Source organism: Sarcophilus harrisii, chromosome 2 (genome assembly GCF_902635505.1).
Source record: "Sarcophilus harrisii chromosome 2, mSarHar1.11, whole genome shotgun sequence".
Lineage (NCBI taxonomy): Eukaryota > Metazoa > Chordata > Mammalia > Dasyuromorphia > Dasyuridae > Sarcophilus > Sarcophilus harrisii.
Window position 1 is genome coordinate 115,106,586 of NC_045427.1, and position 124,082 is coordinate 115,230,667.

Sequence of the window (124,082 nt, forward strand, 5' to 3'; positions counted from 1 at the left end):
ACCTGTGAAGCTACATTCTTGTTACCAGGCTTGGAAGTGGGTTATACCAGAGATTGTCTGCCCAGTTTAAGGATGTTTCCAAATAGTCTAGGTCCATTTCTGTTCCATCCAACATTAAACAAAGGTTAAGTATTGACCTTGATTCTTGGAAGAGATAATCTATAGCATTCCAATTCATCTCAATGTTTTGTGAGGTCAGATAATCAGGAACCTATTTTCAGCTATAGCTCCCTACATTCTCCAGTTAACAAATGGTATCCACTTTCCAAATACCTGCTGACCTGGACCTTGAGACAACTTCCTACCTCAACAGAAGGCCCTTAGAACAAAGGGTGAACACCCTAGAATCAGAGCCAGGAATCCAATGCTAAGGTCATGTTCTTTCTCCCACACTCTGCTGCCTGTTGGCCTGGCTTCCTCATTATTCTGGTCCTTTGGGTTCTACCTCTGCCCACACACAGCTGTGACAAATTAGCATTACCAAAGTAAAGTTTACCAAAGTAATCTGGTTCTTTTTTTATATGGTGTTTGAGAGCCATGCCACAAAACACAACACAAACCGGTGTAAGTGTAAACCAGACTCAGGATATTTATTTGCCCTCTCTGCAAAAAAACAAAAAGAGTCTGGCCTGAACTACTCACTACTCTTCCTGAAGAAAAAGGAAAGGGAATGAGGGGAAGGAAAGAGAGAGAAACTAAAGCACAAAACAGTCCCAAGGTCCATCTTAATAAACAAGAATAATCAAGTCAGGCAAATGATCTGCTGACTAGAGTGCAGCTTATTTGGAGCAGGGAAGGTAACCTCACTCTGGATGTTGTCAGTAATAGTATTTCCCATTTGGAATATCTTCTTAGGAACATGAAGGCTAAGGAGTTTCGATATAATCTCCCCAAGACCACTGTAGAAACACTTCCCAGACACATAGCTTAGAACCATTTGGATCAGGGGTCTTAAAATTAAAATATTTCTACAACAAGCCTTCTAAGTATCTTCCTTCTAATCCGAGAGGATATACAAAGATTTTGTACCATCGTGGTACAAGTCCTGGGCACTGAGCTCTCACTCCCCAAATCCTATTCTTACCAACCACTACTTTGAAGAGACCCTCATTCATATTTTCTCCTCATTTGCCGACATCATTACACTTCTCCAAGGAATAATGAAATCTGGTTCTATTCCTTCCTGGCTGTCGATCAATACTAATTCCCAATGAACACTGATCCCCAAAGGAGTTTCTGAATACTTTAGCTCGCTTGGGCAGTTTAAAGATGCACTTCTTCAGCAGCAGCTCTAAAATTTGTGACTTTCAAGGGGTGCAGTTCAGAGACCTGTTCTGAGAATACCAGGTGAAAAGCACCATTCCAAAGATTCTAATGATCCCTGTGTTAGGATTGGGTAAGAGATATTTCCTTGCTCATGGCTAGAATGTGAGGGCACCCGCTCTGACCAACCAGAGCAGAGGTCCAGCCCGTAGGGTTTCTTAGATTTATATTTGTGAATGTAGCTTGCTGTACTCCCCCTCTCATTCGTGCCAGTCTGCCCTGGTAGTGGGAGACACCCAGTTCTTGAGACAGTTGATCAAATAAATGCTTGTTTTCTACTTTGAAAAAATAAAAGAAAAGCATTATTCCAAATCTGATCAGAGGATGGAAACCGAAAAAATGAGTAAACTTCTGTCCAAACTTTACACCAAGAATAGTCTGGAAGAGTTAATTATTGAAGGATATTTTCTGTCTTTCCACTTTACTGAACTGGCATGTCAACTGGGCCACAAAGCATCAAACTTGGCACTGGACAGCTCAGTGCACTGTAATGAGAAGACCACCAGAATGGAAGGCAGAGTTGGCTCTGGCCTTGGATTGTGCAAGCCATTCCCATGCTTAGGTCCTCAGTTTCCCCTTCTACCAAGATGAAGAGGTTGAACTAAATAACCACATTCCTTCTCTTCTTTGAATCTGTGAGGGTATCAATGATTTAGCTCTTCACCCTTAAAGAGACAGTTGGATAGAGTGGGCTATTAAAAAACATTGTATTCAATTCATTGTGTTCATAAAAAGCACTACTGGCTTTATTACTTCTTGGGAATCAAGTTCAAATCCTGTTTCAGACACTTATCAGCTGTGTGACGTGGAGTAAGTTACTTAAACTCTGTGTGCCTCAGTTTCCCCATCCATAAAATGAGGATAATAACAGTCCTACTTCCCAGGATTGTTTTGAGCATAAAATGAGATAATAATTGTAAAATGCCTTGCAAACATTAAAGCACTATATAAATGCTGGCAATTATTAAAGGATCTCTAAGGACCTCTCCCTACTCTAAATCCTATAATCAACTGTGTCCCAAACCTTGTAGCTGAACATGTGTGTCTGTAGACCGTTCCCTATTAGCAAGTGAAATCTTGAGATTTCTGGGAGTTGATAACATCACATCATAAGATTTGATTACAACCCAAGTGTCTTACTTGTATAAAAGGTTTGCTTGCCTCATGAAATTTCCCAAAACAAAAAGAAATCCAAGCACCAAACCTCAAACACATTTCCCAGATTTTTCTCACTAATTAATCTGATATTAATTCATCTGATAACAAATTCAGTGAAATTCTGCCCTATTGTTTTGTCAAATACTTTTTCAAGTGTCTATACAATAAACTTGATTATTTATGCCTGGTGATAAATGTGAAAATAACCCTTAAGATTTGTCAGTGGCTCAAGAACGATGTTGTCTGAAAAATGGCAATAACTACAAAGATGTGAATAATTCTACCCAAGTGTTGAGAAGCATAATTGCTGGAGGGGATTACAGCAGTAGCTTCAGAAGAGTGGCTGGGCTTCCTATGGTCAGAAGCAGCTTCCAAGGTTAATTCCCTAACCAACATAGATACCCACAGTGCAATGACAAAACCTTATTCTTGAGTCAGGAAGATCTGCCTTCAAATCCTTCTTCAGACATTTATTAGATAAACTTCTCTCAGCCTATTGTCTTATCCAAGGACAATCATAACAGCACCCACCTCCCAGGCTTGTTGTGAGGATCAAATGATATAACTGTGGAGACCTCTGCTAACTTTAGAGCATGGCATAAATGGTTGTTAAAGATCTTCTTTTCCTGCCCTCCTCTCTAAACAGCAGAGCATGGGATTAAGAGGAGGCAGAGATTTAGAACCCCTAACAAGGTAAGGTATAAAGACCACTTTTTTACTGCCAAAGCTTGTTTCCCCAAAGACATTTTGTAATGTCCCCAAGATGCGCATTTTACTGTGAAGGCTCAGAGTTTCTACTGGATGACACAACAATGGCAAAATTTCCAAACACAGACAGCCAGCACAGGCCACTAATGTCCTCCTCACTGCAGCATGGAAGCAACTGTGGATACTGCTGAGACCACATCAGCACAGTCAGTACAGGTCCAGCTAAGCCGGACAGTCTCAGCAATGGATCAGGCGCCTGTTGTCTGAGGACCACTCTGTCTAGCTCCCACAAGGCTTTTCACCAGCGGCCTGGCACTAGGACAATGCACTGGTCACAACAGTTTAAGAAGAGTAATCTGTAAAAGTACAGAAGAAGCATGACTTGAATTGGTGGAGAAACCTTCTATCTTGAGAAAAGCATATATCTTTTACAGCTCAAAGAAATGTGCATCAAGTCAGACCAACATCATGGTCCCAATACTGAGAACAAGCTAAGGAATAGGATATGACTACATGGACAACATGGACAGATCTGTAACACTGTTAGGCACTTTGCAAATGCTTTTTAAAATAGTCCAGATTCAGGGTTTAGGTCATTAAGAGAGTAAGTCAAGGATCTCTGTTGGTCTCAACACTTGGTTCTTCTGTAAATGAATCCTTTTAACTCAAAATTGACGATTTATTGCCTTCATAAAACCCTGTAGAAGAGTTTTCACATCTGCTTTTTCATCTTTTAGGTACTAAAACCTAGGAAATAGGTAGGGCAGGTATTGGCATCATCATTTTAGAAAAGAAGCCATATCAAGTTAAGTGATTTACCCAGGGCCACAGAGTCTAGATCAGAATCTGGACAAGGAGAAAGGTCTCCTGCCTGCCAGGCTGGGACTTCTCTCCAGCTGATTACACACACACATGTCCACCTGTGCTATAACAGCAGGCAGGGCCAGGCCTAGCCAGGATAAGAAAACTCCCTCTTCTACTAATAGGAATCGACACTTACTGTGCAATTTACTGAGCTGTTTGGGGCACTGAGAGAGGAAGTGAATTTCCTAGAGTTCACCAATCAGATGTGAAGGGCATCTTATCCTGAAGTCTATTCTTTTCATTCCTGTACTTCACTGCCTCCAGATTTCTCTTGATTTCAAATATAATACCTTAAAAAATTTCACAGTTGAAGAGAAACAGAAAGCTAAATAATTCAATCTAAACTTCAAGATACCCCATTAGCTCAATTTTACTGGATAAATTTCTCCACAGTCTCATATTGGTTATGTGTGTATTTATACCACATCTGTTGCCTCATCCTAAGGTGATCTCAGGATCCACATCTTATTCAATACATTTGTGAGTTTATCAAAACTGTTAAGATGGATGGGCATTTATTTTCTCATGAACCCCAATGTGGAGAGAGAAACATAATTCTCTGGCATTATTCTTCTGTCCCTTTAACATAAATATATAGTGTTTACTACACAGAAATGGACCTTCTCCTCTAGTTGTAACTAAAACATGAAGAAAAGGTTCTTAGATGAGCGTAGAGGGTGCCCCAATGTAGAGGGGATGCTGAGTTCTCCTAGGCTCTATCAGCAGAGCAAGACCTTTGGCAAGCTATGTACTGAGCTAGAAAGGCTTCCAATAGGGATTGACTAATAGACTGTCTCATATCAGAATAGCAAAATCTAACCAACTTTGTAAAGTTGCAAACATCCTGTGGTAAACAATTGATCTTTTTTTTCCAGCTCTGGCAACTCAGGAAGGTATAAAGAGATAACAATGTACATTAGGAGAGGGGATGAAAATACAACTGCCAAACCTCGAAGTCGATGAATCAAGATCTCATGAATGAATATAACAGCTGCACAAAGAAGAAGTTAGAGGCGGTGGCAGCATAATCACTAGCCCAGATCCTTGCTTTGAAACATAAAATTTTGAAAAGAATTATTAAATCCCAAATTTCTAGAAACAAGAAACTACTACTGCATTAACTAGCAGGTAGAATCTATAGGAGGTAAAGTCAAAAGATCTTTTCTAGTCAAGAAACCTTGAAGAACGTGGCCAACAACACCATACTAGATAGTGACTAGCTTGAAACTGAAAAAAACAGTTAAGCTTCCTCTCGTTTCACCAAAAGAGGAGCTTTAGCTTCCAAAGAGGATAGCTAAGTACCCTTGAGGGTAACCATAGGCCACAAAACTGTTGCTGGGTTCCTACAACTGACCAAGTTCTTTGTATCTGCACTTAACACCCTCTCAGTTTTTGAAAAAAACATTAACTCAAAGAATTATAATCAAATTGTCTGAGGAACAAAGTCATCATACTATTAATATAAATTTCAATGTGTTTAATTTTTGCCTGCAGAACATACATTCTGGTCTTCTTGACTCAGACACCTAAGCTAATGAATTGGTAACACTTAGTCAACTCCTTTGACCCTGCCACTGAACCTGAAGATCTGCCACACCAGCAACGAGCAAAGATACAAGCCAATAAGTTGCCATGTTCGATGAGGAATAAGAAGTGGTTTGGCTACTGAAACCAATAAATAAAACAAATGCTGAAGAAGCCATTCTTGGCCAGAGAGAATCTGCCTCCACTCTAGACAGTCAACGACTAATTAATTAATGGAGTGTCGTTGTACTCTCAGGGAGAACTATAGCCACCAGCACTACTACAAGTTATCCTGTGCTATATTTATGCCTGATATGTTTCCTATCATCACCAGATGTTCTACAAAGATTATGACAATAATACCTTCAGCTTGAGAATTGAGCAAAGGCATTATCACTCAGTTCATATCAACAACTTCAAATTATCTCTCAAGACCAGCGATCAAACCAACTTTAGGGGGCGGGGGGAAGAAAAGAAAAAAAATTTGCAACAATTCAACATATACTTTTTCAACTTACTTTTCCCAACTGAGCTATTGGAAGGAAAAAAACCATAACCAGGAGAATCACAAATTTGAGGGTTTGAGTCTTCATCTTATGACAAATTAGAGAGAGGAAAGAAAGAAACAACTAATTCATGCTGCAATCCATAACTGCAAATGGAACATAATTCTTGGACCCTGAAACAGACTGTTTTCCCTAAACTGCATGTACCCTGGTTTCCTTTATAAAAGGCCACCTAGGGAAAAAAGGATTAATTTTTCTAAGTTTTGTACTGTTCTAGTTATAGGAAATCACAGAATATTAGCACTAGTAGGAATCAGAATGTAAAATAGTAAATTGGATGGAACCTCAGAAATCAATTAATACAAGCTTCTCATGTCAACAAAACCAAGGTTTTGAAGGGGATTTTTAAAGGGATTATATGACTACTATGTGGTAAAAGTCAATACTAAAGTCAGGTTTCCCAATTCCTACTCCAAGGTTCTTTTATAACACAATGCTCCCTATCTTGATGGCAACATTTGTATAATAGGATCTCTCCGATAGTATACTTCCAGACCTTTATCTTCAAATACCACTGTTACACTGTGATGAAATCTGAATCTGAATTTGAATAAGAAGTACAAAAAACAATTAACTTTCTTCTCTTAACTCCTCAGTACTTGTTCTTTTATCTAATAATATTCTTAAAAACAGACAAATTAACAGAGATTTCCTCCTCCAAAAGAAGTTTTAAAATGTTTTAGTTGCTATTAATAGTGAAAGAGGATGGTGTTAAAAAGAATGGATAAAGAATCAAAAAGATGAATTAAAAAAAAGACAATCCAGTATAATTTGTCAAAAAAGGAGGCTGAAGAATTACTCATTCAAGGTCAAGAAATCCACTTTCCACATTAATTTTCTCTATAGTGGAGAGAGTTCTAGATTCGCAATTAGGAAAGTCCTGCCAAAAGCAGAAACTGAAATACTGACCCCAGCAAACAGTTTTTAGAAAGGCCAGAGCATCTTTCTTTATTCAACCTCAATATTTCAAAGAGCTCTTTCCTAACCCACAGAAGCCTACTCCTTTTTCTTTTTTTACTTTTTGTACCCACTTTAATCTTCTCATATGTAAAGTAAGGATAATAATACTTGTTTTACTCACTCTATGAGATTAATATGAGCAAAGTACTTTGTAAACCTAAAAGTGTTGTAAAAATGTGTAATTATCATTACAAGATAATATTATCTTTATACCCTCAACAGGGCAAAATCATTTGGTTTTGAAGCAGTGATGATGGGTTTGGATAGGATCTTCTACAACTTCTTGCCTATTGTAAACAAAAGCTATGACTAGGGAGGGTGTCTGGCCTCGATCCATGATTCTCTAGCCATCTAATAAGCTAACTACTTCATAGTTTCATGAGTTTTTTACATTTTAGATACTTTCACAGTTAGTGGGTTATTTTTTTTTCTTACTCAACTAAAGTCAATTACTGTCTGAAGGGCAAAAAAGTGAAAAAAAGTAGGTGGAAACCAATGAAAAGGGGGAAAAATATATACTCCTTTGGTGTGGATACTTCCTCAAATGATGCAAATTACTACCTCATCTCACCATAATAAAAGGTCTTCCTGGAATACTATGATTTAAAGCTCATCATACTGTGGCCAATTTTAGATTTAAATTTGTTTTCAGATGGACAGATCGTGTCCTTCAGGTATGAAGCAGCGTTCACTATTTCTGATGGCATTTATGGCTCAACTTTCTTTGTAGCAACTGGCTTCCACGGCTTACGTGTAATCATCGGATCACTATTCCTAATCATATGCCTCCTTCGACATTGTCTGTTTGCAGTTTCCTTCTATGAGACTATGGTGGGCACATGTAATAAGAGACACCTGAAGCGAGAAGGATAGCTGTGTTTAATAATGGTACTTCTAAGGGGTTAAGGAGGTGAATTTCTACAGGAGGTCAGCAGCCTCCTTCTATCTGACCCTAAATTCAACAAATACATTGAGGTATGGGAATAATTTTGGGCTCTCAGGCACTATTGCCAATGTATTATAAACTCTGACAAGAGTCCTCATAAAGCTGAAAAATCTTTGAATAAAGATTTAAACCATAAACTTGTATAGCAATCATTCCCAAACCATTTAAGTTCAAGACTAGATAAGTTAAAGGAGCCTCCATCAGAGACTTGTCAAGAGGTGAGGTGCTTTACAAGTTGACTTGGCTTGAAAATATTTATCTTCTATGGGTTGAGATCTATAGTGGATGAACACTCACACTACTGAAATCACATATCTTTTGAAGACAAAATATGAAGTTCAAATCAATTCAAACCAAGTTACTTGCCAGCAACTCTGACAGAAGGGATAAAAGCAGAAGGAAAAAACAATGTCTCTACAGAAAATCTAGAAGTGTCATTTCAGTCAGAAGTTTATTACTTATGATTTTGCCATCCTCAAAAACTATGCCATGACCTTACTTTTCACCTAAGAGGTGACACCATACCAAGCCCTACAATGATCCCAAGTACAGTCAAAATGTCCTCCTTGTCCAGGCTACACTGAGATTTTACTGAAAAAAGGAAAAACTCAATTGTGCCAGTATCACCTGAGTTGTCAGATTCTCTTTTCTTATCAAGATTCTTTTAACACAGTATTCCTAGGGATAGCATTCCAGTTTCCTTCTTTGAATTGTAAATAAGGTTCTACCATTGAAAGAATGCCAACCAATATACCAAATCCAGAATGAATTAATAAGTCTGATTCTCAGACTAGATATATACTTAACATCATTCCAATGTCAAAGCCAAGAATCCATTGTTGATTTTCCTCTTAGAGATTTAGGCTCTGAATAAGTTTATTTTGGGATGCCAGAAAATAACTCGATAACAAAAGTAACCTTTTGTATTTTATCTCTGCCCAACCAGAATCAGAGCATTTCAAAGCAATAGAAGGAACTTTAGAGATCACCTATTTCAAACCTCTCATTTTATAGATTAAAAAAAAAAAACCAAGTCTCAGGCAAAATAAATTATTTTCTACAAATTAGAACACTAGCAAATGAAAACTAAAACACAGATCTTCAAACTCCAAAACCCCTTGCACTGTAGCATAATACCTCATAAGGAGGTCTTGGCACTAAAGAAAAAAGAAAATACTGATGTGTTCTTGTTTATTCATTCATATTCTCTCTCTCTCTCTGTCACACACACACACACACACAGAATTTATTTTTATTCCACACACGTAAAGATGTACCTCAGCTTTGCTTCTCCCAGCTAATACCCAACTTGTCCTCAGTAAGATATTTGGCCTGTGCCAAGGCCCCAGTGGTTTGGCCTAATGACTACAGAAAGGTAACAAGGCTAGTAAAAGACACAGCTAAACAGACCAAGGTGCCAAAGAAATTAAAAACACATTAGATTACACATCTCCATTTTCAACAGAGCAAGTGGACCGCACTGACACAGTGTGATCTGAACCTCCTCCATCAGACTACCAAAATCTCTCTCTCCAGAATCACCTTTGGTTGCCTCGATGTATCTCCAGGCTTAGAGATACAAGCTTGTCTCTTCTGTCAATTTCATCCTGTACTCAAGAAGAAAAAAATGTTACAACTTTTTTTTCTTTTTTAAGACCTCTGGGCAAAGACAAAGTAGGCTGTCATTAATAATGTCAGAGACTGATTATGGATTTAACTACCAAAGTATTCAGAATTGTACAAAGGTTCTCAAGGACTTAGACTGGGTTGGGTTTGCAGGAGGGTTCCATTTAGATGAGACACATAATAGTTAACATATTGGTGAATATTTACACAGACACCAACAATTCAACAAGTACAATTTAAGTCAACTGAGTAAAAGATAAAAGCAAAGAGCCCATAGGCTAGAAGCCAATCCCTCCCTATTCTTTGCTCAAAGAAAAACACAAAATCAACAGAAATGATTCAGCAGCATCAAGTCTCCAGCTTAAATACAGCAGACAGACATGAGTGACATAATTAATCCCTGAAGAGTGACAGAATGAGCTATGCTATTCTAGTTAGGGCCTATATCTAATAATGTAAGAGACTCTGTATATTTGGGCTAGGTATGCTTTCTTGTTGACAGGTGAAACACTACTGTGTGGGCATTCTCCCCATCCAGACTTTATTTTTAAATCAATTTTCATGCTCCATGGTTTCTTGTTTGCTTTTAATTAAAACTGAAAGACATCTTCTAAAGTGCACTGGAGCAAAAGTGAAAATCAAATAATGATAATGCTCACTCAAAGTGGGATTTCTTAAATGAAATGTCATCTCATTAATATTTTTTTCAATAAATAAACCTTTATCAGACATCATGTTTTCCTTTCATATCAGAAGACAACTATGCTTTCATTCCAGAACTGATGCTGGAACTTGAAAATGGTTTGTGGTGAAAGCTTTCTGTGACTGCAAAGTAATTCGGGCTGTGCATGAGTTTTAGACTATCTAGAAAAGCTGCAGAAGTGGGTGAAATTTACTCTCCGGTCCGGCCATCAGCCCATATTTGATGATGGCTCTGCTCTCTGTTAAATTTAAAGGCCCTGGATCCAACAGTACAAATCTTGGAACAGATGGCCCCAATCTTAAGGATTCTGTATTTTATTTTGCTTAAACCCATATAGGTTTAACTCCTGTGATTTTTTTCCAACTCAAAGCTCTGATTTACACACTTAGTTACATCATATAAACACACATATGGAGTATATGTATGTATATATAGATAGGTATTTGTTCTTTAAAACCCATAGCACAAAAAAAATTCTACAAAAAAAAAAAAAAAGAAAACAGTGAAATGAGGTCTTATAATGGTCTTGACGGCATACAAGCTGGGACTGAGTTGAAGACTTGCCCTAGAGCTCAGTTCTGATCCTACTGTCCTCTTTTTAGGTTGCCTCCTGGTCTTCAGTGCTGGCAGTCAACATCCCCTTGTCAATAAGGTGAGCCTTTAACGTGCTGAAGATGTGAAGCTGCTGATCTGGACGCAAAGTCAAAAACTGCTGAATCAGCTTACTTGGATTAGGTCCCCTGAAAAGAAAAAAATCATAAATAAATAAACAAACAAACAAACGATTTAAGGGTCGGAAGCACTTTTGTCGGATGATTATGCCTGATGGCTTAGTTTCTTAAACAAAAAATGATCAATACTCATCACAAGAGCTGCATGGGAACAGTAAATAAGCAGCATGGTGAATCCCCATAAAAACATGTTTTTATGTTCAAAGTTGAATAGAAAATTGTCTGACAAGCTAAAAATTAAATGTTGTAAAAGCAAACTGGACAACCAAATCCAAAGAACCATCACTGGACGCAGAAGGAAAATTGTGTTACCTGATAAAACTGGCAATGTACACATTAACAAAGGTAGCCATCAGGTACTGGCAGTCGAAGCGGTCCATGATACCTCCATGGCCAGGAATGGTATTGGCAAAATCCTACCAGAGTTGAGGAAAGAATTTGTCAATCTAAATTCAACAAAATAATCACATACCTACCTAAAAGTCCTCACATACCCAACTACTTCTCAATATAGAAAAACACTTTAGCATTTGTTCTCTTCTCTAGAAGACAGCAAAGACATGAGTATAAAAGACAAATGAACATAATGGGACTTTTGGCAAAGGAACTTTTAAAAACAGACAAACAGCTAGCTAGTCACAAAACTCCATTTGAGTAAGTTTGCAAGCTTACTTTGAATGATTCCAATTAAATTCAAAACATGTAATATGAAGGCCAACTGAATTCAAAAAACCTGACTGGTTTTTTGTCTTTGGGGAAGAGAAAGATCAAAAAAGTAAAAGAGGTTCTCCTACCTTGATTTTAAAGGCCCGTTTGAATCCACTTGCAAAAAAACCTCCAAAGGGGCCAATGAGGGAGGCAAAGGTAGAAAGGGCAATGCTGTGGATCTGAAAGGGATACATTCGGACTGTTTTCTGCAAAAGAAAGATGAGGTTGCCTTCAGTTTTTATTTTATTTCTTTAATATCATCGCTAAAAGAAGTTAATTTTGCCAGGTCTGCAGTTTCAATGTGCAAAGCTCATCAACATAAAAACAAAAAATAAAATAAAACACCAAAATTATGTTTTTTCTAATTTTTTCTTTTGTAAGAGAAATAATGTTTGGCCTCCTTTTGTTTCAAACATCAAAGACTCTGAGCAAGGAATAATCATTAATTGGGAATTACTAAAAGATATTTCTTACACAACTTGACAAACAGTCCTAAGGTGCCGTTTTATTCCTCAGCTAAAGGACTTCCAACATTTGATTAAAAAAACTATTAAGTACCTACTATATGCAAAACACCACAGAAACATGTATACTTCCATGTCATTTTAAATAATTGGGGGGGAGGGAGAGAGTAGCAAGAGTTTAAGAGAAGGATTATCCTTGCACTAAACCTGCCTTGACTATACTATAGAGATAGGCACCCTTTCTGGTTTGGCATCTTCATACCTTTTGGGAAATTTTTGTGGAGAAGACCCTCACTTAGTCTACCAACCAAATAGATGATCTTAGTTGGGTTTGATCCATGTCAAATTAAAAGGGACGCACCCAGCCAATGATGGACTGGATCACCAAAGGGATGTTGTATTCTTGAAGTCTGAAGAGATCTGAGGGTTCACAATCCACAGTGAAGCTGTTGGTGTCATTGTTGAACTCCACAGGACAAATGAAGCATCTGTATCCAGACATTAAATAGGAGAGCTATTTGGAGAGAAAAAAAGCACCAAGTTAATGACAGTTATAACAATTTATCTTTCCTCTAGGCTTCCAAAATGATCTTGACCCCAAAATGTGCATATATACCCACAACTCTTCCCATACTATAACTGTTCCCACTTACCCATTTAGTCAAGTCCATGTACAAGAAGGGTCTCCCTATCTTTTTTCCAAATCCTACCAGTCCTTCAGGGACCACTTCAAGTTTCATCCTTTGGGAAACAACCCCTGGTGACTTCAATTTATACTGACCTTGTTTCTCAAATTCTTTTTTTTTTATTATTATAGCAACTTTTTATTGACAGAATCCATGCCAGGGTAATTTTTACAACAATCCCTTTGCACCACTTCTGTTCCATTTTTCCTCCCACCCTCCACCCCCTCCCTAGATGGCAAGCAATCCTATATATGTTGAATATGTCCTAGTATATTCCAGATAAATGATGTGAATCCAAACAGTTTTCTGTTGGGGAGAATTGGATTGAAGGTAGAAAACGGAAGAAAACCAAAAGCCGTTTCTTTTTGTGTTTTTTGGGTTAGTGTTTGGCCTCATTGCTTGAAATAAAGGTTTTTGTTGAAATACCTGATTTAATTTTCTTGTACGTTGTTGAGTTTTGCCTTTTTTTTGTTTTTTCTTGCTGTTAGTAATTTTCCCGCTTTTCTGTTTTTTTTTGTTTTACGAAAATTTTCCAAATTTTCCACTTTAAACCTTTCCAATTGATTAATTTCCGTTTCGGCCCCGGGGCAAAAATTTTGGCAATAAGGTTTTTTCTTTGTATTTTTGGGTAAGGAGCATGTTGGATGGGTAGCAATTTTTTTTTGGTATTTAGATTGTTTGTGGGATTGCCCCGCTACCCTGTTTGCCCGTTTTTCCCTCCCAAATTTTTTTTTTCCCGTTTTTAAATTGAAGGTGTGTGTGGTTTGAGTTGTTTTTTTCTTTTTGATTTAAAATTTGGGAAACTTTTTCGGTGGGATTTCTTTCTTTTTGTTGTTGTTTTAAAGAGCTTTTTTTTTGGAAATGAGGTTTTAGAAATTTAACTTGAAATGTTTTCCCGTTTGTTGTTTTTTGTTTTTGTTTTGTTTGTTTTTTTTTGTGTAAAAAATTTCCTTTTTGTGATCCTGGTTTGTTGCTTTTAATCCCTTTTTCCTTTCAGTTGAGAGAGAAATATTTTTTCCTCCCTTTTGTTTATTTCGTTTTGCTTCGACCCATTTGTTTTTTTGGATGTGTTGTGTTTATGCCCTTTTCCCTTTTTGTTACCCGGTTTTGTTAAAAGAATTTTTTCCCGTTAGGTTTTTGTTTGTCCATTAGAGGATTTTGTTTGTAAACCAAGTTCCCTGGCTTTATTTTGCCAATTTGGTTTTTGTGCTGCTGATAATTGTTTTGTGGTAAGCGGATTTTTGATTTTTTTTTTTAATTTTTTGGTTTTTTGCCTTTTTTTCCTTTTGTTTTTTGTTTTTTTTTGATTTAAATATTTTTGAAGTTGATTGGCTAGCCAAAAGATTTAAGGGTTTGCTTTTTTTTTGCTCCCTTTCCAGGAGCCGGTTTTCCTTGTTTTAAGCTTTTTTGTGGGAAAGTTTTGTTTTAGTTCTATTTTGATTTTTTGGTGGATGTTTTATTTTGTGCGGCGTTTTTTGGGAATTTTTTTTTTTGCGTTGGATTTGTTTGATGAAAAATGCGAGGATTTTGGGGTTTTTCATCCTGAACTTTGCAAAGTTTGGTTTTTTAATGCCTAAGTTAATTTTTCCAAAGGGTTTTCTTTTGCCTTTCTGGATTTTTAATTTTTTAATCTTTTGGGTTAGTGTTTCCTTTGAAAAAAGGTGAAGGGGAATTGCTTACCCGGTTTCGGGAAAGATTCCAGTTTTTCCCTTTGATATGATGCAGATGGTTTTAAATATGTTGAATTTTAAAAAAGTTTTTTTTACCCGTGTTTTTTTAGGAATGATGGATTTTATAAATGTTTTTCTGATTATTGGATGTTTTTTTGTTAGTTTGTTTTTGATATAGTCAAAGTAATAGTTTTTTTGAAAAGTTTTGGTTTGGTATAAATTTTCTTGATGTTATTATTTGGGGATGATTTTTTTGTTTTTGCAATATTTTTTTAGATTTTGAATTTTTAGAGAGATTGGTTTTAAATTTTTTTCTTGTTTTCAGCCCCTTGTTAGGTGTGTAATGTTGTGTGTAAAGGATTTGGAGATTTCAGTCCCTTTTTTCAAATAGTTTTAAAGATTGGGGTTAATTGTTTTAAATGGTGAATTAATGTAACCATTGGTCCTGGGTTTTTTTTAGGGAGTTGCATAGTTGTTCTTTTTTTTTTAAGATGGGATTTAGGATATTTATTTTTTCTGTTAATTTCAAAATAAAAGGTTTTTATTGTTTGGGGTTTTTAAAATTTTTTTTTTTTTTGGCTGTTTTTTTTCTTTTTAAGCTAAAATTTGTTTTTTTTTCCTTTTTTAATGATTTATAAAGGTTTGTTTTTTTTTTTTTTTTTTTTTTTAAACCAATTTTTTTTTTTTTAAATTGTTTTTTTTTTTTCAATTTGATTTTTCTTTTTTTTTTAAATTTCTTTTTTTTTGGGGTTTTAATTTGTTTTTTTAGATTTTTTGGGTGCTTTATTTTTTCCTTTTTTTATTTTAAAGTAATTTTAGGAAATAAAATTTTTTATTAGTTTGGGTGTCCCCTTTTTAAATATGTTTTATTGGTTTTTTTGGAAATTTTTTATGTTTTATTTTTGTTTCTTCTTCTTTAGTTGGTTTTTGTTTAAAATTTTTTGGTTCTTTTGGTTTTTTTGGTTAATTTTTGATTGGGGTTGAAAAAAAGTTATTTTCTGTTTTGCTTTGGTTTGGTTTTTGCCTTATTTTATTTTTTATATTCCTAATTAAAAAATTTTTTTTTGTTTTTTCTTTTCTGAGGTTTAATTTTTTTGTTTTTTTTTCCCTTTTGCTTTTTTTAATTTTGGTTTTTTTTCAATTTGAGGTGAAGGTTGGTTATAATAGTTTTCTATTTTTTGCAGTTTCTTTTTTTTTTTGAATTAGAGCCCCAAATTTGCTATTGTTTAATTTTTTTGTTTTTTTTTATGTCCCCGGTTTGCCCTTTTTTTTTTTTAATTTGTTTTGCTTGCGGAAGGGGCCCCCTGGGTTTTGCTTAGAAATTTAGTAATTTTTGATTTTTCCTTTTTTTCTGCTTTTTTTGGTGTTTTCCTTAAAAATATTTTTCTGGTTTTTTAATTTCTCTTTTCCTTTTTTTGGGTTTTTTTTTTTTTATTTTAATTTTCTTAATTTTTTTTTTTTTCCCTTTTCCTAATTTTTTCCCATTTCTTTTTAAGTCCCTTTTTTTTACCTTTTTCCCTTTTTATTTCTTTCCCCTTTTCCCTTTGTTATTTTTTTTTTTTTTTCATAAAATAAGTTTTTTTTAATTTTTTGTTTTTTTTTAAAAATTTAATTTTTTTACCCCAAATTAAATTCCCTTTTTTTTTTAATTTTTTTTTTTTTGGGGGTTTTTTTTTTTTTTTGTTAAGTTTTTCCATTTAATTTCTAGGTTAATTGGATTTTTTTTGGAAATTTGTTTGTTTCTTTTTACCCTTTTTTTTTTCTTGAGTTTTTTTTTTTTGTTAAATTTTGGTTTTAAAATTTTATCCTTTTTTTTAATTTCCTTTTAAAATTTTTTCCTGGGGAAGTTTTTTTGGTTGAAAACCTTTGCCTCAATATTTTTTTTTTTTGGGCCTTTTATTATTTAAATTTTGGGGTCCTATTGTCTTTTTATTTTAATGTTTTTCACCCATTTTTTTTTTGCTTAGGGTTTCATTTCCTTTTTTCGGTGTTTTTTTTTATCCCTTAGTTGAATAACCTTTCAATTCTTTTTTTCCCCTTTTTCTTACTTCAAAGCCTTTTTAATTTCTAAAAATGCCGGGCCTTTTTTTCTCGTTTTTTCAAAAGAAATTTTTCCCCTGTTTTTAGGTCTGTTTTTTCCCAAAGGTTTTCAATTTTTTCCTTTTTGTTTTTTTTTTTCCGACCCCCCGAAAAAAACCATTTGTTCTTTTTTTTCAAGGTTTTTCCCATTTTTTTTTCCCCCCCAAAAAATTTTGGGCCCCCTTTTATTTTTTTTTGGGGCTTTTAAAGTTTCCGTTCCAACCATTTTGGTTTGTTTTTTACCTTTTTTTTTTGGGGTACCCGACCTTTCTGCCAAGCCTCCTCCTTTTTTTCCCCCCAGCCTTTGGACCAATTTTTCTTGTCCGGAGGCGTGTCTCCCCGGGTTCCCTAGCGTCTTTTTACTCCCTCGGGGCGCTTGCTGATAAAAGGGTTTTCCGTTAAATTTTTTTTTTAATTTTGGGGGAATAGAGAAAACCAGAAAGAAAAAGGAAAACCCAAATGGCTGCTTTTTGGGGAGGGCTGGGGCCCCCCCTAAACCAGGGGCCAACAAAACGGCCAAACCCCCAAAAAATTGAGAGGCGGAGCTTGGGGGGGTGGCCTTCCCAAAACTCCACTTTTGGGGTTGACTTAGGTTTTTTATTCTCGCGGGAACTGTTCCAAACAAATATCCCCTAGGCCCCCCCAAACCTAGATTCACACCCCAACCCCCTCCGGTCTGCTCGGCTGTGAGCTGCCTGCCAAGCTCTCGCTGCCACTGTCTGCCCTCAGCCTGTGCCCGATCTAAAACCATCCCGCCCTCGAGCAAAAACAGACCTTTGCTGGAGAATCTCAAGGATGTCTTCTCTTGGTAACTGGTTGTGGGTTTTTTTCAGTAAGGCATTAATTCAGAGGCTTGTAATGAGATGGATTCTGAGAGAAAATGCGGAGCTTACACAGCTGTGTGCCTCCTCGCCGCCATTTTGGCCGGAAGTCCCTGTTTCTCAAATTCTTAAGACACTCATTATCCATGACATACAACACACTAATGGCATCCAATTCCAAAATGAAAACAAATAAATTGAGAGTTCAAGGGAAGCTTTGAGACTGTCTAGTCCAACAATCTGACCTTACAATTAAGGAAATTGAGGCACTGAAAAGTTAAGTAACTTCCCAAATTCCCACAGGGGCAGAGGTGGAATCTGATTCCAAATCCATTAATTTATTCACTAGACTAGGACACCTCTCATGCCCATAATCTAAAAGAATTCAAAATAGCAACAACAATCATTCTTATTTTCATACAAAATCCTTCCATCACAATAAACATGTTGTTCATGCACACTGAAAAGAAGAAGGGAGAGAAAGAAGAAAAGGAAGAAATGAGAGAGGGAGTAGGCAGGAAAAAGAAGGAAAGAGGAAGGGAAAGGAAGGAAAGTTGGTTTTACAGTTAAGGAAACTGAAGAAGAAAGAGGTTAAGTAAGTGATTTGCCCAGGATTGCACAACTGGTATGTTGTGGCCCAAGGCCAGAGAGGAACTTTGGTCAAGTGGTCTAGACCCAGGGCTCTATTGTGCTGTCTCCAAGCTTTAGGATCAAAGTTTCCCTTCTGTAACCCTCAGAAGATAATCTGAGGTTTTATACAACAGAATGTTCCTTGATCCTGAATTGCTGATTCTTCAGTGTGGCCACCCTTCAAGGAATACAGGTCAGTGCTGGATCTTGGGAGATGGGTCCTTCTGAACTGCTTCAGCAAAAATTCATCATCTGGAGGCCAGTGATGTGGTAACAGCCTACTTTTACTCCATTAAGCTGATTCTTTAAACAAGTGGTCTCCAAACTGTTTTCAACTGAACATCTTTACCAATAAAATTTTTTGAGCACACATCCCTTATATGTACATTTTTACTTATTTATGTGATATATATGTACAACTCTACTCATTACTGTGAACACAAAAACACACAAAAGAGCAATTAAAAAGATGAGATCATCAAAGAGCAAACAGGGAACCAACCAATGGAGTTTTAACAGAGGAGTGACACAGTCACTTTGGAACCCATGTGGATGATGAAATGAAGAGAAGAGATGAGAGAAGGCGACCATTCAGTAGACTACTTCAATAATCCTGAACTTTAGTGGTAAATGCGTGAGTAGTGAGGAGGAGACAGACACAAGAGATGCTGTATAGGTAGAAATGACAACATCAGATTGGATAGATGGCTTAAGTTAAAGAATGACAAGTTGCGAACTTGGGTGACTTGAAGAATTTTGGGGTCTTTGTCAGAAATTAAGAACTCTGAAAGAAAAATAGATTTGGAGAAAAGCTAATGTAATAAAATCTGTAGATCATAACTTATCTATATCCTCTAAAACATAGTCTATCCCATCCACAATGGAAAGGATAAGAATGATCTTACTTTCTAAAATCCAAGGTTATTTCCACATTATGATAAAATATTAAAGCTTTGGCAGAGGATAGGTCACTTAAACTCACTCCGAAACTTTTACTATCTGGACAAAAACTATCTGCTAAATACAAGCTCTGAGAAATACTGTCTGCATTCAGTGGTCTAGTGAACCTAATTAACCCCTGGCCTACTTGAAGGAATGACATGAGGCAAGACACCACAGATGCATGTATACTTCCCTTCCTACAAGGAATTATTTCAAAAATTTGAAAAGATTTTTTCACTCTTTAGAAGAAAAAAAAGGTCCTCATTCACACAGGGATCAAAATCAGGAAAAGACTCAGTTCTAAAAATCACTTCCCCAAATGTAGTCCATCAGCCAATAAACATTTATTAAGTGCCTACAGGGCCCAGCCACTGTGCTGTTTGTGAAAAGCAAATGACAATGACAGCTCCTGCTCTCAAGGAGCTATTGGGGAATATTCCCTATTGGGGAATACATGTAAACAAATAGATATAGATAAATAAATTAAAAATAATTAAGAGGGAAGGCAAAAATTAAGTAGGACCAGGAAAGATTTCTTGTGGAAGGTGAAATTTTAGCAGGTGATCATGGAAGCATGAGGAGGAAATGAAGAGGGAGAACATTCTAAGCATGAGGGAGAACTACTGAAAATATCCACAGCAGGGAAATGGAAGGAGAACTTTTTTAAACAGCAAGGGGGACACAGCTAGGTAGTGCAGTGGAGAGCACCAGTCCTGAAGTCAGGAGGACCTGAGTTCAAATCTGGCCTCAGACACTTAACATTTCCTAGCTATGTGACCCTGGGCAAGTCACTTAACCCCAGCAACCTCAGCAAAAAAAAAAAAAAAAAAAGAAAAAAAAAAAAAGAAAAAGAAAAAGAAAGAAAAGAAAAGAAACAAGGACATTTACACATCACTGGATTGCAAGATACAGAAAGGAGAAGTTGGAAAGGAAAAGTAGAATGGAGCCAAATTGTAAAGAGTTTTGAATGCCAGAGTGTTTTTCATTTGATCCTGGAAATGAAATAGAACCACTGGAGTTTACTGACATAATCAGGTCTGGACTTTAGGAAGGATCACTTTAACAGCTGAATGAAAGATGGGCCAGAATGGGGAGTGACTTGTGGCAGAGAAAGAAATCATTGAGCAAGCTCTTGCAACAGTCCAGATAGAAGGTAATGAGCCAGCATGAGGATGGGGGCAGTGTTAGAGGAGAGAAGGGGCATATTTGAGAGAAATTATTGAGGCAAAATTGACAGGCCTTAATAACAGACTGGATATAGTGGATGGTAAGAGAGAGTAGTCAAGCATGATGCTAGATTGAGAGACTGGGAGGAGTTCAATGTAACCCTCCAAAGTAATAGGAGAATTAAGAAGGAAGAACTTTTTTGGGGAAGTAAAGAATTCCATTTTGGACATGTCAAATTTAAGATGTCTCCAGGAGAAGGAGTTATCCAGTTCAAGATATCCAACATGCAGTTAGCCCAGAGTCATAAAGCTAGTAAGTATGTGAGGCAGGATTTGAATTCAGGTTTTCTAAACTACATGATCACTGTTTTATCCACCATATCCACTGGCTGCCTAAAGTATATACCCCTTAAGAGTCACATTCTAGGTATGGATATCAGCCCAAACTCAGTGAAAGACTATGAGGTTAAATTTTCTACTTAGTATAAAAGACTTCTAGTTCATCCTGTTGTCTAGATTTTGGATCTCATCGATTCCCCTGGATTCAGTAATCACCTTGACACTAATGTTTCTCAAATCTACTTATCCAGCCCTGTTCTCCCATCTTGTATCTCTCTCTCTCTCTAATGCTATATGGACTTTTATGGGAAAACCATTACTGACTTAAGAGGGGGGTTTAGAATAGCCCCTAAAAGATGAAATCTTCCCTGCTTAGGAACATCATTTTTCTGACAGTCCTCCAAAAAGTGGGAGTTTAATCAGAGTACTTCTCAGACGTGGAATCTTGGTTATTAAATACAGAATGCATTTTTACATGGAGCCAGGAGAGGGCAGCACAGGGATACCCCTACCCACTCACCCTATAATCTCCTACCTTCTCTTTTAATATCTCACCACACCCACATATCTCTCCCCTAAACACTCTTCAATGAGCTGTCTGCCTAAAGACATGATTGCTTTGTCTGGTCATAAGAGGGTTGAGCAAAGTATCTAAAGACGGGAACATGCCAGATTCTGGGGTAGGAAAGTAAAACAGAAGAAAGTGATCCACTGCTGTGACCCCACAGTAGTTAGCGGCTGCAGCAGCTCTCTCAGGGTCTTACTGATATTCTGGCAGTGGGCTGTGGCAGCTGTCGCCTTAAAAGGCAGCGCATTCTTTAGCCATCTGCTTCCTGACAGATTCAGGCGGCTTCAAAGTTATGGTAGGGATCTACTCTACCAGAAAAGGGCTTCACAAGTCGATTTGTCTACAAAATGCAAACCTGAGAGACAAATGGTTCACATTTATATAATGTCTTAAAGTTTGCAAATCACTTTACATAACATCGTCTCATTTGATCCTCACAACAACTCTACCCAGTAAGTGCTATCATTGTCTCCATTTCAGTGATGGGCAGGTAAGCGCAAAACATCAGAGGCAAGACTGACATTGCTGACCTCTCCATTACATATCTCTGTACCTGGAGGTGAACACTTGGCACCCCTGTCACCTCACAGACACTAATATGATCAACAATCATAAAACCTACAATAATTCAACAAACATTTACACACTTGGGATTGTCAACTACCTACCAGAAGCCCAAACACCACAGTGGCGAAGAATCCTCCAATGAAACCTTCCCATGTTTTCTTTGGAGAAAGCTGCAGTTAGAGGAAGAGGGGAACAAGAAAGTAAGATTTGATTAGTATCATTATTTGTTATCCTACACATAATTCTACCATAACTTGATTTTGTCTATACCTCTAATGAATCCCTTTCTACTTTATATATTTTAAAATGTGCTCGGAACTATCCAATTTCTTTACTATCCTTTAAGGTCAAACTTTTAGAAAGAATAAAGCTTACATTTTGTTACTGCTTACTGGACCTCAAATTGTTATAATCTAGCTTCTCTCCTCCACACTAAAGAAACTTCTCCAAGGACACTAACACTCCTAATTAACAAACTCCATGGTTTTGTTTTTTGTTTCATTTCCCTTTCTCTTTGTATCACTTCTTTTCCCTCAGTTTTTGTAACAATTTTCATAGCTCCTCCACTATCTGACCATTCAGTTCTTCACTAGCTCTTTAATCTTTGATATTTTTAAATGGATATGTGTTCACTAGGGTTCTGTCCTCAGCCCTCCCCTCTTTTCTCTATACACTATCTCTCTTGACAATGGATGAAATCATCTCTATGCAAATGACTCACAAATATTTGTCTCCAGTTCTTTTGAAAACTCTTTTGAGCTCCAAATAGATATATGACTTAGATTAGAAAGGTCATATCATAAACAAATTAAAGGAACAGGGAAGGAAATGCCTTTCACAACTATGAACAGGGAAGAGTTCACGACCAAAAAGGATATCAGGAGATAAAATTATAGAATATGGGCTAGCTTCCTGGACGACCTCAGGGTCAGGATAAATTAAAGTCCTTGGTCTTTAGGGGGAGAAGTGAAAGAAGCAGGCAAATTGCCAGGAGGCTTGCCAAAGATGTCTCCTGGATCCTGGAGTCCAGAGTCACCAGCCTCTCTCCTCCTCCTCCTACTGCCAAGTGACTCTGGCCTCTCTCCCTCCACCCTCCAATCCCTGCCTAGATTATTTTAACACAAACCTTCAACAAGCACCAATGGTGAGAAGAGCTATTTATCTAAATATATGCTAATGGAGTCATTATCTCACATCGAATAAGTAGCCTTAAGTGCTTGGTTGTCTGATTCAAGCACACCTTTTTGGAGTTTCAGCCCTCTACATAATATGGACAATTTTGATTACATAAAATTAAAACTTTTTTTTACAAACACAACTAATGCAGTTTAAATAAGAAAAGAAAGTTAATTAGAGGAAAAAATCTTTTTTTCTAATTTTTCTAATAAAACTTTTCTAATAAAAGTCATATCTAGTATATGTATATATATATGTATATATAATATACATATATTATACACACACACACATATATATATATATATATATATAAATTTTTATGTTAAAAATGAGAGTTATTTCCCTTTAGATAAATGGCCAAATGTTAATCAGTTCTCAAGGGAGGAAATCTAAGCTATTAAGAATACACAAAAAAATGCTCCCAAGGCATTAATAATTAGAGAGATATGAAATAAAAACAACTTCTAGGATTCTACCTTATACCCACCAAATTGGCAAAGATAAAAAAAAGGAAACTACTGCAAGAGGGCTACAGGGGAAAAAAAATACACGCTAATGTACATTGGAAAAGCTGTGGATTGGTTCAACCATTCTATAAAACAAGTTGGAACTATGCCTCAAAAGTTATCCTTCAGTACCAATCCTAGATCTATAGCCTAATGGATCAAAGAAAAAGACAAAGATCCATATGTATAAAAATAGTTATAGAAGTACTTTTCATAGTGATTTTAAAAAATTTGCTAAAGCCATACCCATTAACTGGAGAATGGATTAAATGGAGAATGTCTATGACATGTGAATGGAAGAGAATATTATAAAGCTGTAGAAACAATTGTAAAAGGTAAGATTTCCAAGAAGCCTGAGAAAACTTGCATGACTGCAATAAATAGAACCAAAAGAACAATTTCAACAATAACAACAATTTTTTAAAATTTAAGTATTGGAAGAGATGATTTATAATGTCCCTTTCAGCTTTAAACCTAATATTGTTACCCAAAGGGAAAAAAAGGTCAAAGTAATGAGGGTTATTGAAATATTTTTTTAAGCGCATAGGAGAGAACAGAAGGAAATAAGACAAGCAAGAGAGCTTTGAAAGTTACATGTTGAATTTATTATATTTTTAACGGGAAAAAGGAAGATGTATATAATGCAGATTCAGTTTCATCCATAATTCTTTTTCTATTCTACTTTGTACTTCATATGGAAATGCTAATTTTATTTGATCTTTGCTAAATTGAGAATAAAAAAATTGATTTTCAAAAAATCAATAAAGTTTCTATCTCCAAAGGCAATTTCTTCCTACTGAAAGAACTGCCCTGTGATATATTTCAAGACAAGGAAAAAATTCTCTCACCTTGATGAGTGGGGTTCGACCAAAGAAAAAGCCAAACATATAAGCCATGATGTCATTACAGATCACACATGAAATGGGGACAATAAACCTAGGAAGAATGAAAAAAGGAAGGAAACCAGAAACACCATTAGCAAATTATTGTCAAGAAAATTTAAGAATACATAACTCTAACATTTGTTTTTAAAGAATATCTTTTTTCTTTTTATTATTAAAATTTTAAATTTTCAAAGCATATGCATAATTTTGAACATTCGCCCTTGCCAAATCTTGTTCCAAATTTTTCCCTCCCTTCCCCCATGCCCTCCCCTAGATGATAATCCAATATATGTTAAACATGTACAATTCTTCTATATATATTTCCACAATAACCATGCTGCCCAAGAAAAATCAGATCAAAAAGAAAAATAATGAGAGAAAAGAAAATGCAAGCAAACAACAATAAAAAGAGTGAAAATACTATGTTGTGATCCACACTCCCACTGTCCTCTTTCTGAGTGTAGATGGCTCTCTTCATCACAAGACCATCGGAACTGGCCTGAATCATCTCATTGTTGAAAAGAGTCATCTCCATCAGAAATGAGCATCGTGTCATCTTATTGTTGCCATATACAATTATCTCCTGGTTCTGCTCACTTCATTAGCATCAGTTCATGTAAATCTCTCTAGGCCTTTCTGAAATCATCCTGATTGTCGTTTCTTATGGAATAATATTCCATAACATTCATATACCATAACTTATTCAGCCCTTGCCCAACTGATGGGCATCCATTCAATTTCCAGTTTCTTGCCATTAGTAAAAGGGCTACCACAAACATTTTTGCACATATGGGTCCCTTTTCCTCAAAAATTATTTTTTAAAGTGGCCCTGGCCATATCAGTTCTGATGCTCTCTCCCTTGAGCTGTCTCACCCCTCATCAGCAACACAAGTGTGACCAAAATGGAATGACTAACATATCTGAGATACTTTTACACTATAAGGATCTACAAATTCATAGTTATGAATATTCCTTCCATTGATACAGAACAAAACTATTCTGTAACTTAGCAAATAGTCTATGAGGTTCGCACACTTGATTCTTTTCAATAATGAAGTAATAATTCAGATCCATTCCAACAGATTTATGATGGAGAGTCATCCACATCCAGAGAGAGGACAATGCAACTACCATTATCCCAAAGTTTTCACCTTTCTCTTATTTTTAATCTCTCCTTAGCTACTACTGGCTCCTTCCCTGCTACCTAAATAAAATGTCTCCTCTGTCCTTTGAAAATTCTCACTGATCCCACCATCCTCACTAGTTAAATTCTTCTCTTTCCTCACCTCTATAGCTAACCTAACATGACACTTCACTTCCCTCTCCTCTCATTCTGGCTTCAGACTTTAACTGAAACTGGTTTCTGGACAACTACTCAATCTAGTACTGCCAAATTTATTAAGTCTTTCTTTGGTCTTCATCCTTCTTAACCTCTTTACAATCTTTGACACTGTTTTCCATTCTCTTCTGGATATCCTTCTCATCTCTGGGTTTTTAATACTATTTCTCTCTTGTTTCTCCTCTTAACCCACAACCCCTTTCTCTTTTCTCTCCATACTAACTTATTTGGAGATCTCATCAGCTCGTATGAGCTTAATGAACATTTCTAAGCAGATAATTCCAGTCTCTACTGAGCTACAGCTATACATTTCCAGCTCCTCTTGGACATCTCAAGCTTAACATGTCCAAAGAGGAACTTACTATCTTTTCTCAAAAACCCTCTCACTTTCTGAATTTCCTTATTAGAGACAAGAGCACCATCATTCCCCCAGTCAACCAAGTCTGCAAACCTTGCCCAATTTTGTTTCTACCTTTATACTATTTCTCACATGTCCCCTTTTCTCTATTCATACAACTACAACTTTGTTTTTAGGCCTTCTAGGCCTATTGCAACAAACTTTTTAAAAAACAGTTTTTTATTGATATTTTGTTATTTTTTACATCATCATAGTTATCATTCCAAATATCTCTTCTTGGGGCAGAGCTAGATGGCACAGTAGATAGAGCACTGGCTCTGAAAGTCAGGAGGACCTGAGTTCAAATCTGTCCTCAAACACAATACTTACTAACTGTATGATCCTGGGCAAGTCATTTAACCCCAATTGCCTCAGCAAAAAAATAAATAAATCTCTTCCCCTTATTTTCCAAAGAGTCCTCCCATATGACAAACAGTATTTTTTATTAAGAAAATAAATCAGTATATTGATCAATACATTGAAAAAGTCCAAAAATATGTGAAATGTCTAACATCTATGGATTTCCCACCTCCACAAAGTGGCAGGCTGGAGGAGTCCTGTCATATCTCTTCATTTGATATTTATAATTTTGTTAAATTTAATTTTGATTTTTCTGATGTTCAATTGTACTTTCCATTATATTGTAATAGTTATTTTGTATATTGTTTTCTTGACCCTGCTTACTTCAGTACTTATATATTTCCATGTTTCTCTGAAGTTATCATATACCATTTCTTAGAACAAAGCAATATTAGTTATATATAGTTATTCTTATGTACCACAATTTGTCCCCATTGATGGGCATGTACTTTATTTATAATTCTTTTTGGGATGTTGTTCACTCATTTCAGATGTGTCCAACTCTACCTGACCTCATTTGGAATTTTCTTGGTAAAATCACTATGGTGATTTGCCATTTCCTTTTTAGCACAGAAGAGGAAACTGAGGCAAACAGAGTGAAGTGACTTGTCCAGGATCACATAAACTCCTAAGTCTCTACAGCTAGATTTGAACTCAGAAGTTGAATCTGGCTTTGTCAGATAACATGACTGCAATTCCTACTTCCTGACTTTTTTGGATTTACCTGATGCACAAGTAAAAAAAAATTTCCATCCTCTCAATTTTACTTTGTGTATTTTTTTAATGTTTTTCTTTTAAGAAACAGTCTGTAGTATTTTCTTTTCTTTTCTAATCTGTCACTTTTTCATTTAATTGGATTTAATCCATTCATATTTAAGGTTATGAATTAGGTGAGTTTTTTCCCCTTCCCTTTCTCTAATACTACTTTTATTTTTTCTCCCAAGTTAAGATATTTCTTCTTCTGCTGTAAATATAGTACTCTATTTTTTTTAGTTACTTAATCTTACTCTCTCTTAAGGTGTCATTGTCCTCACTGGTTCTCTTTCCCTCAGCCCTGATTCTCTTTTCTCATTTGTTATCCCTTTCCCATTAGGGTTTTATCTGTTACTTCCTTTTTTTCTTCTGTCTTTATTTGTTTATGTAATTCTTCCCCCTTATATTTCCTCTCAGTCAAATAGATTCCTTCTTTCTCTTCTTTCTGTCAACTAATCCTAATCATTATTTTTTTAACTACATTCTTGCTCCTTTTCCAAAAAAGGTTTTTCTTACTCATCTGTTTACTCTAGACTCTCATTCTCTTATAATTATCTCTTTTTCCTGTATTTCTCATACATTTATTTGTAAGGCATCCATTCCAAGACTCTCTCTTTTAAACAGTTACTACCACTGCCTTTAGAGTCTGGCCCATGAATTCCATCGTGTCTTACTCTCAATATATTGCCAATTATTGCAGGTGTCCGAGAGGATATTGCCCCATGGAAGAGTCTCTCCCCAATGACACATCTAATTATACAACCCACCACTGATCAATAACTTCTTCCAGTTACTTTTTTTATCCCCATTTTCCTCAAGGTCTTTTCCCTGTCTCCATGGTTTCCCACTTCCCCAGAAGCCAGATAACTTGGGAACTCCAATTCTATCCTATTTCATAAAGAAGAGTGAGTAGATATTTCAATCATCAAATCTTCTAGATCATCATAAGCACAAAGTACCTATTTCCCTTCACAGAACATCTTTTCACCCCTAGCATTATTAATCAATGAAACCCCTTTTCTCTCTTCTACTTTACAATCCTTCCTCTTTCCTCCTTACCCATACCTCTCTGTAGGATCTTCTATGACACCAAAGAAGTCACTTTTCCTTCATTGTTAGCCCTTGATTTGACTCCAATACAAAACCAACATTTCCCTGTTCCCCTTTTCCACTTTTATGTACACTTTTCCATGCTATAATAATATAGTCCCATAGGAAAAAAACTGATTCATCTGCAGACAAGGTATGGTCAGATTCTGTCCATAATGGCTCAGACCTACCTATTCACTATTACCTCCAACAAACTTCTGCCTTTAACCCTATCTCCTTATGTACATTAAGAAAAAAGTTTTTTACTGGTCTCTCCCTGACACTCTGCTGCTGTTATTGTCCTTGGCTGATGCATTTATTCCCTTTCCCTACATGACTATTGTTTGGAGTACTCAAAAAACAAATAATCTCTTCAGTTCTGGTTTTTTTTCTAAAAATGTTTCAAACACGTCTTTATTGTTGAATGCCTACCTTTTTTTTTTTTCATGAATGGTCAAACTCAGATTTGCAGCTCCTCATACATAACACTTTATCTCCTGTCCTCTGGGCCTTTACATTGGCTATCCCCCACACTTAGGATGCTCTACCTACTTTCCTCTATCTCTTAGCTTTCTTGATTTCATTCATCTCAAATCCCACTTTCCCAGATGCCCAGCTGCTAGTGCCCTTCGCTGTATCTTTCCATCTACCCTATATCTTATATGTATCTAGTTATTTACATGTCTTCCCCATGAAGCTCCCTGGAGCTTCATGAGCTCCCTGAGAAGAAGGGCTATTTGGGGAAAAGGGAAGGATTCTTTTTGCAACTGTAATGTTTAGCAGGGTGCCTTGGGTTTGACTTTGAATCTGTATTCCTGTAGGGAAATGAAATGATCTGAAACCTGATCCAAATATTCAAGAGGACATCCAACACCTGCTAATTTTTCTTCAGTTAAGGTTACATTTCACAAGACTTGTTTTTCCTTCCATTCCCAGGACCCACCTACACACACACACACACACACACACACACACACACACACACACACATCCACCTTGCTCCAACTCACCAGATCATCCCTTCAAACAAGTTGTGGATAATTAGATGAGATTGGGTCACAACAATAAGCAGAGTCACATGAGTCCAACCAAACTGTAGGAAAGAGGAAAAAAGTATCCTAGATTCCAATCCATCACTAAAGTCATTTCAGAGAACAGACTTAGGTAGAAAGCCGTGGTAAATTATAAATAGAATATCTCCCTATGTGAGATAGGTAGGTATATGTCTGTATCTTGAGCTCTTATTTACAATGTTCCCCCTTCAATACTTCCTCTCCCCTTAATCTCCCTTCAAGACACCTGAGATCAGCAATATGGCCAAATCAAGGAAAAATTCTTATAATGAAATGACTTCCCCAAATTACTTAGAGGGGCATCAAGAAATACGTCCTACATACTACACTAAGTAATAGCATCTGATTGAAGAGACTAAGCAGCTCTAAATACTCTCGATTTATAAGATGCTCTCCCATCGTGTATCTGCTCCAAAAGTCTTAGAAAAGGAAGAGTGCTTATGGATACTGAGTTGCCTTACAGATGAAATTCAGAAAAAATTAGCTAAATGTTCACCCTCAAATCTCCTTTAATCTAAAAGCACTAAAGCTGCCTCTCCCCACTTGCAACCCACCATTTCCTCTTACCATATAGAACTGGAGTCGGTAATGCTTCTTAACAAGACTCAATACAAACATGCAGAACCCTAAATGGAAAGAAAGAAAACAGACAAAGATAGAGATGAGTCATTTCCCAGACTCATGTTTTTTAATTATTTCCATCATCAGTACTTAGTGACCCTTGAGCTAAATTCCTGGCAACATCTCAAAGTTTAGTTCCAAAGGCCCAAGACAAAAAATAGCATTACCACTAATGTAAGGCTCAGTCACATGAATACTCTTTTCAGCAGCTTTCTCATTAGAAAGATGTTGTTTATGCTGCTATACAAGATTTAGCTGTTTGTACTGGTACTCTAGACTTTATCTTCTCTTCTGGACAAGCACTGAGGTAAAAGTCCATGGCCAAGCTTCATCAAATTTGTGCATACTTAGATGTATATACATTCTTTATACACAAAGAAATCAATTTATATATTCATTTATTGCATATTTATACACTCACCTTTAAAGTTGCAAGGAAACTGAATCCAACCCCTTCATTTTATGCATGAAGAGGACCAAACTTTCAAAAAATCAATATTATGTTAAATTATTCCTGTTAATAATTTTAAATTTTTAAAGCACTATTAAGGTTTATAAAGCACTTCCTTACAATGACTCTTTCAGAAAAGCAGTATAAATATAATACTATTTTAGACAGAAACTGAGATTGAGAGGTTATATCATCTGCTTGTGGTCACTTTTGAATTTTTTTTTTTTTGGTCAAGAAATTTGGAGTTAAGTGACTTGCCCAGGCTCACACAGCAAGTAAGAATTAAGTGTCTGAAGCTACAGTTGAACTCCGGTTCTCTTGACTCCAGAGCCAGTGATCTATCCACTGTAGTACCATTTAGCTATCCCCTAACTAATGAATTTCAAAAGTCAAATTGAAATCCAGATTTCCTGAATCTTGGTATCAAATTATTTCTACTATATCATGCTTCTCCTGTCTAGATTGCCTTATTTCCATTCAACAGGCTCTACAAATGACAAAAACTAAGGACTAGTGAAGTGAGTTATAATTAATTACCTGTTAGGTAAAGAGCAAAGGAAATGAAACGATGATATTTACTGAGAATCCTCAAAGGTTCCTCTCTCTGGACCAGAGTGAAGAAGTAATCAGTCACTGTTTCACCATAGAAAAAATAATTCACACACAGTAGAAAGTACCTGCAAACAAAGAAAAGTTGCTTTCCATGGAAAAAGAGGGACTTACAACATGCTCCTTACACTGAAATAATCAGACAATGATGCAGGAAGATGTTCAACAGATGTCCCATCTTTCTTTGTTCTGGTTTTCTGTATATGGAGACAGGAAAAACTGTGCCTGCCAGCTTCCTAGGGTCTTTCTCAACTTTTCAGTTGGGATTCCTTAGTATTTCTATTCACTGCAGTCTTCAACTGTTACCTCTATGCAACTGTTACTTGTATGCAAATAATATTAGCCATTATGCAAATGATTCCCAAATCTAGCTCTTCAGTCCTGTTTGACCTCCTTCTGAAATTCAGAACTACAGCTCTAATTGCTTTCAAGATATCACCAACACGTCCAACTCAACAAATCCCAAATTTTAATCTTTTTGTTCAAAAACTTCTCTTCCTAGTTGCTCATGTTTAACCTATATTAGATTACTTGTGGTCTAAAGGAAATAGAGGAAGACAGAGAGAGAGAAAAATTTGGAACACGAGGTTTTTGCAAGGAAGAATGTTATAAACTATCTTTACATTCTGAAAATAAAAACAACTTTTGTTCCTTATGATCTGTTATGATACCACTATTCTTCCAGTTGCCTATATTCAAAATCATTAATTACCTTTGACTCTCTCTTTCCCTTTCTATATCCTTCTTATCTATCACTTATTAAAAAATCCTTTCAGTTCTTCCCAAAATCTATATTTTTCCTCCTTTCTCTATTTTCAATACAACCATCAAGGTAGAGGCCTTCATTGCCATTCAATGATTCAATGCTACCATTACCACCACATTATTGCAATAAACTTCTTCAGAAATCAGCCCATCCCTATTCCAATCTTTATACCTTCATACCATTTTCCTTAAGAATATATCTAGTCTTCTTACTGCCTAAAATTCTTCGGTGGCCATTTCCTGCCAGCTTAGCAGTATTTAAACCAATTTCTGGCATTCAATTCTATTAAAAATCTGGTATCTTCTTATTTTTTCAGCCTTCTATAATACTAATTTACTTCACCTATTTTGTGATCCTTCCAAGACAGACTTACTATTTTGAACCCTGAACACCCATAGGTTCTATTACACATCTTAGGCAATCTATAACAGGAATGTTGTTCTACTTTCTTCTATACCTACTCTTGGCCCAATAAATTCCTTCCCATCTTTCAAAGCCCTACTTAAATTTCACTTCTAATCCTGATAACAATATACAATTTTGAAAATTAATTTTTCTCTTGATGCTGACATAGCACCATTTTGTACCTAATTATATTTCATGATAAATATCACTTCTATGTGATAAACATACTATAATCTATGTGACATGTGTGTGATAGTCCTCTTAGCAGACTATAAGGTCCAAGACTGCAAGGATCTTATCATAGATATTTACTGAATATTGAATAATTTGATCCTACAAATTAAATTTCCAGCTCAATCTTTTTGTGAAGCTTGCAAACTTAACCAAGAATACAAAAATCAGAATAACAATGTAAACTAGCATTCCAGACCCTCCACATTCTGGATCTAACCTACTCTGCAATCTACCTTCTTTACCACTGTTCTCCCTACAGAGTTCTTCTACCTGAACTGGTCAACTCTTTAACCAACCGCCCAAGTTTCCTTGCCACTTCTGTACTTTGATTCACTGAACTATTGTGTGTGTGTGTGTGTGTGTGTGTGTGAGCATACCTTCACATAGCTAGAAGGAATCATCAAACACTCATTTTACAAATGAGGAGACCCAGAGAGGTCAAATACCTTGTCCATGCACATCCTAGTCCGTTAGTGGCACTATCCATCTCCTTTTGGTCACTCCGTGGTTATAGGTCCCCCTTCCCCCCAAGCTTATTCATAAGACCCAGGGAATGCCCCTAATTAATGAGTCACAAAGAAGATTGTTCTCTGTAAGAAGAAATTTTGGAATTTTCACAGTGGCCTGCCAATGTCCACTATGATTTGTGCAGATTTTCTTTCTAAGTTTTATTATCTTGTATATATTTCAGTAACTTTGTGAAAAGATAAAATACTGAATCTTTAAATTCTAGCCCAATGGGAGAAGCCAACTGAGAATCTAAAAGTAAATTGATAGCAGACTGAAGATTAAAAGGAATTAGCACCTAAAAATCTCAGTCCTGGACTGGAAAAGACCTTAGTCTAGTTATAACAATGACTTCATTTTACACAAAAAGAAAAATAAGGCTGACATGAAGAAGGGAATAGAGAATAGCACTGAGGAAGAAGTGATTTGCTCCTATTCACACAAATATGGTTAAAAACTGCACTGGATTAGAGCCCAGATTTCCTGACTCCCAGTTCAACATCTGTCTTCTAAACTTTGGTGGATAAATTATGGTGGATCAGAAAATTTTAGTTTCTTAAGCAGATGCTATAAAACCCAAACATACTCCATGCTATAAATATGACCAGTTAAGTTCCTTCTGAATTAAAACTGACATTTGTAGAAGCTGCTTAATGGCTCCTTGGCTCCCATGAAGCAGAAGCACACTTTCCTACCAAGAGAAGGGCACTATACACCTTTGTAGCTGTTGGTGAAATATCTGGGAAACAACAAAACCCTCAATTTGTTATTCAGGGTTCTTACAGGCCCTTGGGAGGGCAGAGTGCTTACCAACTGAGAGTCCTGAACCAAGGTAAGTCATATGAGTGATACACATTATAGCCAATCGTAATGATCTCATGGAAACATTTAATCTGAACACACATTACCTGTAAGACACAGAAGAATTGAATCATTTCCTATGTTTTATGTTTTCAACAATTTCCTCCCCTCTACCCCAATTTATAATCTTTATAATCTGAGGGAGCAAGATTGTGTGGTGATGAAGGGGAGAGTAAAACTTTAAATCAGTTCATAAACTACTGGCTAAACAGCAAATAAGACATAACAAAGATCTGACCTGCTCAAATCTACAAATGATACTTCTATTCTCATTATCCTCATTCCCATTAACACTTCATTTGTCTCCCTCCATAAATCCTGGGCAACTGTCTCTTTTTTTAATTTAATTTAAATATGGTCTTTTTAAAAAAATTAAATTTTAAATTAAAAACAGGGTTTCCTTAATGTAGTTGCTCCTTTCACTAGAGATAACAATTCCCTAATTCAAACCTAAACCTCTTTCTAGGAGGATTGAAGCCCTTATTTAAAGAGGAAACAAGGGCCCTGGGAAGTCTAAAAGGCTCTTTATTTTATTGCTGTGCACATAGGAAGCACTTAGTATTTACTGAATGTCTGTGGCTGAGTTTTGGAAGCTTTCTCATCTCCAGATCAAATCAGTCTCACAATTAATAAGATGACAGACCATATGGAATTCAAGGTCAGACTACATTAACGTGCAAATACTACTTACGATCATCATTAAAACCATAGGTCCCAAATAGATGATGATGAAGAAAAAGGCAATCATAGCCAAAGTCAGGATACCTCTCACCCACCAGTTTTTCCATCTAGTTCAGAAGTTCAGAGAAAATACATTTAGGTACAAAAAAAGAGATCTAAACACACATAAGTAGAACCCAGAATCAAACTCTTCTTATATCACTCACTTCTGATTGGTATATCTATGATTAGGGAAAATAAGCGTTTTTTTTTTTTTTTTTTTTTTTTAGTGAGAAAATCTTTTCTCCAGGTCAAGAACTCTGGCACACCTTCAAAGAAGGTGGGAGCAAAGGACCTTCATTCAGCCAAATTAACTTTTTGTCTAAAGCCCTGAAGGAAACTAAGCAATGACCTTAGACCTTTAGACCAACCATAGTATTAATTATCCATTCCACACATTTGGACAACTGAATGCACGTAAACTTAATCATTGACCACACACTGTCCAGGATTATTCTGTAATTATTTTCTGTAGGATAATTATTACTTTTCAAAAAGATAATCATCATTTTAAAAAATACAAAAAGATAATCATCAACTTGAACAAATGGACCATTTCAGATCTATTTTTCCTACAGGAGTCAGCAAATTAGTAACTATTAAATGATTTTCCAGTACTTGATGATTTGAGTTACCTTGAGGACAAATTTGACAGTGCTCGGTTGAAAACCTCAGGAGTATCATCAGAGGTGGGTACTGGTGCAGGTTCAGCTCGGCTTTCGCTGTCTGATGCAGTCTCCCCATCTGTCTTTGTTTCCACCTCAGACTCCTAAATGCAGTGAAAATCCAGAATGTTAAAAAAAAAAAAAGACTTGACTTAAGTAAATACAACCTAGAACATGACAGAAAGCTTCCTGAACAAAGATAAGACAGATAGACAAGTAGATAGATGATAGCTAGATAGATGGATATAGTAGATAGATGATATAGATAGATGATAGACAGAGTGACAGACAAGTAGACAGAAAGATAGACAGACAGAGAGAAATAGATGGGTAGATGCCCAGTTCAGTGAGCAGCTGTGGATGTTGAACAAGCCACTTCAACCACCTTGGACCTCCCTCAGATTTCACATCAGAAAAATGAGAGGTCATCTTTCCAATACACTGAGATCTTTTCCAACTCAGTATATTTAATTACACAATTCTAAGCACAGCTGAAGAACATGAATGAAAAGGGACAAGTAATCACACTACCCTGATGGCAAATTTCCCTGTCCATCACTGGATGCTGATCTGCACCACCATACAGGGAATATGGCAGGACTAAAGGCACAGACAATTTTTATATAAAGCAAAGTGAAGGTGGGAAAGGTAGAGCAGGCCACTTTATGATCTCACCCCCCTCTTACTATCATACTTATCATAATCCAGAAGGGAGCAGAGGAAACTAAAGCCAAAAGAAAATCTACTCCTAGCAGAGCAGCCTTCTCTGTTCAGGTGGCACGACAGGCACAAAATGAAGCTGGCAGACAGCTGTGGAAAACGAGAGGAACAGAGGTACCATAAGCTTGAAATGAAGTCTGCCAGCTACCTAATTCAGAGCTGAATTCTTATCATGGCTGAGTCACCTCCTGACTTTGGAAGGAGTCCAAAGTTCTTTTTATAAAATTTTTTTTGAATATCAGATTAGCTTAGATTCCTCAATGAAATGCAGATACGACTAGTGCAAAGAAGCAAGAACAACTAATAGCAGGTATGAGGAGGCTCCTTCAATTGAAAAGAGGCATTTTAGCCACTGGCTCCAGCTCTACCATACCAAAGCTCTACCTTTTTGTGAGGAAAGCATCTTGTAAACCTTGGAATACTATAAAAACATGATCTACTATTAGTATTATCACTCAAATAAAGTGCTCTCCTATACTCTATATATAAAGGAAGCATAAGATAGTTGAAAAGGCTCTGGATTTAGAATCAAGCAACCTGGGTATGAATCTTCATTCTTCCAGGTTAGTTGTAAGAATTTCAGTAACTCCTTTAATCGCTCTGAGAATCAAGTTTCTGCATCTGAGAACTGGAGATAATAATACTTGTACTACCTACCTTACAGGGTTATTGTGAAGAAGATGTTTTGTAAAGCCAAAAGCACAACTGAAACTGGAATAATTTAATGCAAACAATTCAGAAAGTTTAATGTATTCACTCTGCACACACAAGGAGTCAAACTCTCATAGAGTTAACCTCAGAAACCCTTTATTTGAGATTGTGCTATATTCGAGACTTTCTCCACCAGCATTATCCCAAAGAGAGGAAGTTAAGAAACCAAATAATTCTTGGGTAATATGAGGAAGGTTAAAAGGAAACTGCAATGACCACCAAAACAGAAGACTTAAAATTTTTTTGCTCCACAATTTGCTGGTGGCAAACTAAAAGTTCGCAAAAGAGAAGTACATTAATATTGGATAGACCTTTGGGGTAGAAAAAAAGCAATTGAGAACAAGAGTCCTATAAATAAATAATTCAAAGGTTTTATAATATGAAAAGGATGTGGAGAAGAAACAACCTATATAGATTCTCCAAGATAAAGAAATATAAAAAAATAACTAAGATATAGAAAGAGTAGCAAGAGATATAATGTAACTAGCCAAATTACTAGCCAATAAACTAGCCAAGAAGCTAATACGAGACATTATAGAAAAGAACAAGTAATAAAACGCAGGGCAACAGAGAAATTAGAGCTAATAAGCAAGATAAATTAGAGTACCTAATACAAGGAATCAAATTTGACTTCACAGATATCACTGAGACTTGAAACATGACTAGAATATGTCTCTAGACTGACATACTTTATTCAAAAGAAACAGGATAACTTTTTTTGTTTGTTTTAAAGAGAGACATAAAAGCCAATCTGAAAAAAATCTGGTTACTAAACTTTTCATCTCACAACTCAGAAGGTATCAAAAGATAGGAAAATGACATATGTACTAAAATATTCATAGTAGTTTCTGTGGTAGCAAAACTCTACAAACAAAAAAGAGTATCCATCAATTGGGAAATGGCTAAACAAATTATGGTTAATGAATATAATGGGATACTATTGTGCCATAAGAAATGATGAAGAGGAAGGTTTCAGGGAAACCTAGTCAGACTTATATGAACTCATGCAAGTGAATGAGCAAAACAAAGAGAACAATTTATACAATAACAACATTGTAAAAACAAACAATACTGGAAGCTGTGAGAATTCTGATCAATGCACATTCCAGAGGACTAATCCATGTCTGAACCGAGGTGATGAATTCAGGGTACAAAATAGACTTTGTTGGATACCATCAATGTGAGAACCTATTTTATTTAATCATATATATATTTGTAACAAGGAGGCTTGTTTGCTTTTATTTTTCAAATGGTAGGAAGAAGATAGGGAGAAATAATCAAATTTTTAATCAATTGAAAAAATAAAATGTAATTGAAAACTGAAACAATAAGCAATTATAAACAAAAAAAAAATAAGGAAAAAATGTGAAGACTTCTTATATGAACTAATATACAGGAAGGAATCCAAAATCAAATCAACATACATAAGGACTACAACAATATAAATAAAAACAATAAAAGGCAATTAAATGATGATGAGAGGCATTTGCTCTCCATAGATATAGGATGGTGACTGGTTATAGTTGTTTTGTCAGTTTTGTTTAACTATTTTTCTTTTACTGTTACAAAGGAAGGTGAACAAAAAAATGATTGTGGTGTAGAAAACAAAAGACATCCAAAAACACTTTTTAAAAACAGTGATAAGGCAAGTACAAAAATGTTTCTGCACAAAAATGCCCTTTTTGTAGTGACAAGGAACTGGAAACTGAGTAGATACCCATCAGTTGTAGAATGGTTGAGTATAAATGTAATGGAATGTTATTATTCAGCAGGTTGATTTTAAAAAGACCTGGTGAGAATTATATGAACTGATGCTGCTAAGTGAAGCAAGTAGAACCAAGAGAACAACCAAGAGTACAGAGCAATAACAAAATTATGTACTGATCAATTGTGTTGGACTTGGCTCTTTTCAACAATGAGATCATTCAGGGAAATTCTAGTAGACTTGGGATGGAGAGAGCCATTTACATCTAAAGAGAGGACAACTATGGAGACTGGATGTGGAGTACAACACAGTTTTTTCATCTTTTTTGTTGTTGTATGCTTGCTTTTTTTTCTTTCTCATTTTTCCCCCTTTTGATCTGATTTTTCCTGGTACAGCATGATAAATGTGGAAATACATTTAGAAGGGGGACATATCCTACCAACAGGTGCTATGGTTGTCAATACTTTGCAAATAAAGAAACTTAAATTGAAAGAAATTAATACTTTAAGTGTCTTGTCCAGGGTCAAACAGCTATCAAGTGCCTAAAATACAAACCCAGGTATCCCAGCCTCTAGTCCAGCACATTTTCCTCTATCTAGTGCTGCCTCTTGATAATAATTAACTTCTGTAGAGTACTGTACATACACTATTTCATTTGAGCCTCAGAGGCAGATCCAGATATTGTTGCAGGTCGAGTGTGGGAGACAAAACAAAGTATGCCAATAAAATCAAAGGAAATAAAACTTGTAATTATGCAGCAAATCACAAGAATAATCCACATGTCCATAGTACAACAGTCTAATGGGGGAGGACATCGGAATTTGAAGTTAGAAAGAGTGGAGTTCATGGTCTACTCTGGCAGGTCACTTCGTCTACATGTTTCAGTTTCTTCATTTGTAAAACAGGGAACTGTATTATTTGATCCTAAAGATTCATTCCTTTCCAACTCATCATTCAAATGATGCTTCTATGTGAGACTACGAACAAATATGTTCATGTCTTTCAGCCTCATTTTCCTCTCCTTTAAAAGGAAGAAGGAAGCACAGCTGACCTAGACAATCTCTCAGCTCTCTTCCCAACATAAAACTATGATCCTAGCATCTTTGTTTGAAGCTGATGGAATTGAAACTCAAAAAGGTCAGGATCTGCCTGGGCTCATATAGCTAGCAATCAGGGTTTGGACCCAAGTCTTTCCTGACTCCACACTCTACCATGGGTTATATGTACACTCACACTGTTTAGCAAATGTTTCGTGCATCTATCTGGTCTCCAAAACCAGACTTCCAGTTCCCAGAATTGACCTCTATGGTTAGAATTTTACCTTACCCACGAGAATGCTTAGAACAGCAAGAACTCAATATAATACTTGATGAACTGAATGGACACAGATAACAGTAGGGATAGGGGGAATAGTGGGTCAAATTCCTTATGCTCAATTACACAGTGTAACAAGAAAACCTATTGTTTGTGCATTAAACAGGCTGCAAGTGATCCCTTTGTCACTGAAAACACTGCCTCAGCTCCAGAGATCTGCTGTTTGATGTTTGCCTTGATATGCCAGATAACCAGCAGATACACATATACCATGACCCTGGAAATAAACAGATGATTCCCTTAACCTTAAGATATTTATCAGCACCATATGCAAAAATTAATTTCACTATCAATTTTGACTCAAGAATAGAAGCTCAAGAGCTCATCACACGCAATATGGTTTGCTCTGCAAGATTTGGAACAAAAAAGTACTATGGCTCCCAACTAGACAGTCCTTGCAGTAGCAAGAGAAAGGAGAGGGGCTAGGGGGCTGGTGAAGGTGTTTTGGGAGACTGTAGGCTAGAGAGGATGGCTCCTCTGCAAACATTTGCTTAGAAATACAATTTATAAAAATGCACAACACTAAAGAAACTTTTCACTTTGCAAATTGTCTTTTTCTACCCCTGGAAATAATAAAGAGAACAACAGAGCTTCAGTTGTTCCCACAAAAGAGCGAATTAATTCCTTCTCAAGGCTTCTCACTTCTCAAGGCTGACATTTTTATAATGCAAAGGATCACAGCCAGATCTTACCATAGCCAGTAAGAGCTAGGAGTCAAGAGACCTGGATCCTAGTGCTGGCCCTGCCCCTATCTAGTTAACTGACCTTAGTTTTTACTTCTTTGCATCTATAAAACTTGCAGACACAATTTAATGTCACAGGACCTCTATTTCTGCATTACCTTAAGTGGGAATGATAATATTTTCCCTTACCTATCATCAGGGAATAGTTAGACAAGAAGGGACAGTGCCTTAAAAGAAAAAAGAAAACAAGCACACACATACACACACACATACACACACACACACACACACACACACACACACACACACACACAAAAAAAAACACCTAAGATCTGGGAAGGATTTTAAGGCTCAGCTAGTCTAACTCATACTTGAACCAGGATCCCCCTCTACAACAACCTCCCAAAAAGCAGACATCCAGTCTTTCTTTTTGAAAATCTCAAGTGGTGGGGTATCTTCCACCACCAAAGAAGGCCATTCCACTTTTGAAGAGCTCTAATTGTTGGGAAGTTTGGGAGTTGTTTTTTCTAACATTGAGCTGACAACAACTTCTCTTTAACTTACTAGCTGTGTGACCCTGGGCAAATCGAACAATGTCTCTGATCTGATGTCTTCACCCTATAAAATGAAGAAAACCATAATAATTAGAATAGCTAGTGAGTCTATGATCTAATTACTTTCACATCCATTACTGCATTGAGCTTCAAAACCCTAGGAAGAAGTAAAGATATTAAACCCACTTTACAGACTAAGGCAACTAGCTTAGAGAACTTAGTTGCTTGTCCATTATCACACAAGTAATAAGTGGTAAAACTAGAACTTTCCCCCTCTTGCTCCTACTTCTCTTCTCTCTAGCCAAGAACAAGTTTAATTCCTCTTCCATATGACAGTCATTCTAATTCTTGAAAAAAGCTATGCTATTCCCCTTAACTTCTCTCCAGGCAAAATATTCCTAATGCCTTCAACTGTTCCTTACAGGATACAGCTTCCAGCCTCCCCATCTGCAGCCCTCTTTGGACGAAGCGCCAACTTGCTGGGGTCCTTCTGAAAGGGATAAGAGGGGTTAGCTACACTAACAAGGCTCAATGAGAAAAAAGATTCAGCATCAAAAGGCATAGATAGGATCCTGGTCTCAGAAACTATCTGATCCACTGCACTCTGACCTTTCAGGCAACATCTAGAATACTATATTCAATTCTGAGAATCTAGAGAGATAATTGGGTAAGGGTTCAAATTTATGTCATATCAGAGCTGTTTAAATAAACTAGGGATATTCAGCCTAAAAAAAAAAAAAAAGAAAGAAAGAAAGAAAAAGACTGTAGATGGGAGGGAAAGGAACATGACAGGTGTCTCCATGTATTTAAAGGGTTATCATTTGGAAAAAAGTATAGTATTAGATTTAGTCTGGGTAGCCCAAGAGGGCATACCAAATTAGCAACAGAAAGTTACCCCCCCCCCAAAAAAAAAGAGATGAGGCACATTTAGGCTTGCTGTAAGCAATAAACTTCCTAAAGATTAGAGCTGTTTAAATATAAAACAGGCTGCTTCTCTAATATGGTCCCTCTCACTGAAGATCTTTTCTAGCCAGTTGTCAGTTGAAGGGCCTGGTATACTGGAGAGGGAATTCCTATCTGGATGTTTTTGGACTACATGGTTTCTGACAGCCTTTTCAAGTCTGGCATTTTGTGAGGTTCAGTGGGGAAAAAACCAAAAGCACTAGCTGTAAAGTCAGGTCTGGGTTCAAATCCCACCTCTGATGTTGGGAAACAAGTCACTTCACTTCCCTGGGCCTCAGTGGAGATGGATGGACTAGAATAGCCTCGCAGGTCTTTTCTAGCTTTAGATGCATCATCCTATGGTCCTGTAATGCCCAGATTTCCAATACTCCCGATGTAGTCCTGACTAGGAAAGAAGGCAGTTCAAATCAATTGTCATTCATTAATTTCCCTCCACATCCCCAACCCATACTAAACCCTATGCAGAATATGAAAGGGTTATGGCAGCCTAGTTCCTCTACTCAACAGCCTTACTAAACAGACTCAGAGAAAGACAACCAAAATACAGTCACAGGCCATAACACCAGTGACCTGTGTTGGCACCAGCAGAAAAAAAAGTGAGTTCAAAGAACAGTTACATGGAATGTTTCAAAAGCCTTAGTGTAGTTTTAAGTACTAAACTTCAGACTTTGGGGACATCATGCATACGAACCACAGATAAGGGCAGGGGCAGATTTTGTGGCTCTAGAAAGTCAACTAAGGAATCTAAGCTATTAGACTGCAAATTTCTTTTTTGTGTGTGTGTATGTGTGTGTACATTTTTTTTTTTATTTAATAGCCATTTATTTACAGGTTATATGTATGAGTAACTTTACAGCATTAACAATTGCCAAACCTCTTGTTCCAATTTTTCACCTCTTACCCCCCCCACCCCCTCCCCCAGATGGCAGGATGACCAGTAGATGTTAAATATATTAAAATATAAATTAGATACACAATAAGTATACATGACCAAAACGTTATTTTGCTGTACAAAAAGAATCAGACTCTGAAATATTGTACAATTAGCTTGTGAAGGAAATCAAAAATGCAGGTGGGCATAAATATAGGGATTGGGAATTCAATGTAATGGTTTTTAGTCATCTCCCAGAGTTCTTTCTCTGGGCGTAGCTGGTTCAGTTCATTACTGCTCCATTGGAAATGATTTGGTTGTTCTCATTGCTGAGGATGGCCAGGTCCATCAGAACTGGTCATCATATAGTATTGTTGTTGAAGTATATAATGATCTCCTGGTCCTGCTCATTTCACTCAGCGTCAGTTCGTGTCAGTCTCTCCAGGCCTTTCTGAATTCACCCTGTTGGTCATTTCTTACAGAACAATAATATTCCATAATATTCATATACCACAATTTGTGCAGCCATTCTCCAACTGATGGGCATCCACTCAGACTGCAAATTTCTTAACAGCAACAATGACTTCTTCAAGACTTCACATCAGTGCTAGTACAGAGAAGATTTAAATGTTTGCTAAACTGAAGTGACTTGATGTGGTAAGCAATGATTTCACTTTACATTTGCAGAGCATTTTACAATTCACAATAATGCTTTCAGATATATTCTCTCATAGCAAGTACAGTCCTAGTGTACAAGAGAAAACACTGGGCTGATTAGTTATGTCACCATAAGCAAGTCACCCCCTCTCTCTCAGCCTCAGTTTCCTCATCTGTAAAATGACCAGAACAGCACCTGCCTCCAAGGATCAAATGAGATGATTTATGGAAAGTACTCTGCAAGCCTTCAAGCTTAAATGTCAGTCATTATAACAACTATTTTTATCCTCATTTTACAGAAGCGGAAACACTGCAAAGTGAAGTGATTTCTCACAAAACTAAGTGGGCAGCCAAGTTAAGACTCGTAGGATTCCACTACATATATATATATTTTCCCCACTATATTAGAGCTACTGTGAGTTCTTAAGATAAGAAATAAAATAGCCAATTCTGTGTTTTAGGAAGACTAAACTGACTTCATGTGCTGCAGAAGCAAGACCACTGAGGAGGCAAATCTAAGGGCACAGATAAAGGGAGTTGGAATGGGAAAGCACTGAATCAAGAGGATGAAGTACTACAAAGTTCTAACACTAGAGTTTGATAATGGTGGTAAACAGTAAATATGAGAGGGGAAGTTTGGGAGAGGAGAAAGCTATTTGGAAGATTTGGGCCTTTTAGAATACATTGAGTTTGCAATATAGTGGTCATCATAAATGACAATAAAGACGATGGGAAATGGGAGACTGGGGGAGAAATCACAGAGATACCAGAAAGAATATGCAATCTGCAGTAAGAGGACCTGAGCTCAAATTCTGTCACTGCCACTCACTAGGTTAAGTGACTTTAGAGGCAAGTCATTTCCCTTCTTTGGGTCTCAGTTTCCTAATATGTGCTCACACCATATGTCAGGCTCCAAATGAATAAATACTTTGGATATAAAAAGTCACATCATTGGGAGCAAAACAAAAAAAAAAAATCTTTCCCAACTATGGATAAAGCAAGAATTCATGACCAAACAATGAAAATGATGTTTTTGAATATATAAAATTCTAAAAGTTTTTTCACAAACAAAATCAATGTAGTTAAATTAAAAGGGGCAACAGTTAAATGATAAAATATTTGCAGAAAATTTATCTGATAAAAGTCTCATATCTTCTATTTAAGGAGCAGTTTTAAATTTATGAGATCGAGTCATTCCCCAATATGGTCAAAAAATATAATGGACAGATAATTCTCAGAGGAAGAATTTTAAGTTATTAATTAACCACACAAAAACAACTTTAATGTTCCACTTCACAACATACCCATCAGGTAATTTTTTTTAAATGACAATAATTGGCTAGGATTAGGAGAAAGTACACTTTTGTTAGCAGTTCAATGCACAAAAAGCAATTTGGAACTATGCCACCCTAAAAATCATTAAACTATCTTTAATCCAATGATACTAGTACTAAGCACATATTACAAAAAAAAAAAATCAAAGAAAAAAGGAAAAAACCTGTATGTACAAAAATATTTATAGCAGCTCAATTTATTGTAGCAAAGAATTAGAAAGCTAAGGGAACATCCATGAGTTGGGAAAGTAGTGAACAAATTATGGTATTATGAATGTGAAGAAATAGTATTATATATAATATGTAATATTATATAAAGAATGAGATAAAGAGTCAGAGAAAGTTGAGAAGACTTGTATGAACAAATGTAAAGTGAGCAGAACCAGAATAACTTACAATAGCAACTTTTTTTCTGAAAAAAATGAAAGGGTTTGGAATTGTTTCTGGGCTCCCTTCCAATTCTGAATCTATGATTCTATGCATTTTTGCATTGAGACCAGAGTTGTAATCATGAAAACGGATGGGTGTCAAAAGAGTGAGAAAAAAGAGCATCAGACTGTCAGCAAGGGAAATGAAAAAGCTCAAGCAGAAGTATTATTGTCTCTTGATTAGAACAAGATTAGTAACAAAACTGGGAAGGCCCTATAATTTCTGCCTGTCAAAATATTTTGGAGATACTCTGCTACCCAGAACTAAATCCCAGCAAGAAGTCTGTGTCCTAAGCTTTGGATAACAATAATCCTTTGCACTCTGGGTAATAGTACCATCTGGCCAAGTGTGTTGCTTGGATCAGTATCAGGTGTTCAATGAGGGATTTAGCTCCCCCTATTTCTAAGGCCATCCATCACATGTTCACAATCCCTGCTCCTTGTCAGGGATGGGCTTCCAAAGTCATTCCAGACATTTTCCTTACTTTGACTCCACTGTCCTAACTCTGCTGTCGCTAGCCTATACTATTTTGGCTCTGGCCACACACAGGTTTTTAAAGGTTGAGTCTGGATGACTACATATTGAATCATTATTCTCAAAAGTATGACTCGGGCCACATAATTTATAGACAGCAGGGTGAGCAGACTCTTGTATGTGGTGAAATATATATTCTTATTTTATATGAAAAAAGTCAAATTGCTCTTCTGGGGGTCTCAGAAAATACTCTTTTTAAACCTATATAGTTAGCCACTGTCAGTAAAAATGATTTAACCATTCAGAATAGATGCCAAAATCTCAAAAAGTTTTGGGAGACAAAAAAAAAAAAGCAAACAAACATTGTCCTTGTCTTTCTGGCATGAGATGGGTTCATTACAGCAAAACTTATAATTCTGTAGCACAGAGGTTATATCAAAATACTGCTGAGTGTGGTAAGCTCCTTCATCTATTCCTTTTCCTTGAAATAATAATAAAAGCAGTTAACAAAATACATGTACAAAATGACATTTGATTCTCATAAACCTATTAATATTAGGATTCCCTATTATTGTTCTGTAAAAAATGACCAGCAGTGTTAATGCTGTAAAGTTACCCATACATATAACCTGTAAATAAAAGGTAATTAAATTTAAAAAAAAAAAAAAAAGAAAGAAATGACCAGCAGGATGAATACAGAGAGGCTTGGAGAGACTTACATGAACTGATGCTAAGTGAAATGAGCAGAAGCAGGAGATCATTATATACTTTAATAACGATACTGTATGAGGATGTATTCTGATGGAATTGGATTTCTTCGACAAAGAGAAGATCTAACTCAGTTTCAATTGATCAATGATGGACAGAAGCAGCTACACCGAAAGAAAGAACACTAGGAAATGAATGTAAACTGCTTGCATTTTTGTTTTTCTTCCTGAGTTATTTTTTTACCTTCTAAATCCAACTCTTCCTGTACAACAAGAGAACTGTTCGGTTCTGCATACATATATTGGATCTAGGATATACTGCGGCATATTTAACATGTATAGGACTGCTTGCCATCTGGGGGAGGGGGGGAAGGAGAGAGGGGAAAAATCGGAACAGAAGTGAGTGCAAGGGATAATGTTGTAAAAAATTACCCAGGCATGGGTTCTGTCAATAAAAAGTTACAATTATTAAAAAAAAAAATTAGGATTCCCACTGTATAGATGAAGAAATTGAGGCCCAGAAAGGGTAATTATCAAAACTCACACTCGAACCCAGGCTTTCTGGCACCAACTCCAATGTTCTTTTCCACTAGGGCATTCTGCCTCAAAATGAGTGGCTTCCTTGCTTCCCCGCCAGAAACTAATAGAAGCTGCACAAAGAGAAAGATGAACTAGCACAGTTATTTTTAACTTCCCATCCTGTTGTCAAAGAAACTCACTCACATGCTGTTTACCAAAGAGGATGAAAGGCCAGGGAGTAACAATGCAAGATTAAAGGTCATACCACACTTCTGGAGAACTGCCAGATGATTCAGTATTTACTCAGGATTCTCTCCTTGTGCCTTTGAATATTCTAGCTGCCTTTTTCTAAACTTCAAAAATTCATACTGCTCAGTGTAAACCTTGGCTACTAAGCCTCCAACATTTTCCTGCCACAACTGTAACCAAGTGTCTCTTTCCTTTCTTCCTCCTTCCTCCAAGTTAGGAAGGGTTTGAGAGCAACAGAATGATTTCTGTAGAAATAATGTAGAATATGTAATCATATTCTACATTAAACAAAAGTACAGTCTCCAGAATGAGAATGCTGTTCTCTGCTTTTATAACCTTATATCTGGTACTCTGTCCATGACTGAGCAACTCATTTTTACAAAGGGTACTAATAATCTGGAGCACAACCTGTCAGGTATGACAGGGATAGTGAGGGGACTTGAAACGATGCAAAAGAAGAATCAGTTAAAAGAAATAGGGATGCTTACCTTTGAGAATATTAAGGGAGGTAAGAAAAGAATTATAACTATTTCTAAATATCTGAAGGGTGATCATGAGAAAAAAGCAATATGTCTATTTTGCTTGGTCCCAAGGGACAGAACTAGAAGCAACTGGGAAGTTACAGAAAGGCAAACTGCTGCTCCATACAAAGGAAAACTACTAAAGAATAAGAACTATTCAAATGGAATGGATTGTCTCAGGAGGTAAGCAGAAATACAAAGATTTCTTTCTAAGAACTAATTAACTGGATTTTAACTCAAGGCTAGATGCTAGATGGATGGGTCTATATGCTCTCTCAGATCCCTATTAACATAGATTCTATAGATCTAACCATCATGGGACCTATCCTGCCCTCACTGTATATAGATGAAGAAAATGAAGACCAAAGCTAGTAAGAAATCTGTCTGAGATCACATCACTAAATACAGCAAAGACTAAAATATAACTCTTCCTCTCCCAGTCCAGTATTTCTTCACTCCATCATGCTGTCATCAACAGGAACAGTAGTTACACAAGGAGAGATCACAGAATAAAAGTCTGATTCGAAGCAAAACATGAAAACAGGTCTTAGTACTTTGTGTTTGAATACACTGTTCAATAGATAAAAACAGAACTATCTTTGAAGAAGGAACCCCGAAACTCTAAAACTGCTTGAAGGAAAAAAATCTCCTTCAATCCTGACTCAGTGAGGGACCCCCACTCCCCCCCACCCCCCAACCCCCCCCGGCCCAAGGGAAACAAACAGCTTCATTCTGTTACTAGATGGGTTTGGTTCAGTCCTGAGCTAAAAGAATTCTAACCCTATTCAATTAAAGATCTTCTATTCAATTCAACTCCACCGATAGGCTTCATTGGGTGGGGGGAGCAGGCCTTGCTTGTAGCCAAAGACCTCCTTATAAAAATGGCAATTAAAAACTCATTTCTTTGCAGAGGTTCTAAACATGCCATGCTATGCTATGCCATGCTATGCCAAGGAGGCCTCTGCCCACTGGAATAATATTCTTTTCCAGTGCTACTCTCTCTTTACCCTCACCCATTTCCCTAACGAGACTTTATGCCTCTGTCAGGATTTCTAACTTTACTTCCCAATCCCTATAATAAACTTCTTTTATCAATCTAGGTTTTCGGGTCTGTAAATTCCTTTACAGAGAATCTCTGCACCGCCAGAAGGGGGGTTCCCCAAAACTCCCTTGCAGCAAATCCCAAGGGATGTAGGGGAGCCAAACCTCTCCATTTGGTTCCCTGAAGCCTGAACCTGCCACTAGACCTTATCATTTAACTTCCTGACCATCAGAAACCCTAACCTCATTTTGGCTCCCTAAATTTAGACTTCATCATTTGGTTCCCTACAAAAGGGAACCCCAAAACCTAAACCTCACATTTTTGATTCCCTGACTGGGAACACCAAAAACTAGACTTCACCTCATCACCCTGACCCAAAGGCATAACATCAGCAAAATTGATGTTAGTTTTGCTGAATTTTGTTTGTCCTTTCATTTTAATTATTAATTACAAAGAATACCTTACTTGGTAATGGAAAGTGGAGGTACATATTTGCAAATGAGACTACATTAATACAAAAAAAAATCAACTTTTAAAAATTCTAACTATTGACATGTAATTCATATGTTCCGCTCTCTTTCATTCCCATTCCTTCCAACTAACTAAAAAGTTTTGTTTCAGAAGTTCTTATTTTATTTATTTGAATTCTGGAACACATTTTCTCATAGTAATGATAATACTGTTCATACCAATAGTGTCCCTAACTCAAACCATAAAAGATAATGTTGCTCTGACCAATATTATTTTAAAACAATTAATACGTTATGGTCAAAGGTCACCAAATGTGGAGCTGATACTACCCAAAGAATGTTAACACTAAAAGTTTCATCCAAGGTCCTACTAAAGTTCTGTCAAACCAACATTCATGCAAAGTGGGGAAAAATCATTATGGCAGAAAAGAACAGTGAGATGAAAAGACAAGAATAGAATTTTCTAAGAAGAGATCAAAGAAATAATAAATTAAGAGCTAAAAAGGACCTTAATCAACTAGGCCAAATCCCTCATTTTATAGATCTCTGAAGTATCCCTGAACTACTAGAACCAGTTAAGACAAAAAATCAATTACACAAAGACTAGGTACTGCACAATCACACAGATAATTATTTCCAGATACAGATGGATGGTCTGATGCCCAGTCCCTCCTTCTGCCCATCTGTGCCTCTGCTGATCTCCTATAGATGTACCAGTGGGAATGACGGGGGTATCTCCGTTGATCAGTAAAAGAGAGTGTCGAGTCTCAACCCTCCTGGGAAAGCATTATCTCCCCAGACAAGTTAAGTGGTATCATTCAACTGGGTTTTTTTTAAGACAAATCACCCCATATACACATTGATCTTGGGAAACCAGATCCCCCATTCAGGCTGAAAAAGCCTTCAAAGTGATTTTCATTCATTTGGGAGCTCTGGGCCTGATATTCATAAGTATCTAGTGTGATAACGTGTATTTAAAATCAAAGTGATTTTCATTCATTTGGGAGCTCTGGGCCGGATATTGATAAGTATCTAATGTGAAGACCGCGTATTTTTAAAATCAGCCCGAGTCAGGAATTCAGGTTAAGGGAAAACCGTCAATCTTAATTCTCTCTGGAGGTGAAGAAGGATCGGAGTTCGTGAAGGGGGATCAGAGGTGAAAGGGGGTTCGCAATAGCAATATGAGCAGCTGCAACAAGACACCAGCCAGCCGTCTCTTTACGCTTCTCTCTCCGTCCCTCTGCCTCCACCCACCAAAATCGTCCTTTTCTATACAACACATCAGGACTTGCACAAAGAGTGGGCGGGGCTATTCTTTCTCCAAGCATATATATTAATAGAGTATGGTCCAATTACTATTTATCCTCATGTGCTTGGGACCTCAGTGCATCAATTTGAGCTTCAGCCCATTACAATCTAGGCCTGGGGGCATTGGCTTTCTTTTCAACTGGGAACTTGTCTCAGATTTCCTATTAAGGGGCAATTTTAAACTCATTTCTTTGCAGAATGTCCAAAGCAGGATTATGCCTTGTCAAGGAACTTCTTGGCATAGCTGCCTGCCAGGACTCCTGCCCACTGTGAAGAGACCCTCTTCTCAGGGAAAAACCTTTTGTTATTTCTCTGCCACTGAGGAAGTGTGTCTCCTAGCAAAGCTGACTTCTGCTGTGCCAAGAAAACTTTGGGTTCGTGAATTCTTTCATGTTGAATCTGTGCCAACCAGAAGGGGATTCTCACACCTCAACTCTCTGCACTGCCACTAGAACAGCATCAGGAAGACTTAGCCACCCAAAAACATTGTGAAATTCCACTGTAATGTCATATTGACAACTGCTCACTTGCCTATGAAACTTAACTGATGTTATTAAATAAAATCAGGTAATCCAAAATCCGAGTTTTCACAGAACCAACTCCCAACACTGAGAAGACAACCATTCTCACCTATAACCATATATAACAGTATTTATATATAAAATAATACATATTTAGCATCCCAAAACATATCCCTAATCGCAAACATTCCTTCATTTCATATTAACCAGCCTACAGGAAAAGAAGCTTCACCCAATTCTAAAACACTGATGGTAGTTCTTGTATGCTGAATTAGGGCTGACTAATATGACGAGAAACAGGGCGAGAGAGATCAGAAGTAAGGGGGAATCCAGGGCCATCATCCAGGAAAAATCATAAACATTCATCAGCCTGCTTCCCTTTCCCTCTTTTAGCACCTGTCATTTCCAACTAGAATTTCTCTCATTCCAAGTCCTGCAGAACAAAGAGCAATATCAGTTTCTTACCTATCTCCATATCCCTGACCTTCATAACTTTACTAAGAGGTATGCTAAGAATTTGGGATTTGTTGTTGTTTAATGATACCAGCTGTATGACATATACGGCAAGGTGTTTTTCTAAGATCACTTTTCTTTCCCCTCCTCCCAAGATCCCTAATGCCTAATGTCCAGAGAGGTTCCCAAATATAAACTATGCAGCATAATTATTGTTGCAGGGCAGGAAGTTCACATCTCTATAGTAACTTCAAGTTTACAAAGTATTTCTCTCACAACACAATGAGGCAGACCCAGCAAGAATGATTGTCCTTTTTATATGAATGAGCAAACTGAGGCTCAGAGATGATAAGCCTATCTATTTACTGGGTCTGTCTCCAAGGTAGTCATAAAGGAGGGAAAAAAGACCCACATGTGCAAAAATATTTGTAGCAGTTTTTTTGTGGTAGCAAAGAATTAGAAAAATGAGTAGATGCCCCTCAGCTGGGGAATGGCTGAACAAGCTGTGGTACATGAAGGTAATGAAATATTAGTGTTCTATAAAAAATGATGAACAGGCTGATTATAGAATGGCCTGGAAAGATTTACATGAACTGGTACTGAACAAAACAAGTAGAACCAGGAATATGATATACACAGTAATAGCAAGATTATGCAATGATCAACCATGAAAGGCTTGGTTCTTCTCGGTGGTTTGGTGATCCAAAGCAATCCCTTTGGACTTTGGGCAGAAAATGCCATCTGCATTCAGAAAAAGAAATATGGAGAATGAACGTAATATGTTCACTTCCTTTTTCTGTTCTTTTTTTCTCTCCCATGGTTTTTCTCTTTTGTTCTGATTTTTCTCTTCCACTATGATTCATAAAGCAATGTGTATTAAAAATAAATTTTAAAATAAAATAAAAAATAAAAGCAGGAACTAATATGGGGTCACCAGAGCTACTGACACTGGGTCTCTAAGTAAGACTCATATACATTTCCAATGAATTAGCAGGTTCAGTGAGAAGATAATAAAATACTCAGAACAAAATCTCCAGAAAACAAGAATCAGTATTTTCTGGACTGCCATTGAAGAGCACTTGGGGAGCTATAGAGGGCATCCGTGGGAATAGAAGAATTCGAAATTTTGGCAACTTGAAGCCAAGGATTGTGCTCTGCTTCTTGAAGATAAAGGTGATTTTGGTTTTTTTGTCTTTGTATCATCTGCACTTGGTAAAGTAGCAATCTGCACACAGCACAGAATAAATGATTGTTCCTGCTTGGCCATTCACATAAAAGGTACACAAATCATCTAATTCAAGGGCTTTATGGATAGAAAGCATTTCCATTCCCCACTGTGGCCTAGCAACATGAAATATGCATCAGTACATCTGGACAGAACATTGAGAATCAAAGGATTTAGGGTCAAATCCTATCTTTGGACTTCACTTCTACAGAAGGCTGTAGTAGATAACAGCTATTATCTAAATCATTTTCTTCAATTCTGTGTCCTCTCTCTTTCCATTAAATCCACAAGTCCAAATAGTTCCCAGTGTCCTAACACATTTGCCAAATAGATAATTACTTAAATATTTGCCAGCTCTTATTAACTCAACTGGAAGGTTGACTACCATTATGAAAAAACTGCACGTATCATGGCTTTTCCCTAGAAAATACCTGAAGATTAATTTATAATAATGAGAAACACAAGTACTTAAAGCCCTCCTTCTAATGTGAGGCCTTGTTTTCCATGCTGCACCTCTAGTGAAATAGTTTGTTTCTGTTGTTGTTGTTGGGGGTTTTTTGCTGAGGCAACTGGCGTTAAAGTGACTTGCTCAGGGTTACACAGACCTCTAGTGAAATAGTAAGATATAACTGGACATAGAGGAACACAATCAATGAGCTGACATGGACAGAGCCCTGGCCTGTGCTCAATTCTGTCAGCTCATCTGACCCTGAGCAAGTCCCCTAACTACTCCCGGCCTCACTTTCCTTCTGAATAAAATAAAGAAGCTAGATTCTCTGGTCTTTAAGATATCTTCCAATTCAAATCTATGATTCTATGAAAGGTGTCTCCTTCTTGCTAATGTTGCCTAAAAAAAAGAATGAAAAAAGGTCAGGGGGACCAACTTAGGGATACAGATATGATCCTCAATTCCAACCTCCCTCTCCCGTTCATGTCTCAACATAAAGAAATTCACACTAATAATTTCTCTATTCACCATCTCCAGGTAGCACTGATCACATTCTGGTACTCAAGTGTAAACTCCCATCAGGGGACACAAACTGAAAAAGAATGATTGTTCTATGGTAAATTTTTCTGTTAAAGAACTTAAGAGGTTTGTGATTTAATTGTGCAGCTAATTCTTCCAATGATCTGGGTAGATCACAACAAGGTATTTGTTACCTTAGTACAGGGGCTCTTAATTATCATAGGATCTATATTTTGATAATTATATTACAATATACTTTCCTTTACAATTTCATGCATTTTATTTTGTGTTTTTAAAAACATTCTGAGGATGCCATAAGCTTTAGACTGCCTAAAGAGGCCATGACACAAAAATAATAAGAAATCCTCAATAGATGAATACCTATAAGCCCAATCAAACTCATCACTCAGCAGCTAACCCTCTGGTTATGAACTTCTCTGAATTCAGATATATAGTCCACCATTAGGCCCATACACTTAAAAGTTGGATTAGCAGAACATTCCAAAGCTCAAATTCCAATGGCATTACCACAGCATAACATAGAGGCAGAGTGATGTAAAAGAAAAAAATACTTGATGCCAAGGAGATCACGAAAAAGGGAAAAGGACCCATATGTATAAAACTTTTTTTGCTGTGGTACAGAATTGGAAATTGAGAGGATACCCATCAACTGGGGAATGGTTGATCAAATTATGGCATATGAATGTAATGGAATACTGTTGTGCCATAAAAAATGATAACCAAACAGATATTAGAAAAACTTACATGAATTACAGATGCTGAGTTAAGCAAGCAGAACCAGGCAAATATTGCATACAATAACAGCAACACTGTGGATGATACAAGACAATTCCAAAAAGACCCATGATAGAAAATGCTAACCACATCCAGAGAAAGAATTCAATGCAGATCAAAGCATACTATTTTCACTTTTTGGTCGTTTTTTCTCTCACTCTTTGGTTGTTTCCCTTTTGTTCTGATTCTTCTTTCACAATATGACTAATAGAGAAATATATTTAACATGATTATATAGTTATAACATATCAGATTGCTTACTGTCTTGGGGAGGAGAAAGAGAAAGAAGAAAAGGACAATTTTGAAACTCAAAATCTTATAAAAAGAAATGTTGAAAAACTATCTTTACATGTAATTGAAAAAAAATACTATTAATTAAGAGAGGGGGAGGGGAAGAAAGAGTACTTGATAAATGGATTCTTAGGAATTCAAATCCCAGCAAGTTCACTTGTGATCTGTGTGCTACTGGCCTTGTTTCTCAACCTGTAGAATTCTGTCTCATTCATAATATGAGGAGGTTGGATTAGATGACTGACAAGACCCTTCCCAGTTTTAAAACTCTGAGCCAGTCATTCATCTCTCCTGTAAAGAAGCTCCATCAGCCTCTACAAACACTGGTTCCAGTGAGCTCCCTATTCTCCTTCCTTCACGTCCTGTATTTATACAGCTATATTTGGCTGCCCCATTAGGACACAGATTTTTAAAGGATCTGAGTCACATCTGTTCTAGCAACAATGTGTGTTTCATGTTTACTGACTTACATATGATAAAGCCAATATTTGAAAACCTGCTTAAATCCCATCACACGTCTCTAGAAATATAAATATAGCCCCAATATCTTTTAGAACACCAAGGTATTCAAGTATATCCTGTTTAAAGAGTTTTCATTGTTGGTTTCTATCACTATACATCTAGCTGTTTTCTCATGCAGAACTATAGAATTAAAAAAGAGCTAAACTGGATACAAATACATCAACTCATAAGTACCACCAGCCCTCCCTCAGTCCCCACCAAATAGTCCATTTGGTATAAATGTTTCCTAATACACTGAAAAGTACAGAACAGTTCCAATAAACCAGAAGCAATTGCAATTAGCTTTGAAGGGAAATTTTTAAGGGATTGCTGATCTCATCAGCTTGAATATTCTCTCCCTTCCATTCCATACTCTCTAGAACCATAAATCCTCCACTAAAAATATAACGAAAACATTAGAGTTCTTACTCTGCTTTTAAAAAGTATCTAGAGGTAATAACATTATTAGTCCATTTTCTCTCATCTGATTGTCCTCTCATTCTCACTACACAGTCAGCCTGCCTCTTCAGGTCACTGAGACTTCGATAATGCCTTTCCTCTTTTAGCATTAAAAGTAAACAAAAGATGGCACAATTAAATTAAAGTCAGAGATGAAGTTCAAAGTTCAATTACCTCATCACACTCATAGTTTGAGAACCACTCATCCCACTTAACTTGCAATCTGATAGCAACACAATTTTTTCTACAGCCAAACACAGTACAAGAAACCCACAATAAAAACCAAGATACACACCCCAAGCTAATAGCTAATCACTCATTTCGGCACCATCTCCATAGCCAGGCCTCTTTCCTTGGCCATTTAGAGTAAAAGCATATCTGCACTCTGTGGGAAATGTGAAGTTTGAACATTTCCTATTTACTCGTGGAAATGAAATGGCTCTTAGAATTAAGAATGCCAGGAGCAAAGTTTTGAGTAGTAGAATGAGCACATTGGTTCTGAGTTCAAATCCTAACTCTACTACTGTGTAATACTGGAAAAGTGACCAGCTCTCTGATTCTTCCTTTCTAAAATGAGACAGAAAGATTAATGGGACAGAAAGAAGAATCAAAAATAATTTTATTTACTAATCCAAAATCTGATAAATTTGAAAACAAATTATAGTCGTATTTGCTAACTAATGGGAAACTTGAAAGCAGGCTGGTAAAAACTAGGTAAAGATCTTATAGTATATTCTGCAATAAATTCATGATAGACACAACTTGTATATTAAAGGGGACCCCAAAACTCTAAAAATCCTTGAAGGAGAAAATCTCCTTCAACTCTGCCTCAGTGAGGGACCCTGCCCCGAGGGACAAACAGTTTCATATCCTTGTTATCTGGATGAGGTAGCCCAGTCCTGAAACTCATTGAATCCAATTCAAATTCAAGCTAAAACCAAGCCATGAGCCAACTTGGGACTCCACCCACAAGCCCTCTTCAGCTTGAAGCCAAAGCTCCCCTTATAAAAGAGCCAAACTAAAATCCTCTCTCTGCAGAGGTTTCAAACATGCCATGCTATGCCATGCTTGGGATGCCAAGGACATCTGTCCACTGGAATACTCTTTCCAATGTCATCCTCTCTTTATCCTCACCTATTTCCTAACCAGACTTTACACCTCTCTGTCAGGATTTCTAACCTTATTTTCAATCCCTATAATAAACCTCTTTTATCAATCTAGGTTTTCGGGTCTGTAAATTCTTTTACAGAGAACCTCTGCACCACCATAAGGGAGTCCCCAAAACTCCCTATCCTTGTGCCAAATCCCAAGGGGTTGCAAGGGAGCCAAACCTCTCCATTTGGTTCCCTGAACCCTGAACCTGCCTGCCACTAGACCTTATCATTTAACTCCCTGTCTACCAGAAACCCAATTTCAGTTTGAGTCCCTAAATCTAAACCTTATCAATACCATTTCGTGGCTTTGAGTAGAATGGATTCTTAAACAAGAAACAGAAGAAATTACAATTTTCATTTTGAAAATGAAAAGATTTTGCATAAATAAAAAGCAAAAAGGATAAGAAATTAATGGTGTGTTGGTTGGTTTTGCTGAATTGCTTTCCCTCCCCCATCTTTTTCCTCCTCCTCCTCCCCTTTCAGTTTTCTTTTAATATCTTTGCTCCAAAGAATAAATGGCTCACTGACTAGAGAAATGGAAAGGGATGCATTTAAAAATAAGTTTAAAAAAGTAAAAAATTAAGTAATGTTAAAAGGTATATCTCCAACTATCAACTGAACATATCAACCTAGAAACCTTGTAGATATTTTAAAATCAACATGTACAAAACTAAATTCATTACTTTTCTTCCCAAACTCTTCCTTCTTCCTAACTTCTCTATAACTGTCTAGAGATCCACCATTTTTAGTCATTCAAATTCCCAGACTATTTCCTCCCTTATCTCTCTCCATTCTCTCTCATGCCCACCCAACCCACCCAATCTGTTGACAATCCTGTTCTTTCTACCTTCCTACCATCACTTGTGAGTCCCCCTCTCTCCACTGATGTTGCCACCACCCTGGTGTGTAGGTCCTTATCACCTCACAAAGGGACTATTGCAACAGTCTGTGGGTAAGTCAGGCTTTATCTCTTCTCTCCACTCCTGTTCATCCTCAATTCAGCTGTCAAATAACTCTTTCTAAAGCACAGGTCTGACCAGTTTATCTCTCTATTTGATCAACTGCAGTGGCTTCTTATTACATCTAAGACAAAATATAAAATTCTCGTTTGGCTTTTAAAGCCTTTTATAACCTAGGTCCTTCCTACAGACCCAGTCTTTGTACACTTTACTCCTCTTCTCCATGTGCCACAGACCTCATTGCTGGAGCAATACCATTCACCAGATGCTCCCTCTCCAGACTTCAGGCATTTTCACTGGCTGTCTCCCTGACCTGAGCTCTCTCCCTCCTCACCTCTGCCTCCTGAAAGTCCCATGTTCTGCAAGAAGCCTTTCATCTGGTTTCCCTAGCTTCTTTTGAGTCCCAGCTAAAACCACATCTTCTACAAGAAGCCTTTCTCACCTTTGCTTAAGTCACCTTCCCTATTAATGTCCTTTTTATCCTGTATATAGCTTGTTTATACCTATATTTGTTTGCTTGTACCCCCCCCATTAGGTGGTTACTTTAAGAGCAGGATTGTCTTTTGCCTCTTTTTGTATCTTTAGTACTTAACACAATGCCTGGCACATGGTAAATGCTTAATAAATGTTGATTTACTGTCTGTGAGAGTGGTCCCTGAACCAAGCTTTGAAATCGAATGAGATAAAGTGAAACACGTGGAACTTTCTTGTGCAAAAGTATGGAAAGGAAAAGTGTTAAATATCTGGAAAAGCAAATGGCAGTGATACACTATGGAAGGCATTAAATGTTTTATTTTTCTCTCTCCATATGTATCATACTCTCCATACTCCCCCCTTACCAGGAAGGCAGAGATTCTATTTTATCTAAACTTTGTCTCTCCATCCCTTAGCACAACACTCTACACAGTGCTCAATAAAATTTTTTAATGAATGACTATACCATTATCTGGAAGGTATCTTTCACTTCTTTTGTATTCCTCAGAGAACCTAAAAGAGCCAGAGTAGGCATAGAGGAAGAAAACCTTCAGGAAATGCTTGAGTTGAACCTAATGAATCAGATGAACTATGACAGCCCCTTAACACCTTAATAATAATAATCTTTTGTCTTTGCCTACTGCTTTTACATATATATTTACATATACATATTTACATACATATATACATATATTTATACATATACATATATAACTTCATCTGATCTTCACAATAACTATGCAGAACATAAAAGTACAAAGAACATTGAAGGTTATGAAGTAAAGGGGTTAATAGAAATGAAGCATCTATCTCCAAATCCTGCCAGAACAGAGAAAGCCATTAATTAGGGCCCATTCACGATAGACCTTTGGGTCCTGCCCAGGTTAAATGAACCACAAAGTCCACTCAAAATCATTAAGATCTTTAGATCCAACTTCATCCTGCTTGGCAAACAAACCTCTGAGGGGAGCAAGTCAGCTCTTCCTTCCTTTCCAAAATGCTTTGGAAAGCCATTACAGTAAAACTTTTAAAAATCCCGAAGACTAAATTACAGCTCACTCTTGTTTTGAGAAGCCTATTTTGTTTGCTACTCTAAAATCCTCTTTCACAATCAATTTGTATTTTGGTTTGTGAATAGGGGCCATGCCATTTCCCAAGTGGATATTGACAAGTAGGTTCCTGAATCACAAAAACTGGGTTTTTCTCTGCACAGTGTAGTGACCGATCTTGATTAATTTCAAAGGACCTGTAAGGAAAGAAACACGTCTTCCTTTCATTCAGCATTGTCAGCCATAGCCAATACGTGGATTTGTTTTGCTTAACTCTATTTGATTGTTACTGACATCACCCCAGTGCAGGTACTCCTCACCTCACATCTGGACTACAAAATAGTGTGCTAGTTGGTCTCCCTGCCTCAAGCCTCTCCCCACTCCACTCAACTATGAAAATATTCTTCTACAAATATAGATTTAACCATGTCCTGTCCCTACTGAATCAACTTCAGAGGTTTCCAATTATCATTAGGAACAAATACAAAATCCTCTGACTTTTAGCCTGGCCCCTTGTCATCTTTCCAGTCTTCTTACATCTTACTCCTCTTCCTTCCGTGCACTTAGTCTCTTTGCTGTTCCACAAACAAGACTTCTATTCCCTGATTTCAGTCATTTTCAGCAGTAGGATCAGTAGTTTATAGTAGAAACCAGCATTTATACATTGTTTACTATGTGCCAGGTACTATATGCTAGGTACTTTATAAACATCTCATTTGAGGTTCACAACTATGGAAAATAGATGTTATTTTTACAGTTGAGAAAACTAAGGCAAATAGATAATAAGTGTTTTGCCTATGGCCACAAAGTTAGAAAGTGACTGAGGTGAGAGATGCACAGAATTTTTCCTGACTCTAGAATCCATGTTTTATCCATTGAACCACCTAGCTATCTCCAATCAGGGATTGTTGGATGACTTGATGCTTAAGACTATCTCCTCATCATTGTCTCCTAGCTTCAAATTCTCAGCTAAAATCCCATCCTTTGCAAGAAGTCTTTCCAAATCCTCTTTTTTTCCCTTTTAAAAAAAATAGCTTTTTATTTTTCAAAATACTTGGAAAGATAGTTCTCAACATTCGCCCTTGCAGAGCCTTGTGTTCCATATTTTTCTCCCTCCCCACTTCCCTTCTCTCCAAGTCAGCATAGGTTAAACATGTGCAATTCTTCTAAACATACTTCTACCTAATTCTTCTTAACCTTAGTGTATTCCCCTGAGATTATTTCCAATTTATATTGTATACATCTGATTTATACATAGTTATTTGCATATCATCTCCATCATCAAGCTGTAAATTCCTTAAGAACAGGAAGTAATTTTTGCCCTTCTATCCCTAATGCTTAGCACAGAGCACATATTGTTGTTTCATCATTTTCAGTCATATCTGATTCTTCATGACCCCATTTAGGGTTTTCTTAGCAAAGATACTAAAGTGGTTTGTCTTTTCCTTCTCCAACTTATTTTAGAGGTGAAGAAAGTAAAGTGAATTGGCCAGGGACAAACACAGCTGGTAAGTTTTGGAAGCCAGATTCGAATTCGGAAAGCAGTTTTCCTTTCAGGCCCAGTACAGTATTTACTGCACCACCTAGCTCCCCAACAGGGAATACAATAGGTGTTTAATAAATCTTATTGATTTGACAAGGGAAAACAGGGACACAGTGGGGAGATGGAGTAACTAGGAAATTACAGCAATTTTTAAAAATGTATCAATTAAATATTTAAGTTTCTTCTGCCTACAAGTTAGCAAGTTTCAGTGTATATTATACTAAGTGCTTTTAACATTTCAAAAATGCTTTTATTAAATGTTTAATTCAATTATTTCATTATCACTACAAGCTTGAGTAAGAAGTCACACCAAACAAGAAAAAATGGAGAATATAGCATAGGCAGAGCTCAAAGATCCATCAACCACAGAGCTTACAGATCCATCAAGTATCAAGGAGCTATATAATCTCATAGGGCTGGGAAGGGCTATTCCCTATACTGACCCTAACCCAAAGTTTCAGCAAGAATGTACATCTTGTAAATATAAATCAAAACTGTTCTTTGCACACAGTAATCACTTAATGATGCTTTTCCACCCACTCATTCTTTCATGTATTCTGGGGGCCTCCAATACAGAACCAATGGAATCCTTCTTTGTAATAGCCCTTAGTCCTACAAGCCTGTGGAACCCTCCATATTAAGCAACAGTTTGGCACAAGAGAAAGAGCAATGACTCCAGGGCTTGACTATCTTGGTCAGAATCCAAGGGTTCCGACTTAGTAGTTTGTATAACAATGAGACAGCCACTTCACTACCATGGGCATCTACCTCCTCCTCTCTAAAATGAGAAGATTAATGACAGTCTCTGTATAGATCACCAAAACCCAGCTGTCTCCTCTGACTTCTCAATCAAAAAGAAGGCCCAACACAAAACCAAAGTCTCTCAAAAAAAGTTTCTTCCTAAAAGTGCTGACTAGAGAAGATGCACTATTTCTTCTGATGTGATTCACACAAGTAATTAATTGAGGATGTAATCTCAGTAGGTATGCTTGGCCCAATAACAAATGTAAGATGTTCTTCTTAGAGCCAGCATTCTGAATATTGCTATGTCATTCCCAAAGGATTTTGGGAGCCATAAACAGCACCAGGCATTACCAGTGAAATCACAAGGACCCCCTGGTTAGTTGTATCTAAGAAATCTGCTGACACCCTCTGCATTTAGCCATTCTGCCTCCCAGATTTAAAACAGGTGATGAATGTACAATATCAGATTTACTTTATTAGTTGCTCAAATAGAAAAGAAAGATGGTTTAGTTATCCAAAAATTCTACTTTAAAATAAACCATACCATGGAATAGGATAAAATTTTACCTCTAAAAGGGACCTTGGAAATCCCTTTATATAATCCTCTCATTTTATAGATGAGGAAACCAAAGCCCAAAAAAAGAATGGCTCAAAGTTGGACAGAACTTCAGAAGATATCTAGTCCGCTTTTAATTTACCACATGGAAAATCTAGTTTAAGAAAAGTAAAGAGGATTGCACAAGATGAAACAGTAGTAGTGAAGCACAGCAGATTTTCACTCCTTGGTCTAGGATTCCAAATCCAGCACTCTCTCTGATACACAAGGCAACCTGCCTACAGAAAGTTTAAACAAAAAATTATAGGTGAATGCTTGCATTGTTGAAATAACATTTGTAGGATTCCTTTCCCATAGAATTCCCCCCCCCCCCAACCAAGAACATATAAAATTATGTACCTTGAGGAATTTGATCAATAATGATGTCGGGCATTAAAATAATAACTGCATATGGCCAAAATTACTCTTAAAAATCCTTTACAAAAAATGTTTATACAGTTGTAGCTAAAAAGAGACTAAGATCTTTTTAAAAGAAGGAAGTTTGTATCCAAAAGCAAAGAGAGATCTCAAGTAATTGCTTTGAAAACATATGAATTGAAGGAAAGCCGGACATCTATTTAAGTAAAAGAGTAAAGGTTTTAAAAAAATAATAAAGACAGCTAGCAAGAATAATGCTGATTGGAGAGAAAATAATCTTGAAGGCCTTGGCACATAAGCATGATTGAAAGTCAAAGAAAACAAAGAAGGGACCTTCTTGATGACCCAAAAACACTAAAATTACTAAAGGTGTCCTCACCAGCTCAGAATGAATGAATTGTGAGTATGATTTAGAAGAGATTGTAGAATCCCACACAGCTTGGCTAGAGGCTTACCCTAACACATGAAAGGCACGAGGAAAGGAGACCAAATGAGGGTACAGTAAATGCATATCCTCCAAGTCATGTTCACTCCAGAGTCTAAACTCATGTGTTAATGAAGTGAAATGGTAAGCAAAAAGCAAAGTCAACCGAAATCTCTCTATTTCTCTCCCTCTGTTCCTCCCTCCTTGCCTGAGCTCCTTCTTTTTAAGCTAGTTGAAAGAAAGAAGAGTTTGAGAGATATTTTCCCCATTCCTCAAAAATTTTAAATGAATAAAACGTGCTTATTATTTCTAACAGTTAGATTAAGTTGTTTCAATGCTATCTAATGAATAGAGATACTTAAAAGTATTCCTTTTACTGGCTTTCTTTTAAATGGCTTTTTAAAAGCCATAAAAAAAATGTATTTTGTAAATGCTTTTTGTCTAAAATTTACTGTCACTAATATAATATGAAAGATGGACTGCTGGAGGAGACATTAATTACCACAACTTCTGCAGAAGTTAAGGGCTGACTCAAGATATTAGAAAATTTCAGAAAAAAAAAAAGTAGAGAAATTCGGAGCACATTATTCATGAAATTTAAAAGGTCTTTCAAACAGGTTGTCTTACTAAAGAGACAGTTTGTGGAGTACTTTAAAGAGCACTTACCCTGAAATAAATACCAGTTAGAGTGGGTTCCTACCCTTCGAGTAACCCTTGGGAAATTTCAGCCCCTCTGATGTACACAATGGAATACTTACTGATTGCTTCCTCCCAGTGTCATTATGAGGGAAACACTTGGCAAATACTAAAGCCACAGCATCAAAGATTTAGAATTGGAAGAGAATTTAAGAAATCATTTAATCCAACCCACCCATTTTACAGACAGAAAAAATGAAGATCAGAAAAAAAGGAAGTTATTTGTCCAATATCATACAATTAAGACATGACAAAGGCAAAATTCAAAATCAGTTTAAGTTAAAATACAATACTACTTACTACACTACAATTATACCTTATGCAATAAAAACATGGATTATTAAATTCAACGTAAAAATTTCTCTCTCCACGGATTTTTATAGAGCAATTTGTAAACATGCATCATTTCCCATAGTATGAGTAGCCTTCAGCTATTCATCTTTTACATTTTGTATCATCCATAGAACCTAGGTAGGCACACCAATTTACACACAGTAGATAGCAATTTTTTTTTTAAAAAGTGTCTATTATATGTCTTTGAACTTAAACTTTGAACTTCCTCATAAAGATTTTTCTACAATGCATTTAGAATTTAATCTACTTTTTTAATATTTAAAAAATCACAGCTGATAAGTATAAATTCATCTTGGTTTTTACTAATCTAGAAAGGCAGTGATACTTTTTTTATACTCCTTTTTAAAAAGTTAAATAGCAAACAAGAGTAAAGCAAACATGTTTTGAAACCATGAGACTGACCAATAAGATGACAATCAGCCAAATGACCTTGGGAAAGCCACTTCCCTTCATTGGCCCTTAACTTACTCATATGTAAAATGAAGGGACTGGGCTAGATAATCTCTAAAGTTCCTTCAGCCTCCACTAATTTTTGGCACCTGAATCTCTGAGCAGGAATTTAGAAACTTTTTATAACAAAAATTCTTAGGCTGCCATTAATAAACTAAATGTAAAAAAAAAAAAATCTAAAATACCAATAATAATAAAGAACAATCCAATTAGTTATTGAAGTAGATCAATACCAAGCCTGAAAAAACAACTATCCAGTTATAGAAGTTGAAAATAACAGCCTTTTGAAATATATATTTCATAACATATTTCATTTGTTACTGATGAAAGTTATGTTTTCGTTTGGTCTGGCAAGTGCTATGAGCACTGTGAGATGTTGAGATCCTAAGTTTTATTCCTAGAACAATTCCTTTATTAGAAACTGGCCTTTTTAAAAAGGAAAGTAAAAACAGACCGTAAAAGCTTAACCCTAAGATTCTGAATGCTATAAATGTCTCTGAAGTGTATGAACACAAACACATATTCCAAACTAGTTTTAAATAAATAATGGCTGACTTATTTGGAAGAGTGTTTGGCAGAGAAGTTAAACAGCTATGTCTAAAGTCATCTTTCATAAATTTCCAGCTCTTATATATAGCTGATATAAAGTGATTCTCTGAATCCTCCCTCTTTTTTTTTTTTTTTTTTTAATCAGCATCTACTCAGAAAGGAATTTTGATATATCAATGAGCTACAAATCCGGACAAATTAGAATTCAAAAATTGGTTCCAACATTTCTTAATTATGTAAAACCATGGGCAAGTAATCCATCTCTGGGCCTCAGTTTCTATAGTCTCATCTATAAAAAAGGAATATTTACTCTATTTATACAGTTTTTTTCTTCATAACCCCAACCCACTCCCTGAAAGGCTCCTCCTCCTTTTTAACAACAATAATTATTCAATAATTTCAAATAGCTTTGAGTCACAGAATATGACTGCTCTAAAGACCTAATGCTGATCACCCAAAGTTAATAGTCAAGAGTCCTAAGGTAGGCATGAGGAGGCTTCAACACATAACAAAAGGAGGAAGTAGGCAAGAGAAGTAGTATAAAGCATGTTATCAGAGAATCCATGACCCCCCTCACCCCCATCCCCTCACACATACAGACCCCCACCCCACAAAAAAAAAAAGGCCAAACAGCAAAGATGAGGGATAATCCAATAACAGCATTTACACTCCCCAATTACTGACAACATCAAGAGAACGGGCATAGCTAGGTAGCACAGTAGCTAGAGTCAGGAAGACCCAAATTTAAATCCAGTCTGACACTTCCTGGTTATGTGACCCTGGACAAGTCATTTAATCCTGATATGAAAGAGAGAAAGAGAAAGTAAGTGGCTGAGAAAGGTCTCCCAACATGTTGTTGGGTAGGCCTCCACTACAGCAGATTTAGAACAAAATACTGGCAAGTGTCTTACAGGATGGGCAAAAGACAAACTGGCTGTGACCTGAAACACTGGAAAGGAGTATGAACACTAATGAGATCATAAATCCACTGACTTATTATAATACTGAAAGTTATAAGAAAGTATCCTGTAAACCTTATTATAAGATATGAGTCAATCTCTCTTTTAAAAGCTTTCTTCTTGCTCTAAATCTTTATTAATCAGAGAAATAAAGATTAAGACAACTCTGGGGTATCACTACACACTTCTCAGATTGGCTAAGATGACAGGGAAAGATGATAAATGTTGGAGAGTATGTGGGAAAATTGAGACACTGATGCATTGTTGGTGGTTGTGAATTGATCCAACCATTCTAGAGAGCAGTTTGGAATTATGCCCAAAGGGTTATCATACTGTGATCCAGCAGTGTCTCTACTAGGCTTGTATGCCAAAGAAATCATAAAAGGGGAAAGAACCCACATTTGCAAAAATATTTGTAGCAGTTCCTTTTGTAGTGGCAAGGAACTGGAAACTGAGTGGATGTCCATCAGTTGGAGAATGGCTGAATATGAATGTAATAGAATATTATTATTCCATAAGAAATTATTCAGCAAGATGATTTCAGAAAAACCTGGAGAAATTTATAGGAACTGATACTAAGTGAAGTGAGTAGAACCAAAAGAACATTGTACACAGGAACAAGATTATGTATGTGATGATCAACAGTGATGAACGTGGCTCTTTTCAATAATGATATGATTCAGGCCAATTCCAATAGTCTTGAGATAAAGAGCTGTCTACATTGAGAGAGAGGACTGTGGGGACTGAATGTGACTCACAACATAGTATTTTCCCTTTTTTTTGTTGTTGCTGTTTGCTTGGGTTTTTTTTTTTCTTTCTCATTTTTTTCCCTTTTGATCTGATTTTTCTTATGCAGTATGATAAATGTGGAAATATGTTTAGAAAAATTGTACATGTTTAACCTAGATTTGCTGTCTATGGAAGAGAGGAGAAGAGGGAGAGAGAAAAATTTGGAACACAAGATTTTGCAAGGGTGAATGTTTAAATTTTTTTTTTTTAAGAAAAAAGCCTCCTTTTATAAGAAAAGTCAATATCTAGATGAAAATCTGGACAAATTATGAAATAGATAAAACTGGGAAAAGGGAGAGATTTCTACTTTAGGTTTACAACAAAATAACAAAAATGAACCCATTACTATTTTTAAAAAGTCTACCTTATGCTTAACTCCTTGCCTTCATCCTCTATTCCCTTCTCTGATCAATAATTTAGAAACTAAAAAAAAATTTCTGAGTATCTAAATTAACACATCCATGGTATTGTCTATTTTAGAGCAAGCTTTTATTGGATACAGCTCTTATGCTTCAGGAGACACGATCTGATTAGTGGATATATCTGTGTAAAAAAATGAACTTGACGTAACATATTTGCATCATAATATAAACAGTTTTATATATGTGTTTACTACTTACAATTACTGGGCACTGCCTATTACGCAATATTCAACAAAATGGAATAAGGAGACCTTATCATAACCAGATACAGAACTGACCCTGGTTTCTTAGTGTTAGTGGAGTCATAAGTTCTCACCAGTTACATCATTGCTGGAAAGACTCTAAGCAGTCAAGCCATCGACTGAATCTGCTACCTAAGGAACAAGTACAGCTAAGAACATCCCACCTGGGCTGGCTATTATGTAATGAATTAACCATGGTAGTCCATTAAACAAGGAAAGGACCTGTACAGCCCCCCCTTCTTTATTAATAGTATTAGAAATATGGGGAAAGAAGCTAAGGGTGTTAAAAACTACAATATGTTTAGACTTTAAGTATAAAATTAAGTATAGCTATTCTAAATGTGATGAATGAAACAACAAAGAAAGTTGTAATTAAATGAAGAGGTACAGGTTTGTTATTAAGTACCTGCAATAGAGGCATCTGGGTAGCACAGTAGAAAGAGTTCTTCACTTGACTCAGGAAAACCCGAGTTCAAATATGGCCCAAGGTACTTACTAATCGGATGATCCTGCCCAAATCATTTAATTGCTATCTGCTTAAACCCCTGTTTGCCTATTTCCTCAACTGTAAAATTGGGATAATAATAGCACCTACCTCTTAGGGTTGTAGGAGAAACCAAAGGAGATAATATTTGTAAAGTGCTTAGCATAGTGCCAGGAACATAACAGACAAAAAATGTTTGTTCCCCATAAGCATTAAGAAAAAATTATTTCATGGCACACTTGGTCTTTTTGTCTTTCAGTGCTCATAATGAACATAAGTTTAAAAAAAAAAAAAAGAACTTCCATGAAATTAATTGTAGCTTTTCCGACACACTTGGACACTCAATTTTTCAAAGGGGGCCAAAGGTGGGGGGGAGGGAGGAGAAAGGCTTAGGAAAACAGAATAACAACAACAACAACAAAAAAAAAAAAAAAAACCCAGAAAACATAATATTTCAGAAGCTATATTTTCATAAATACTGTTTTTTCTAAAAGAGAAGGTAAATTTGAGTATGTTAATAAAAAAAAAAAAAAAACCCTGCTATCTTTAAAGACAACAATTTGGTTACTAATACTGAAGTTTTCTTAAAATAATTCCATATGCACTCAGACCACAGACTAGGTATATTGTTGTTGTTCAGTCATTTCAATCCTGTCCAATTCTTCTGGAGTTTTCTTGGCAAAGATACTGGAGTGGTTTGCCATTTCCTTCTCCAATTCATTTTACAGATGAGGAACTGAAGCAAATGGGGTTAAGTGACTTGCCTAGAATCACATAATGTTTGAGATTAGTTTTAACTCAGAAAGGTGGGTCTTCCAGATTCCAGGCCTCGCTAGCTTTGAGTCATCTACTTGTCCCTAGGTGTAGCAAAAATAATCAACCTGACTTATTCAAACAAGCTATCGATGCTGGAAAAAGCCTGACTTTGGTTATCCCCATTTCTCACAAAAAATTTCACTGATATAAAAAGCAGTGGCCACAATAAGACTCCCAAAAGAAATTACCTTAACTAGCAAATATTTGATCTATTTGCTAAGGAAGAAAACCATGAAAACCAAGGGAAACAACTTATTTTAAACTAAAAAAACTCATTTGTAAAATACTATAGGACTATAAGGACTACAAACAGTAGAAATATTTCATAAAAGCGCAAAAGAAAATAAATCACAGTAACAAAAACATTTCTACAGAAAACACTTGCACGTGAACCAAATTAACTACACCATACAAGGAGTTCTCCAGTTAAACGTGCAGTCTAATAACAAACAGATCTAAAATGAAATAAATGATAGAAACGTTAATATAACTTTATAAAGAAAACCACCACATTTAGACCCCAGTTATCAATGTAATAATATAAATACACACACACACACAGAGAGAGAGAGAGAGAGAGAGAGAGAGAGAGAGAGAGAGAGAGAGAATCTGAAATTTCCATTTAGAAGACAGTCAAGAAGAATTGTTGAATCTGCAATAGACAAAAAAGGAAATCTCTACTTAAGAGAATATATCTTAAAAGAATGGAAACACCATATTATACAATATCTTAAGAAATGAAAAATACCAAAAGAATGAAGGACAAAAACATAATATATACAATTTATGTTATTGTTATTTTTAATAGCTAATATGTAGATAGAGCTCACTAGGTGCCAGACACTGCATTTTTAAATATTCTCATCTGATCCTCATAAAAACCCTGCAGGTAGGTATAACTGTGATCCTATTTCACAGATGAAGAATTTGAGGCAAACAAACCTTAAGTGACTTTCCCAAGGATTCCACTGAGGCCAGAGTTGAACTCAGGGCTTCCTTACTCCAAGGCTAATGGCATATCTGTGTAATAATGGGCTATGCCTTAACATATTTCCCCTATAATGAAAATGCAATTTTATATTTGTTTGTTACCTACAATTAATCCAAAGCACTATTTAGCTGCTTGAAATGGTGATCAAGAGATCAATCATTAACTACTGACCTATATGTCTATTTTCTCATCATTTTATAAGTAAAATCTTTATAACAATGATCTTCCACATATAATGAGAGTTCTTAATTTTTAAAAAATATGGAAAGGGAACTTCAGGCAAGTTCTGGCAAACCAAAACTTCTTCAACTGCAAATCACAAATGCAACAGTAACAAAATTGAATGACAAATATGGAGACGACAAGATTCCATTGTGATTATTGAACAATATCTTTCCCTATTTAGACCACATCTGGATTTTAAGTTGCATTTTGTAGTTCTAAGGGTCACGTTATTTTTAAAAAATGTGACTCTTAGAACTACAAAATGCAACTTTATTTTTAGACACTGAAGAACACAAAAATACTTCAGAGAAATGGACAATCAGTACTCAGATCACATCATACAAGTAACTGGTTGGCTGAATTGGGGTTGTTTAGCCTGAGACAAAAAATAGTAACAGGAGAGAAAAGTAATCATCAAAAATTTGGAGGATTAGCTTCTGTAAAGGAAATGGTCTTCTTCTATGTTTTCCCACAGGCCTACACCACAATGTGCAGCTTACTAACAATTATAAAGGAAAGGCTGCCTCACAAAATAGTAAGGAAGTGTTTAAATAGATGTCTGACAATAGAAATACAAAAAGACTGTTCCTCAATTTCTGAGGTCTCCCTTTTTTAGGAATCTGATTCCAAAACCAATTCTTCCCAAGAATCAGACTCACTGCCATCCAACCCAGCCCAGCCCAGCCCTTCTTTCAACAGACTGCTGCTTTTCTATGTAACACACTTTCTCTCTCTTCTGCTCCCAAGTGCATTCTTTTTTTCATTTTCCTACTCTCATCTCATCTACTTGCATAGCTTCAAGTAAACAAGTGACTCCCCAATCTCCAGTCCCAGTCTCTCTCCAAGACTTAGTCCCACATAGCTTCACTTGGATGTCCTGTTTTCCCGAACCTGTTGCTTAAAACCGATCTTGCCACCATCATTCCCCCCCCAAACCAGTACTCTCATCAATGTTCTACCTCTATCATTAGTGCCGCCCCAGAATTACAAAAGTCGTCATTTTCTTCTTCCCCGTCCAGGCCAACCTAAGCCTGGTTGATCCATCTTCAGTACGTACTAAGCCCTCTCCCTTTTTTCTGATGCCATCAACCTACTCATGCCGCCTGTGTTGTTGTCCTTGCTCTCCAAACAAGCTACGCAGCACTGCCAAATCTCCTTCTTAAAACCCAGCTTCCTACACAACAACCTGCCCAAAACTGCCCCCCCGGCAAGACCCTCCACCTCCGAGACCTTGTCTCCAAGTAGATCTCCCGTTACTGCTCTTACCACCTTTCCACTTAACTCACCCTGGCCTAGTCATCATTCCTCCGAACAGTGGCCTTCCTTCTCCGCGTCCGGCTGCCGAGCCTGAAGGACGGCCTTGCCACCCAAGGCCCCGACTTCCCTGAGGCCTGCCTCTGAGACCCGTTTTACCTAAGAAGCTCCGGTCATTTTTCTCCCCGTAACCCCCGCGCATTTATCTCGCTTCTCCTCCCGCACACACTGCGCTGCGCGCCTCAGCGAGTCTCTTTCCTGAGGCTGGACACGCCTTCCCTCCCCAACAAGACTAACCCCGGACGGGCATTTATCTGGGATACAAATGCGTGTCCCAAGCGCACAAGCCGGCCTCTGGCTCCCAAGAGGGCGGTGACAACGACAAAAGGGACTCGCGCGTGGGGCGCCAGCGGGGACACTTTCACCGACTTGGGGCCGAGCGGCCGGCAGCGCAGCGGAGCGGCCGCGAGCCTCCGTTGCCTCAGGCCGTGGCTTCTCTCTCCAAAAGCTCGCTCACCCACCTGCCCGGACCGGAGTGCTTAGGGAGCTGCAGATGCGCTTCCACTACACCGGTTCTACGGTGGAGGTCCGCGGGGTGCCCGGGACGCTTCCGAGCGAGAAGCGACCGCAGGAGCCCTTCCCTGTCACTGTTACAAGGGGATCACCTTTGTCCGCCTCCCAGGGCATCAGTCCCTTCCTAGCAAGCTCTCCCGAGCGGGAGCTCCCCATGCCTCAGAGACGCGGAGTGCGGAGGAGTCCTCCAGATCCCACCTCCTGCCCTAGCAGATAAGGGAGGCCCCGGAGATGGGGCCCAGAAAGGAGTCCGGACGGGAGCGGGAAGGCAGCCCCCCCGGGGGACACTCTCCACCACGACCCGCCGCCCACCAAGCGCGCCCAGCGGGGCTGAGTCCCCGGCCAGCGCAGCCCCTGCCCCCCCGCAGCAGCTGCGGGGGAGGGGAGGAGAGGGGGGGAAGCATCCTTCCGGCCCCGCGTAGAGCGGAAAGGGCACGAGGGCAGCCGCCGGCCCCCCTCACTGCTTTACCTTGTCCTCTGCCTCTGGCCGCCCGTCTGGTTCGTGGGCCACCCTCTGCCTCAGTTCCGTCATTCTCCCTTAGGCCCCCGCCTTCTCTCCAAGGACGGGCTATTTGGGCAGCGCAGCAGAAGCCTCTGGGCCTCTGCCTCCCTCACAGCCCGGCCCTCGGCCGAGCCCCCGCCGCCGCCCCCAGCTGAGCTGGAGCGCTGCTTCCTCCGGCGGGGCTCGGATTCGCCCGATACCCCCTCCCAGGTGCAAACGAGAAGCGAAGCGAGGCAGAGATGAAGCCCAAAGGAGAAGCTACGCCAGTGAACCTCACGCGACGATAGCCCCTCAGACAGACAGACAGCAGCCCGCTTAGGGTCTCTGGGAAGCCGATTTTGTACCCGCTCCGCCCAGATCCGAGACGCAAGACACCAGCCCCCTCCACCTCCCCGGATCGGCTCCGCCCCGGGCCGCACCCCCTCCTTAACCCAGGCCCTACGCGAGCCTGCCGATTACCCTCCTCCGCTCTAGAGGGAGCCCACGGAGGCAGAGCGCGGGAGCAGGCGGGCAGGCGCGAGAGTGCGCAAACCAGCGCGGGCCCGCTGGCCGCCTATCACTCCGGTTGTGTGCCGCTTCCCAGCCCCGATAGCTGCTTTCACTGGACGCCCAGCTCCGAGAGCTGGCCTTCCTAAACTTTGCTTGCGCCACGGACCTCCTTTAACTGGCTGGTGAAGCCCATGATTCCCTTCTCAAAATCTTATTTTCAAAGGCTTAGGAGTAAAAAAGAAACCAGTTGTACTGAAATAGTCATCAAAATGTTGAAGGAAAGAAGTTCCCCGAGCCCAAGTTGAGAACTCCCGAGTGTGAAAACAATAGAATGTAAACTACTAGAGGGCTGGAATTACTTCATTTTGGTCTCTCTATCCCCAGCATAGAGTTGCGTTTATCGTTCAATAAATAAGTGTTCCCGATTTGAGAGGGTGGACGGGTGCATAAAACAGAAGAGTCCAGGAGGAGGATGAAGATGGAGGGGCGGGGCCACACCGCTTACGTACGTATAAGAGGACCGTTCCCCAACGGCCCGGGGAGTGTCGCGAGGTGGGCGGGGCGAGGGGGCGCGCGCCGCGGGGCTATACGACTGGGAGCTTCGACGAAATGGGCCCTCCCCCCCGCGGGATGGCTGCGGGGGGAGTGTGCCATGGCGGGATGGCTGCGGGGGGAATGTGCCATGCCGGCTTCCGGCGGCCGATAGGCCGCCTCTGCTCTCCCTTGGGAGGGAAGGACGGCTGCGGACCGACCACGTCGGTTCCCAGCCGGGGGCTGGGTGACGTAACGGCTAGGTCAGCTTTTCCCGCGCCGGTTACGGCGGCTGGCTTTGATGGTAATGTAGGGCCGCCCATCCCCCAGCCCGCCTTTGCCTTTTCCCCTCCCCCCCTCACGGTTTTCTCTAGTTCATCCTCCTGCCGGGGATGTTTGTTAAGCCCGAGGCTCTTGGAAAGTAAGCGGGGGAATGATTGTGATCCGCATGCTTAACTAAGCCCGAGTCCCGGCGGAAAGAAAGGGAAAACCGCTCATTTCTGCTCCCCGCTCCTCTCCTAGAGAGGCGGAGCCCGAAACTTGAAGGGGGGAGGAGGGAAATAAGGGAGGAAAGGGGAGTGGGACTTGCCTTCCCTCTTCTGGGCGGGAGCAAGAGAGCGGACAAAATGTCATCTGAAATTTCATTTCTACGCACTTTGGGCTTCTGATTTACTGCTGAATGTTTTAAGTATCAGCTCCTAAGGGTTTAAAAATATAGAGAGAGACGAAACGCTTCTGAATTTAACTATTAAAATTTCCCCATCATTTTCCTAAGTTTAGACAAAAAATTTGCAGTTTTATTTTTTTTCATGGATATCAAGCACTATTGATTTTGTTTAGTTGTGTCTAACTTCGTGACCGCATTTGGGGTTTTCTTGGCAAAAAGTTTTCCATTTCCTTTTCCAGCTCATTTTACAGGTGAGGAAACTGAGGCAAACAGGATGACGTGACTCTGGGCAAGTCATTTAATCCTATTTACCTTACTTTCTGCATTTGTAAAATAAGCTGGAGAAGGAAATAGCTAAGTACTCTGGTATTCTTGCTAAACTGAGTTTTTTTTTTATTAATTTTTTATTATAGCTTTTTATTTACAAGATCTATGCATAGGTAATTTTTCAGCATTGACCTTTGCAAAACCTTCTGTTCCAACTTTTCCCTTTCTTCCCCACACTCCCTCCCCTAGATGGCAGGTAGACCAATACGTGTTAAATATGTTAAAAGTATATATTAAATACAATATATGTATACATATTTATACAGTTATCTTGCTGCACAAAAAAAAAACAGATTTAGAAAGAATGTAAAAATAACCTGAGAAGGAAAATAAAACAATAACAGTGGAAATGCTATGTTGTGGTCCACACTCATTTCTCATAGTTTTTTGCTGGTTCTCTTCATTACTTAACAATTGGAAGTAATTTGGATTATCTCATTGTTGAAGACAGCCTGTCCATCAGATTTGATCATCATATGGTCTTGTTGCCATGTACAATGATCTGGTCCTGCTCATTTCACTCCCCATCAGTTCATATAAATCTCTCCAGGTCTCACTGTATTCATCCTGCTGGTCATTTCTTACCAAACAATAATATTCCATAACATTAATTTACCACAATTTATTCAGCCATTCTCCAATTGAGGGGCATCCACTCAGTTTCAAGTTTCTAGCCACTACAAAGAGGGCTGCCACACATTTTTGCATATACAGGTCCCTTTCCTTTCTTTAAGATCTCTTTGGGATATAAGCCCAGTAGTAACACTGCACAGTTTGATAACTTTTTGAGCATAGTTCCAAATTGCTCTCTAGAATGGTTGGATCCATTCACAACTCCATCAACAATGTATCAGTATCCCAGTTTTCCCACATCCCTTCCAACATTCGTCATTATCTTTTCCTATCATCTTAGCCAGTCTGAGAAGTATGTAGTGGTACCTCATAGTTGTCTTAATTTGCATTTCTCTGATCAATAATGACTTGGAGCATCTTTTCATGACTAGAAATAGTTTGAATTTCTTCATCTGAAAATTGTCTGTTCATATTCTTTGACCATTTATCAATTGGAGAATGGCTTGATTTCTTATATATTAGAGTCAGTTCTCTATATATTTTGGAAATGAGGCCTTTATCAGAACCTTTGACTGTAAAAATGTTTTCCCAGTTTATTGCTTCCCTTCTAATCTTGTCTGCGTTAGTTTTGTTTGTACAACAACTTTTTAACTTGATTTAATCAAAATTTTCTATTTTGTGATCAATAATGATCTCTAGTTCTTCTTTGGTCACAAATTCCTTCCTCCTCCACAGGTGTGAGGGGTAAATTATCCTATGTTTTTCTAATTTATTTATAATCTCATTCTTTATGCCCATTTTGACCTTCCTTTGGTGTACGGTATTAAGTGTAGGTCAATGCCTAGTTTCTTCCATACTAATTTCCAATTTTCCCAGCAGTTTTTATCAAATAGTGAATTCTTATCCCAATAGCTGGGCTCTTTAGGTTTGTCTTTGGGTTTAGATTATTAAAGTTATTGACTGTTTTGTCCTGTGAACCTAACCTATTCCACTGATCAACTAGTCTATTTCTTAGCCAATACTAAATGGTTTTGGTGACTGCTGATAAACTGAGTTTTAAAGGAAGCTAATGATTGCAAAAAGCAAAGTTAAGGAAGACTTACCTTTTACTCCTGGAGGATCTCATGTAGCAAAGATGCAGAGACATGAGCTAGAATGGCATGCAAGAAATATTATCCTTCAGATGCTGTTCTGTGTTCCAAATACTAGTCATTTGTCACCACTCATCACTCTGACTTTAAGTGTTTTAGTATCATGTCTACAACTTAATTGGAAGTCAGTTAATTCTTCTGCTTCTTCCTAAGCTACAACTCAAAAATTTGGAAGGAGGGAAATTTTAGGAACGAGTCCATCCACAAGTATTTATTGAATACCTACTATGCTAGGCACTCTGCTAAGAGTTTCAGATACAGAATGCAAAGGGTGAAATAATCCCTTCTCCAAAGGAGATTACATGGAGAGCTTCTAATGGGAGATCAACAAATACATGCTGGATTTATATATGGCAAATAGAAACAAATACAAAGTAGATATTTTAAGGAGCTTATATGGAGAGCTTCTAATGTGGAAGTTAACAAATACACACTGGATTTATATATGGCATCAACATGTAGTGAATAAGTAGAAATAAATACAAAGTAGTTAAATACAAGGTAAGTATTTAGGGAGAGAAAGCCAGCCACTGGTAATGATTAAAAAGGATAAGGAAGACTTTCAAGTAGAATATAGTAGTTGAGCTTACCTACTGCTTAATGGAAGAGGGACTCTGAAGTAGAGGTAAGAAGAGAATGCACTCCAGGTTTGGGAGATAGCCACTGTAAAGGCATGGAAATGTGAGGTGGGCTATCAAGAAGAGATAAGGCAGCCAATTTGGCAGAGTAGAAGAGAAGAAAAGTCCAATGAGACCTGAAAAAGAGGTTGAAGCCAGGTTGTGGATAACTAAAAACTAAATGATGGAGCAGTAGCAAACTATAAACATCTTATTTTTACAGATGAACTGAAACAAACAGGACTAAGTGACTTGCTTAGGGTCACACAGCATCTGAGACCAGATTTGAATTTAGAAAGACTCCTTACTGATTCCAAGGACAGAGCTCTATCTTCTGTACCATGATGATGTCCTTTTGGTCTTTGAGAATAAAGAACATCAACCAATCAACCTACCAGCAAGCTTTAATAGCTGAATAATAGAGTCACTTTCAGAAAATTTTAATATCAGTGCTTATGATTCCAGTCTGCTCCACAAAGGAAATTTGATTGGCTGTGGCTTCATAACCAGAAGTGGAGAACATTTAGAAGGCACATGAGAAAACTGAGGCATTTAAGTGGCTTGCCCAACATCATACAACTAATAATAATAGCTACCATATATATAGTACTCACTATGTGCCACGTGCTTTACACATATTATCTCATTTGATCTTCACAATTCTGGGAAGTGTTATCATCTCCATGTTACAGATTATGAAAGTAAGGTAAACATAGTGCCAAGAATTACACAGCTAATAATTGTCTCCACTTGGATTAGAATTCGGATCTTCCTGATTCCAGGCCCAGCCGCTCTATCCACTGTACCACCAGCTGCCTCTAGATAAGGAGGTAACTGTATAAATAGAGAGCAGGCTCATGAGAGAATTGTAGTGGTAAAAATTTTAAGATTTTTTTGATAGATACATGTAATGAAGAATGGGAGTCAAGAATAATGTCGAGTTTATAAATCTATAAGACTGACACTTTCAACAAAAATAGTGAGGTTTGGAAGAGGGAGGGATTTGGAGAGAAAATGAGTAAGTACAGCTAGTAATCATTGATCTTAGACAAAGTGAAACTTAAAAGATTCAAAGATAAATCTATATTATATGTCAGCCATATTAATATTGTTTTAGATGCATGCTTACATATGAGTTAAGTGCATATATGTACCTGAGAATATGTAGATATGTATGCATGTTGCCCTGTGTATGTATAGATATGTGTATATGTGTGTGAATTTGTGGGTGAGTAGGTGGTTGTGAGTGGGAGTGTATGGCTGTGTGTGTATGTGTGTGTGTGTGTGTGTATTTTTGCTTAAGAGGAAGAAAGAATAAAGTGAAAAAAAGTGCAAAGCAGAGAACAAAAGAACAACCTACAAGGAAGCAAAGAAAAGATGGAGACTCATGAATATAATTTCTTCTATTATATTCTCTATATTCTACTATATTATATATCCTTTCTTGAGCTATTAATTTATTATTTTGAATCCTCCCCAGTTCTGCTGGGCACATGACAAAGTTCATTTTGTTTTATTTTCCTTTTCTGTCATTTTTTATTTTTTTAATAAGCTGAAAACAATAAAAAATAAAATATGAATTCAGTTTCAGACATTTTGAGGTTGATGTCTCAGAGAGAACCAGTTTGAAATGTTCCATTTATAGCTGGTGATGAGGGACTGACTGAAGCTCAGAGAGAAACTGGGACTAGATATTCTTATCTGTCAATAATCTGCATGGAGTTGGTAATTGAGCTTATGAGAACTGATGAGGTTAGAGAGAAAGAAAACAGAAAATACTCCACTATTCTTGGCCTTGGGTGCCTTGGCCTTTCAAATAGACTCAGTTGTATGTGCTAAGAACTGGAGATATATAGACAAAAGTGAAAATAGTCCCTGAATTCGGAGCATATATTCTACTGTTAGGAAACAGATAACTCTGTTTTGGGACTTTGGAGAAGAAATTCTATAACTGGTTCTGGTCTGCTTACCATAGAAGAATTTTTAATTGGCTGTGGCTTTATAATTTAGAATGAGGTGCTTTGAAAAAGCACGAATTAACCATATGCTCTTTTCTTAGGTTGACTTCTTCCTGCTGGGTGACCTAGTGAGAAGGGAAAAACTGGGATAAAAAGGAAGAAGCCTCAACTTCTCTCTGAGTTGGGAGAAAATTATACCAAGCAACCTTATAAAATGCAAAACATCTATATCTTCCAGATTTATCAGGAATGTTCAAATAAATTAGTCTTTTAACTCATTTATATCTTTATACTAGTCTTGTCAAGTTTCATTATTATATTATTTCTATACTTCATTTTCACCTTTTCTTATTTTTAAAATGAACTTAACATTCTTTTTTTTTTTTAATTTTGAGTTAATTCTCTCTCTTCCTCCTAAACATTCCACCTATTAAAAAGGCAAGCAATATGATATCAATTGTACATTTCTACATTAGCCATGTTGAGGGGGAAAAAAGTAATAAAAAATAAAAAACTTCAATCTGTAGAGTTCATCACTTCTCTCTAGAAGTTGATAAAGAGTTTTGCATTATAAAACCTTCAGAACTATCTTGGATCATTATAAAATCAGAGTAGCTAAATCAGGAGTGGTTTTATTGCTATTACTATGTACAATGTTCTACTGGTCCTTCGCACTTCACTTTTACTTTAGTTTATATATGTTTCCAGGCTTTTTTAAAACTATCATCATTTCTTCATAGCACATTAGTATTCCATCCCAACTTGTTTAGCCATTTTCCAGTTGATGGGCATCCTCTCAATTTCCATTCCTTTGCTACCATGAAAAGAACTGTCTTTGTACATAAGATCCATCTTTGGGGTACAGACCTAGTAATGGTATTGTTACTTCAAAGGATATGCCCAAAATTATAGCTCTTTAGGTATAGCTCTAAATTGTTCTACAGAATGGTAGGTTTTATTTTTGTGTAGAAACAACATTCAATCTAACATCGTAAGGAACACTAAAAAGCAAAGGTAATAAAAGGATGCTAGATTCAGGGAGAGATTTACCATAAAACAAACCACTAAGAGGGCATCATAAATAGGGGATTAAAGGAAAGAAATGGGGGGAGAAGAGCTTTGAGGAAGGCGGCATTGGGAAATATTTTAAGGAGACTTGTACATCTACCTATGCCTGTGAGACTCCTGGCCAGTTTTTAAATTCCCATGGCTTCAATTTCCTCATGCCAAAAGACGGGTTCCCCCTAAACTTCCATGAAAATGAGCTATGTACTCTCTTTTCCTACCAGTGAAGGAGGTCTGCTTGATTTAAACCCCACTAAAGGGATACCAAAAAAAAAAAAAAAAAAAAAAAATCTGGGCATTCAAATAAGTTATTGGTACCTAAGGAGTTTAAAAGAACCTCATTTAATTCAATATTATTTAATAGATGAGAACAATTCAAAGAAAGGAGGAGCATGGACAAAATGTCTGTCCGCAAATTAACCAAAACACATATATAGTAACTGAAATTAAAAGTTTTCAGTTGTGGCTTAGATCTAATAACCGAGTCGGTGAAGATGATATCTTCTGATGTATGCAGGAACCTGACAGCCAAGGAAAAGGCATTAAGTGGTCCGCCATGTATAGCTATACTTTAAGGCTTGTCCTTGGCTCACTCAGGAACATTTGGATCACATTTCTTCTGAATAAAAATGTGCACGGTGGCGCAGCGAAGAGGAAAAACACGAGCCACGGATCGGGAGCCAAAGGCCCCGCGTTTGATGCATTTTGCCACTACCTGTGACAACTTTGAGCACGTCATTGAACTTCGGGGGGCCTACATTTCTTCATCTGTAAATTGAAGGAACTGGATCAAGGAATCTCCACATTCGCTTCCAATCCCAGTCTCCAAAGGAAAAAGCACCTTCCTAGACGAAGATCGTAACGACAAGACACCCGTTCGTCCCAATCAAAAAGAATCGCGTACATATTGGGTGAACCTGAACAAGCCCGGGCAATCACGGAAGGTGGGGCAAGCCCGTTTCCTCGGGTTGGCTCAGGAGCTTTAGGTACCGCCTCTGCGATGGGATTGGCCGCAGAGCACCAGTAGCGCTAGCGGAAGGCGGGCGGTTACGCCGTGACGTCACAGCGACTTGCCGGCGAGAGCGCGAGCCGGAGCCGCGGCACCGCATTTGCTTAGAGGCGGCTGTTGTGTGTGCGTCTTTGCGCCCGCGTCTCCTCTCGGGCCGAGGACCTCACTGCGGCGGGTGAGCCCAGTTCTCCCGAGCCTAGGCCGGGCCTAGTTTGTTCTCGTTTCTGCTTAGTATCTCCGTGCGCCACCATGTTCGAGGCGAGGCTAGTGCAAGGCTCCATCCTTAAGAAGGTGCTGGAGGCGTTGAAAGACTTCATCAATGAGGCCTGCTGGGACATCAGCTCAGGCGGGGTGAACCTGCAGAGCATGGACTCGTCCCACATCTCTCTGGTGCAGCTCACCCTCCGCTCGGAGGGCTTCGACACCTACCGCTGCGACCGTAACCTGGCCATGGGCGTGAATCTCACCAGGTAAGCGTGATGCCGCGCGCGAACGTGGACTCGGGGGGGAGCAGACCGAGTAGTCGCCTCCCCCTCCCCCGGGCTTCTCTTGGCGGGAGCGCGGCGGAATGGGGTAGCTCTAGCTGCCCGGCCCGGGGAGGGCGCGGAGGAGCGGGCAGCGCGCCTCATTGGTCCTAGCGGTGGCGGGAGGCGGGACCAGGCCGAAGCGCGCGGTTTGGGGAAGGGGAAGCGCGCCGGGCCGCCTCCCGCCCAACGTCATTTCGGCGCCAAGCTCACAATGCGGCCCGGGAAGCGGTGGCGGGAAGCCCCCCAGAAGCAGTGCCGAAGATTTCGAATTTCTAGTCAAAAGCATGCTAGCCCCAGAAGGCCTTCTGGCCCGGCGGGCCTGCCGTCTCTGCGGGCTATTCACTCCGAATCGGGGAGGGGAGGGGAGCCGCGCCGCGTCGCGCCGGCTCGTGTTGACATCCGTGTGTTAGAGGATGATGCCGCTTACGCGAATAGCATTAAGCTGTAGGCTCTTTTCTGGGCCGCGTGGATGAATGCGTGCTTACCTCTTGTTTTCCATCGTCTAGCATGTCCAAAATACTAAAATGCGCCAGCAATGAGGATATTATCACTCTAAGAGCCGAAGACAATGCAGATACGCTTGCGCTGATATTTGAGGCACCTAGTAAGTTGTCTTCTATAAGTTCGCATCCCATTTTAAAATCAGTCCTTTACTATTGAAATGTAAAATGTCATTGTTTTATTTGTAGATCAGGAAAAAGTTTCAGACTATGAGATGAAATTAATGGATTTAGATGTTGAACAACTCGGAATTCCAGTAAGTATCAAGGTTTCTCGCCGTGTGCCTAATTATAATTTTTTTTAAAGCCCAAATTCATTTTCTAATACTTATATATTTATACTTCTGATAGGTAAAGAAAAATTTTTGGCAAGAAGAAAAAAATCACTAATGCGGCATTGTAATTGAATAGGTCACTCCTTCGTTCATCTAATGAAATATAGGACTAAATAATGGTCTAGAATTCGAGCTTCAATCTCATTTCTCCTTGTGCTTATTAAGAATAATGCATAAGAGCAAGAAAAATAAGTTGGGATTTAGAACTAGGAGCTACTTTTCAGAGAATAAGTCATGCTAGTATTGTACAGCAAAGCTTCACAGGTTAAATGTTTCCTGCAGATTGTAGCAAATAATAACTGAATCATGATTTGAGTCCCTGTCTTCTCCAAAACATGAGTTAATTTTCACCATATTAAACCAGCTTCTGTCCTCTTAATTTCCCTGTTAAATTGCTTTTCCCTTCTATTATTAATTTCATTAAACATGCTGCATTTTAATTAATAGTTTATATGGAGCTTTTTAGAAGACTTTAGTCATTTCCAGGAAAAGATTACTTTTTATTACTTAAACAGAATAAAAAAGTGATCAGATAACAATTTCTAGTGTAAAAACAATTGATTTGTTTTAAAAGACAGATTTAGGTGAATAATATAGCTGCCCACATACCCTTTCTATGCCCCCCCATCATTATGCAACTGGGCTGTTAATATTAATAATCTAGTATCTAGTAGGGTGAACACAGGATCACAGCTCTTACATTCAAGAAAAGTGGATTTGGCTACTCGTTAAATATTTAAAATAGGATTAAGTGTACTTTTTCACTTTTATATAAAACATTCCCTGAAAAAGTATTGTACTCTTAAAACTCCAGACCATTTACTAAGTCATTCAATTGTCATGACTTAAAATTAACTTTTTGGAGTCAAAAGAATTCAATTTTATAGTTCTCCCCCCCCCCAGTAATTGAGATTGATGACAAATCTAAATTTTTAAATACTCGAAGCTGTTTTTTATTATAGGAACAAGAATACAGTTGTGTGGTGAAAATGCCTTCCGGTGAATTTGCACGAATCTGTCGGGATCTCAGTCATATTGGAGATGCTGTTGTAATTTCCTGTGCAAAAGATGGTGTAAAGTTTTCTGCCAGTGGAGAACTGGGAAGTGGAAATGTAAAACTATCACAGACAAGTAATGTTGACAAAGAGGAGGAAGCAGTAAGTGAAATCTAGATCTTGAGAAAATAATTTAAGGCAGCAAATTATGTTGGTGAAACAAAATAACCTGTTTGGACTAGAGAATAATAGCTTCAAATTGTGTATATTAAATGGATATAATTTGAAATTTAAATGAGTCATTGGTAGAGCCTTGTTTTGTCTTTGATGCATTTTCCAACTTTTTCTTGAATAATGAAATTTGTAAAAGTGAAAATGACATGTCTTTTACCTGTAGAACATAAGATCATAGATTTACAATTGGGAACGGACTTTATAGATCTTTGAGGCTAACCCTCTTGTTTTTTACAGATTAAAAAAAAAAAAAGCCCAGCTTAAGAGATTTGTCCAAGGTCAGACAGGGAGGTTTGCATACCTATTTTAAAAGCCACAAATTAACAATGGCTAATTTTGAAACTCAACCTGAAATGGTTTAGAGGCAGAATTCCTTATCTACTGAAGAGGGTGTATAGAAAAGTCAGATAATGGTAAACTGGTTGTTATAATTTTATTTTTTAAAGTTCAATACGGTATCCAGGTAATATATAATTTGGAACTGGCACTCTCTTTTGTAAACCTAAAGGTTAAGTAATTGTTCCAGGGTCACATCTAGTAGTTTAACTAGTTAAGCAAGAGGTCTTTTGATTTGATTGTAGCATAATTTCAATTATATTCTTCTACCTATCTTGAATTTGTTGTAGTTTTTGCCACATTGCATTTTGTATTGAAATATATGGATTATATCTCTCATTTGTAAGATTTTAATAGTATAAAAATTGCATTCTTCACTTCTTTTATTATGTAGATATGCTGTCTTTCAATAGATATCTAATTATACAAAATAGATAATAGATTTCTCAGGAAATTTCAATAAAAAGTATGGCCTGAGTTAACAAATTAACCAAAATCCCCAAACCTTTTAAATCATTGTATAGTTGTAAAAAGGAATGACTGTATTTTAAAAAAAAAAAAAAAACTCAGAATTTGGGTTTTTTTTTTTTTTTACTGAATGTCTTTTTAAAATGAATTTTATGAATGTCTTGTTTTTGCATCTTTATTTTCTGGTATAATATGTATCGCTTTAAAGCCTTATCCTACCACAGTAAGCCATCCTTTAGACTAACAGAGAAAAGTTCAACAAATCTAAACTTAACCTTACCAATATAACCAAATTTGATGTCAACATGGAGTGTTCCACATCCATAGTATGTTCCACGTTCTCACTTCTGCAAGATATCATCACATATCTCTTTGAAGCCAACTCTTAATTTCACAGCATTTAGTCTCAATTTTTCAGTTCTTTCTGTTTACGTTGTTTTAATAATTTGTGGATATTGTTTTTCTGGTTTTCCTTAATTTCCTTTGCATCAATGAAGAGTTCTTAATCTAAAGGGATTGAGGCAATTAAAAATTTTGTGTATAAAACTTGAAGAGTTAAACAATGCAACTAATAAAGAAGATAAGCAGCTAAGAAATATCTTTAATCACATCTCTGATAGTCTTATATCCTAGATACATAGGTAACTAACAAAGATAAGAAACCAAAATCATATTCTAGTTGATGTATATTTTAAAAGGGCATATAAGCAAATACTTCTCAAAAATTTTAAATTGTTAGAACAATATGAAAATTATCAAAAATTTCTAATTAAATGCAAATCAAATGAAGTTTGGCTTTATACCCAGTAAATTGGAAAAGATGACAGAGAGGGAATAGTGTTGAAAAGGTTGTGGGAAAATAGGCATAGTAACAACACACGTTTTCAAAGAATTGTTTAAAAAAAAAATCATTGCTATTTTTTCTTCTCTTTGCCACAAAAACTTAGTCCCATTTTGAAGCCATCTTTTTTTTTTCTCTTTTTTAAAGAATATTTCTGATTAAATGACTTTGAGAACTACCAACTCATTAATTAAATTTGTATAAAAGCATTATGTCTGTATTTCAATGACTTTGAGGGAAAGAGTATTTTGTGGTTATTTATATTTTTTAGCAAATTTTCAACTGAATTTAATTCTAAGACTTCTCTATTCCCTTAGGTTACAATAGAGATGAATGAGCCAGTTCAGTTGACCTTTGCACTTCGATACCTAAATTTCTTTACCAAAGCCACTCCACTTTCTCCTACAGTAACACTCAGTATGTCTGCAGATGTACCACTTGGTAAGATAATAAATTTCATCTTCGATCAATGAACTTAAGTCTTCCTTTCATAATACTACCAAATGATTAACTCCTTTTTTTCTTTTATCTTCTTTAGTTGTAGAGTATAAAATTGCAGATATGGGACACTTAAAATATTACCTGGCTCCCAAGATTGAGGATGAAGGAGGATCTTAAACATCATTTCTAAGAAGATAAGGGGAGGAAAAAGCTCTTGAAAAGAGAATTACTTTTGAGATATTCAGCAGATATGTTTAATTGTTAAGTCTTTTCAGTCTTAACTTTTCTGTTTGTACCTCTAGGTACATAAATATGTAGATAACTTTCTGTAAATATAGTACTTCTCTCCACATAATTTGTTTTAAAAAGTCCAAAGTTGAATCTTAATACTATTATTCTAGACCATGCCTTATTTAGAAATTCTATTTTAGATGTTTTTATACCAAAAGACTCCTTTTGTAATTCCAACAAAAGGGATGAACTCGATTTAAATAAAGTTGTATAGGAATTGAGCTTCTCACAGAGTAGTGTCTTCAAACAGGATCTTGCTCTGCTGCAAAAATCGTCATGGATTCTCAGCTGTAGCTTTTGTAAAAATTACTTGCCAATATTTTTATTTTTCACCCTGAAATTGTTGAATATGAAGCATTGTGAAAATAGCAATAAAAGAACATTATTTCAAATATTAGTGTGTGACATGTTTACATAAGTGCATATATTTATAGAATAGAGATTGAGAAGTATTTATTTAAAGACATGTGCATATCTGTGGTTTATGGACTTAGGTGGGGAGGAAGTGAATCTTATATGCTTTTATTCATTCCTAAATCGAAGAATACTCAAACATTTCTGTATTATGGTAGCATTTAGCTTTGGCCACAGTAATCTAGGAATTGGAAATTAAACATTCCTAGATTACTGTGGCCAAAGGTAAATGCTTTGAATTATGCTATGATATGAAATATGAAAATCTATGAACTATGAAATAAAGAGTAGAAGTTTTTGAAATTAGACTGTTTATATTTCCCAGTCTGTTACCTATAGAGGGTCGCAGATAATGGGGAATGCTAGGCAAGGTATAAAACCCTCTAGAGTGTAGCCAAGAAATCTGATGTGTCTGGTTTGGCTCCCCATTATCCCTGGGGGCCTCTTGGCCTTCCTGAGAAGTTAGGGGGCATGACAACTACGCTGTAATTAAAGCAGAGTTAATACTACTAAGTAGCAAAGAGACATCTGCACACAATTGCATGTTTGTAGTCCCATATGCACAGTTTAGTTATGTAAGTATATTAAATTATATAAGGCTGAGAGAATTTTAAATAAACGCCTGCTTGACTATCTTCATCACTCCTCACGCATTATCAGAATTCAGGCTGATACTAAAATCCTCCAATGAGCAGGTCCTGACATCTACTGTGTAATGTCACAATTTTCTGTGGGTTTCTTCATAAAGGGTAAGCAATAGAGTTAGATGACTGACCTTCAAAATCCCTTGCTCTAGATTTAAGATTGTGCAATTCTGAAATTAATTTTTGATATCCCTTATATATTTCTACCTTGAGAATGTATTCTTCCCATAGAATTATAGTTCATTATAATAGAATACCTAATATATTTTAGCCAGTTGTAAAGTAACCCAAAAAGATCTTAATTTAGTAACCTAGATATTTAATACATAGAGCCAAAGTTCATATTTAATGAGTTTACTATCCTAGAATCTTCAACTATACCTGAAATAAATTCTAGATAATTAAAAACAGGCCTTTCTTGTCAGGTAAAAATCTAGGTCAGTAATGAATTCAAAAACACTTTTTGATAGCCTAACATAAAAACAATAGTTATCATTGTAGGTGTATATCTTTTGTAGATATCCCAAGCTATATAGAATTGTACTGTGGTTCAAGAATGAGTTAATTTAGCTCTTAAAAAATAGAAGTAGTTTACATTTTTGTTAGATGTTTGGAAAACAAGGACAAGTATTCTGTGTGGTTGGTGGGTCATGTGATTGAGAGATGAAATATAAATTGGATGTAGTTCTTCCAGCACTGGTTTACTTTGGGTGTCAAGAAAAAAGCTGCTTACTGTGCCTGTGTATATAGTTAAGTTCCAAATGTCAGCAGCTAATGGGGCCTCAGTTCACTGAGATAAGTTTTAAAGCATTGTGTCATATATAGAACACTAGATTCGGAATCAGGACCTGGGTTCAAATCCCAGTTTTGCCATTTGGAATAAGCTAATTTCTGTGATCTTGTATTCCTGTTAGTCAAAATTTTAAAGTGCTTAATATGTGCTGGGCCCTGTGCTAGTTGGCAATTTCTGCCCTCAAGCATATAGTCTAATGGAGGTAGATAATGGACAAAGAGAAACTGAAAAGTGGGAGCCAGCAAGGAAAGCTCCTGAGGCAAGGCATCATAGAGAAGTCAAAGTAGTCCCAAAATATTGCGTCTGGTTAAGAAATGAATCCACTCTCCAACTGGAGGAATTAAGGATAGTGATGGGTACAGGGTGAGGAAGTTTTCTCAATAAACTCCCTGAAACATGATAGAGAAGTCCCAAAGTGTGTGCCAGATGATAAATGAGACTGACCCAACTTCAAGACATTGTCTGACCAGGATGGTGTAGTAGCAGAACTTAGTATAGCCTAAGACTCCATTAGCTTTTCTGGCATCACAAAGCTTTGCCATCTGAAAACATTTTATTGATTTAAACCAACAGCATAGGATCAACTGCAAATTCCTAGGGTGTAGGGAACTCTACTACAGACCCAAGACAATGGCTTCTGATGTAAGCTAATTCTCCATTTCCACTTAATTGGTACTAATTGTGCTCATTTTCTGAGGATAGTGTGAGAAGATTGGTAAATACTTGTTAAAATTTATATAGCTATACTATATTGCAGGAATTCTTAACCTGGATGTCTGTCCCACTCCCTTTTTTATAACCTTTGATCTACCAGTTTGGTGAATTCTTATTTTTTTTTTTAAGTCCTTTGTAATCATTTAAGTTAGGTAAGTCCTGATAAACAGGATTGGATTGGTTAGTGAGGAACCAATTGGATTGTAGTGAGATAGGGCTGTGGAACTGGCTTTGTCCCCATTTAAATTTCAACAATCTAATACCCAGAGTTCTATCACTACCTTCTATAACATCCCAAATTATATGGAGTATTTGGCCTTAAGGTATGTGGTTTAAGTAGAAAGGGACAGATGATAGGAAATATGGAGTCAGAACTGCCAGCTGATTAAGGGGGAAATAAGGAAAAATGAATCAATCAGCATTTATTGATCAACTATGGGTCAGGTTTTGGGGATGCAAAGCTGCCCTCAAGGAGCTTATGTACTTTATGGGAAGACAAAATGCACTTAATAAAAAATATACAAAGAATAGGAAATATACAAAGGTGCTCTTTGAGCAAAGTTTTGAGAGAAATTTGAGGATTATAAGAGTCGTCAAAGATTATTTCAGGCCTTCATATAAATACTGTTTCAGTGAAGTGCTCCTATTACTATAGACCCTGGCAAGAGGGAAAATCATTTTTCTCAAATTACTGGCATATCTAAGAGGGTTTACATCTAGTATAAAATTGTCTTGGTCCATTCACTCCTTTATTATCTAAGAAGAGAATTGTTGCATTTTCAAAGAATCCTTTTTTTACCTGCTAGGTGATATTTCACAACCCTGACTTCTGCATGCAACATAAAGTGTATTTCTGTTGTGCAGAGAAAACATTATCCCTATACTTCCAAATGGGTTTACTTTAATAATCCTTTACTTATTCTCTAAGTGCTTCATTATGAAACAAGATGACCAAAGTCCTCAAAGTTTATACTAACAGTCCAAGCTCTACTGGAAAGGTTTCAAATTAGAGTCTTAACTGTTTGAAAATCTAGTTTAAATTACAAAAGGCTCATCTCCAGGTTGGTCATCAGTTAATGAATTTTTGAATTGTAGGTGGATTATAGGATTGAGAGAGAATAATTGAAATCAAGGATCTTGAAATAGCAACCTTATATAACAATTTAAGCTTTATAATACATTTTCCTTAGATAGTCTTTGAAATATATAAAGTCATCCCATTTTATAGATGAACTTAAGTGACTGGATCACATAAGCTAAAGACAGAGCTTAAATTTTATTCTGGAGCTACATTCAGTGTTCTTTCCACTGACTTCCTGTCTCTCAATTTAATAGGCACCAGAATTTTTTTTGTTTATATAATGATTTGTCGCTGTAAATAACTTTAAAAATTAAGTAAAAAATAATTAAAAATAAACTCTACAAAAAGTTCCAAAATCAGAATGTTAAAACTAGATGCTAATTGTTATTGATCTAATTACACCTGCCTCTTTTTTTATGGCTGGAACATTGGGAAAGAGTGGCAGCAAGACGTTCCAACAGTTGAATCCAATGTTTAATACTTATATTCCACTGGATTTAGTTAATTAAGATAAATGCTGAAAAGTTAAGACTGTTTTCAAATACTGTGTCTTAACTTCAGTAATCCATAATCAAAATTTCTTTTTAGCTTGTTGATATGCTTGATGCAAAAGACACTTCCTAACAACCATCCACAACTCCCCCTTACAAAACACATTCCCTTAAATTTATTGTTCCAATTGTTTTCCAGCCATGTCTCATTCTTCCATGATCTGATTTGGGATTTTCTTAGCAAAGATACTGGAGTGGTTTACCATTTCCTTCTTCAGATCATTTTCCAGCTGAGAAAACTGAAGCAAATTGGGTTAAATGACTTGCCCAGAGTCACATAGCTTAGTGTCTGAAGTCAGATTTGAAATAAGGAAGTCTTCCTGACTCCAGCACATTATTCACTGTCACCTTCCTTTTCCCACATTCTCTGGAAACAATTTATCAAACATTAACAAAGATTTGAGAAAGTATAGTATAGTAGATAGAGCTTGATCTGGAATCATGAAGACATAGATTCAAATCTTATCTCTGACACTTAGCTACCATAACATGGACAAGTCACTTTTAATCTTTTAAACCTTTGATTTTTCTTTTGTAAAATGGAGAAAATTATGTGATATCTATTGTGAGACTTAAACAACAATGGATTAAGGCAATTTGAAAACTTATATTGCCCTGTCAAAGTCAAACAAGTATCCTTTAATAATAATATTGATTTAATATTTACACAAATATTGATCATTGTATTTGACCAATTATTGTTAGTCCTCAGTGTTGACTCTATTTGCATTATTGTCATTATTGTGAATACTGACCTTCTGGCTTGGCTTTCTACATCCTGCATCATTTCATAAAAATCCTTCCACTTTTCTCTAAGTGCATATTTTTTTATTCCTTCCTGTACAATTATGCTGATATACCATAGTTTATTCAGCTGTTCCCCAGTTGTTGACCATGGATTATTTCTAGATTCTTACTATGCATAATGCTACCATGAAAATTATTTTTCTACATCTAAGTCACAGCTGTCTTGGAAAATAAATGAGTGCCTTTGATCACAAAAAAGATGGCTGGACAAGATATAGAATAAGTAGATCACGAAAATTCTGTAGTTGTGCTGGAGAAGGGGAAAGAAATCACAAAAAACTGGTTGTCATGATGAGTTACTAGTCTCATTTTCATATATGAAAAATGGCATTTTTGTTCATGTAAATTACAATGAAGTATGAATGATCCTAACAGTCTTTAATTTTGAGTAAAAGTGAAACCAAATTTTGAGTAAAAGTGAAACCAAAATGTGGAAAAAAGTGAAAAAAATGACAGTTTGGAACTAGTCCTCAAAGGCTCCTCCTAGCTCTAAAATTCTATGATTCAAAAATGATTAATAAGTTGTGTTTTATAATATTTTAGGTTTAATTAGGAAGAAGAGGTTTTCTCCATTATTAAGTAAAAAATCATTAACAAAAATAACCTCTTTGCAAAAAGTCCTAAAATCAGAATGTTAAAACTAGATAGTAGTTGTTAATTGATCTAATTTCACCTGTCTCTTTTTTGGGGGCTGGAACATTGGGAAAGGATGTCAGCAAGAAGTTCCAACAGTTGGCTCCTTGAGAGCTCATAATAAATATTGTATTATTATATAATATTAACTAACTTGACTGTACTTTCTGTTTTCAAATATTTGTAGATATGTACCTTAGGAACAACAACTTGACCCACTACTGAGCTAATAAAAGGAAATACTTTGTATGCTTTTATTATACTTTTCAATTATTAATTAGAAAAAATAAATTGCTGCACAAGGCACAATACAATCCAGTCATTCACTCAACAAACTTTTTGAGTATCTATTTTAGGCATACGGTGTTAATTGCTATAAATAATTATTTACTATGCTTATGAGTGATAATTAAATGAGATCATGCATAGAACATATTTTACAAAGAACTTTCCTATTTGCTGCATTATCTAATTGAATGTTCTGTGAATTCTCATAGAAGCCCTTTGTTGTAAATGTGATAGATGCACCACCCCTAAGAAGGAGTAACAAGTTTTCCACAGAGCTAGAATTCTGAAACTAATTAACTAAGTTGCTTAACAGGTGGCTTCAACCAATCAGAAATGAGTCCATGTATCCTTTTCAACCACAGTCTTCTTACCATAGACCCTGATCCCACTCAAACTAGTTGGGGTCAATGATCTGGTAGATTCATGGGAGTCAGTAAACTTAATAGTCTGATTGCGTATTAACTCGAGATTTTTAAGAAAAGTTAGTGATATCATACAGGAAATTCTGATTCAGGAAGGGGTTAAATTTTAAATAGCATCTGAAGTCCTTTCTAATCTTTCCATTTCAGGATATTTGTTTTAAAAAAAATGTGTACAATGAAAATCATTAAGACATGATATTTTTGAATAAAGATAATATAATACTGTTTTATTCTGCCCCCAGTAAACCAAGTGTAGGATATGTTCAGTTTTAGATTGGCATTTCAAGAGAGTGTGTAAAGTAGGACAAGGAAGGTTAGTTAAAGGAACTGGGATTATTTAGTTTGAAAAGAGTTAAGATGTCTTCCAAAATAGTTGAAAGGCTGTCATCTGGAAGAAGTATTTACCCTGCTCAGCCCCCGAGGACTGAATTAGGAACAATGTGTACACTTTGCAGAGGCTTTTAACAATTGGAGCTAACCAAAAGGGCAATGGACTCTTTGGGGAGGTAATTATTTTCATCCACCCATAGTCACCCAAAGCCACTCTTGGTCTTCCAACTCTGAAATTCTGTGATTCCTTAACTGTTAAATGAACGTGTTTGAACAACAGCAACGGCAACAAAAACTATAATTTCAATTCATGGACTCAGTAAGTATGATATTTTTCCCTCACTGAATTTAATAGTCTAGTATACATAATAGTCTGCCATACAGATAAGTAGGATGGCAATTCAAAACTAGCCTATTTCCAAGAATTGCAAAAAAGGAGCCCTTCCTGTTCCGGCTATCAATTATAATCTGATCAGTCTCCCAGACTGTCTTGTTAGTATAGAATGATGGGAAGCTGAAACACTTAAATGAGTTCTGCGCTCCATTGTTAATCCATTAATTCATTAACAAATCTTTAGAATCTGGGGCCTGCTCAGTCATACCTGGATCCTCCTTGATCCCTCCTGGCCTCTCCCCACTTCTTCTCCACATTCTCCCTTTATTCCCTAGACCTTGTCTCCTCTGAGACATTAAAAGTCGTCCTCCCTTTACTTTTTCCCTGCCCTGAAAAAAACAAGGTGTTTCATCAGTATGGACTCTGCCATGCTTGTTGTATTCCATTATGTTCATGAGCTCTATTCCATGTAATAAATGCGATGGATGTCTGTCATCGCACTGTCAATCACTATGTTCTCCCAAATCTATTTCATATTAAAATTTCATGTGAGGAAAGTTTACCCCTCAGATCTGTGGAAGAGGAATGAATTTATGACCAAAGAAGAACTAGAGACCATTATTGATCACAAAATAGAAAAGTATGATTATATCAAATTGAAAGGTTTTTGTACAAACAAAACTAATGCAGACAAGATTAGAAGGGAAGCAATAAGCTGGGAAAACATTTTTACAGCCAAAGGTTCTGAGAAAAGCCTCATTTCCAAAATATATAGAGAATTGACTCTAATTTATAAGAAATCAAGCCATTCTTCAATTGATAGTCAAAGGATATGAACAGACAATTCTCAGACAAAGAAATTGAAACTATTTCTAGCCATATGAAAAGATGCTCCAAATCATTATTAATCAGAGAAATGCAAATTAAGACAATTCTGAGATACCACTACACACCTGTCAGACTGGCTAGAATGACAGGGAAAGATAATGCTGAATATTGGAAGGGATGTGGGAAAACAGGGACACTGATACATTGTTGGTGGAATTGTGAATACATCCAGCCATTCTGGAGAGCAATCTGGAATTATGCTCAAAAAGTTATCAAACTGTGCATATCCTTTGATCCAGCAGTGTTACTACTGGGCTTATACCCCAAAGAGATCATAAAGAAGGGAAAGGGGCCTGTATGTGCCAAAATGTTTGTGGCAGCCCTTTTTGTAGTGGCCAAAAACTGGAAACTGAGTGGATGCCCATCAATTGGAGAATGGCTGAATAAATTGTGGTATATGAATATTATGGAATATTATTGTTCGGTAAGAAATGACGAGCAGGCTGATTTCATAAAGGCCTGGAGAGACTTACATAAACTGGTGCTGAGTGAAATGAGCAGGACCAGGAGATCATTATGTACTTCAACAACGATACTATATGATGATCAATTCTGATGGACTGGCCATCCTCAGCAATGAGATGAACCAAATCAGTTCCAATAGAGCAGTAATGAACTGAACCAGCTACACCTAGTGGAAAAACTCTGGGAGATGACTATGAACCATACATAGAATTCCCAATCCCTCTATTTTTTGCCTGACTGCATTTTTTTTATTTCCTTCACAGACTAGTTGTACACTATTTCAAGGTCCGATTCTTTTTGTACAGCAAAATAACTGTTAGGACATGTATACTTATATTGTATTTAATTTATACTTTAACATATTTAACCTGTATTGGTCAACCTGCCATTTGGGGAAGGGGGAAAAGGAGGAAGGGGGGAAAAATTGGAACATAAGGTTTGGCAATTGTCAATGCTGTAAAATTACCCATGCATATAACTTGTAAATATAAAGCTATAATAATAAAAAAAGAAAAGAAAAGAAAACCTTCCTATGATGATGACAATCACAAAAACAATCAGAGATTCTCAGAGTAAGAAAAAAAAAAGCAAAAAGAGGTTTATTGTTTATCTCACTCACTAGAAAGGGCATCTCCCATCTGACTAGATGTTTGTCAGTAAATGGAGTACAAAGTAAAAACTGTAAAACAAGATTAAATAGTCTGAATGCAGAAGCCCCTACCACAGCCTGGTCTTTTCTCTCATTGTTTGGAGGAATTCAGGCTTACATTCTAATTACAGAAATCTATTCCAGAAACGAGTACAAGTCAATAATAATAAACTCAACTTAAATTTTCCTAGAGAACTGTTATATAAGCAGATATTTTTAGATAAGAGAATTCAAAGCCATCATCACCTTTAAAAGAAGTAGTTAAATGCTAACTAAGAGGTGGTGGGAAACATGAGGGGACAAATACCCCCAACTTTTTTAGGTATAGCTCTTTTTGTTATTATAAAGTTTCAAGTCACAATTAAGGTACAGTTTAAGGCTATATTTGTATGAGAGTGTCTTCATTCAGTTAATTCCACATAGTTCCTCCTCTTTTATTTATTAATCTTTGAAGACCCCTCACACCATTCTTGATACATTTGCTCAACCATCTTATTCTCAGTCTCCATTCCCTCTGGTCTTGGTGTATCCCTTTTTTCTTCCAAGGTCCATCTTTGTCTAACTAAACTTCCCTTTCCAGGTTGCTCAATATTTCTTCTGTCAAACTCCCCTTGAGGTTAAATTTTCCCTATAAAACTTTCTCATGGGTCATCCCATGACTGCCACTCTCCTCTGGGTCAGCCCATCCCAGCATCCTGCCTTGGGGTATTTCCCTTCCCCCTATGCTTTCAGACCCCACTTCTCCTCCCTTCAGCTAATTAACTCTTTTAGGGTGCTACATCCCTTTCAGGATTTAGCCTGCAGCTAAATACTCCCTTTCTACTAGGAAATTGTGAGTTCCATCAAGGAACTAATAAATGCCCCTTTCTTGCTAACTATATGCTTTCTCAAATCTATAACAAATCCAATGCCTTTGTCATCTGGTTAGTAATTATTTCAACCAGGGCCTGGAATCAGGTCTGTTAATGAGCCTGTTCAGCATAAAACTAGAGTTCTGTACTCCCAACTCCTATCTGAGGCATCTAATACCCCAACCAATGATGTGTCCCCCATAATTAGAACAGGTAAACTTTCACAAATAAAAATGCCTATCAGCACCAACAAAATACTAAAAGAAACGGATATATGCATTAAGCAACAGATAGGTGACTAGGCCAAATATTCATCTACCTACTTATTTAGGATATAATGACCACTGTATACTTATTGTGTATCTAATTTATATTTTAATATATTTAACATATACTGGTCATCATCCTGCCATCTGGGGGAGGGGGTGGGGAATGGGGGTGGGGGGAATTGGAACAAGAGGTTTGGCAATTGTCAATGCTGTAAAGTTACCCATACATATAACCTGTAAATAAAAGGCTATTAAAAAAAAAAAGATATAATGACCACAAGCTGCAAGATCTTATATCTACTGAAAACTTGCTCTGATTATAGAAGCTTGCTATAAGAGGAAAAAGCAATGCATTTTTGTTTTCTCAGGTTCTTTTTACCTTCTCTCTAAATCCGATTTTTCTTGAGCAGCAAGATAACTGTATAAATGTGTGTGTGTGTGTACACATATTGTATTTAACATATACTTTAACATAGTTAACATATAAGGGACTACCTGCCATCTAGAGGAGAGGGTGAAGGGAAGGAGGGGAAAAGTTGAAACAGAAGTTTTTGCAAGGGTCAATGTTGAAAAATTACCCATGCATATGTTTTGCATATAAAAAGCTATAATAAAAAAAATGTTTAAAAAAAAAAGAGGAAAAAACGGGGACATGATTATAATCAAAAACTGATCCTTCAGGTTTCTGACTCAGAACACATACATGATAGGATAAAGCATCCTTAGCTCAGTTTAACTATTCCACCTTCTAGCCAGACTCAGGAATAATCACCCAGGTTCTTACACCACTGGGGAACTGAGTCCAAAGGATCCCACCCTAAGCAGAGACCAAGGTTGTCTTCCTAACTCTTGCCCAAGTACTAACCTCTACCTGTAACAATTCAGGATCACATTCCTCTGAGTAGCTTGTGACATATTCCTTTCAAATGGTGGATCACTGACTTGATAATCCATCAGATAATCATATCTGAATTCAAAATTCCAAATAATATCAGCTACAGTCCCAAGAGATTTTATCTCAAATAGTAAGTCTCATTAATCAGAGCTTCAAGTGAATTTAGCTCAAGAATCACATCCTAAACAACTATTGACTATAATCTTACATTGATAACAGTAAGAGATTCATCCTAGAAAGTTCACATTTTATTTTCATAACTAAGTAGATCGATTTTAAATTCAACATTACACAAATCATTTTACTTTAAGATGCTCAGTAACCAATCTATATTAAAATGTCATTAACTATGTTTATAGAAACAAAGACATAGACCATTGTTCTCAGAATCTTCCTAAACAATGGAAACAGTTTTAAAGTGACTCAATATAACCAACTACAACTCACACAGAATATAGAAAATACTGTCCTAATTTCACCTTAAAGAACCCTTTCAGAATTAACAATAATTTTTAAAATATTAATTTAACTTGTTCCATTTGAGGAGTCCCTATAAACTATAAATAACAGATACAACATCAATATTGTTAAAATTCCTCTAAGCATAAACATTTGCCACCTCTCACCAAAACATTCCTAATTGCAAAGTCAGTTTTAGAGATTATAAATTGTCTTTAACAGTCCCTTCTTGAGGTTCCTCCACAGGTCCTTTAAACCCAGTGTTCTCAGCCTCCAGAATACAGTCTCATTCATCTGTAAAATCTGGTAAGGTCCAGGACTTAGTAAATGCCCACTCTCCTACAAACTGGAAACTCCAAAGGTGGTTTCTGGACCAGCGGTGCTTGCTTCCTAAGGGCTACAAAAGGAAGAAGTCATTGCCAGAATATATATAATTCCTTAAAAACTTATCCTTTGAAAGGATAGGTCCTCTCTTCCCCGCCCCGCCCCAGGTAAGGCATTCCATAGGACGTTTTGTGGACCAGACTCCCTCCCTCCAGAGGAACCCATCTATCTCAGGACATATTATACACTCTTCAGACATCCCCATGATAGGGTCCAGCTTCTAGGGCAAACAGCAATAATTTTAAGGTCCCCTGAATTTAGGGTGCTTTTGTTCTAACAATCTGCTGATTCTAAAGTATTCTGGCCTTAGAATAGTCCTATAAACCTTGCTGACTGTGTCAGATAGATAATCTGTTGGTCTCTGAACCAAGTTCCTGAGAAAATAGTGAATAGACCACCCCTCAAACCTAACCGTCAGCTTTAAATTAGCATATCAGTGACAGGAAGAACTGGATACATTATATCCTTTCTCCTGGTTCTTTGCTAAATTCTTTTAGAGCTTATCCCATTTCAACTGATGTTACAATTAGAATAAACATTTCCCCTTGACTTAGAGATGGGTTTACACCTAAAAATTCCTTTGAGACACCAGTCTGCGATCCCCAACCTTTTGGGGTCTCCTTTTGGACCTCAACTTTGGGTAATCCATATGGGTCACCCCTGGCCTCCCCTGGCTTAATTCTCTCCTTGTCAAAGTAAGCCCCCCATTTTTTCTCCCTCAATCCTAGAGCTCAGACATCCCAAGCCACTGGGAGAAGGCTTGTCTAGGTCATCATGAGCTCCATGCTCGGCAAGTTTTCCTTGACTGGGGATGTCCAGAGTTGGAAATTCTTGAAATTTTTGGCAAAGTTATTAGGGAACCTTTGCCACCTTTCCATCTTCTCTGGGATGTCAGAGGAGACAAAGTGCTACAGGATAGCTTTTGACAAAGAAATGTTAGGGCTTTTGGTAAAGATGGGACAGTTTTATTTCATGTCATTTTTGTCTGGGTCTACATGTCATGAATGCTGGGAAAATGTCTTAACATCCTTGACTCCTACCTTAAAACAGAAAAAGCCTAACTTTTTTCCTGTGGACCTCAGTTCTGGCCAGACTGGGGGTTACAGAAATAAAGTTAGCTAATTAAAATTAAAATAACATTTTAGCAGATTCTCAAAGTTTTGAGAGCTGAGATTAAGAAGTTCGGCAGTTTTGGTGCAATGAATAGAGCACCAATCCTGAAGGCAGGAGGACCTGAGTTCAAATCTGGCCTCAGGCACTTCACACTTCCTGGCTGTGTGACTCTGGGCAAGTTATTTAATCCCAATTGCCTCAGGAAAAAAAAAAAAAAAAAGATTGCAAGAAAAATCCCTGAAACATTGGAGATAATTCCAGGAATTTACCCTATTTTTAAAGAAAACAAACAGGGTAAATAGCAACTTTTTGCTAACCCTTCCTTGATTCCTATTTTGTCCAGAATCCCCTTTTGCTCTTTTAGGAAAGCACCCTAGAAGGTGTTAAGGGACCCTCTGCACTCTACTCTGCAGAGTCCTGAGTGTATCTCAGTTGTGGGGATTACTAATAAAATCAATCTAGCCCAAGTCCCTGTTTGCTAACTCCTCTCATTTCAGATCAGATTAAGAAAAGAGAATGCTAAGGAACTGTAAGGAAATTCAAATCCAGCCTCACCTGTAGAAATAGGGGCAGCAGCAACAGCCATAGGGACTCCACACAACCTTGCCAATCCAGGTTGGGGAAATGGAGATGGAGTAGGGGTCAGGCTCCCTGGTCAGCATTCCCTGAGCCCTGGCTCCTGAAACTACCATCACAGGAGATCCTGGCACAAGTCAAGCCAGCCTTCAATGGGTTCTGTCCAGGAACTGCCTGGGAAGCATCCAGGTGCCCCTGACAGCAGCCAGCATGGCAGTGTAAGGTGAAAAAGCCAGCCAGCCTCTGCACTTGGTAAGCCCACCGTTCTCTGTTTTGGTTGCTATGTACTTTATGGGAAATTATTTTATCTCTGCCTATTTTCTGTGAAGATCATATGACTGCAAAAGTGCTTAGCCTAAAACATTCTATTTGAATGTTAATTGCTTTATTGAATATAATTGCTTCATATGTCTTAATTTTATGGGTGTTTAGATATGACCAACATACAGTGTCAATGTTGAAATAAATGATTGCTATGTGTGTGTTTAAAGTAATTTGGAAGCAAATTCAACTAAATTAAAGCCTCCCAAGGACTAGAAGGATAATGCATAGAGGAAAAAGAGTCTCTCTTTCTCTTTCTCCCTTCTTCCCTCCTTTCCTTATTGCAGCGGGGATACAAAAGGGTGAGAGGAAGAGAAAGAAAATATACTCAGTGCAGTGAAATTTGTTATTTGAGATAAAATAATAAAAGCAGATTTAAAGGAGCTTTAATCAAAGCTCACTAAAGGAATATGTAAATTGTAATCTCTTTACACTGACTGTGTTAACAGAAGATTTAAGAGTTTGGGGATTTTAGGAAAAACAGAAAAACAGTAGACAGCTTTAAAACCTAGCAGCAAACAATCTAGTCTGTATAATCAGGCAACTTAGCCTTTTCTGATCCACAGAGGAAAGAGAAAAAGCTTTGTGTGGACTGGCAAAAACAAACAGAAGGTAATGGCTTCTTTTTAAAATCATAGAACTGAGATTTGGCTTGTAACTAAAAGTTTGTATCTGAAAAAACAAACAAACAAACAAACAAACCTTTTCTGGATCATGTTTGCACTTTAAAAGCCAAGAGACCTGAGAGTATACAGCTCTGAATTGGGGGGAGATGAAAGAGAACAAAGAAAGCAGATATCAAAGAAATAAGTGAGAAGTGAAGGAGAATCTTTTTCTGGAATTTCTCTTAAATTGTAAATTTTGTTAGGTTTCTTAAAACTATCTTGTGAGTAAGATTGTTGTGCCTGAGAAATAACTTGTTTGAGTTACATAGTCCCAATGAAGGAATGAGTTTATTGATAATTGACAACTTTCTTAAGTAGGAACAATCTTTAATGATTGGCTTTTATACCAGAAACACTGAGCTTAAGGCCACCTCCTTAGATATCAAGAAAAGTTGTAAATTTTATATGATGAATCTCTTACTATTACAATTATATGAGACAATCACTATTAATTGGCATGTGCTAGAATTGTGCATTTGTTAACTTTAAGCACATGATCTTAAATATTTGTGTTCAAATATTGAAACATTACTACTGCAAGTTTAAATCTGTGTTTGATTTGATTTTAAGTTAAAAAATAGGTTATTAAAACAACATTCCTATTGGAGGGGATGTGGGAAAATTGGGGCACTGACACATTGTTGGTGGAATTGTGAATACATCCAGCCATTCTGGAGAACAATTTGGAACTATGCTCAAAAAGTTATCAAACTGCACATACCCTTTGATCCAGCAGTGTTTATATCCCAAACTGGGATTATATCCCAAAGAGATCATAAAGAAGGGAAAGGGACCTGTATGTGCACGAATGTTTGTGGCAGCCCTCTTTGTAGTGGCCAGAAACTGGAAACTGAGTGGATGCCCATCAATTGGAGAATGGCTGAATAAATTGTGGTATATGAATATTATGGAATATTACTGTTCTGTAAGAAATGACCAGCAGGATGATTTCAGAAAAGGCCTGGAGAGACTTACATGAATTGATGCTAAGTGAAATGAGCAGGACCAGGAGATCATTATATACTTCAACAACAATACTATATGATGATCAATTCTGATGAACGTGGCCCTCTTCAACAATGAGAATGAACCAAATCAGTCCCAATTGTTAAGTAATGAATAGAACCACTACATCCAGTGAAAGAACTCTGGGAAATGAGTTTGAACCACTACATAGCATTTCCAATCCCTTTATTTTTGTCTGCCTGTATTTTTGATTTCCTTCACAAGTTAAGTGTACATTATTTCAAAGTCCAATTCTTCTTATGCAGCAAAATAACTGTATGGATATGTATATTATATTGTATTTAACATATGCTTTAACATATTTAACATGTATTGATCTATCTACCATCTGGGGGAGAGGGTAGGGGGAAGGAGGGGAAAAATTGGAACAAAAGGTTTTGCAATTGTCAATGCTGAAAAATTACCCATGCATATATTTTGTAAATAAAAGGCTATTTAAAAAAAAAAACCCAACATTCTGGTAACTTTTATTAAAATCCCCTAATTAGGTGAAATATGTTGCTTTCTAAAATGAATTTTGGATAATTTTTAAAAGTATGAGCTATGCTGTAAAGTTTTGTTAGCTCTGCTGGACATATGTATAAGTTTTATAAAATTTGATCCAAAGCTTTTTAGATATAAACTATATTGTGAATCTTAAAGTTTTTTTTTTAAAGATGATTTTAAAAATAAGGGACAAGAAAGATTGATTTGCAAAAGCAATTAATAGTTTGAATGGAACATCCAGTTAGAATATCACAAGGTAAAGTATTGATTTTTAAAATAAGTTTTTTAAAAAATTGGTATGTATGTTAAAATTGGAAACAATTGTAAATTACATGAGATTCCAATCCATTTTTGTGATAGGCTATATTGTGTATGTTTGGCTAGCATTTATGAAAATTGTGAAACTGCTAATTAAGTGGAGGTTATTGTCAAAATATTGAAGCCTAAAATTAAGGATTATTGATGTGATAGATTGTTAGAGAAAGAGGGAGACAGCATGTTAGAGAGAGAGAGAGAAAGACAGAGGAGATGTGAGGGCACAGAGAGAAGCAGGATCTTTTGGCTGTTGCCAAAAGGTGTGGTTCCAGGACCCACAAATGAAGGGATAGAAAAGATACCAAGAATGGTAAATATGAAGTAGAGCATAGAGCATAGAAAAGGGTTTTAATAATTGATGGAAAGGAGGGGCAAGTATTTTGTCCCTTTTAATTGTGTTTTTTCCCTTTTTTTAAATTATAATTTTTTATTGACAAAACATATGCATGTGTAATTTTTTTATCATTGACCCTTGTGAAACCTTCTGTTCCAACTTTTCCCCTTCTTCCCTCCACTCCAGGCAGTCCAGTAAATGTTAAATATGTTAACGTATATGTTACATAAAATATATGTATACATATTTATACAGTTATCTCGCTGCACAACAAAAATCACGTTTAGAAAGAATGTAAAAATAACCTGAGAAGGAAAATAAAAATGCAAGCAAACATTAACAGATAGAGTGGAAATGCTATGTTGTGGTTCACACTCATTTCCCATAGTTGTCTCTCTGGGTGTCTTCATTACTTAACAATTGGAACTGATTTGGATCTTCTCATTGTTGAAGAGGGCCACTTTCATCAGATGTGATCATCATATAGTATTGTTGGTGAAGTGTATAATGATCTCCTTGTTTTGCTCATTTCACTTAGTATCAGTTCATGTGAGATTCTCCAGGCCGCTCTGAAATTATCCTTTTGGTTATTTCTTAATCTTAAAATAATATTCCATAATATTCATATACCACAATGTGTTCAACCATTTTCCAGTTGATGGGCATCTACTCAGTTTCCAGTTTCTTGCCACTTTGAAGAGAGCTGCCACAAACATTTTTTGCACATGTGGGTTCCTTTCCCTCCTTTAAGATCTCTTTGGGATATAAGCCCGAGTAGAAATATTGCTGGATCAAAGGGTATGCATAGTTTGATAGCTTTTTGAGCATGGTTCCAAACAGCTCCCCAGAATGGCTGGATCTGTTCACAACTCCACCATAATGCATCAGTGTCCCAGTTTTCCCACATCCCCTCCAACATTCAGCACTATCTTTTCCTGTCATCTTAGCCAATCTGAGAGTTATATAGTGGTACCTCATAGCTGTCTTAATTTGCATTTCTCTGATCAATAATAATTTGGAGCATCTTTTCATATGACTAGAAATCTTCATCAGAAAATTGTCTGTTCACATCTTTTGACCATTTATCAATTGGAGAATGGCTTGATTTCTTTAAATTAGAGTCAATTCTCTATATATTTTGGAAATAAGGCCTTTATCAGAACATTTGACTATAAAAATGTTTTCCCAGTTTATTGCTTCCCTTCTAATCTTATCTGCATTAGTTTTGTTTGTACAAAAACTTTTCAACTTGATATAATCAAAACTTTCTATTTTGTGATCAATAATGATCTCTAGTTCTTCTTTGGTCACAAATTCCTTCCCCTTCCAGAGATCTGAGGGCTAAACTATTCTATTTTCTTCTAATTTATTTATAATCTTATTCTTTATGCCTAGATCATGAACCCATTTTGACCTTATCTTGGTATATGGTGTTAAGTGTGGGTCAATGCCTAACTTCTGCCATACTAATTTCCAATTTTCCCAGAAGTTTTTGCCAAAAAGCTGGGCTCTTTGGGTTTGTCAAAAACTAGATTATTAAAGTTATTGACTGTTTTGTCCTGTAAATCTAACCTATTTCACTGATCAACTAGTCTATTTCTTAGCCAATACCAAATGGTTTTGGTGACCATGCTTTATAGTATAATTTTAGATCTGGTATAGCTAGGCCACCTTCATTTGATTTTTTTTCATTAGTTCCCTTGAAATTCTTTACCTTTTGTTCTTCCAGATGAATTTTGTTGTTATTTTTTCTAGGTCATTAAAATAGTTTCTTGAGAGTCTGATTGGTATAGCACTAAATAAATAGATTAGTTTAGGTAGTATTGTCATTTTTATTATATTCGCTCAGCCTATCCAAGAGCACTTAATATTTTTCCAATTGTTTAGATCTGACTTTATTTGTGTGGAAAGTGTTTTGTAGTTTTGCTCATATAGTTCCTGACTTTCCCTTGGCAAATAAATTCACAAATATTTTATCCTATCAACAGTCATTTTATTTTATTTTATTTTTTTTTAAAATAACTTTTTATTGACAGAACCTATGCCAGGGTAATTTTTTACAACATTATCCCTTGCACTCACTTCTGTTCCGATTTTTCCCCTTCCTCTCTCCGCCCTCTTCCCAAAGATGGCAAGCAGTCCTATACATGTTAAATAGATTGCAGTAGATCTTGGATATAATATATGTGTGCAGAACCGAACAGTTTTCTTGTTGCTCGAGGAGAATTGGATTTAGAAGGTATAAATAACCTGGGAAGAAGAACAAAAATGCAAGCAGTTTACATTCATTTCCTAGTGTTCTTTCTTTGGGTGTAGCTGCTTCTGTCCCTCCTTGATCAATTGAAACTAAGTTAGATCTTGTCTTTGTTGAAGAAATCCACTTCCATCAGAATACATCCTCATACAGTATCACGGTTGAGGTATATAATGATTTCCTGGTTCTGCTCATTTTGCTCAGCATCAGTTCATGTAAGTCTCGCCAATGCTCTCTGTATTCGTCCTGTTGGTCATTTCTTACAGAACAATAATATTCCATAACATTCATATACCACCATTTACTCAACCATTCTCCAATTGATGGGCATCCATTCATTTTCCAGCTTTTGGCCACTACAAACAGGGCTGCCACAAACATTTTGGCACATACAGGTCCCTTTCCCTTTTTTAGTATCTCTTTGGGGTATAAGCCCAGTAGAGACACTGCTGGATCAAAGGGTATGCACAGTTTGATAACTTTTTGGGCATAGTTCCAAATTGCTCTCCAGAATGGCTAGATGTATTCACAGTTCCACCAAATGTATCAGTGTCCCTGTTTTCCCACATCCCCTCCAACATTCTGCATTATCTTTCCCTGTCATTCTGGCCAATCTGACAGGTGTATAGTGGTATCTCAGAGTTGTCTTAATTTGCATTTCTCTGATCAATAGTGATTTGGAACACTCTTTCATATGAGTAGTAATAGTTTTAATTTCATCATCTGAAAATTGTCTGTTCATATCCTTTGTCAACAGTCATTTTAAATGGAATTCCTGTTTGTAACGCTTGCTATTGGATTTTGTTAGTGATGTATAAAAATACTGATGATTTATGTGGATTTATTTTGTATCCTGCAACTTTGCTAAAGTTGTGGATTATTTCTAATAGCTTTTTAGTATATTCCCTGGGGTTCTCTAAGTATACCATCATATCATCTGAAAAGAGTGATAATTTGGTTTCCTCATTATCTACTTTAATTCCTTTAATCTCTTTTTCTTCTCTTATTGCCAAAGCTAGCATTTCTAATACAATATTGAATAGTAATGATGATAGTGGGCAACCTGTTTCATTCCTGACCTTATTGGGAATGGTTCCAGTTTATCCCCATTATATATGATGCTTATTGATGGTTTTAAATAGATGCTACTGACTATTTTAATGAAAAGTCCATTTATTCCTATTCTCTCTAGTCTTTTATTAGAAATGGATGTTGGATTTCATCAAATGCTTTTTCTGAATTTATTGAGATGATCATATGGTTTTTGTTAATTTGATTATTGATATGATCAATTATGCTAATAGTTTTCCTAATTTTGAACCAGCCCTGCATTCCAGGATATAAATCCTACTTGGTCATGGTATATTATCCTGGGGATAATTTTCTGTAATCTTTTTGCTAATATTTTATTTAAGATTTATGCATCAATATTCATTAGGGAGATTGGTCTATAATTTTCTTTCTCTATCTTGTCCTACCTGGTTTAGGTGTCAGTACCATGTCTGTGTCATAAAAGGAATTTGATATGACTAGGAAGGACAAGTTCTTTATTGAAACATGCTATTTGCCAGGAGAAAGGAAATACCCCATGATGTTGGGGCACGTCCTTAACTGGAAGGCTAATGCTGAAAGGGCCTTAGTAGCCTACAAGAGTTATTTCTAAGGAGGAGAAGTGGGGTTAGGAAACATGTAGTTAGGGATGATACCATGTGGCAGGGGGAAAGGGAGAGACACCATAAGGTGGAGTGCCTTTGGGGGCAGACCCGGGAGGAGGGCAGCGCCATGGGGGTAGTCCATGAGTAGATTTGGGGGAGGATTTGGCCCCAGGCACATGACTGGGATTTCTGGTGGGTCAGGCAAGGTGAGGCTGCTTCTCTACAGAGGGTGGATCTCAGGGGTTTGACGTTTCAGACGGGACCACCTCCCCAAAGAGTGGGACCATAGAGCTGATCTGCTCTCTCCCAGTGCCTTCTCCCTGCCTGTCTAGAGAACTCTAAGGTTGCACAGGCAGGGGAAGTAGACTGCAGCCCTTGCTCAATTCCCTGCTTTGTGAACTTACTGGGTTTGGAAATAGCTTGGTTCTGGGTGTGCAATTGTAGTCTCTTCACCTTTAGGTTTCTGGAAATTTTTGATTGGAATTTTTGGTAATCTAAAATTAGGATTGAAAACTGCTCCCCTCCCCCCCAATTAATTGCTTTTATTGTTTAATATTATTCCTTTATTTCTACTAAGGTTTCCATCTGTTTTCAGCAAAATTATTTAATATTTTTTAAGTGCATAATGGTCTTCTTGTTTAAGGAATATGATAACAAATATGATCTATAGCTTTCTTGAAGTATCTAGAGCAGAATTTTAACCTGCTATCCCTTCACTAGTTTTGACTGTGTCTTGCAGGCTCAACTGATAGATTATTCACAATGGTTTGTAAGTGTTGTTGTTGTTTTTTAATATATATATAGACTTGAAGTTTCTGATTGGTGAAACTTACTATTGAGATGAAATCTCTTGGGACTAACTAATATTGTTTTAAGTTTTTAATTTGGGAATGATTGTCTAAGGAATTAAGTTAGTGTCCCACCACTTGAGGAAAATACCACAAATTACTCAGAGAAATGTGATCCTGAACTGTCACAAATGGAAGTCTGTGTCTGGGCAAAAGTTGGGAGAATAACCTTGGCCTCTGCTCAAGACGGGATCCTTCTGACTCAGTTTCCCAGTTCATGTGTCTTTGAATTAGAATCCACCTGACTTTTCCTGAGTTTGGCTATGAGATATAATTGTTACTGCATGATTATTTGTCAGTGAAGGAAGCTTTATCCTGTCATGTTTGTGCTCTCAGGCTGAGACCCTGAAGGATCGATTTTGGCACTATTATAATCATGTCCCTGCTTTTTCCTCTTATAGCAAATTTCTGTTACCAGAACAAGTAGTCAGCAGAAGCCATGAGCACAATCCAAGTATGTTGATGATATCTTGATCCAGCCCTGGAGGCTTCCCTGGCTGCAGCCATAAACACCCTTGGCTTCCTGGGGCAAGAGTTTCATTGTCTAAAGGCCCATTTTGCCTATTTGGGCCATGAATGACCTCCCACCTTCCTTTTGCTCACTGCAGAGAGGAGCTAGACAATCTTCTCACTCCCTGAACCCTTCTCTAAGAAACAGCTGTACACTTTCCTGGATTTGGTAGGATCTGGATACCTAACTTTGGTTATGGCCAAACCCCTCGATGATTCTATTCCAGGCCCTGATCAGGCCAAAGTTTTTTAAGACCCTGAAAGCTAAACTGACCTCTGCCCCATCTTAGCCCTACTGAAAGCCTTTTACTTTGTATGTTGATGAAAGGTCCTAGGGGTCTTGACTTTGTCTCTAGGACCTGATCTCAGACTCCTTGCTTGCTTCTCAAATAAACTTGGTGTTTGTGGGGTGACCCTCCTATCTTAAGAGCAGTGGCTGCCATAGTATTTCTAAATGAGGAAACCTCTAAGCTCATCCTTGGCCAGTCATTGGGGATTCTAACTCCCCATCAGTTTCAGAGCACTTTTGACCTCACCAGAGCTTTAGAATTGGGGAAAGGAATAAGAATGAATATCTATACTGACTCCAAATATGTTTTGCATGCTCATGGCGGGGGACTATATGGAAAGAAAAGGGATTTATTTATTTATTTTGATACCCAAACATTTCCCCATTAAGTATGCAGGGGAACAATTACTGCAAGCTGTTCATGGACCTAGAGAGGTTTCTGTTATGTTTTTGTAAAGGACAAAAGAGGGATTCACTTCAGGCCAAGGGAAACAGGCTTGCAGATTAAGCTGCCTATGCTGCTGCCTGTTTGCCCCAACCATAGTAGCTTTAATTCCCCAACTTCTGACTCCTGTACTCCCTCATAAAGCTCCCAAGCAAGTAAATTTTGAAAGGGCTGTTAAATCCTCCCATCCTGAAGTCTGTCTGGAGGAGAGGTACATAATTAGGGCAGATGGATTTTGTACATATGCCCACTGGCAAGGGCTTCAAACTGCTTTTGGTTTTTGTTGACATCTGTACTAATTGGGTAAAAGCCTTCCCTTATAAGAAAGGAGATCATACCCACTTAAGATGAACTATTATCTGCAGTCTGTATATCCTTTCTACCCAATGCTTAATGCCTTTTAAACATTATGGTGTTTGCACCTTGGGCCACTCCTTTCACTGTGCATATTGCCACTCTTCTACCCATTACCCCTACTCTTTTGAGGAAACAAAAGCAGGGATTTGGAGGAAACGTTCTTTCATATTTGCTCTAGGAAAAGTCTGGATGTGAGACATTCATGATAGCCTCATCCAGCCCTAGTTACTATTCCTAATAACTCCCATACTAACTCCACTTTTGATTCTTCTTCTTCTTCTTTTTTTTTTTTTTCACAATCTACTTGTGCAATTTGTTTCCTCCAGACTCCAAGCTATGAACTTCCAACTACTTGTTCAGCCTGAATATCATGGGCTGACTGATTGCTGGATGCTGCTACTGCCATCTATAAGTCACACGTCTCCCCTCCTCAGTCTGGACCCCACTAGGCAGGAACAGCTCCACCCCTTATCAATGTGAAGCAACTTTGGAAGATGAGATCTCTCTTTGTCCCAAAGGAATTTGGGGTACAAACTGCCTGAGAGGGAAAAATAGCAATAATTTTAAGGTCTCTTGAACTTAGGGTGCTTTTGTTCTAACAATTTGTCAATGATTCTAAAGTCTTCTGGGCTTACAATAGTCTCACAAACATTGCTGTCAGATAGATAATCTGCTGCTGAGTGATAACCTGGTTCCTGAGACAATAGTGAATGGACTACATCACACCTAAGTGTAAGCCATAAAATTAATATATCAGTGACATGAAGAACTGGATAAATAAAATAGACCAACTCAATTTAGCTGATAGACAATGTCAAGCAACTTAAAACAGTCTCAAAACCCCCAGAATCTAGTAAAATATTTTAACAGTTCTATACCTTCAACTATTTCTGCAGACTCAAATTGGCCAGTTTTAAGATCATTGGAACAGTTCTGAATCATCTCATTGTTAAACAGAGCCAAGTGGATGGACAGTTACTTTAAGTGAGGGGGGCACCTGACCAAACAAAACATTATTTAATCCCTATACATTTTGGTACTTGATCCCAAATCTTCCTAAAGAGCTATCTTTCTGGGACACCAGATAGGTTTAGAGCCAACTACTTTTCCTTTCCTAAGGTTCACAATATCTTATCCTCTTTTAATGGAGGACTCATCTGATCTTACCACAGGAAAATAGGAGAATCCTTACAGACTTGAACCACTTAGGACACCTAGGAACCATTATCTAGGTGGCTCACTAGTTTCTTGACAGATTAAAGTTAGAGTTTCTCCCCTCCTCACCAGTTCTTGCCATTCAAAGGGAAATGGGAGCCTTTTACAGACTCTTTAACTGCCCAAATTTTCCCAAGCCTAATAATCCTACTCAGCCAGGTAGCTCACCAGTTACTTGGCAGAGGAAAGTCCTCAAGATAGAATCTCTCTTCCCCTCACTATTTCTTGCCTTCTGGGCTGTGCTGTACAACTTGCCTGATGTTTCAAACTTAGATCCTGGGCTGAATTAATTCTCTATCTTTGATAGCCTACTTATATTTTGTTTTGTTTTGTTTTTTCTCCAAGTGTCTCACTTAGGGAGTTTGCCCCAATTGGAGAGGGAGTTCCTGACCAAATGCAAGGATCACTGGAGAACTCTCCAGAGGGCACCTGCCCAAGGAATGCAGTATTAAGAGAGACCCCTCATGAACAGGAAATATCCCAGAATGAGCCCCCAAACTGGGGGACCACAAAAACAATCAGAGATTCTCAAAGTAAGAAAAAAGCAAAAAGGGATTTATTACGCTTTAGCTATAAAAGGCATCTCCCATCTGACAAAGTATTTGTCAGTAAATGGAGTGCAAAATAAAAACTGCAAAACAAGATTAAATAGCCTGCATGCAGAAGCTCCCACCCCAGTCTGGTATTTTCTTTTCTTTTTCTTTTTTATTAAAGCTTTTTATTTACAAAACATATGCATGGGTAATTTTTTCAACATTGATCCTTACAAAGCCTTCTATTCCAAATTATCCCCTCCTCCCCCCTCCCCTAGTTGGCAGGCAGTACAACACATATTAAATATGTTAAAATATATGTTAAATACATAAATATAATATATGCATATTTATACAGTTATCTTGCTGCACAAGAAAAATCAGATTAAGAAGGGAAAAACTGGAAAAGAAAACAAAATGCAACCAAATAACAACAGAGAAAGTGAGAATGCTATGTCGTGGTCCACACTCAGTTCCCATGGTCCGCTTTCTGAGGGTAGATGGCTCTCTTCATCATTGAACAATTGGAATTGGTTTGAATCATCTCATTGTTGAAGACAGCCACGTCCATCAGAATTGATCACTGTATAATTTTGCCACTGCTGTGTATAATGATCTCCTGGTTCTGCTCATTTCACTTAGTATCAATCTAGGACTTTCTGAAATCATCCTGCTGGTCGTTTCTTACAGAACAATAAAATTCCATAACATTCATATACCACAATTTATTCAGCCATTCTCCAATTGATGGGCATCCACTCAGTTTCTAGTTTCTTACCACTACACAAAGGGCTGCTACAAATATTTTTGCAAGTCCCTTTCCCTCCTTTAAGATCTCTTTGGGATATGAGTGTTAGAAGTTTTACAAGGTGCTAAGTCAGTTATCTAATTTAGCATGGTACTTAATAGTTCTCTAGTTCACTAATGTACTTAGTATTTATTAGAGTTCTACAAGATTCACACCTTTAAGAGAGCATATATAAACTAGGAGCCTCAACCAGCATTCAGTCCGAGACATTCAGAAGTCAGAAGGATAAGCCCACTCTGGGAAGCGGAGACAGATTCATTCTATTTTCCACTTTTGTACTGGCTGAAGTACAAACCTTTGTGCTGGCTGGAGATATTCGGAGGGAGCTAGAGGTAGAAGCTGGCAGAGGCAAAGGACTAGCGCAGGAACCAAGGAGAGAGATAGGCCTCTAAGAAAGCTAACTGGGCCTAAGGAAGGAAACAATACTTGGAAAGAGAAAATAAAGGATCTGGACTTTAATTACTGGCTGCATTTGGGGTGATTACACTGAACTGAAGCTAAGGCTGCCTCCAGAAGCCCTCCAAGAAACCTGCTCCCAGAGAACATTATATTTTAGAGAAGAACATTACATATAAGCCCAGTAGTAACCCTGCTGGGTCAAAGGGTATGCACAGTTCGATAACTTTTTGGGCATAGTTACAAATTGCTCTCCAGAATGGTTGGATGTATTCACAATTCCACCAACAATGAATCAGTGTCCCAGCTTTCCCACATCCCCTCCAACATTTATCATTATCTTTTGCTGTCATCTTAGCCAATCTGAGAGGTGTGTAATGGTACCTCAGAGTTGTCTTAATTTGCATTTCTCTGATCAATAGTGATTTGGAGCATCTTTTTATATGGGTAGAAATGGTTTTAATTTCTGCATCTGAAAATTGTCTGTTCATATCCTTTGACCAGTCTGGTCTTTTCTCTTGTTGTTTGGGGAAGTTCAGGCTTACATTCTATTCTAGAAACAAAAGAGCATAAGTCCACAATAATAAACTCTTAATTTAAATTTCCCTAGAGAACTGCTATACAAGCAGATATCCTCAGATAAGAGAATTCAAAGCTAACATCACCTTTAAAAGAAGTACTTAAATGCTAATTAAGAGGTGGTAAGAAGTTAGGGGACAACTTTTTAGCTATAGTTCTTTTTGTAATTATAAAGTCTTAAGTCACAGTTAAGGTATAGTCTAAGGCTATATTCCCATGAAAGTGTCTTCACTCAACTAATTCCACATAATATAATACATAATAATGAGTAATAATTGCTTTGAAGAGATACAGAAAAAAATATTATTACTGACCCTCAATAGTCAGAGGCCTTTTAATCACAGGATTTAAATCAGTAACTTAGAGTAACATAATATCAACCAGGCTTTCTGATCCTATATTCTTCCCTCTCCAAATTCCTTACCACATAGCCTCTAAAATTCACTACAATTTTACTCATCATGCTGCCGAGAAACTTCTTAGCTTTATTTTACATGAAATAAGATACAAGGGACTAAAATCCAGAAAAGGCTTTAGACTTTATAATAAAACCAGAAATTTAGGCTCAAGGAAATAATATGGCCCCAGGCTTAGTTTTTCTCCTGAGCTTCCACAAATTCAGACACTCCATTGATTCCTCTTCGTAGAAGACAAAAAGTTTTAGATTAAAAAAACAGGGATTCAGGATTCTAGAAACCCTTGCCAGTTTGCCGCTTTGGAGGAGAGGTCAGAAGGAGACACCCTTTAGATTGGAGATTGATGTGGCAGTCTCTAAATTTCAGAGATAAAGAGATATGGGGATGTAGCTATTACAGAGTGACACCTAGAGAAACCAGGAAAGTTGAGTTCAGAAAAATATAAAATGTAGAAATGCTAGTTAGGTGAGAATCAATTTCTTTTATATTTTAAAGAGCTTATAATTTTGGCCCAAAGAATTTCTTGCTGGAAATGAATAAACTTTTCTGACCAAGATTCTGAATTAAATAGACTCCTTAAAGGGAAAGAAGAGCCCCATCTTCTGAGGGAGAAACAGTAAGTATTCTGTATGAAGCTACAAGTAGATATATTTGTACATAAACCCAATGGAACCTCAGTTTGCAGTGATCATCAGTAGCCCTGAATCCAGCATTTGAACTAATTATGTCTCCTGCTTGACTAATAAAGTTAAACACCTTGGTGGGGTCTCATGTATTATACCTTTGAGTGGAAGCAGACCTAAAACCTTGGATGGCCTTGCTGAGTGCCTTATTCTGTGAGATGAGGATGTTTCTATTGTTGAGTCATTTCAGTCCTGTCTGACTCTTCATGACTTCCTTTGAGGTTTTCTTTAAGATGCTGCAGGGGTTTGTCATTTCCTTCATCAGTTTATTTTACAGATGAGGAACTGAGGCAACCAGGATTACGTGATTGCCCAGGGTCACACAGCTAGGAAGTGTCCAAGGCTGGATTTAAACTCGCCAAGATAAATCTTCACTTCAGGCCCCAGGCTCTATCCACTAGCCATCTAACTGCTGAGCTGAGAGTATCTTCCAGTGATGATATAAAGGCAAGAATGTCAAATAACACGCAAAAACCTTTTGCCCCAAGATATTTTGAAATTATAGTATGCTTTGCCTTCAGAGTATGAAGAACCTTTGAGATCAAATAGTTCCTTTTTTTTTCAATAATAGCTTTTTATTATTTTTAAAATACATGCAAAGATAGTTTTCAGCATTCACTTTTTTTCCCCTGAGGCAATTGGAATTGAGTGGCTTGCCCAGGGTCACACAGCTAGGAAGTGATGTATCTGAGACCAAATTTGAACTCAGGTCCTCCTGAGTTCAGGGCTGGTGCTCTACCCACTGCACCACTTAGCTGCCCCTCAGCATTCCAGAACAAAATCTTGTGTTCCATATTTTTCTCTCTCCCTTCCCCCTACTCCCTCCCCTAGTATATATTAAACATGTACAATCCTTCTACACATATTTCCATAGTTATCATGCTGCATATGAAAAATCAGATCAAAAGAGAAAAATGAGAAAGAAAACAAAATACAAGCAAACAACAACAAAAAAGTGAAACTCTATATTATAGTCCATATTCTGGGTGCAGATGGCACTTTCCATCCCAAGACTATCAGAACTGGTCTGAATCACTTTGCTGTTGGAAAGAGCCATGTCCATCAGAATTGATCGTTGTATATACTTCTTGTTGCCATGTACAATGATCTCCTTGTCCTGCTCATTTCACTCAGCATCAGTTCATGTAAGTCTCTCCAAGCCTCTCTGAAATCATCCTCCTGATCTTTTCTTGCAGAACAATAATATTCCACAACATTTATATACCACAGTTTACCCAACTGTTATCCAATTGATGGGCATCCATTCAGTTTCCAGTTTCTTGCTGCCACAAACATTTTGGCACATACAGGTCCCTTTCCCTTCTTTAAAATCTCTTTGTGATATAAGTAGTAACACTGCTGGATCAAAGGGTATGCACAATTTGATAATTTTTTGGGCATAATTCCAGATTGCTCTCCAGAACAGTTGGATACAGTTCACAACTCCACCAACAATGCATCAGTGTCCCAGTTTTCCCACATCTCCTCTGAATGGCATAAACTGAGTGAAGACCTCTCATAAGAATGTGGCCTTGACCTATGACTTAAAAGTGACTTGCAATAACAAGTTGAACTATAGCTAAAAGCTATGTATTTGATTATTTTAGATTAACATTTCCCTCTTGTCTCCCACATCCCCACTTTTTCATTAGTATTTAAGTACTAATAGATAAAGTGTGCCCTGTATTTAGTCTTATTCTTGAAGAGGACCATGAGATGTACTGTTGTGCAAGTGAATTGTTATAAAGTGAGGGAGGACTATCCAAAGTCACCTGCCGCACTTTTCCCTTCAGAAACATCTGGGTGCAGTGGCCAGATCTAGTTCAGGACAAATGGAGATGGCCCTGGATGCCTTTTTAAGCTAAGATCTTTAACAGGTTGCAGTTTGACAGAGGCCATGATTAAGGATATGTAGCGATTGAGGCAAAAAATGGCCTCTTTAACCCAGTCAAAAAAAAAAAATCCCAAATCTTAAAAAAATAAATCTAGGAGGGGAAGACCCTCAGAATTTCAGGCCAAAACAGAAATAATTTTTTTTTAAAATCCCAAACCCTAAAAAAATAAATCTAAGAGGGGAAGACCCTCAAAGTTTTAGGCCAAAACAGAAATAATTTAAAAAAAAAATCCCAAACCCTAAAAAAATAAATCTGGGATGGGAAGACCCTCAGAGTTTCAGGCCAAAACAGAAATAATTGCTATGTACATTTACTCTGAGCACCCAATCAGGACCCAATCAATGATCAACTGAAGCTTGGCCTGGACTTTTTCTTGGCCAATCAATGAGTCAGAGTGGTTTAGATTTAAGGCATGGTCTTTAAGAAACAAATCTAGCCAGTAAACCCCAAGATGTCTTGGGAGGATTCAGATGAGATGACCAAGGGCAGAACTTGCAGTCTGCGTTGTAAACTATGCAGTTGTACTGAGTGATCTGCTGGATCTTTTCTCATCTTAACATTTTGTATTCTTTTCAGAGAGGATTCTCAGATCTAAAATCTTGCGGTCTAAAATAAAAGTGTCAAAGTCAAATAGAAATGGATTCTTGTAGGCACATACTACTAGGAAAAACACAAATTAATATTTATTATCTATTGTATTTTGTTTTTATCTATTTTGTTAAACATTTCCCAATTACATTATAATTTGGTTCAGGTCCCACTCTTTCTTGGCAGCATGCAGCCATCTCATGTTTTATAGGTCTTTTAGGTTCTAATAATCTTTCTTCTATTTTCCTCTTTTCCCCCTTTAAAATTATTTATTTATTGTTATATTTTGAGTGCCAAACTATCATTCTTCTTCCTCCAAGCCCTGAATTACAGACTAACATTTGACACAGTTGTATGTGTGTGTGTGTGAAATCATATAATACATGCTTCCATGTATTAGTTCTTAGGAGATGAATAGTTGTTAAAGACCATGCCTAGGTGAAAGGGCAGATCAGTTCTCGGAGAGCCTCCACAGCTCTGAATCATAGTACTTGAAGTTGCAAACAGCCTTTACTGATAAAGGTGTTGCTTATGGATTGGGAATGAAATAAATTGGAAGCGGAGGGAAGAGGAGGGAAGTCAGAGAATACAATTGCCTCTCAGTCTTCTCCTCTTCTTCCTCCTTCTCCTCCTCCTCTTCTTCTTCCTCCTCCTCTTCCTCATCCTTCTCATCTTCCTCCTCCTCCTCCACCTCCTCTACCTCCTCTCACATGAAGAGATTCATCCTACAGGTCTGAGTTAGACCTGCAGCAGCCACTGGCAGGTGGCTCCCATATCACAACAAATGGTATCTTTCTTCTTAGGTCCTTCATAGTTGATTTTAATATTCATCTTGTTCAGAATAGCTTAATCATCTTTAGTTACTCTTTGAGCAATTTTCCTGTTATAGTATACAACATCTTTTGGTTCCGCTCACTTTGATGAATCCCCCAACTCTTGCCCTGAGTCTAGAATCTACTCAAAACTGCTTGTCTAGTTAAAAAACGTGAAGCAATAAAACATCTTATCAATTGTTCCTTTTTTGTCTCCTGTAAAAACCCCATCGTAACTTCTTATTTGTCTTTATTTGTCTCTTTCCTTAAATTATAATCTTCTTAATTCTTTTTTCTTAATTTGTAACCTGGTAAACTGTTAAGATTAACTAAGCCCCAAATATTCAATATATAAAGCTCTTTCAAACTTTTTAATTGCTAGATTCTCTTAGAGACTAATCTATCCGCTATGGTGTAAACAAACTCTTATGACTATAAGAATCTCTAAATTCTTTCAAACTAACTATGAACCATGACTCTCACACACTTCATTTTGGTACCAAAACCCGGGAAGTCTTCTTTGCAGACTTGTAGTCTCTTAAATTCACTCAAGGTAGGTGCTTTCCTTTTGATTTCTCTTTCATCCATGGCCTGCCCTCAGGAGGTCCAAGGATGTCTGGCAGAGGTATGGGTCCACCAGCTCTTGGGCAGCTGGGTGAGACAGGTTCTGACTAAATCAAATGGGGCATTTTGAAAGGGACATCTTTTAACTGGTCACTCACTTTCTCTTAATTTTTTTCATCCTTCGGGATGCTGAAGGATAGAAAATGGGTTATGAAATATAAAGCAAGGTATTTTCCTTCGTAAGGACTCTCACTTCTGGGATATCTACCTATTTGGCAAAAAGGAACTCTTGACAAAAGCACCTCATTTTCCTTTGCAAAACAGTTTGGTCCCAGTGTAATCTGAGGGACCAGGAAAAATTGTTTGAGAAAAATCTCTCTAAATTATAATACCATCTTGCAATATTTTGTACAAGGGAAGGAAAACGTGGAAAGGTCTAGCTCTTTCTCTAAAAATTTCTCCCTTTGTGATTCTTGTAAATTGCTTCCAACTAGTCCTTTTCAACCTACTGAGAGGGGAAAAAAAAGCCCAGAGACTTTGGTCAGCTTGGTCTTGTGGATGGGATCCCAGATCTCAAGCTCCCCTCTCAACCCAAATCTCCTAGTTATTCAGGTAGTACCTTTCCCGGGGAAGCCTCCTAGATCAATGGGACAAGTTCAGAGTTCAAGAAAATTTCACTTCAGTACACCTTGAAGGATTAGGAGGGGCCTCTCAATTAAATATTTTAATTTCATTTGACTTGTCATTTTGTCTGTTCATGCTTCTGTGTTTGCAGAATGTCATGTTTGTGCTCTGAGCAAGATTATGTTACCTTGAAAGATTTTAAATGCAGCCAGAAAGAAAAAACATCTAAGGGATACAGTAAGGAGGAACATAAGTAAAGACTGTAAAAAAAATAAATAAATAAACAGTTATATTCCCATTTTGGAGGAAAACTGGAAGTCTGGAACTGGAATTAGTGCAGAAGAAAGGAGGAGAGCTCCTAGAACCATTTGAAACGAGGTAAAACTGGACAGAATTAGTTGTCCAGTAAAAAAAGCTAAAAATAGGACAAAGATGATAGCTTAGCTAGAGTATGTATGCCTAATTGCTTCATAAATATTAACCTCTCCTCCCCAGGAGGAGCTAATGTTTAATGGCCATATAATGTATGTAGTGGGAGAGGGGACATATTAAGGGGGGCAATTGTAGAAAGATCAGGAAAGAATATTAACCTCATCACCCCAGCCACTGGATGGAAGGGATAAAAGGCTATGATCTCATCTCTGTAAAGTGCATGAGCTCATTTTGAATTTTATACTTCCTGCAGGAATGTTTTAAAAGTTTAAACTGCTTCACTCCTCCTGAGTTTGTTCCTTTACTGGGCCCTTATTTGGGGTTTAGAGCTTTGTTTTGGGGCTTGTCCAGGATGACATCATCAGCTTGGGGCTGGCCACCCCAGGAAACAAAGTGGGTGCCCCCACTGAGGCTGGCGACTTTGTAGTTTGGACGGTAGGCTCCCCAGTCTGACTTGGAGGGACCGAGAATTCAGTGTTCCAAAAGGGTGAGTGAATTAGCAAGTGATAAGGAAGGACGTCTGTAGAGAGTGAGGCAAGGAACAGTAAGTCCTTCTCCACTGAGGATCCTGAACCAAACGAGATAAAGGTTTGAGTCACAGAGGTTAACGTCCTCACAGTGGTCTGTCAGGGTCTGTCAGGGTGGGAAAGAAGGGCTTTGAGTCCCTTAAGAGAAAAGGGATGTTCCCCCATATAGCCCATTGGAGAGAATGCTCAAATACTGGGAAGACACTGAGACTGTGCAGGGTTAAAATGAAAAGATGAGATAAGGAATTTGAAAAGCGTGCACTTTTTCTTCTTTCGTTTTCCTGGTTTTTTGTGTGTCCAGTCTAGTCTTTAAATTGTTCTGAACTTCTCTTCCTGTCAGCTAAATTACAAGTGACTAGAAAGGTTTGCTATAAAAGCACTTGATAAGAATTATTCTAAGGGCAGAGGAGGAGAGTTTTTTTCCCCTCTCTCCACACCCCACTGGACTATTCCCTTCTTGATTGCAGGGATGCCTGGATGGGAGAGAAATCATGGAAAAGAATGTGCTAAAGATGGTGGAGATTATTGGAGATGTGGTGGTGGAAACAAGTGGAAGAGGATAGAAGTGTCAGATCAGAGAAGGAAAGAAATGAGACATGCATTTTTAATCTTCAAAACATATGCAAGGATAATCTTTCAACATTAACCCCTGTAAAACCTTGTGTTCCAATTTTTCTCCCTCTTCCTCCCCTAGATGGCAAATAATTCAATATATGTTAAATATGAAATGAAAAATGTATTAAATCCAAAATATAAATACATTTATACAATTATCATGCTGTACAAGAAAAATCAAAAAGGGAAAAAAATGAGAAAGAAAATAAAATGCATGCAAACTACAACAAAAAGATGAAAATACTATGTTGTGATCCACACTCAGTTCCTATAATCATTTCTCTGGGTGTAGATGGCTCTCTTCATCACAAGGTCATTGGAATAAGCCTGAATCATCTCATTGTTGAAGAGATCAAAAGAGGGAAAAATGAGAAAGAAAGCAGAATGCAAGCAAACAACAACAAAAAGAGTGAAAATGCTATGTTGTGGTCCACACTCAGTTCCCACAATCCTCTTGCTGGGCATAAATGGCTGTCTTCATCACAAGATCATTGGAACTGGTCTGAATCATCTCATTGTTGGAAAGAGACACATCCATCAGAATTGATCATCGTATAGTCTTGTTATTGCTATGTACAATGTTCTCCTGGTTGTGCTCATTTTACTTAGCATTGGTTCAGAGATATGCAGTTTTAAAGGGGCTTTAATCAAAGTCCACTAAAGGGATACATATATAGAAAGATAAGTGAGAGAGTTTAAGCATGCAGGAATGAAAAGAGCATGGGCTGAAAGGAACTTGAGAGCTTGGGAACTTTTGGGAAAACAGAAAAGCAGTATGCTGCTACTTTGAAAACTGGCAGCAACCAATCTGTAACTGCTTTATCAGGAGTCAGGCTGGTGGAGCCTTGCCAGGGAAAATTTCAAGGTAAAAGCTTGCATCTTGGAGCAAAAAACTGGTGCTTAACTCTTCCCTGGTTCACAAAAAGAGAAGGTGTGTGTAAATTAAGAAACAACTAAAAGGTAATTTTGTTTGCATGGAACATCTAGTTAGAATTTAGGGAATCTCACAAACTAAAGTACTGGTTAATTTTCAAATAACTTTTAAAATAGTGTATGTTAAAATGCATTCCATGAGACTCCTATCCATTTTTGTGATAGATTATGGTCTATCTGAATTTTAAGAATTGTTTTGTTTTCTCCCTAACACAACAGGGAAATTATTTTAAAGCAGCAATATTTTGGGTACCAACCTTGTCACCCTCACCCCCAAACTATTGCTGCTTTAAAGGAGTTTTCCTATTGAGTTATGGAGAAAACAAAACAATTCTTAGGATCCATCACTGAGTGATGAGATTTAGTGAATGATAACTGATAAGTAATGGGTTCTTTCCAAAATTATAGCACTGAAATTTGGCTTGTTACTAAAACTTTGTGAAAAAGGTTTAGAACAAGTTATGTTGTTTTGTGTATAATGTTTTGTGAATGCAATTTAGGAATTGCGGATTCCCATCTTTACTTGTGAATTAAGAGAAATTATAGCCAAAACAGTTTGGCTATTATGAAAATTGTAAGATAGTTATTTAAGTTATTGTCATCATATTAAACATGAATGATAATTGCTATATATGAGAGAAAGGGGTGAGGTGAAAACTTTATCTGGATTGGTTTACCATTTTAGAGCAATTTGCCTTAAGATCTGAGAATGTGCTACAACCTTCTTCCCCTCTTCATAGAATGTGTGTGTGTTGGGGGGTGGGGGAGAACAAATAGAACAAAGCCTACAAGAATAACTAAGATGAATAGGCAGGAACAGCAAATTCAACCCCTTTCCTTAGGATTTGTAAGTTTGCCAAGTTTCATAAAACCATATTGTGTGCAAGATCATCAGATCTGGGGAAAGAGTTTATCTGGGATATATAGTTCCTAAACAAGGAATGGACTTACTGAACTAAAAGCTAGCTACATAGAAATAGTTTCTACTTTTTAGCTTTTTTTTTTTTTTTTTTTAATACCAAGATAGATTTAAAGGAGTAAGGAGGTTGACTGTGGAAGGATTTGAAAGTGGAAGAGGAAAGGGAGAGAAAGAGAGAAGGGCTTTTGAAAGGAAAATCAATGGAAACAGATCAAGATCAAAAAAGAAGAAGGGGCAGAGGTAGACCCAATTATAATTTCTCCAACTGCTTTTATTGTGGACAATTTGAAAACTTCAAGAAGGAATGCTCTAAACTAAGGGAAAAAAGAAAAGTGGACACTCTCATAATTTTTTTCTTTTTTTTTTTTAAGCTTATTATTTTCAAAACATATGCACGGATAATTTTTCAACATTGACCCTTGCATAGCCTTGTGTTTCAGATTTTCCCCTCCTTCCTCCTCCCCCACCTTCCCTAGATGGCAAGCAATCCAATATATGTTATATATGTTAAAATATATATTAAATCCAATATGTATAACCATATTTATACAATTCTCTTGCCATACAAGAAAAATCAAATCAAAAAGGAAAGTAAATGAGAAAGAAAACAAAATACAAACAAACAACAAAAACAGTGAAAAGGCTATGTTTTGATCTACACTCAGTTCCCTCAGTCCTTTCTCTGGGTGTAGATGGTTCTTTTCATCACAAGATCATTGGAACTGGGCTCAATCATCTTAATGTTGGAAAGAGTCACATTCACCAGAATTGATCATGGTATTATACCATGTTGCCGTGTACAATAATTTCCTAGTTCTGCTCATTTCACTCAGCATCAGTTCATATAAGTCTCTTCAGGCCTTTCTGAAATCCTCCTGCTGATCATTTCTCACAGAACAATAATATTCCATAACATTCAGATACCATAACTTATTCAGCCATTCTCCAACTGATGGGCATCTGTTCAGGTTCCAGTTTCTAGCCACTACAAAAAGGGCTGCCACAAATATTTTTGCATATGTGGATCCCTTTTCCTCCTTTAAGATCTCTTTGGGATATAGTCCCAATAGAAACACTGCTAGGATCAAAGGATATTGCACAGTTTGATAACTTTTTGAGCACAGTTCCAAATTTCCCTCCAGAGTGGTTGGATCAGTTCATAATTCCACCAACAATAAATCAGTGTCTCAGTTTTCCCACATGCCCCCCAACATTCGTCATTATCTTTTCCTGTCATCTTAGCCAATCTGACTGTTGTAACTTTTGATGAAGAATAAGGAGATCAGAGGTTTCCAAATAATTGGTCCCACCTAGAATCCTTGATAAACTTAAAGGTGGGACCATGGGAGGAGGAGGAGGTAGTTTTTTAACAAAAACTGGGACAATTAGGTTATCTCTGAATTTCAAACCACAAAGGGTAAGATTTTCCATTCAGAAACTTACGGTCTCAGGAGTAAAAGGAGAGAGGATTTTCAGTACCCATATTTGAACCTATTAAGTTAAAGTTAAAAGAAAAGTTAAATGGACAAGTGTTATTTATCACTGAGGCAGAAAGTAATTTATTAGGAAGATATTTAATAGTAAAACTGAATTTTTAAATGGAAATGTAGGCTGAGTTAAAGAAGAAAACAAAGAAGGTCTAAGAATCTCTCCCTTAAAGGAAAAAAGAAGGTGAGATGGTGTGAGTAAAACAATATCTTATTCCTATGAAAGGGAGGAAGGTTCTGTGGTCCAAACCCTTACCCTATCATGGGAAAAATTCCACACCAGAATAGATGGTTTAGTATAGTAGATTTAAAGGATGCCTTTTGAGCCTGCCCTTTAGTATCAGAGAGTAGAGGTTTTTTCACTTTTGAATGGGAAAATCCTTTTACAGAAATAAAGGAATAATCTAGATGGATTGTTTTACCTCAAGGATTTACCAAGTTCCCAAATGTATTTGGACAAACTTTAGAACAATTGTTAGAGAAATTTCCATTTCCAAAAGGAATAACTTTATTGTGGATATATGGATGCTCTATTGATATTTGGGAAAAAGAAAAATAGGTAACAGAAACAATAAACACTCTGCTAAATTTCTTGGGAAAAGAAAGTATCGATAAAAAAATTACAGATGTGGATAGGGAAGTCAGGGATTTATGACACTTCATTTCAGAGGTAGAGGAAAATAAATGTTGAAAGAATGAAGGGAATTGTGGTATTACTCCTCCCCCAAGCTAAGATTGAATTAAGGAATATTAAAATATGATGCTACATTAATGGGGGAAAACAAGATGATTTAGTATTAGTGACTGAATCCTGTATCAATCCTGCCTCTTCAGAAATGTGGGAGAGATGACAAAAAACAAAGCCCACAAGGATAGCTGGATTGAATAGGCAGTAGCAGCATTCAGCCCCCTCTTTGGAGTCCCTGTAGACTTCCCTTAATTTATAAACTTGCCAAGTTTCTTAAAAATATCTTGTGAGCAAAATTATCAGCCTGAAGAAAAAACTTGTTTGAGTTGATATAGGTCTCAAACAAGGAATGAGTTTCCTGACAATCTACAAGTTTGTTACATAGAAATTATTTCTACTGATTGGTTTTTACACCAGGATAGGCTTTAAAGAAGAAGGAGGAAAAAGTTGCACGTTAAGTGCAATTTCTTATGTATGTGAGGCTTAGTAAACTCTGTTATTATGATAAGCCTAATTTAATTCATTGTATTAAAATCACCTTAAAGATGTGGTTTAATAATTGAACATATTTTGCTGTAGACAATGCTTCATAATGTTTGGGTTTTTTCCCCCATAAAATTTCAAATTTTTATTTTTCTATATCTCAAGTCT

At 37.2% G+C, this 124,082-nt stretch overlaps 2 protein-coding genes across 4 annotated transcripts; one reads left to right on the forward strand and one right to left on the reverse strand.

Annotated features, from left to right (window-relative positions):
• Window positions 1-4,088: 4,088 nt before the first annotated feature.
• On the reverse strand, window positions 4,089-73,291 carry CDS2 (CDP-diacylglycerol synthase 2). Of its 3 annotated transcripts, XM_031950626.1 has the most exons (17): window positions 73,146-73,291; window positions 46,895-47,000; window positions 42,113-42,263; window positions 40,926-40,979; window positions 35,867-35,978; window positions 35,139-35,272; window positions 34,475-34,571; window positions 33,733-33,830; window positions 30,939-31,078; window positions 29,897-29,955; window positions 29,267-29,349; window positions 24,283-24,370; window positions 21,851-21,919; window positions 12,643-12,795; window positions 11,904-12,023; window positions 11,422-11,525; window positions 4,089-11,118 (listed from the first exon to the last, which is right to left on the reverse strand). In XM_031950626.1, the coding sequence occupies exons 5-17, from the start codon at window positions 35,867-35,869 to the stop codon at window positions 10,977-10,979; spliced, it is 1,290 nt and encodes a 429-aa protein (XP_031806486.1). In that variant the 5' UTR covers window positions 35,870-35,978; window positions 40,926-40,979; window positions 42,113-42,263; window positions 46,895-47,000; window positions 73,146-73,291; the 3' UTR covers window positions 4,089-10,976. The 3 variants fall into 3 exon arrangements, with proteins under 3 accessions (XP_031806486.1, XP_012395387.1, XP_012395388.1); XM_012539933.3 differs by lacking the exons at window positions 35,867-35,978; window positions 42,113-42,263; window positions 46,895-47,000; window positions 73,146-73,291 and adding an exon at window positions 72,265-72,671; XM_012539934.3 differs by lacking the exons at window positions 35,867-35,978; window positions 40,926-40,979; window positions 42,113-42,263; window positions 46,895-47,000; window positions 73,146-73,291 and adding an exon at window positions 72,265-72,669.
• A 7,445-nt stretch (window positions 73,292-80,736) lies between these two features.
• Window positions 80,737-86,046, forward strand: PCNA (proliferating cell nuclear antigen). The gene is made up of 6 exons (XM_003757940.2): window positions 80,737-81,154; window positions 81,718-81,815; window positions 81,901-81,968; window positions 83,009-83,203; window positions 85,238-85,361; window positions 85,459-86,046. The coding sequence occupies exons 1-6, from the start codon at window positions 80,934-80,936 to the stop codon at window positions 85,536-85,538; spliced, it is 786 nt and encodes a 261-aa protein (XP_003757988.1). The 5' UTR covers window positions 80,737-80,933; the 3' UTR covers window positions 85,539-86,046.
• Window positions 86,047-124,082: the final 38,036 nt, after the last annotated feature.

Coding starts and splice junctions, on each gene's coding strand:
- CDS2 (XM_012539933.3), bottom strand. CDS start 72,327: ATGACGGAACTGAGGCAGAGGGTGGCCCACGAACCAGACGGGCGGCCA. Junction 29,350..29,896: donor ACCGACTCCAGTTCTATATG/GTAAGAGGAAAT, acceptor TCTTTCCTACAG/TTTGGTTGGACTCATGTGAC. Junction 12,024..12,642: donor TCCAGTCCATCATTGGCTGG/GTGCGTCCCTTT, acceptor TTTCTTTTGCAG/AAAACAGTCCGAATGTATCC.
- PCNA (XM_003757940.2), top strand. CDS start 80,934: ATGTTCGAGGCGAGGCTAGTGCAAGGCTCCATCCTTAAGAAGGTGCTG. Junction 81,816..81,900: donor GCTGATATTTGAGGCACCTA/GTAAGTTGTCTT, acceptor TTTTATTTGTAG/ATCAGGAAAAAGTTTCAGAC. Junction 83,204..85,237: donor TTGACAAAGAGGAGGAAGCA/GTAAGTGAAATC, acceptor CTATTCCCTTAG/GTTACAATAGAGATGAATGA.